At 46.4% G+C, this 144,179-nt stretch overlaps 2 protein-coding genes and 1 pseudogene across 2 annotated transcripts; all 3 read left to right on the forward strand.

Annotated features, from left to right (window-relative positions):
• The first annotated feature begins 29,111 nt into the window (after positions 1-29,111).
• LOC144126833 (acetylcholinesterase-like) lies at positions 29,112-93,443 on the forward strand (annotated as a pseudogene).
• A 19,632-nt stretch (positions 93,444-113,075) lies between these two features.
• LOC144126849 (uncharacterized) lies at positions 113,076-133,497 on the forward strand. The gene is made up of 5 exons (XM_077660454.1): positions 113,076-113,156; positions 126,033-126,168; positions 128,723-128,849; positions 132,823-133,029; positions 133,411-133,497. The coding sequence occupies exons 2-5, from the start codon at positions 126,161-126,163 to the stop codon at positions 133,495-133,497; spliced, it is 429 nt and encodes a 142-aa protein (XP_077516580.1). The 5' UTR covers positions 113,076-113,156; positions 126,033-126,160.
• A 9,294-nt stretch (positions 133,498-142,791) lies between these two features.
• Positions 142,792-144,014, forward strand: LOC144116069 (uncharacterized). Its single transcript, XM_077650724.1, has 5 exons — positions 142,792-143,261; positions 143,317-143,386; positions 143,462-143,516; positions 143,584-143,644; positions 143,707-144,014. Exons 1-5 carry the CDS (start codon positions 143,247-143,249, stop codon positions 143,749-143,751), a joined length of 246 nt encoding a protein of 81 aa, XP_077506850.1. The 5' UTR covers positions 142,792-143,246; the 3' UTR covers positions 143,752-144,014.
• The last annotated feature ends 165 nt before the right edge of the window (positions 144,015-144,179 follow it).

A 144,179-nucleotide genomic window follows, 5' to 3' on the forward strand; every position in this document is an offset into this window, starting at 1 on the left:
TCTCTGACTTTTGGTCTCCCTGCTTCTCTGGTAAATATGTAAATAAACCTTCATGTTCACCAAACCTCCTGAAGGCTTCCCTCCGTCGTCTGCAGAGTTCATCGTCATGCGGTGAAGACCTCGGTCCCGAGAACCAAGCATATGAACTGGTTGGCAGCGGTCGGATGGTCTGCGCCTGGTCCTGACTCTGGTATGGTAAGTGCGCTGTCTTTCTCTTGGAGCATTGCCAGGTTTTACAACTTTGGAAAATTTTTAGCCTAGGTAATCGAAGGTTGGTATAAGAGGCAGCCGCGGCTCCTCTGACCACGTGAGTAGAGACTTGCCGTTGCTTAAATAGTCATGGACTGGAAGAAGCTGCGCAAACCAGACCTAGTTCTCGTATGCGGGGAATTGGGCATTGATTGTGGGTCGATCCGTAGAAAACCTGAATTGATTAGGGCAATTGAGGATTTCGGTGCGGACGAGGAGGAGATAGTAGAATGTTGGGAGCTAATTAAGGAAAGGGAACAAAAGAAGCGAGAGGATGAACAAAGGAAGCGCGAAGAGCAGGAAAGGGGGCACGAAAGGAAGCGCGAAGAGCACGAGAGGAAGCGCGAAGATTATGAAAGAGCGATCGAGAAAAAACGGCACGATCTACAGATAGCTCAGGCTGCACAGGCAGAACGCACTAGGCTAGAGGTGCCGAACACAGTGGCAAGCCAGGCAGCATCAAAATAAAAATAAAGGACCTCTTGCAACCGTACAAACTTGGAGAGGACATAGGGTTCTTTCTCGTGAACTTTGAGCGGGCATGTGAAAGTTGCGAGTTCCCGACCGAGTCTTGGCCGCAGAAACTTCTGACCATTCTTTCATGTGAGGCGGCCCAAGTACTCACTCGTCTGGCAAAAGAAGATGCGGCAGACTATACTAAAGTAAAGGCAGCACTCCTAAAAAAGTATCGCCTGTCCGCAGAGGCTTTTCGGCGCCGCTTCAGGGAAGCCAGAAAACAGCCTAATCAGTCATTTCCGGATTTTGCGTATAACCTTAAGGCAGACCTGAAGGAATGGCTAAAGGGAGAACAGGCTTACGGAACTCACAATAAAGTAATAGAGGTGATCTGCCTGGAGCAGTTTTTTGGCTATTTTAGGGAAGAAATGCGCGTGTGGGTGCAGGACAGGCCGGGAAATAAAACCCTAGAAAGTGCAGCAGAGCTGGCCGAAGAGTTCTATGCAAAGCGCGTAGCAGAGGGTGCGCGTGCCCCCGTAAGCCACAAAGCAGAATAAAGTAACCCCACAAAAGGGGCGACCGAAAAAGACAGGGATAAGGCTTTTGAAACCAGAAAGAAACCAGTGTGTTTCCGTTGTCACGAGCCCGGTCACTTCGCCCACGCTTGCAGGAAGCAGGAAATCGTTCTCTCCTTGGTGGAGGCGGGCGATGAGAACATGCGCCTGCTAGAGCCATACCTGAAAGACATGCAGGTTAATGGAAAACCGTGCCGGGTTCTGAGAGACTCCGCAGCCACCATGGACGTACTCCACCCCACGTACGTGAAAGCAGCTGATTTTACTGGGGAATGTGCAGGGATTAAGCAGGTGGCCGAAGAGAATAGCGCGTGCTTGCCGATTGCACGAGTTAGAATAGAGGGCCCGTTTGGCGTTCTGGAAACGGATGCAGCGGTATCACCGAATCTGCCGGAAAAATTTCCATACCTCTTTTCAAATCGGTCGGAGCAGATGCTCCAGGAAGAGGGTCGTAGTTTCGGCGATCAAACCGTCCAGGCGCTCACTCGTGCGAAGGCTCGCGAGATTGCAGCTGAAGTAAATCGTAGGAAGAACGAAGGCACTCCCACGACGGGTCAGGCAGGGGCAAACCCAGGAGGCGATGCTTCTGAGACGAGCAGAGAGGCTCGCGGCAGGAACAGATGCAACGCCGAGTACAAGGACTCAAAGGGGGTCCAGTTCGATCAGCTCGTGGTGCCGCAGAAATACCGCGCAGGCATCCTTAAATTGTGCCATGGTGGGGGTTGGTCTTACCACCTTGGAGTGAAGAAAACTAAAGCTAGGCTTCTACAGGAGTTTTATTGACCTGGCTGCGTCAGGGATGTCAAGCAGTTTGTAAGTCCTGCGACACCTGTCAGCGTGTCGGAAAGCCAGGGGATTTATGGAAGGCTCCGATGAAGCTAGTGCCCGTGATTAGCGAACCCTTCCGTCGTTTGGTGGGGGACGTAATCGGTCCTCTACCAGTGACTCAGTCGGGCTACCGCTACCGAAAAGGGCGGGAAAACGGGAATGCCGACGATCTCAGTCGTAGCGTTCCTGCATAATCTGGCATAAAATGCCCTAATGCTCGAGAAAAGCTACTCTCTATCATTTTTGGTTTTTGTTTTTTTTTCTTGCTTCTCCGTACCTACCTCATTGCCGAAAAAAAAAGTTTCTTACCAAATTTCAGACGCATGTCTTTTGCGAAAAAAGGAAAAACAAAGAGGAACTAATTTTGGTTCAGCAGACTTCCGGGCGTGAGCTGTTGGCGAGGGTTAAGTCATCCAAAATTTGCAGCCATATTGCTCTGTATTAAAGACCTGGCAATGTTCTGAGGCTGGCCGCGTGCTGCCTAGCCGGAGGTAGGAGCTGAGCTCAGATCGAATCGCTAATGCTCCGTTGAGGACCCTTGCCAGCTGTGCAGGTCAAATGGACTGACTACTACGAGGCCGACTGGGACTCTGACGCCCATTCGTGGTGCATCGACCACCTGCCACCACTTCGTGGCGTCTTCTTGGCGGCGGACGGATTGTTATGATCGGAGGCCCCGACAGCGGGAACAGACGAGCCCGGCAGGCGCCATCGAACTATGTTTGACCCAAAGGTGCTGTCGTCCTGAGAAGAGGATTAGGAACGGCTCCTGGCGATGGTGAGCTGTGACAAAAGGCCTCTCATCCCTTCGTCCGGAGTATGGAATGAGGAAATTCTCCCGAACTGCGCCCTCACGAGGACCGGCAGAAAGACGCGAACAAAGGCGCCGAACCCGCCTCACTCGCTTGCACGTGCGGCCAGACAAAGCGGGGGCGGACCCAGCTGATTCATCTTACCCTCTGGAATGCCCGGGGCTGTCAGGACGCCTCTTTCCCACAGAAGGCATCACCGCCTGCTAAGTCAACGACCTTGTGCACATGAACAACCTGTCGGAAAACACATTCCAGGACGCCTCTTTCGCACGGAGGGGGGTCACCGCCTGCTGAGCCAACGACCTTATGAACCTGCTCAACCGGTCGGAAACAATTCCAGGACCTCAAGGCGCCAGGATTCCTTATCGCCTGTGGACGTGTTTGTGGGGGCGGAGCGGTCACGCGGTTAGGGAAGAGACTATGAAGAGTGTGTCTGCCCATTGGACGCTTGATCAACCACAGGTTTCTCTAGCTAGGTGCCTAGGGAATATCCACTGTATTTAAGCCGCGATTTGGCAGGTTTCACGGCATTCCATCTCTGACTTTTGGGTCTCCCTGGTTCTGTTGTAATTATGTAAATAAACCTTCAAGTTCACCAACCCTCCTGAAGGCTTCCCTCCGTCGTCTGCAGAGTGCATCGTCATGCGGTGAAGACCTCGGTCCCGAGAACCAAGCATATCAGTGGTTCTTTTTTACCACGAAAAAATCAGCGGTTGCATCAGTCTCCCACGAGCACTTTTGTTGCAACCAGGCCGCAGTGTTTGATGAGCCCACCATTATACGATCGGATTGTGCCGCCAGTCGGCGTCAATACGCAGCTTGCGGTACGCTGACAAGGGCACGAAGTTTGCTTGTGAAAATATACCTGCGCTCCAGCGCTGTGTGTGTGTGTCTTTATCTTTCAGTCCGTGTCTTTTGAGCGCAGGTATATTTTCAAAATGGTAAACCAACTCGCCCAACAAGCCACTTTGCTTGTGAGCCGGCGTAGACTTTGAACACAACTTCTCGGCCACCAATGTTCGCCTTGACCCGTCAGTCGCGGTTGTTGTCGATGGTTCCAACAGCGACGTTTAGCACTTCGAAGTTGTCTTCATGCTGAATATCGTTGACGCTTCTTGATCTGCAACAAGATGCGAAGTGGTGGAGCCCCCGGCATGTGTTGTATGTTTTTCCATACGCTGGGCAACGGCGTGAGACATGTACTCGGCCGCAGCGAATACATCTGTTATCCCGTTGAGGACGCTTCGGTACTTCCAGCGTTTGCCTGATCGAACTAATCGCATCAACTTCTATCTCATCCTTTCGTGTGTTCCAAACTTCGCTTTGACGGGCTGCAGTCTCTGCCGTCTTGCATAGCGTGGCAGCTTTTTACAGCGTCAGCTAGTTGTCCTTAGCATTTTCTCCCGAAGCTTGCGGTAATTCGTGCCAAAAACGATTTGGTCACGCACCATGTCGTCGACCATGTTGCCGAAGTTGCAGTACCTGACTTGTTTCTTCAGGTTTCGCAGAAACTGCTCGAAGGATTCTCCTTGAGCTTGAAGGCGAGTGCGGAAGATGTACCTTTCATGCAGTTCGTTTTGCTGGTCAACGCAGTACGACTCGAACTTGGCAACCATCGTGTCAAAGTAAAATTATCGAGAACTTCCAATGCGTCTTCACCTGCCAAGCTTAGAAGCTGTGCTGTTTCCACTGCGCTTGGATCTTGGCTTTTCGGTGCACGAAAAGGCTTGCCGAAAATTTCAAACTTTTGCTTGAAGATGATCCAGCCCTTACCGCCGTCTTCGTTGATGCGCTGTTGCTCCGGTGGTCGGATGCTATCCATTCTTGCGTTGAAGTTTCGACCGGCCTCCAGCTCGCGGGCAAGAGTGCCTATCCCACCTCTGACACCATGTATCGAGACGACGAACGGCACGAATTCAGGAAACAATCTATCTGGTTTATTTCAGTCCGTACATTTACAGCGCCGTGGAGAGAGAAGGTAGGAGACAACAAGAGAGACGGGAAGGAAGCACGCTGCACTCAACGGGCTGTTCATAACACCTGATATGATACAAATTCAGTAGAAACGTTTTCCACAGAAAGTTCATACCTCACAAAACATTGACATTTTTTTTCATTTCAATCCATTATCATTCCAAGGACTTGTGTCAAATAAAAAGTGAGAAAACCTCATTTGGAAACATCATAAGTTTGATGGTTAAAACTTGACTCTCAACATTTTTACGGACTGTTCGGTCAACAAAGATTAGCAATCAAGTTAACAGGCCACCGCCCTACAGAGACCAAGTAGTGAAAGCCTAACATGAAAAATGTTCGAAGAAAGCCTTAGGAGCTCAGATGTCAGTGAAAGCTCTCGTTGGGGTCAAGGTTTATCAAAGCCTTTGCCAGAGTGTTTCATGTGTCTGATAACGGGCAACAGTCGTTTATTTCCATTTTCAGTGTCAAATGTCAAGCCATGACATCACACAGGCAGGCATGCATGTCTTATGATAAGCTTCGTTCAGTTTCCCACAGATGACATGCACGAAGGGGTAAAAATATTGGTTTATTTGGCTTTAACGTCCTAAAGTGACTCCGGCTATGAGGGACGCCGTAGTGAAGGCCTCCGGAAATTTCAACCCCCAGGGGTTCTTTAACGTGCACTGACATCGCACAGTACACGGGGTCAAAATAGTTGCAACAGTTGTGCACACTTGCCCCATCACAGCAGTAAAGCTGTACGATGAAGAGAGTATGACTCACCAAGGTTCCCCTGAACCGCATATGATTTTTGATGCTGTAATGAAAGACTGATTCTCGCATTCCTCCGAATTTCCAAGCAACTAGGTGGAAGACAGCACTGTAAAACAGTATGTATGCTCTATTTCTTCCCATAATTGCATGTTTAAATTAGCAAAACGACTGAATCAGCATTTTATCTTAACTGAAACATCAAGAGCTATCGTGCCTTCTTCAAGAGATCTACCTCATACAATATGAACAAAAGATTTAAGCAGAGAAAATGAACCTGGTTTCAGTTAAATGAAAATAAACCTATATTCGGCTCAAATTCAAAAACCAGAAACAGTAGAAGGTAATTTCTTAAAGACGTTGTGCAAGTTGGGCGTCATTTACATAATATTCCCGTTCATATTTGCTCTTATATTTCGTCTACAGTACTGACCCTCGTGATCATACCTGCCAGCTTGGGGTAAGTTGCTGTTCGTGAAATTCATTAAATCCAGCACTGCACAGCAAATGCTTTCAAGCAAGCACTTTGAAGGAATTGCTAACTTCGCTCCTGAGCGGCGCACGACTGAAATTTAGCGCGATTACTGAAAGCTTGCAAGCGAACTAAGTTTCGCTCTTCCACATTGCCATAAAGTCTCTTTCATGTGCGTTCAGTGCTGAAAGTAGCATGCTCCAGTCATTGTGGCATTCACATGCTCAGTCTCTGACTTCTGGCAACTAAAGAAAATCCGAAATGACTATGCAGAATGAAAAGCTGCTTCACATACAACATACGCTGTGAAAAAAAACTACAGCAGTAACAGTGATAAAGGTTTTCTTTTTCTTTTCCTGCAATTAAGTTTGAAATTGTCGCTGAAGCGGCGTAAACAAATGCGGCTTTGGTAGTACCAGCTAACGTTCTCACCCGTTTTGCTCTCTCTGGAAGCTTGTTCCAGGCACATTTTCCACTGATAAAGCATTGGATGTCTGCATTCATGGCTACGTGGGAGGGGCGGGCAACACAAAATCGGGATCTAATACGAGGGCCCGGCTGACCCCAACGTAATGGTATAGTGCCTAGAATATACTTGCTAGTGTGCCGAGGGCGCGCGCTCGCGTGGCCGCTGCGGTGATGCCTTCCTGCAGCCACCGCGTGGTGGCGCTGCCAGTCGCTAAGGTGCCGCCACGCCGCGTTCGCTGCCGAGGCAGCCTAGGTGCGGCAAGTCTGGCGTTGGTGCGCTGCGCTTTTCACCACGAAAGCCTATCTCTGAATGCTTTGAGAGCACCTTTTGAACAAAAAAACACTACTGACTGCAGACAATCTTATCGGCCTGGCATTGCCAGGAGAAAATCTTGGACTGAAACAGCGCTCGCAGAAGCGTTTGACATGTGCTACCACCAGGTCCAGTTTGCAAAATTTTTGTTCGTTTATTATTTGTGGCGAACCGCGGAAGGACTTAAGCAGGTCATTTGACTGCCTTATGTACAGCGAGGTACCCAACTTGAAATAAACAACGAAATTTTATGCGTTGGCCGCATTACGTTGTTGCGATTCAACGAAAGAGTATGGTCCGGACTCATGATTTGTTGCTACATGGAAACTTGCGATAGAGAATTTATTCCACTAGGGGCCATTCGATTGCGTTCCACGCATCCCGATTGCGGGTGAAGGATATCGTATACACCTTCATGCTGAGTGAGCGCTCGGCTAGCTCTGTCCAGGTGGAAAGACCGAGTCGTTGCCCTCATTCTCAATGGCTAGCAGAACATGTAGCCCGGAATGACGTCGCATATAGGTCGCATATAGGACGAGCAGCGCCCCTCGCGGCGAAAGTTGGAAGGCATCGCGCGCGCAGCCACCCTCTTCCATTGGGAGAGCGCTCCGCTCGACACACTAGTAGGATATTCTAGGCACTATAGTAATGGTGGGGGAACTCGCGAAAACCTCAACCACTTGGCATGTTCAAGCAGACAAGATTCTGAGCGGCCATGTTTGGTTGATGACAGCGTCGATGGCGGTTTTGGAGAGAATTGTTCCCACAGCGTTTCGACTCTATAAAAAACAGTTTCGTATTTTTGAATGGATCAGGTAGCGGGATTTGTTTCAAACACGCTGCGCCGTTCCCTGCTCTGTCGTTTCCTAATGAAATGTCACTTTAAAACAGCTGCTTTAGATCACATATTAAGTGTTGCGTTGCTCAGAAAAAAATCTAACTAAATATTTATTATCCCGACTAAATCACTGGCATGTTCATGCTCAAACTTTCCACACATGTAATACTGGTAATATAGTGGTAAAACGTTGCGTTAACCGTTGTTGCTGGGAAAGAAAATAATAGTGGATGAAGTGCAAAAAATCATCAGAAGAACGCTGCGAAACGCATCGATATATAAAATTCAGAGTCCATAAATGTTTTCAAAATACATTTTTGAGATGTAGTTGAGATGAGACCTTATTATCATCAGAGCCTGCTTAACGGACAGTGAGCAAACTGCCCACCGTGGCAGGTGTCAGTTAAATTACTGATTGGTCGAGAGAGGTCGCGTGTCCTTGCGACATCATCACAATTAACCTAGCCCCCACGGCACATGACAGCCTGTCCACGGGTTTGTGAGCTGCCTGTCCCCCCGGCATATCACATGTGGCAATGAAAGTAATTCAAACAAATTCAATGCACTTGCCACCTTCCCACTGTGGCGCTGCGCACGAGCCATAAGGTAGGGTGCCTCGATGCCAGCGCTGCCAGGGTGGAGACAACTTCAGCGGCGCCGCCATATTGAATCACACGGGATCAGTGGCACTAGCGTTTGTAAGGGCGCTTCAAAGTGCTTTAACTTGAACGGCCTTTTGCAGCGAGAGCTACACTGGGCTACCAGTCGAGCATTTCGCGGTACATGGGAGAGGAAAATTGACTCAATATGGCGGCGTCGCTTAAGTTGTCTCCACCTGGCGCTGGCATCGAGGCACCTTAGCCATACGGCAGCTCGGGAAGAGCAACCTGGGTCTAAGAAGCCCCACCGGTGGCTGTGTTTGTGAAACAGCCACCTGCCGGGGCAGTGGCGCTTTGCTCAATTGCTGCACCACTGCGCCAGGAGTGGTATGAGAGCTCCCGTGATATGTATGAATTATACTAGACCGCAGGCGTATATCGGGTACATTGGCATCAACGATGAAAAAGTTGAAAACACGCATAACTGGCATGCTGGGTCAGTAGACACCTCAGTTCATTTGCACATGGTGGTGGCGTCCACCCGCAAAAAACTGCCTTCGCATCTTCACAAAACTGCCTTCGAGATTTGCACCATTTCGTTGCTATGGTGTCACTTGTAGCGTCACTATTTACGTCACCGCACTTTCGCACTTCTCACATCTTTTTAAACGGAGTTAAACACCGCCTAATTTTATTTCTTCAAATGTGCTCCCTAGGGCGATGGAGGGATGTCACCACCCTGCAGACCAATGATGAATTGAAGAGTGACGTCTCCACTGCTGTACTTTGCGATCTTTGTGGGGTGTTCCAATTACTCGTGAAAGGTCATGTGGTTGCGTTGTCACATCGTCGTCGACCAATGGGAATTCCGTACCGACACCGCCACGGTTTATGGCGAACATGTGCCCTTAGCACTATCGCGTTAATAGATACATTTAGAATTTGATGACGCTATTCAAAATTGCAGAAGGGTTGAAATGCGCGCCAGTTGATTGGTAGTAAGTTGAAGAGTCGTTGTGGCGTGAACTCTCCTTCTCTTGTCCCTGGTCTTTTGCGACTGTTTTTTTCAAAATTGCACGATCGCACTTGTGTCTCGTGGTGTTGGCGGTGAAAAGCATTTATTTAGCTATATATACAGAGAGGTGCTCGGGGAGAGGCCCCTAGTGGGTCTCGCCCCTTGCAATACAAGGCGGAGTCCCTCATTCCGGGACCCCGTTGGTTCTGACAGCGGTGCATGCAGGTCCACTGAACCAGAGTTTGTTAGGCCGATAGTTCCTGGCAGCCGAGCAGAACCGCCACCCTACGCATGAAGTGAGGGAGATGGCCTGGAGGTAGTCTGCGTTTACCGGATTCCCCGCCTTCGGGATGAAGGTTATCAATGATGTCTTCCAATCGGGTGACAATGCAGTGTCCACGGTCCAAATGGCGTTGATATATTCAAGTAGGCTTTCGTATGCCTTCAAATGACGTCTTCCAATCGAGTGATAGTCAAGTGTCTATGGTCCAAATGGCGTTGATATATTCAAGTAGCCTTTCGTATGCCCGATCGGGAAGGTTTGGCAACAGTTTGACTGTGACCTTATCCCTCCCGGCGCCGTGCCTCTGCGCGTTTTGGCCAGAGCCGCGCGAAGGTCGTGAAGCCGAAAAATCTGATCCAGTTCCGAATAATCGCTGCGTGCATATGAATAATCCTGTCCGCACGGATCTTGATCCTGATTGAGGTATTGTGAGCGTAAGACGTTCGCTAGGTGCTCTGTTTCCTTGAATATTGTGTATCGCGCGAGTGAGGTGTTTCTTGGTTTCCGAGCGTGTTTGTGTAGGGTCTATGAAACTCCTAAAGAGCCGCCAGTTGTTGCGGCCCGACATTCAGCGACATGCCAGCGCTGTGTTTGTCTTTCGTCCATGCGTTTTTTGCGCTGCATATTTTCCTTTTCTTCGGTATCTGTCTTGCTGCGATGTTGCATATCTACCCAATCATTATCAGCGAGCTGGGCAGCATACTCGGCAGCTTTCTGGGTGAGGGCAGAGATGCGAGGGCGGAGTGTACGATTGTGTTTCTGCCGCACCCATCGTTTAATGAGGCTGCGGCGAGCTTCCAGGTGCATCAGTTGGTTATCTACATCCGATGCACGCTCCGTAAGCTGGATCTGCTTTTCGTGGGGTTGGAGCGTTTGCATCAGACCGTGTGCCCAAGTGGAGTAGTCTTGCTCCAAGAGAAAATTACTGGGATTGTCTGGCGGAAAGCATTCTAGTACAGTCGGGAAGTTTGGCTTGTGCAAGGAGGCGATGTAAGGGTCGAGTGTAAATGACAGTGTTGAGTATGCAGTGGTCGCTACCGGGGGTGCCCTCAGTGTTGATCCACTCTGTGTTGTCCACCGAGGTGTTAAAGATGTGTGTCGAACCAGACCGCGGCGGCTACGTTTCGATGGACGCGAAACGCTAAGGCGCCCTTGTGCTGTGGTGGTTGTGGAAACTTTATTAGACACAGGGGAGTTTAGGACGCGCAGGTCCTTGGGCCCCCGCACGGCCCCACTGCACTCAAACGTTCATGTCTCGGAGGCTCATGACGCTGGGAACCCGGCCTGTGGCGATGGTTTGCTTGGCCGGGTCCTCGGAAAGCAGTAGGGTCTCCCAAGCCTCTCAAGTGGTAAGGTGCTCCCGTTCCCGCGGAGGAGGATCCGTCGGGCAGAGGAAAAGGATATGATCGAGAGTTGCTTTGGGGTGGTGGCAGATGGTACAGGAGGGGTTTCTGTGGACTTGGAGATAGCGCGAGCGTATTATAAGGGGAGGGTAAGGTGGGTGTTTGGAGCCGCCTCCAAAGTGTCTGGTGATGATTGTCGAAGGGAGGAATGGGGTAGGGGCTACAGCCTACGCTCTGTTTCGCAGGCCTGCGTCAGTTCACTGAAGGAATGCATGCGCTCCCGTGAGAACCCCAGATCGGAGGCCGCCGGTGCCCGGTTGAGAGAACCTCGGGCCAAAGCGTTGGCAGCCTCGTTTCCGGGATTCCCGGAGTAGGAAGGCACCCATATGAGCTCCATGTGGCGGGGCAGGTGTGTGGCGAAGGAGTTCAGTATGCGAAATGCAAGGACGTGAACTCTTCCGCGGGTGAAACTTAGTATGGCAGTTTTAGAGTCCCATAGTATATACCGGGTCTCCGTGCGCGTGATGTCTAGGGCAATATCGGTCTCTTCATTCTCCTCGAAGTGGCAGAGGGGGATAAATGAAGGTTCGCAATCGGTTATAGGGAGGAGTTCGTGATGGCTACAACCGCGTCCTCACATGTGAATGCGGCATCCACCCACACGGAATCCGCTTTCATACCATAGTGTTTGTGGATCGCCCGTGCGCCAGCCCAGCGGCGGGGTTCGTGGTATGTGGGGAGCATGCTTTCGGGGAGAGTTTTAATAAGTAGTTCACGGTGAATATAGTGGCGTACCTGGAGCTCTGTGGGATCTGTGGCAGGTATCCTGATACCGAGGGTGGGTAGGATGTGTCTGCCTGTGGTGGTTCTCGCGAGACCTATGTATTGTGTTTGTCGGTGGGCCACGAAAACTTCACCTATAGTGTCTTGTAGGCCTAGCTGGAGGAGGTTTTTGGTTGAGGTATTTAGGGGTAGGTGTAGTGCTGTCTTAAACGCTGTTCGGATCATGGCATCCATGGTGGAGATTTCTGTGCCCTTGAATTTCAGGTAGGGCAGCTTGAAGAGAAAGCGGCTGAGGACGAAGGCATGAATGACACGACATAGGTCATGCTCCTCATGCCCCGGTGGTGTCCAGAATCTCGGCGGATTAGGCAGGATATTGACACCGCTGTCTGCTTGAGTTTCTTGATGGGGAGAGTTTTTTCCCGTTGTTCTTGATGTGGAGGCCCAGTACCCTGAGAATGTGCACCTCCGGGATGTACCGGTTTTCCAGTGTCACGGTTATGGGGACTGTGGGGCAGTTTCGGGTTGCGGGGCAGAGTATGAGGAGCTCCGACTTCTCCGGAGAGCATGAGAGTCCGATACTCCGCATATGAGTTTGCGTGAGGGTAGCTGCCAACTGCAGAGCAGTCTCTATGTTTTCATCACTGCCATGAGTGGTCCATAGACTGATATAATCAGCATAGAGTGTATGCCGACGGTGAGGGATGGTTTGTAGTTAGCGGGCCAAGGGGATGAGTGTTACATTGAAGAGGAAAGGCGAGAGTACAGATCCCTGGGGGTGCCAACCCCACTAAGGGTGTATGGGCGGAATGCGCGGGGACCGAATTGAATTTCGGCCGTGCGGTTAGTAAGGAATGCTTGAATATAGGTGTACATACGTACGCCTATGTTCAAGGGGGAGTGCGCCGCCATGATCGCTTGATGGTCTAGGCGATCAAAGGCCTTAGAGAGATCCAAGGCGAGGACAGCTTTTTGTGGACCGGTATGAGGTGGTCAGAAATATCCTATGTGAGCTGGAGCATGGCGTCCTGTGCCGACAGGTGCGGACGGAAGCCCACCATGCTTTGCGGGCAGAGGTCGTGCTCCGTCAATTGTTGGGTGAGTCGTGCGAGTGCGACATGCTCCAAAAGCTTGCCCAGGCTAGATGTTAGTGAGATGGGACGAAGATTTGCAAGTGTAAGGAGTGTGTGGGGCTTGGGTATGAATAAAATTTTGGCGTGACGCCAGGATTGCGGAAGGGTGCCGTCCTACCAGCATGTGTTGAAGCACCTCGTGAGATGGGCACTCCACAGATCACCCAAATGGCGGAGCATGCTATTGGGGATACGGTCAACTCCTGGAGTGGAGTTAGAGCGGAAACTCAGGAGGGCCGTTCTGACTTCTGCTTCCGTAATCTCCGCGTCAAGATTGGCGTTCGGGGTGCCGACATAGGGGAGCAGGAGGTTTGTGGTACCGGGAGTTGTGTCTTCCTATGTAAGTCGTTGAGTGCGTCGGGAGAAAAATCGGCCCTGTGTACAACGCGTGCGACGTCGTGCTGTGTGGCTGTTTTGGATTGCGTGGGGTCAATTAAGTGACAGAGGAGTTGCCAACTGCGTTCGGAGGACAGATTGCCAGCCATACTATCGGAAATTTGTATCAGTTGGATCGGCAGAGCTCATCAGAGTGAGGAGTAATTTGTATTTGCAGTGCGGCTAGCCGCTTCTTAAGTATCCGATTGAGCGTTTGCCCTTTTCATAGCTCTAGAATGCTATGGTGGGCCTCCCATAGGTGGTCCAGCGAGTGTCGAGGGTGGGCGTATGTGGTGTGGTGTCAAGGGTTCGAGTGTGTGCGGAGACATTGTTCATGAGTGATGCCACCCACTGGTGGATGTCTGTAATGAGAGCATCAGGAAGGCCCGCCCGTGCGGCTGGACTGCATCCCAGTTGGTGAGATGTGTGTTAGATGAAGGGTCGTTCTTTGTACGGTAGTGTAACGGAGACGATGTAATGATCGCTACCTAATGTTTGATGTGTTGTGTTCCACGTCATACCCACAAGGTTGCGGCTCAGTGCCAAGTCCGGGCTGGTGTCCGCGCTGACACTGTTGCCAATTCTGGTGGGAGTGTTAAAGTTGTGTATTGTGAGGCGGAGCTCTTGTACCAAGGACCAGTCACCTTCCTCGTCCCGTGGTGGTGCGGTAGCCCCAGTCAGTATGCTGGCTGTTGAAGTCCCCTCGGATAATCAATGGATGCTTGCCTGCAATACGATAGAGATCGCGCAGTAGCGTTTCCAAAGAAGCCATCGGATGAGACGGTGGGTGGTATATATTTGCAATAAAAATAGATGGTGTGGAGTGTGCATCTGGTATGATTTCTCTGATCACGCAAGGCGTCTCAGGGGTGATCTGATGCGTTTGGTGTGCAATGAAGCGATGTATGAGTGTGGAAGTTCTGGGTGTATTCGAATGTTGCGTCCGAGTGAGCAGATTTGTAGCTGGGAAGTGTGGCAGGGGCATGTGTCCTGAAGGAAGAGGATGTGGGGCGTGGGAAGTGTGGGGAGGAGGAGTTGGAGGGGTGCGCCCTTGCCACGGAAGCGGTGGCAGTTCCATTGCGGAATTGATAAGGAATTAGGTGGTCGCCCCGCCATACTCTAGCTTAGGTGGGGTGAGGGTAGGTGGGTTGGGTAGGGGGTCTGTGGGGTAGGTGGGCGGGATTGATGGGGGATTGGGTAGGTAGAGCGAGGGAAGGGTTTGCTCTACTGTTTGGAGGCGAGTGTAGTACCGTGCAAGGCTCATCTCAAGTGTGTGAACCATGCGCGTAAATGCCGCTTCAGTTTGCTGCTCGAAGCATTGGGACAGGTGGTCGATGAAGTGATTGAATTTTGCCTCTAGACGCGCGTTCATTTCGGCGAGTTTGTCGTCTATGCGGACCTCAAGGGATTGAAGGTCTGTCTGGGTAACGGGTGGTTGCTGTTGTGCGTTTTTTCTTGGGTGGGGGTGATTTGGGGGTTTGGGAGTCCGATTGTTTCATGTTTTCGGTGGGTGTTTGAGGTAGCAGGGAGGGTAGATTAGCGGAAGTAGTAGAGGGGTGAAGGTGGGGGTCTTGATGAGAGAGGTAAGACGACTCACCTACTTTCGCAGGACCTGGAGCTCTCGGTCATAGGGGTCCACCTGTGTGGGCGGGGGGTTGAGTTCTTGCTGGTAGCGTTTAGTCTGTTGCCTGCTATTCTGTCCGCCCAGAAAGTTGTGGAGGCTGTCGGTCCTGGCTGCGACGAGACGATGAGCGAGACTTGCTAGAGCGAAGGACGCTGGCGCGGTCCGCGTCTCGCTCCGGTGTGCGGGAGATGTGCTGTTGCGGTGAAGCTGGCGCTGAGTGGCGTCCCCTCGCTTTGCAACCTTTAGTACCCGTCATGTGAGCACCTCCACAGAGTATGCAGGCTGGGGTGTATGTCGGGGTGTCCTTTCGGTGGTTCGGGATACCGCATCTTGAACAGTTGTGCGTGCGCTGAAGGATACACACATCCGCGCGATGCCCTGGTTTTCTTCAGTTTGTGCAAGCGTCCAGGTGTCCTCTACATAAAGTGCAGCTGTGTAGTCCGCCTCCGTAGGGGATGGTTTGGGGCACCGGACCGTCCCGGAAGGTGATGAGGATTGAACGGCTCTGTCCCATGCGGCGTGCATCAATGACGGGGACGCCAGGGTTGCCCGTGATGAGGTCTTCCAGAATCTCTGCTGGCGATTCTTCCCAGTAGGCGTGAGTGATTACTCCTCTTACTGCACCATCCGGGAGGGGCGACGTAGGTGGTGACGGCGTAGGCTTGGGTTCGAATGGAGATTGGTTTAATGGCGACCAGGCATAGCGCGTCGGCTTGATGTGGGGTATTCATCGTGCAAGTGTCGTTTAAGGGGTGGACCGCAAGTTGGTGGCGTCCGGGCCTTGGAGGTCCTTGGCTGCAGTTATCAGGGCCAGCCGAAGCTGGCGCGGTTGAAGGCCGCTTAAGGTAAGTCCACAGTTTGAACGAACCACTCTTGTAGGCATCCTCAGGCAACAGTGGCTGGCGTTGAGAACTTTGCTCCGCGAGACGCATCGCGCGCAGCTGGGACGCTTGGTGTACGGAATCTGCAAGTCGTGAGCCGGTGGTGGCGTTCGCCTGGTCCTGGATTTTCAGTGCTCCTTTCTGACGGGCGAGTAAGCTCAGGATATGGTTCCAATCCCTGGATTCATAGTCCTTTCGGTTGACGGTCTCTGGGATCACTTGGACCTTCATACTGTCGATGTTGGGGAGGTCGAAGCAGCTTAGGCTTAGCGCACGGTGGCGCGAGGTCTAGTGCAGCAGCTGATCGGCAAAGGGCGGTTTTCGGCCCGTCGGCCCACTTAGGGGGGGGGGGGGGGGCGGCGACAGCCACCAAATTTGAACAGATGGTAACGCTCACCTTTACAAATGGTACAGTGAAGAAGGGCACTGCGTCGGTCGAAATTCGGACGAAATCGCCGTGTTTGTACAGAGCCGATGTGAAGCGCGTTCGCACTCGCCGGCCCCCTAGCGGTCTCTCTCCCCTTCTTGTGCTGTGCGATGTCAGTGGATGTTGAAGATACCCGGGTGGTCGAAATTATTCTGGAGCCCTCCACTACGGTACCTCTTTCTTCCTTTATTTTTGTACTCCCTCCTTTATCCCTTCCCTTACCCACAGCGGGGGTTCAGGCGTCCGCCGATCTGAGACAAATACTGTGCCATTTCCTTTCCCAAAAACCAATTTTACAATTACTTCTCTATTCTCCGCGGTGGCTCAGTGGTTAGGTCGCTCGACTACTGATCCGGAGTTCCCGGGGCTTGAACCTGACCGTGGCGTCTCCGTCTTTATGGAGGCAAAACGCTAAGGCGCCCGTGTGCTGTGCGATGTCAGTACACGTTAAAGATCCCCAGGTGGTCAAAATTATGCCGGAGCCCTTCACTACGGCACCTCTCTCTTCCTTTCTTCTTTCACTCCCTCCTTTATCCCTTCCCTTACGGTGTGGTTCAGGTGTCCAACGATATGAAACAGATACTGCGCCATTTTCTTTCCCCAAAAACCAATTATATAATTACTTCTTTGCGTAAGGACGGAAATGCGAAAGTCTGCCTTTGTTTTCTCTCTCTCTCCCTTTTACATTACCCATGACATGAACGGGACTCGAACCCCCGCCCTCTGCGGGACACAAACCTACGGCGTTCGCGCTACTCGAACCCACGACCTTAATTTTTCCTATCGTTATCATCATCATTACTATCTTCATCCCTATCATCTTCATCCCTATCATCCATATCATCCCTATCATCCCTGCCATCATAACAGTCATCATCAATATACCATTTATCACTACCGATAACTATCATCATCATAGCTATCGCCAACTATCACTATCAGAATTGGTGAACGAGGACCCCAGTGATGTCGCAGGGGAGCAACTTCCGGCGACACATTTTGCGGACATATCCGGCATCAACAAAGCCATCTGTTTTCAGTAAGTTCTTCAATGCCAGCCCATCTTGCCCCACTACAACTTCACCTGCACCGACTACACATCAATTTCTAATAAATGCGTTCAACGATTGTCCCCGAGCGCAATGTACGAGTTTATGCACGATATTGAGGCTGTAGCACTGCGGCTGGCTGCATGCGAAATCGCATTCGTGGTTTGATATCCTCGTAAAATACGCGAGTAGGTGTTTATAATCATTTCTATACTTCTGCTTCACCAATTTAAATGAAAATTGTTTTTTGGGGAAAGTAAATGGCGCAGTATCTGTCTCACATAGCGGCGACACCTGAACCACACCCTAAGAGAAGGGATAAAGGAACGAGTAAAAGAAAGAAGGAAGAGGGGCTCCGGAATAATTTCGACCACCTGGAGATCTTTAACGTGTACTGACATCTGCCTGTCTGTTGTTGCAAGGAAGAAAGAAAAGGAAAGTGCACAGGCCTGCTCACAGGCTCAAGCCGAGCTACAATCGCTCCCTCGTGCAGATAGTAGGAGAGTTGAAAGATGGGATAGAAAGACAGTATAGTAAAGACGCGCTAAAGACAAGGCCGATCCCGGAGATAGTGCAACACCGGGCCTACCGGTGGCGGGAGTGAAGCGTCCTTCAAACTCTCCGCCACATTTCCCAAAATATGTGCAATTGGACCCGTAACAGATTCTCTACGGGGTCCGGACAACGCGCCTTCTACTGCACTGACATCGCACAGCACACGGGCGCCCAGCGTATCGTCTCCATCGAAAACGCAACCGCCGTGGTCGAGTTCGAACCCGGGAGCAATTACCCTATTGCTTTTCTGCTTAGCGAGCCCAACTCGCCGCATTTTGCTTTTGGTAATCCACATATAGCTGTTATCCAGAATAGCAGTTTACTTGATAGAATTTCAAGAACGAGAGAAGCACAAAAATTATGCCGCCACCGACGTTGAAGTAATGAGTGTTAACTATTTAGTAGCGCAATCTATCGTCCTTGCGATGTATTACCTCGTAATTCGGCTCCATTTGCATACCTCACGGTGAGCCGGCGCCTCCCGCCTTGTGAGCTGCCGAGTGCCGACGTCAGGGCCGCCATGTTAAGCCTAACCATATATAAATATTAACCTAATTAGGCGATACTGGCGCCTAACATGTTCTACTCATCGAGCCCGTTATGAATAAGCTATTAGTTAGATCATGACGTCGTCGATTAATTATTTTAGGTGACTATATTTAGGCCAAACCATAATTATTAACTTGAATGATTAATATTGATGTCTACCTTGCTCTAATCATCTAGAGGATTCCAAATGTCTAATTCATTTTATGATGACCTCAATAATTACTGAGTTATAAGCGATTAGACATAGTTATGTGACTAGCTAATTATGACGTCACAAAATCAGTGACCGCACCTTTCAATCACCAGTTCGATATAATATTGACGTCACTAATAAATCACCAATTGGATTGATATATCGGATTAGTATGGCGGCCGCCATCTTGAATTCCCCGGACAGAAAATTTCACGCAGAAGGGAGGCGGTAGCAGACCCCAACAAATCGAGAAGCATGATGAATAAGAGCTAACACTCTTAAAAATTCATAGCGCACTTGGATGTATGAATAGAAACAACTTTTATTAAAACAAAAAGGAAAGGTGGTCTGCTACTGGTCCAGGAGTCAACGGGCTTGTGCCTCACATAAGGCCCGATCCACAAGCCATTTCTGGCTGGCGGTCTGAGCGGTCCGTAAAGCAGCCTCCCAGGAAGAATGAGTGGGATTAGGGATTGGGGGTGCTGCCTGTGGGGAAGGACATTCCCAAAGGTTGTGGAGAGTTCGGATCGGGGCACGCCACAGGCGTTACAATGAGAAGGAAAGGTGGAGTGAAAGCATGAGAGACGGTAGGGTGAAGTAAAGCAGCCCCTCTGTAATTGTCGCCATGTGGCGCTGGATAAGGGCGACAAATACTGTGGGATGGTGGTAATGTCATGCGGCTGAATTTGTAGAATGCGGTGATTTGATGATATGTATAAAGGACCGATGGAGCCTCTTGCGCAGGGTTGGGTGCCTGATCGTCCGGGGTCCTGGAGGAGAGTTCTCGAGCCAGCGCATGGACGCGCTCATTACCGGAGATCGAGGCATGTCCAGGGATCTACGACAGAGTAGCCTGTTCGGTCAAGAGAGGTGGCTGTGGCAAGAATACGGTGCGTGGACGGCGTCGCCACGCCCTTTAGGTAGTGGCGGTATGCGGCCTGGTAATCTCTGCAAATTTCGGTTGTTTTGTCAATGGTGGAGTGGGCTAGCGCAAGTGCGATGGCGGCTCCTTCCGCCTCTGCAGCCGAATTAGTTCGGATAGTGGCGGCGGCCCCCACAGTGCCGTCTTCATAGGCTGTGACTGCCGTGATGAATCCTACTTTAGAATTTTCTGCCACGTCGTCATAAAGCATATATCGGAGCGGTTGCTGTATGTTTTGGTGTAATAGCTCGCTCGAGCCTGCCTCCCTACCCTGATGGAGGCTAGCGCTCATATTGCGCGGTAGGGGCTTCTGATATATGTGATCCTGCATGCGCAGACATCATGTAAGGTGTAGGACTTGCTGGGGCTGGAATGGGTGTATTGAGACGGAGCTGTCGCAGTAGACATTGTCCTGTTTTCCTGCGACTGAGGCGGACTAATTGGTTGGTGCGTTGAGCCTCTATTAGTTCGATTACGGTATTGTGGCTACCACAGGCCAGGAGGCGTTTCGTGCTAACCGTCCGCGGAAGACGTAGGGCGGACGTGACAGCCGTGCGTATTAGGATGTCTGCCTGTTGTATTTGGCGCTGAGTGAGTACGTGGTATGAGAGGTTGTATATAATGCGGCTGATGATTAATAAATTTGTCATATTGAGGGTCTCGCGTTCAGACAGCCCATGATTGCGTGCAGCCACACACTTGATTAGTGCAGCCACCCGTTTGATTAGTGCAGCCAGCTGTTTGGTCGGTCTTTGCAAGAGCTGAAGGGTGGGGGTAGCATCGAGTGTGTTGTTAATGAGAAGGCCGAGAATCTTCACCTGACACACAATGGGTACTGGATTCCCATACATGTGCAGTTCAATAGGGGGGGGGGGGGGTTCAGTGGGCGGGGGTTTCAGCTGCAAGGGTTCCGATTTATTTGGAGAGCAACGGAGGCCTGTGTTTGCTAATTGGGTGGTGGTGATGTTTATGGCAGATTGCAGTATATTCTGAGCTGTTTAGTGGATCCTCCCGTTGTCCAGAGGGTTATATCATCTGCGTATATGGCTCTGTGGAGCCCTTGGAGAGCAGCAAGGGCCTTTGCCAGTGGCGCTAGGGCAGTGTTAAAACGTAAAGGTGATAGGACCGCCCCTTGTGAGGTTCCCCGGTTAGGTTAGGTTAGGTCAAGGCAAACTAATTATGGCAAACAGTCCGCTCTATTTTCAGCAATCACTGTCTGGAACTCGCTACCCGCAACCATCAAATCATTCCGTACCGAAACACAATTCCATAAAAACTTGAAAAACTATATACTGCATAATTGCCTTCAATTTCCACGCCAGTGAAACCTGTTAGTATTGTGTACGACTTCTATTACCTGAGTGCTTGTTCTATGTTGTCTTTTTGTGTTTGCAAAATGTGTTTTTAAAATTTAGCATGACTAAACCGTTATTTCAGATCTTACTTTTCATTGCACCTGTGTTCCGCTATGTAATTGCTATCTGCCATATATTTATCCTATTTCAAATATGCAATTAATTACAGGAGGTCCCCCTGACAGTTTCCACTTTGGGACCTCCTTCTGTAATAATCAATTTATGTACATCTTACCTATGTATCTTTTTCAATAAACTTTCAAACCGCAAAGGCTGAGAGGCGACATCCCCAAGAAAGTTTTGCCGTGCGTCCCTGAAGAAATGCCCGAACGTATTGCCATATGTGGGTGCCACAGCCGGTGGTGGCTAATGTCGTCAGGATATGGTCATGGCTTATAGTGTCGAAAGCCTTATGAATAGCCAGGGCCAGTATGGCTCGCGTAGCGGCTGTACGGCGCTTGGTGTAATTGAGACTCTTTAAGGGCGAGAAGTACGTCTTGCGCCGAGATCTTTGGACGGCAGCCAAATTGAACGTTGGAGAGGAAGCCTGTTGTTTCTAGGAACGGTTGCAGGCGATTGAGAATAACATGCTAGAAGAGCCTGCCGACACAACTCGTTAAGGAGATGGGGCGAAAATTTTGAAGGGTGATGGGCTTGCCCGGTTTGGGTATAAATCGCATGCTGGCATGGGTCCAGGCTGACGGGAGCGTCCCAGCGGGCCAGTGGTTATTAAAGAGCTCCGTGAGTTCCTGAAGCGAGACTTCGTCCAGATTGAGTAGTGCCTTGTAAGTTATGCCATCCGGCCCAGGCGCCGTAGAGAGGTGAATATTAGAGTGCTCGGCGGACTTGGGTTAAGGTAATGTCGGCATCAAGTTCCGGGTTAGGTGGAGGTTGATTGGGTGGATCTGCTGACTGATGGGATGGGGTGTATAAGTGCCCCGCTGTTGGCCGATTACATCCGTGTCCTTTTTGAAGCTCTAGTTGTATTAGACGTGTGCTTACTTGTGTCTCAGATTTAGTGATTTTTGGATCTAAGAGAGCTCGTAGGAGGGACCAAGTGCGTTTAGTGCTTAATGTACCCTTGAGGTCGTTAAGAAAATTTGCCCAGTTTGAGCAGGCTAAGGTGTTCGCGTATTCTTCTGCCTCACGAGTTCTCGAGAGCGGCTATGCGGAGACTCGATTTACGATTGTGTCGCTGGTGACGCCAGCGCTTGAGAAGTCCCTGTCGGGCGTCCCATAGATGAGCCAGGTGCGGGTCAACCAGCGGTGCCGCCGGGGTGTTTTTAATGCGTTTGCTGTTCGCCTGGATAGCCTCCACCAGACGGCCTGTCCAGTCGGTGACAGTACGGGGTTCGGTAGAATCAGCTGTCAAGTATGAGCGCCATTTATCCCAGTCAGTGAGGAGCTGTGAACAAGGGCTGAAAATTTAAGAATCGTAAGCAATAGTAGTGGAGAGTGGAAAGTGGTCACTCTCAAGGCTGTTTTGGAGCACCGTGTGAGATTTAACGATTATGTTCGGTGTGGCCAATGTGAGATCGGGTGTCGTGTCGCGGGTGACACTTGTGCCAATGCGAGTGAGTACGGTGAGGTTTGTGATCAGGCGAAGGTTGAATCAGCCATTGTGGTATAAATGAGGTTACCTTTGGGGGTATCCGAGGTGTATACCTAGTGCGTGTGACGGGCATTAGAATCGCCGACCACATGGAGCTTTGAGGAACGAAAGGAGCCCAGAATGCCCGGAATAACTCTGCCTTTATCTTTGGGATTGTATATTTTAAGAATAGTGAGGCCATATGTGTGCGCGGGTGAGCTGAGTTCTATCGCGGTATACTGAGTGTCCGTGCTTGCGGGCGTGTTTGTCGGCGTGCGGTCTAGCACCGGCATGGATGCCAGTGTCAAGATTGCCGTACCTTGCGTAAGGGCTGCCGTGAGATAACCGCGGATATGAATGCGATTTGTTTCCGTCTCTTGCAGAGCGGTGACATGGGAGGATTAGGGGGAGTTTGCGATATATGCTGCTAGTTGCGCTTGTTTTTGGCGTATGCTGCGACAGTTCCATTGCCATATAATTTTGTTTTGGTGTAGTGGACTGGCGTCGCCACCAACCTTTTCGCGTGCTATTGTTCTGTGCCATGTGGCTGGTCTGGAGATACTAGAACAGGACAGACAGTGGGCTGACCTGCGCGCTGCTTGCGAGGCAATTCCTCTTGAGGTATAAGTTCAAAAAGCTTATTGATGCCGGCTTCATGTTTTTCCAAGGGTGTGTTGATCGTAACTTCTATCTTTTCCGGCATGGACTGTATCAGCCGTGCTTGGGCTTGTATGAGCTGTTGCTGCATCGCTTCGAGTTGTTCAGCAGTTATAGTGTTGATTATGCTAGTGATTTCTGAACGAAATTCAGCGGAACATATGTATTGCTTTACCGCCTCTTAAGTGTAATAGAGGGGTTAGGGGTTGGATAAGGGGTACTAGGCGAGGCTGCTTGGATCGAAAACACCCTTTTTTGCAGGCCCGGCTCCGTTCTGAGGTGTAGCGTTCCGGAGTGATTACGCCTCCCTAATCTCCTGGATGAGGACTACGGATTCAGTGGCTTTCGAGGTAGAAGCCCGCGGCGCGATGGCGTCCGTCTTGGTACCACTAGGCTTCAAAGCTTTATGTGCGGCGTTCACTGTGCCCACACTGTGATTTTCCGTCTAGATTTTGTTATCTTGTTCGTGCGACGGTTCCAGGTTCTCGGTCTCCATGGCCAGCTTCAAAGGTGCCTGGGCGGCCGTGGTGACCACTGGGTTCTTCCTCAGCGGTGGGAGGGGTGGCAGTTCTTCTGTGCTTTGGTTCCAAGGTTTCTTCGGGTGGACGATGGGTGCCTTGCTTCTACCGTTGGTCTGATTCACTTTCATGGGCAGTGTTGTCCTGTTGCTATACCTTTGCTGTTCTCCAGGCCGGTGGACTTGGGTTTGGTTTAATTTGGACCGATGCTCATTCCTGGGGCGATGCTCGGTGTGGTGCTCCTGCTCAGTCTTGAGCTTGAGCGCAGTCTTTTGCTTCTTCTCAGTCTTTTGGTCCTGCGCTTCTAAAAGAGTGCTCTGTGCGGCAATTTCTCCACCAGGATGGCGTCGGATTGTGGCTTCATCAGCTTTGCCGGTCTTTTTCCTTCTTTTGCTGTAATTCTCCTGTCTTGCCTTACAGTTCGTGTCAATGGTGGAGTGGTTGGATGTGTCACAGGCGATGCAGTGCTTTTTGCAATCGGCATGTCCTGGTGGAGGATTGCGTATTCCGCAATTGTAGCGCCTTTTCTCCTGTGGAGTGGGGCAAAGTCAGCTCGGTGTCTTGTTTTTAGGCACCGTCCGCAGATCTGCATCACTGGTCGGAAAGGTTTGCACCTGTATTCTATGCCGCTGAGGTAGACAAACCGTGGTACTGTTTTGCCTTCAAATATATATAGACATGCCCCCTTTGTGCCGAAAGGCCTCGCTTGAATGATGTTTATTTGTTGGGGATATGTTTCCGTGCAGTTTATCAATTGCTCTTCAGTTGGTATCGGTAAGGCGCCGGTAATAATGCCTTTACATGAGTTGTCTGGTACTGCTGCATAGGCATTCATTGAATATTCCTTTTCTCCTAGATTGATTGCCTGGATGTTGCATATCTGTTCAGTGAGTCCCGGATCCGGGGTGCTCAGAATAGGGATATTTTGGTCCGGCTTGACTCTGACCCTGGCGTCGTGTGTTAATTGGCGGCTGAGCTTGAATTGCAAAGCAGCAAGTTGTGAGCTACCCGGAGTTGTTATGCAGCGTCACCCCTCCGCGTAGACGTATCACTATGTTGTAATCATCATGCGGCAGCCTCGGTAATTTGACGCGGCGAGCGGGTCGTGAAATTTCCGCAGGTTTGTGTGCATCTGCCTCCGCTATAGGTTCGAATCGTTTTTTTTTTCGTGCGTCGATGATCCTGAACCATGGCGTGGCCTTCGGGTAGGCTTCAGTTTTGTATTGTGTCGTCCAGTTGGAAAACGAGTGGGAGTACGGGTCTTTCTGCTGCGTCCCGTGCGGTAGGCCGTCCTCCGGTGCGTGGGTGTTAGAAATTCCGGGTGTGGAGTCCTGAGTTTCCATGTCGGCAAGTTGGTGGACTCCCTCCCGTGCCGTCGGCAGCGAGCATGACACGCTGTGGCTGGATGGCAAGGCAGCAGCGTCGGCCATAGATGTGTTAACGTGGAACGCCGCTCCGCCGTGCGCCGCCTAGGCGGCGTTCATATGGAACGCCGCTCCGCTCCTCCATGCGCCGCCAAGGGGAATTAGGCTTAGTGCGGCGACTCCGCCGCAGAGGTTTTCGTAAGCTGCTTGGGCAAAATACAGCGTACTCACGGGCGAACAATTCCTCGTAAAGGTCCCTTGCGAGTTCACGAAAGCCTGAGGTAGAAATTTCGGGTCCTGTGAACGGTAATTGGTTGAATAAAGCAGGAAATTCACAGAGCCCATGTGAAGCGCGTCCGCTCCGCCCAGAGGACGCTTAAGACCGCTTACGTGCTATGAAGGCAAAAGCATTACGTGTCATCGGGAGCGTTCGACCTCTGAGAATTGAAACTAAGAGGTGCCACCGAAAAAAATGAAAATGAAAATTGATTTTTGGAGAAAGGAAATAGCGCAGTATCTGTCTCACATATCAGCTGACACCTGAATCGCGCCTTAAGGGAAGGGATAAAGGAGGGAGTGAAAGGAGAAAGGAAGAAAGAGCTGCCGTAGTGGAGCCTCGGGAATTATTTCGACCACCTGGGAATCTTTAATGTGCACTGACATCGCACAGCATATGGGCGCCTTAGGGTCGCCTCCATGAAATGCACGCCGCCGCTGTCGGGGCGGCTGCGTTTCGATGGAGGCGAAACGCTCAGGCACCCATTCTGTGCGATCGCCGATTCCATAAACGCTGAATCTACAAAGGTCCGGTTATTTGGGTCGAATACCTGTCGCAAGCTAGCCTTTAATCTGGCATGCTATATGCATCGAGATATTGTATGAGACAGCCCGCAACAGTGTAGGATGAATGGTTGCGTAAAAATTTTGATTCGAAAATTGGTTTAATAATAATAATAATAATTGGTTTTTTGGGAAAGGAAATGGCGCAGTATTTGTCTCATATATCGTTGGACACCTGAACCGCGCCGTAAGGGAAGGGATAAAGGAGGTAGTGAAAAAAGAAAGGAAGGAAGGTGCCGTAGTGGAGGGCTCCGGAATAATTTCGACCACCTGGGGACTTTTAACGTGCACTGAAATCGCACAGTACACGGGCGCCTTGGCGTTTTTCCGCCATAAAAACGCAGCGGTTTTCAAGGCAATTTTTTTGTTGTAAAATTAGTTTTGAGGAAAGGAAATGACCATATTTGTCTCTCATGTCTCGGTGGACACCTGAATTGTAAGGGAAGGGAGGAAGGACGCGAAAGAAGAGAAAAAGAGGTGCCGTAGTGGAGGGCTCCGGAATAATGTCGACCGCCTGGGATCTTTAACCAACCCGCCGCGGGGGCTCAGTGGTTAGGCTGCTCCACTAGTGATCCAGAGTACCCGGAATCGAACCCTACCGCGGCGGCTGCATTTCGACGGAGGCAAAACGCCAACGGCGCCCGTGTGCTGTGCGATGTCAGTGCACGTTAAAGATCCCCAGGTGGTCGTAATTCTTCCGCAGCCCTCCACTACGGCACCTCTTTTTCTTTCACTCCCACCATAACCTCCCCTTCCTCAAGGCACGGTGGAGGCGTCCATCTTTAATTGACAGTTCGCACTGCTATCCTTTATTTCCGCTGCCCCAGCTCAGGTGCTTCAGTATCGATGGCAGATACCGAGGCTAGCAAAAATGTTTTCCTTCCTTTTTACAATTAATTTTAATAAAACCACTATCACCACCACAAGCACACGGGTGCCTTTGTGTTTCGGGGAGATGAAACCACGCGCTTGACGGGAGGGACAGCGTCTGTGCTGCGGACGACACTTTCCTTTCCCTATTCCTATCAGCAATAGCAGCAGTACGAGCAGTAGCAGACAACGGCGAAATTCTAAGGAACGAGCTGCTCTAAAAACGCTCGATGCGGGCTTCAGATGGCTGATATATATTCTAATTTTGCTCTTACAAGTGTTTTATCCCCGCATTATTTCGCGTGGCGTAACAGGACGAAGTTGACGTTTGAGGAAGACGATCTTTTAATTAGATGCTGATATGATGTTAGTAATATGAGCGAGCTATCCGACATAGCCCCCCGAAAGAAAAGCATGCCAACGTCGGCAGCAGCAGGTTACAAAATCCGTAGATGGTTGTTTGCATCGCAAAGGTCAGTGGATGAGATGGCTGCGCGTTGTTTAGTCACCGAGCCTCGGAAGCAGTGCTGGTGCACATGGCTCTTTCATATCTGGCGTAGCTGTTGTCGTTGATGAAGATGTGCACCATCCATGTCGCTGTGAGTGGCGGAAGCTATGCTCATCTGGGGGCACAGTTGGCCGGGGCGGGCGGTTGTCGGTCGATGGATGGTAGCAGCCCGGTTCATTCCCGAATCACGGCTCCAAAGCGAAGCATGACAGGATCCGCTAAAGCAATAGGAGGCTGGAAAACACTGAAACGGTCGTCCACATCGCAAAAATCGGTGGTTAAGTTGGTTGCGCTCACCGAGCCCACCTTTCTGAACATTTGTCTTGTTCCTTTTCAGAGTGCCAGTGTAGGCAAACGTCCATGCCGTGAAACGTTTGTTGTGTTCGTTTTTTTCATTCGTGCTAATTTTTAGAGTGAAGGTACTAATTTGGAGGTTCAGAGCCTAGGAAAAAGCATCTATCGTTTTCCTGTCGTTCTGTGGTTAGACCATGAGAAAAAAAAATCTGCTGCCGTACTGTATACGAGTGTCGTAAACATTCTCTCTCATTTTCGATAAACGTGCACGTGCCTGTTCTTGTGTATAATAAAGGTGATTTCTATAATAAAGATAAAGATGTAAGTTTTCTACGTCATGTTTTAACGAATTATCTGCAGGTGGCACAGAGGGGGTCTAGATAGATGCAGGACATTAATATATAGTTGACGGGGGGGGGGGGGGGGTAAATCACGCGCCGAGCCACAGAACTAGTGCAGCTCACCACACAGAGCGCGAGCTCCGTTGCTGGAATGAACGCCCCGTTGATCGATCGAAAAAACGTCGATTTTGTTCTGGAGATAGAATCACACAGCTCCTCTTTGCTATGCTAGAGAACATTTCTGTGTTTTAAAAGATACAGGTAGCGCTATTAAATTGGTTTTTGGGCAAAGGAAATGGCGCAGTATCTGTCTCACATATCGGCAGACATCCGAACCCCGCTGTATGAGCAGGGGCAATTAAAGGAGGGAATAAGAGAAGAAAGGAAGAAAGGGTGCCGTAGTAGAGGTCTCCGGAATAATTTCGACCACCTGGGGATCTTTAAGAAAGCCCTCCACTAGGGCATCTCTTTCATCCTTCCTTATTTTACTCCCTCCTTTATGTCTTCCCTTAAGGCGCGGTTCAGGCGTCCACCAATATGTGAGACACATACTGCGCTATTTTCTTTCTCCACAAACCAACTGTTTTATTATTCTTATTTTTATGTCGATTTCCGTAGATAGCTATACTGCCAGGCAGAATAGTAGGAATTTTATTTGTAAAACATATTGGTTTCTTCGAAACGACATTAAAGGCGCTCACACAAGACAGTATTATTTAATATAGCTTTGCTGGATTTCGCAACTGTATAATTGGTCGTTATATGCGGAGATATGGAACCAAATCCGGTTCCAAAGGAGTGCCTAACCCCACAGATAATTTCAGGAAGCGCAATTGAAACAAGAATTGGTGTTGGGGGCAAAGGGAAGTGGCCCAGTGTGAGAGAGGCGTCATTTCCTTTTCTTAAAACACTTTCATTATCCTTCGCTTACGCCGCGGTTCGGGTGTCAACCGAGATATGTGAGACAGGCGTAATTTCCTTTCCTGAAAAACAAACTTTCATTTCACTTTCTACGGGGCGCCAAGGCGGATTTATTGGGGCGCTGCGATCGCCACGCGGAGCGGACGTGCGGTGCATGGGCTCCATGAAAAAGCAATTTCTCAACTGGACAGTTCACCTGGCCACCAAATAGTTTTGGCGGAATCGAAACCACAAGACAAGAGGGTCACGAGGAAACCTTTTTCATCCCGGTAAGCCAATTTTTGGCTTTTCTATCGGTCTGCGAAATCGGGCCGAGTGACCGGGGGAGCTAGGCCTACAGACAAGGCCTAGCAGCCCCGCGTCCGCAGGGTCGACCGGCCATGCGGACACCCGAGATGGCTGGGGTGAAGATGCGAACGCAAAATCAAACCACGGCAGGAAACCCGATATCCGATCCAGCCCAAGATCGAGAGAAAGAATCAGGAATGGAGATCACCAACGATGCGGAATTGGAGGATGCGCAACGCACGGAGGCGGAACGCACAGGCCCCCACAAAACCATGGAGGTACAGCAAGGAACCGATATCAGCGGATCCTACGACAGCATGAAAGACAAGTATTGGAAGGTAGTCCAATCCAAACGATTCATGAAGCAGGCTAGGCGAGGAGCCAAGGAAGCTGCCATTTCGAAAACAAGGGAGCCTCTACAAGGGAAGAACAATAGCAAGATGGCGCCGGCAAACGCAGCTGCCGGTGACGTCAGACGCGACGCAGCAACGCCTGCGGCACAACAAGAACATCTGGCGAAAGAGTAACGACAACCTACGCAAGCGCTGCCACCACTCCCGCGGGAGCAAGTCAAAATCATAATGAGACCACGTGGTGGACCCAAGGTGGGAGATAAATACCCGTATCAGGTCGCACAGGCCATTTACGAGGCAAGCGGCGGGAAGATCAGTAGAGGAAGCTTTCTAACCAGGCTGAGACCGGGACCCAATATCATTATAGCCAGCGCAGCGGAAGAAGAAACAGCAGACAACATTAGGAAAATCAATCAGCTGACCTTCGAGGGCACAAGCTACGACGTCCAAACATACGTAGCAATGCCGGAGGAAGTCAAAGAGCAGTAATTCACGGCATACCATTAGGCCTTACGCCGAAAGAACTGGAAGAAAACCTCCGAGTCCAGACCAAGGGGGTGAAAACACTGGCCGCAAGAGCTCTGGGGAGAAGCCAAACAGCTCTCATCACCTTCGACGGACCCTTTATACCAAAATGGGTGATACTCGAAACAGTGGAGCATAAGACATATCCGTATAGACCAACCAAGCAGTGTTGTTTCGTCTGCGGCCAGCAGGGGCATCGCTCCGACGTCTGCCCCACGCCGGAAGCAAGAACCTGCAGGAAATGTGGAACCAAGAACCCGGCAATAGAACACGAATGCCAGATCAAGTGCATGATGTGCGGAGAAGCCCACATCACAGGCAGCAGCGACTGCAAGAAACGACTGAAAACTAAAGAGGAGCTGAGAGGACGGCAACACATCAGCAACGGAAGAACCATGGGATAGTCGAGAAGGAGCAGGAGCCGCAACCGAAGACCAAGATGGTTCAGCTCGGAAAGAGAAGACCACAACGGCAGCAACTTCGATGAAAGATCCAGAAGCAGAAGCAGAAGCAAGGGCCCCCAGGAAGGAACCAAAGGCAAACCCAGAGGAGAGAAGAGGGACGACTCGTACCCACCTCTAGGGAAACAACAGGAAAAACAAGACGCGGCACAGCAGCAAAAGAAAACCAACGAAACCAAGGTGAGCTGGGAAGCGGGTCCTCCCAAATCACTGTCTCCGCAGGAAAGAAAAGACAGGGAACTGGAAATGAATAACAAACAGCTACTAGGAGAAATAGAAGAGCTCAGAAGGGAGGTGAGGAGGTTAAAAGAAAGCAGCCCCCAAAAATCACCCCCAGCCCCAGAATAAAGGCTCCAGCAACCTATAGAACTCAATTTAACAGAACAGCTAAAACCACTAATTCAGGCTATGCAGCAATTTAAGCAGATACAAGAACAGCAGAGTAAACAGATAGAACAATAGAGTAAACAAATAGAGCAACTAATGCTAAAACAGGCAGCCCACGATCAGAACATACAGTACATCCGAAGCTACATAAAAACTCAGAACACACACAAGAACGAGTGAAGCCCGAGACAGGCTATACAACGAAAGGAGATTCAACACCGAAAACTCAAGCAGCACCTGTAACGAACTATCATGGCTGGACAAAACCAATTAAACGTTTGGCAGTGGAACTGCAGAGAATTTAAGAGGAAACAAGGACTCCTACAGCAATTCATTTACACACAAGGAACGCCACCGGACTTCCTCCTACTGCAGGAATCAAAAGGAGCCACACCACCATCACTAAAGGATTTCACATGCCACGAAAACGGCAGGATAGCAACCCTCATCAACAAAAGGCTAAATACGATAGATCATGGAGAGATTCCGGACACAAAACTCAAACACACAATAACAGAAGTCATACCGAAACGTAAGCTGAGAGCAAAAAGCATCTTCATTGTCAACCTATACAGCCCCCAAGACAGAAGGACGGAGATTTCAACAAACTCTTTAAAGAAATAAGCAAGAAAGCTAAGGACAACATCCTCGTTATAGCCGGAGATTTCAATGCGAGAGACCCAAAATGGGGGTACCATAATGGGGAAAAGAAGGGCGCAAGAGTAAACGAAGCGGCGGAACTCACAGGATGCACCCTCCTCACAGATGAAAATCAACCCACCTGCATTGGCAATAGCGTCAGCGTAGATACATGCCCAGACCTAACCTTCGTAAAAGGAGCACAGGCAGAGTGGACAAATCTATTAGAGAACCTAGGAAGCGACCACTACATAATCAGAACCACGATAGAGACCAAATACATCACAAGAAAAATAGGTGCGGCCAAAATTACGGATTGGGATAACTTCCGCAGGAAATGTAAACAGATAAAAGGGGAGATCTCCTCAATTGAGGAGTGGACCCAGCAGCTAAGTCAAGCACAAGAGCTGTATAGAAAGGAAATAGATAGAACTGAGACTACACCAGAGATAGACTCGAGACTAATCAGGATGTGGGAGGCAAGATGAGGCCTCGTGAAAAGATGGAAAAAGCAAAAATGGAACAGAAAGTTAAAGAAAAGAATCGCCGAAATTACGGCAATGGCGGAGGAATACGCGATGCAGTTAGCAAGGCAAAACTGGGAACAGTTCAGCAACTCACTTAACGGCACGCTGAGCACGACTAAAACATGGAGGATTTTAAAGAGTCTAATGGGTCCTACCAAAACAAAGACGGAATGCAACAAGGCCATCCACCGCCTTGTCCACCGGCATGAAGGAACCGATCAGGAGCTACTTAAAGCAGTCAGCATCAAATGCTACGCCCAGGACAAACCCACGGCCTATCAAGGAAACTACAAAGGCAGAGAAAACCCGGAGCTAGACAAACCGATCTCCAGAGATGAGGTCTACGCTGCAATTAGGTCCATCAAAAGAAACACAGCAGCTGGAGAAGACAAAATTAGGAATTCCCTAATCCGCAACCTGGGTGACGAGGCAGTCGAACAGCTCACTGCCTACCTAAACAAACAATGGGAGGCAGGACTGGTGCCCAAGGAATGGAAGCACTCTATGGTTGTAATGATCCCCAAACCCGGAAAGAAACTACACATAGAAAACCTGAGGCCCATTTCACTCACATCTTGCCTCGGTAAGCTCTATGAAAGAATTGCAACCAAAAGAATTCAAAACTACCTAGAGGACAATGAGTTGTATCCCCATAGCATGTTTGGGTTCAAGGCAAACCTGTCAACGCAAGACATCCTGCTAAAACTCTAACAAGAGGTAATTGCCAAATCCCCGCAGCAAGGAGAAAACATAATTATGGCAATTGACATCAAAGGGGCCTTCGACAACGTTAGCCACGCGGCTATAATGGAAGGCATCAACAATACCAACTGCGGAAGGAGAATTCACGACTATGTAAGATCTTTCCTGACAGAAAGAACGGCCACAGTAGGTTTAGGAGATATAAGAAGCGGTACCATAGACACACAAAATAAAGGCACACCGCAGGGATCGGTTATATCGCCAATCCTTTTTAACCTAAGCATGATCGGTCTGACAAGGAAACTTGAAAACATCCCGGGCATAGGACACGCCATATATGCGGACGATATAACTATATGGTCGAACCAGGGATCACTGGGGCAGAAGGAACATCAACTGCAAGAGGCAGCAACCTGCATTGAGCAATACACCAAAACGAGGGGTTTAACCTGCTCAACCGAAAAATCGGAAATCCTTAGGATATGAAAGAAACCAACGGATGCAAGACTAGAAATAAAGCTCGAGGACAACACCATCCCGGAAAAGGAGACTATTCGAATTTTAGGCATGTGGCTACAGAGCAACGGCAAATGCAACCACACGATAAACCTCCTTAAAAAATCAACGGAACAAGTTTGCCGCATGATAACCAGAGTATCATCCAGAAGATACGGCATGAAGGAGTGCGACACGCTGAAACTAGTGAACAGCCTAGTCATCAGCAGAATAATCTACTCACTACCATACCAGAACATGCTCAAAAGCGAGGAAAATACGGAGGTTCGAATCAAAGCATCCTACAAAACAGCTCTGAACGTACCAAGAAACACGTCAAACGACAAGCTGGCAGAACTGGGGCTGCACAACACTTTTGATGAGCTTAGTAAGGCACAATTCATGTCGCAAATACAAAGGCTAAGGAACTCGACAACAGGAAGGGCCCTCTTAAGAAGGCTGAACTATAAAGAAGCCTTGGACATCGAGGACAGGTCGGAAAACTTCCCAGATGAAATACGTCGAACCTTCCATGTTAGTGCCATACCCAGGAATATGGATCCAAACCTCCACGCAGCAAGAAGACAGGCAAGGGCTAAATATGTAGAAACGAAGATAGCCACACAAGATCGAGTAGTGTACACTGACTCCACACTGCATCCATGGAATCGCAGCCAAAGCATCAAGAAAACAGTTTCGGTTGTAACAACGAAGGAAGGTGACCTCATCAGCGGTGCATCCACGAGAGATGGAACGATAGCTGAGGCAGAGGAGATAGCCGTAGCCCTAGCGGCAGCCGAGGGCTATCGCACCAACAAATCTCTCACAATCTTAACTGACTCCCAGGAAGCGTGCAGACGCTACATGGCAGGAAGAATCAATAAGAAAGCACTAAAGATACTCTTGAAAACGAAGCGAACAAATGAAAATATCCAACATAGGATCTACTGGTTACCAGGACACGCCGGAATCAAAGGCAATCTGAAGGCAGACAAGCTAGCTCGCGAGCTCACTACCCGAGCTGGTGCGTCAAATGCCTCGGACGGCCCGGGGATGACGGTGGAGCTCACGTACGCAGCTATCCTCAACCTCATTAAAGGCAGAAGGCGCAAATACCCCCAGCCACACCCTCAGCTAACACAATACTAGGCGACATGCTGGAGAAGACTCCAAACAGGGACCTTCTACAACCTTCATGTCCTACATAAGATGTATCCAGAGCAGTATAGGGATACATGTCCGTGGTGCGGGGCAACCCCCACGTTATATCATATCACATGGGAATGTACACACAATGTAGCATTCCGAAATAATAAAGACCCAAATGCGGAGCAGTGGGAGGACCGGCTAACCAGCGGCCAGCTTAAGGTCCAAAGTTACCTAGTGAGCCACGCATGCCGGATGGCCAGGGACAGTGGTGCCTTGGACTAGGGGCGCCAACCACGCTCAGCCTGGAAGACATCGGCAGTCTCCGGGCACGCAACCAAACCTCTCAATTGGAACAATAAAGTTTACTCTCTCTCACTTTCTACCCACCGCGGTGGCTCAGTGGTTAGCGCACTCGACTACTGATCTGGAGTACCCAGGTTCGAACTCGACCGCGGCGGCAGCGTTTTGAAGGAGGCGAAAAGCAAAGGCGCCCGTGTCCTGTACGATGTCAGTGCCCATTAAAGATCTCCAGGCGGTCAAAATTAATCCGAAGTCCTCCAATATGCCGCCTCTTTTATTTTTTAACTCCCTCCTTTATCCTTTTCCTTACTGCGCGGTTAAGTGTCCGCCTAGATGTCAGATACTGCGCAATCTCCTTCCCCACAAAGCAATTTTTATTTCATTTCAATTTTCTTCCCTTACTGCGCGGTTCGGGTGTCCACCTAGATACGTACGAGAGGCATAATTTCACCAACCAACCTTAATTCATCATGAACTAATTACACGTGCAACCTGTACACATTTCTTAATGTGTAAATAGTTTGTGTATATTCCCTCTCCCCCCATGCTCTCTTCCTGTCACCTTTCATTTCATTTCTCTATTCTGCATGCTATCCTTTCGTTCCGCTGCCCCAGCTCAGGTGCTTCAGTATCGATGCCAGATGCCGGGGCTAGCAAAAATCTTATCCTTCTTTTTAATATTATTTTAATAAACCACTACTTCTATTACTACTACTACTTTGCTTCCCTTACGGCGCGATTCGGGTGTCCACCGAGATATGTGAAGCCGGCCACGTTAGTGTTGCTTAGCGTGGTGCTCGTCATTTTTCTCACCATGCGCTCTCCACAGCAGGCGTCGCATAGATCACACCCAGCGTTCCATTGAGCGCATCAAAGTGCATCTGCGTTTTATAGAGAACCCACTTTCATGACCTGCGCATGCGATGCCGGCAGACGCTTTCCCGATTGGTGGAAGGTCAGAGGTCGAGGTCAAAGGTCGAGAGAGTAAGTGTAGCAGCGGCTGGTATCGTGCTGTAGCTCACGTCATGTGTCAAGCCTGACTACCACCAGTTACTCATGGTTCGACCTCTACATACGTTCAATGTGAAACTTGCGGCAACGGTGACTTCTAGCTGCTTTCAAGGTCAAACTTGCGGCCCCGCTGACGGCTAGAAAAGCTGACGTAATGAAGCTTTTCGCTTAAAAAAGTGCTGTATCTTCATTATCATCAACAACAACCTATGTCAAATGCAGCACGACGCACTGTTCTATACGACTCCAGTTGAACCCTGTACTGTGCCAGCTGCGGCCACATTATCCCCGCAGGGTTGGCACACGGCCGCAGTCGTCCACCAAAACACCGCAGTGAACAGCTTTACGTTCAAAGCACAAGACATTACTCATGAGGAAGACGTGGCAAACGCGCTCGCCGCCGCCGATCAGGACTAGCGGGTCATCATTATCGACTCGCGAGGGGCCTGCAGGAACATCGATCGGGGCTTTATTCCCTATTTGGAATACCGAATACTTCAGCGTAGCAATTATCTCGGGGCTCCCGCGTCCCGCACAATAGTATGGACTCCCGCGCACACGGATATCGAGGGCAACGAAGCGGCCGGCGCCGCTGGCCGCGCGCTCACTCTCCGGACATCGCCCTCGCCTCACCCCCCCCCCCCCCCCGATGCGGACTCCGACCACAATCCGGCTTGTACCTTCACGGAAATCTTCCAGTATTTCCAAATCGGCCACGCAATCTTTCCTAAGCCCTCAAGGACCTCAACAAGGCGGAGGAACGCTTAGTCTTTCGCCTTTATACTAAAACACAGCTGTGCCCGGCAGTCATCAAACATTTCGACCCTGCGTGCAAAGGGGAGTGCCGCACTGTAGGGAAAGGTCTTCAGACATTTACCACATGTTGTGGGCACGCTACTGAACCCTGCACCATCCCCCCTATCCCCAACCCTACCCGGGAAGACTGGGAGGCAGCCCTGCTCGGCTGCTCTGACCTGGCGAGCCAAAAGGCCCTGGTCGGTTGAGCCCGAGCAGCAGCAGCGAATGGACTCCTGTAATAAGCAGCCCATGTAGCGTTTGTAAGAAATGGCCAATTAAGGAACGCTCCAGTCGCTCTATGTACATATTTTGAATATAAAGTTTTTCAGTCAGTCAGTTATCCTCGCCACTTCTAAATCTTATAAAAAATTAAAATTTGTTTTGAAGAGAGGAAATGACGCAGTAAATGTCTCACATCTCGGTGGACACCCGAACCGCGCCGCAAGGGAAGGGATAAAGGAGGGAAATAGAGAAGAAAACAATAAAGAGGTACCGTAGTGATGGTCTCCAGAATAATTTCGACCACCTGAGAACATTTACCGTGCACTGGCATCGCAGAGCACACGGGCGCCTTTTGCGTTTTGCCTCCATCGAAACGCGGCCACCGCGGTCGGGTTCTCATCCGGGCACTCCGGCTCAATAGATGAACGCCTGAACCACTGAGCCACCGCGGCAGGGGAAATCTGCATTTTTCTTGCACGCCCAATAAACGTTCTGCAGCTCCCCTCCCTGTTGTTACGCTTATCCTCTCTTGGAATGCACTCCATTACCTTTAGGCAATTCTGTTAGAGAATGAACATTAGGATTGTTTCGAGCACTAGAGGCCCTCGATCCGTTCTACAGACGTCCTGCAAATCAGACTGAGCTACATATTTATTCAGATTAATTGGCAGTCTGGATGCCAGAAGCGTGGCCCTGTGGTAGAGCATCCGCCTTGCATTCGCGAGGTGCTGGGTTCGATTCCCAGTGAAGCCGGGCACTAACTGGTTTTTTAATGGGTACAAGATTTCCCTCGATCTGGAGCTCAGCTCTTCTAGGGCTCGATGCTTTGGAAGAGTGTCCTGGACCAAACAGAATTGTTCTGAGCAAAATCTGGCATAGCTGTGAAGGACCGGACAGCGGGACGAATCTTTCCCTTCGAGCTGCTGATGTTTGAAAACGACTGCATGTTTCCTTTGTAGCCGTGTTGGCTTTTTCTTCCATGGAAGCTTAACAGTGCATCTCAGTCCTTGCGTCGGCATATAGAAGATGCTGCGTATCGATAGGGTACCGCGCCTTAATCACAAAGAGACCACACGCACTAAATACACAAAAATAAATACCGGTGTAGCCATCACCGGCCGATTTTGCGAATGAAATGCAAGCTTCGACACCTCCCGGCCGCGGCGGCTGCGTTTCAATGGCTAAGGCGCCCATGTGCTGCTGTATGGTGTCAGCGCACAGGTATCCAGGTGGTCGAAATTATTCCGGAGCCCTCCACTACGGCGCGTCTTTCTTCCTTTCTTCTTTCACTCCCTCATTTATCCCGTCCCTTACTACGCGGCTAAAGTGTCCGCAGAGATATGTTAGACAGAATCTGCGCGATTTCCTTTCCCGAAAACCAATTTAATTAGCTTCGACGCCAATTTTTAGCCCCGGTTCTAGAGGCTATAGGCTACACCGCCAGTTAAGTCAAAACGGCGGCAACAGGTCCTCTTTACAGAACTGACGTCATGAGCTTGTATAGGGTGGCGGGATTATTTTTAAGCTTAATTTCCTGTCGTACATGCGTCCTTTGCTTCCAGACAAACCTTAGCGTGCCCAGAAAAAACCACACAATTTTTTTCTGGTAACAATAATTGGACTGTGTTGTCCTCAGAGTTTCTTTGAAAATGCAAATATGAAAATTAGTTTTGAGGAAAGGAAGTGGTGCTGTGAGGCAATGAAGGAAGGTTGGAGTGAAAGAAGATAGAAAGAGGATCCGTACTTTAGGGTTCCGGAATTCGCGATATCATTTTAGGAGACCTTTAGATACCTTTCCTTCGATTGTCATGCCCTTCGATTGTCTTGGCCATTTCTTCTTGATTTCGACAAGGTTATCATTAGCTCCGTCTTGTTCTCTTATCCACTTAGCTCTCTTTCCGTCTCTTACCGTTATATCTATCAATTCCTTTCCATAGCTCACTGCGATGCGCTCAGTTTAACTTGGAGCCTTTTCGTTAGCCCTCAAGTTTCTGCCACATAGGTAAATACTGGCTAGATACAATTGTATGTGTATAGCTATGTATATATATAATATACACAAGTTTATGAACATATGCATATGACGGACAACGTCATTGATGTAGGACCGAAAGAACTGAAAACAAAACGAAACAATGCAAAACACAAACGCGTTTGCATTGGTATAGGAAAAGTGAGAGGGGTGGAAGGATACAATGTGAGGCTGTTTTTTAAATTCAAAAAGGCAACATCTAAACAGCCGTGGCCACGAATGCGTCGATAGGCGTGTAAATAAAGATAGCTGATGGATAATGCGTCCCAACACCCTGCACGTCGCGTCGCGAAAAGTGGCCAAAATTGTTCCGCTGCATCTGCCATCGATCAAGCTCGCTCGCTAACAACACACAATGCACAGGCGCCTGTGAGTGACGGCACCGTTCTTTCTCTTCACTACAAGGAGACACAAGTAAAACAATGAGGTCTATTTCTTAGCCAAGAGCGTATACACGACTCCTTGGCCTGAAGTCGCCCAGGGCAAGTAGCCAGCAAAAATATCATCACTAAGTACAGCCACTGCAATCATCTTGTGATGTGAGCGTGTTGGCTGCGGACTGAACGGCAGCTTCTGCTCAAGGGACTGCGTTCGAGTTTTGCTTTACTTCCCAGTACACTGTTGTCCAGGGGCTCTGGAACAGCCCTTATGGCTTTTACGTTTCTTTCAGTCAGATGTGCGTGCGCGCGCGCGCGCGCGCGCGCGTGTGTGTGTGTGTGTGTGTGTGTGTGTGTGTGTGTGTGTGTGTGTGTGTGTGTGTGTGTGTGTGTGTGTGTGTGTGTGTGTGTGTGTGTGTGTGTGTGTGTGTGTGTGTGTGTGTGTGTGTGTGTGTGTGTGTGTGTGTGTGCGTGCGTGCGTGCGTGCGTGCGTGCGTGCGTGCGTGCGTGTGTGTGTGTGTGTGTGTGTGTGTGTGTGTGTGTGTGTGTGTGTGTGTGTGTGTGTGTGTGTGTGTGTGTGTGTGTGTGTGTGTGTGTGTGTGTGTGTGTGTGTGTGTGTGTGTGTGTGTGTGTGTGTGTGTGTGTGTGTGTGTGTGTGTGTGTGTGCGTGCGCGCGCTCGCGTGTAGGAAAAATGACACGCCGCTGACTTTCCTCGCAGCGATGACTCTCGACCCAAACATTCAAGCTGACCTCAGTCACGTGATGCAATTATCAGCGAAGCGTGGATTTCTTCCACCGCGATCGTTGCTGCAGTGAAGTTTATTGCTTATAGTTGAAGGCTGGGCCTTCATGTTGCTCCAGAAGATTAAAAAAGCTCGAGAAAAGTCGTCGTTATATCCTCGTTAAACCCCACGTACATTATATAATGCAAATTTGCACTTGAAGAAATTAGAAAAAAAGCATCACTTCTGCAGCCAAGGTCACATTTACAAGAATTGTGTAGCAAGAGGAGCACTCTAAGCAAGCATCCAAATGAGTTGCTTTGTCTAAATCAGCCTTCTGCTCCCAGCGGCCAAACTATATGCTACCAACTTTCCCACCATGAGATCATTTTTAATTTTGACTTAATTCGCAGTCGGTCTCACATGCATTTAACTAAATATATACTATCGGACGTAATTTCATGTCTATGAAGACATAGGAATTCGTAGCAGAGAGCATGGAAAAAACACATACTGGAACAACTGTAGGAACGAGGGCTGCAACTTTTTTTCGTCTGAAAAGACGAAAACTAGAAAAATGCAGTTTGCTTAACGCTAACAAGCCGAACTTTTCATCACGTTTGACAATGACATATCTGAACTAACTGCCACACAAACCGAAAATGTCACAAGCCAGGAGTTAGAGCATAGGGAGCGATGCTTTTTTTATACACGTCTGGTCGTATAGGCGTGCTCAGATACGAAAGAATACGATCAGTATAATTTGCTCAGTGGCTTGGACGCCGTCAGCTCAAGAGAGATAATCGGACTTTTAGCAGAGGGCACTGTATTGCCTTAAAGAGCTGTATGATGATGACGGTAGCCTTAGGAATGCCTGTGTGATGAAGCGTTGGGCAGGCGCTGCCAGTCGAAGATGGGGGAAAGATAACACGCATGACTTGAAAAAAAGAAAAATGGGATCCAATTTGCTAAATAAATCAAATCAAATCAAAGGTTTATTTGCACTTCATACAAAGAAATGCAGGGCACAGGGACAAAAAAGCTTGTCAGAAGACAGCTTGACAGGGCCCCTGCGCCCTTACAAATGGGGCTTAAATGCATTAGTATTTCCGTCTTCGTTAAACATTTCGTTAAAAATAGGGCCTTTATTTCGATCTTGGCAGCGGAATATATTTAAAGAATGACGCATGCTACACTTATATATGTCACTAAAGAGGGACCAATGTTTTCTGTGACGAACGCTTTGTGCAGAAAAGATCGCATCATCTAGCGGCGCAGCTCGTGTTAGGACAGAAAGGATTTAGCTCCGACAGGTCGCCCGTCTCCAGGCAGTTTGTTCCCCAGCGGCAGTTAATCGAACGTACTGCGTTGATGGTAATGTAAGGCCCCAATGTTATTTATAGCTGTGTATCGCAGCGCCATTGTTGAGGTCTATGGAGCATTTTGAGTGCATAAGAATATTTAAAGGACACTCGATTATGCGTGTATGGGCACCTTTGTAAGCTGCGTTCATTGTGAAGAAATATGGGCACTTAAGGGTAAATTTCCATAACTCGCACTTCTGCAGTCCCCTAAAATGGGTGCAAAGTATGGGTGTTACAGCCATACAGTGGTAACAGCCATACAGTGAGGTGTGATAGTTGCAGCTTCACCTTTTTCTCGACTGCTTCATAGTTTCATAGGTATTCACTGCTTTACAGCTGCAAAAATGCTGACTGCTTCAAAAAACTGGTAATTTTTTTTCGCTGCGTGTACTCTCAGAGCAAAGCTGCACAGTCCCTATGAAGAGCTTACCACGTTGTACTTCAATACGCACTGGAATAACGACATCCCCAGTCTAATTTATGGAGCCCTCCAGTGCGGCGTCCGTCATATAGCCTGGGTCGTTTTAGGGCGTTAAATTTCCATAAACCTCAATCCATAATTATGGTACCTAGATATGCCGTTCACAGCGTGTCTGCAACTGTTTGCGGTGAAATTATATTTCTGATGTGTGCGATGTTTACGGCGCAGATTACTGAAAAGTATTCGAGAAAAAAAACACCTTATTCAAGGTGCCAACCTTCAGCAAACTCGTTTTTACTGTAGCCCAATATTAGCGAGGGCAGCGTCATTCTAATAATAATAATAATAATTGGTTTTGGGGAAAAGGAAATGGCGCAGTATCTGATGTATCGTTGGACACCTGAACCGCGCCGTGAGGGGAGGGATAAAGGAGGGAGAGTAAGAAGAAAGGAAGAAAGAGGCGCTGTAGTGGAGGGCTCTGGAATAATTTCGACCACCTGGGGACCTTTAACCTGCACTGACATCAAACAGCACACGGGCGCCTTAGCCTTTTGCCTCCATAGAAACGTAGCCGCCGCGGTCTGGTTCGAACCCGGGAACTCCGGATCAGTAGCCGAGCGCCCTAACCACTGAGCCAACGCGGCGGGTATGTAATTAGCGCAGAAGAACACAACTCGGAATAAGTGTTCCGGGAATGACTCCACCTAGCCACCAAGGTGGCAAAGTTCAGCACAGAAGACGCTCATACGTTCGTCGCGTTGATATACTTCATTTGAACTAGCTTCCATTTGGTGTCCTTTGGCGCTCAGCAGAACACGTGACGGCGGCGCCGCCACCGTCATGTGCCGCCGCCACAGTCACGTGCCGCCACCACAGTCATGTGCTGCCGCCAGGGTGAAGGCTTGAAATGCTACCCTAATGTAGCTATCGATACAAAACGATAAGAAAAAAATAAGGGTGCGGATCGGAGGCCTTTATTATAGTAGAATATAACTTAAGAAAACAGTAGTTAGAAACAGTGGACTATGGTCCGCGGCGTTCTGCGTTACTACGCTGGCCAATCACAACAGCAAACAAAATTAGGTTCTTATAACTGTATTAACAAGGAATCTTAATCCTACAGATTATCATTTTAATTGTGATTAGATTCGTATTTAAGTAAAAAGAAAGGCTTTAACAATGCTTCACTTTTTTTCGCGCAGGAATTCTGTGCGGCCGACCTGAATGTGGGCGGAGCTTCACTGCGCACTTGAGTTGTATCCGACTGTAGTGTTACGACCTCAAGGAAGCAATTCCGTTTACTCTGTCCACTGACATGCAGCCCTCTGGGCCGTGTTAAGACGCCACTTTCAATCAGTTACGTCAAGGGTATTGGTTTTTTGAGCGCTGAAAGACAGCACAGGAAAAATCTAACTTGAAAGGACAGTGATTTTTCTGTGCTGTCCTTCTGCGTTTAAAAAACTATTTCCAGTAATGCACCAACTAGCCTGCAAAAATGTCAACGCCAAAGACACAGCGCTACCCTTCAGGGATTTGGTGGGCGCTAAGGCTGACAATATGGCTTTGGGCACGCAGCATGGTACTTGTTAAAAGAAAGGGGGAGGGGCGGGGGGAGGGGGCGTCTATACTAGGACACAACTTGAAACAGCAATTGGAAACAATTTCCGATGACCTGCGGGGTCCAATAACAAATTGCAACAGCAAAGGAAAGCAACATCTCTGTGTTTCATTCTGCTTAACAAGTCAGAGGCATCAAAATTCTTGCGCTTCTAATTTTGTCACGTGATTACGTTTTCTTTACGTAACAATAATATAAATAATATAATACGCGCACCGCGGCAGCAGTGTACTGGAGGTAGTGCGCCGAAATGCTTCGTGAAAAACGCGGCGCTTGAAAGTGGCATGTGGTTTGGTTATTTTTAGTTCCAGCGTACATTGAGCACAAATATAACACATACGCATTAAGCATAATAGGTACCAAACCTACTAATCCCTGCAATTTAAAACTGCGCGGACGTTATGTAACGACAACACATGTTCATTCCTCTGGTGAGGCGCACTTGTGTGAAGCAATAGAAGTCTCCCATATTCCGCTTGATTAATGCTAAACAGCACCACATAAGCGGAATATGGCGAAGGGCTGCATAACTGAGGCGTCCACTGATTTCTGTTCATTACAATCGCAGGAACCAGCGACGCTGCAAAAGCATTCACAACCATTACAAGCAACTATCTTCGCCCTGATGACTTCCAGTGGCGCCATCCTTGGGTGCCTGTCAGCTCACCAGGAAGAGAATGCTTATACCACTGTAGAAAACCAAAAGAAGGAGCTGGAAGTTGTGGTGAATATATCAAAGGTAGAGTCACGGGATTCATCACGAACTCATCGCTAGGAAAGCCAGTGCGCGTGTTTTATGATGTACCTTACGCCAAGCATCCAATTGGATTGCTGCGTTTCAGTCGTCCTGTGCCAAACGACCCGTGGACAGTCGTATTCAACGCCATAGTAAGCCTAAATTGTGTGTCCAGACCATAGACGAAACCTACGGCATCTTTAGCGGCGTGGAACGCCAACACCAATATGACTGAGGATTGCCTCAAGCTTAACGTCTGGACGACCGTTCCATCGAGCAAGAAACCTCTGGCAGTTCTTGAGTGGATCTTTAGCGGTGGCTTCTACAGCAGCACGTCGACATTAAAAGTGTACGACCCACAGTATCTTGTCTCGGAGGAAGATGTGATCGTGGTTTCGATGAACTATCATGTCGCGTCGCTCGGTTTCCTCTCGTTTGGGAGTGATTCCGTGCCAGGAAACAACCGTTTGTACGATCAAGACATCGCGCTGGAGTAGGTGCGAGACAAAATCGCAGCCTTAGGGGATGACCCGAACCACGTGACTTTGGCGAAAGCGCCGGCGCCGTCAGCACCGCCATGCATATCTTGTCACCTTTGTGGAGAGGACTGTTCGAGAGGGTTATCCTTTAAAGTGCTTCGGAAGTAGCACCCCGGGGCTTCAAAACCAACGAAATGGCTAGAGAAGCGGCTAGAAGACTTGCTGATGCTTGCGGTCCTCCGGAAAAATTGGACAATGAGACGCTGAGCTGTCAGCGCAATACAAAGGAATTGTGTACAATGAAACGCACGATGGTGGTGTTGTAGATTTCATGTTTGTTCCAGTCGAAGATAGAAATTTCCTTCGAAAATTGCCACAAGCGTTGATCGCAGAGGCGTTCCAAACCAACATCAGCGTTACGCTTAGTTCTAACCTAAACGAAGGATCTTATTTACTGCAGTATTTTTTCGGATTCGCCGAAAAGGAACCAAACCCGAATGTCACTGAAAACAACTTCATGGCTGCAGTGGAACCTTTGTATCCTTTACTGGGAAAGCCCCCATGGACGAGATCTTGAAGCAGTACACTAACGGTGCGGTGCCATCGACATCAAAGTATAAATTAGCAGCTCTGGACATGATCACAGGTGACTATCACTTCACCTGCCCAGTAGTGCAGTGGGCGGACATCTTCATGCAAACAGGAGTGGTGGTGTCCAAGTACGCGTTCACGCGCAGGTCTCCCCACGTCCCGTAGCCCCGGTGGATCGGCGTGATGCACGGCGCGGAGGTGGCCTTTATGCTCGGCGAACCCTTCAACGACACGCTCGAATACAATGACGAGGACAAGACTGTGAGCAGTCGCATGATGAGGGACTGGGCATACTTCGCTAAGACCGGGTTCGTATATATATGTATCGCTGGCCTCAGGTTACACAGTGCTGTGAGCAGTTCTCACCCCCAGGATTGGGGAAATGAATGTTCAGCGGCGTAAGGCTCTTTCCGGATTATTGATGCCGGTCAGTGTACTGCGATTTAAAAGAATTTAACTGTAAATCGTAGCCACAAACTTATAGTTTCAGCATTTCCACGATGTTCTCACGGCTGTAATTTTACAGCGCATGTTCATTTGTGGTAGGAATATTTTTGGAATGATCCTCTGCGTTAACAGCTCCACGAGTTTTCCGCTATATGTGCAGTCTAAAATGTGATGCAGCCAGTACGGGCAAGGAACTAATTTTTTTCTGCCTTTGTAGCGTATGTATACGCGCAATGTAAAATATTGTATTGCCTAAGTCCAGCCCATGGCTTAACAGGACTGATCAGGCGCATGCAGTACAACGTACCGCCCAAAGTAGAAATCCCGGTTAGGGCGTGAATATATCAGGCCCTAACTTGAAACTGATTTGAACCAAAGTCGATTAAAGAAGTAATACGTACTGACAGAAAAAAAGGAGTATTTTTGTAGGTTCGCAGAGCCACTGACTCTTTTATGCTTAGATGAATGTATAACTAATTAGATTAGATGAATCTGCCTATTAGTAAGTAATTTTCATTGTGTTTTCCACTTGAAGTTAGAAGCCTTGAAATACTGGCTAACAGCATAGCTGCCTTCAGCACACAGAAGGTACCGACCGCCACCCTTCGGACCTGGGTCAAGTTTCACCAGTTCCAACTTGTATAAGCCTACACTGACGGTGCCACAGTGATTTCCTGATGTGGGAGTTCAAGATCCCCACATCCATTATCAAAAGCATATTTTGCAAATGCATTCAGTGCATCCAGTTGAAATTAGACACAGGATCACAGGAGCATCAGGTATTGTGCTAAATGATACCACAAATGCAGAGACGACTTGCATGGGTATGATGCCTTTGACTTTCAGTTAAAAAGAACTGTTCTGCAGTGCTCTATTTGACGGTGCTAACATCCATATTCGTAGCATTATTTGCCAAGTTCTTGGCGCTGGGAGGCGCTGTAAACCTCTCGATGTGCGTTTCTAGTTGAAAACACGGTGCCCTACTGCAGAAGGTCCGTCCCTTGGTCTTCGAAATAGGTTGACGCAACGAACTGTCGTAGCAAGCATTTATGTGTGTCAAACAGCTCGTTATGTCAGTGTTATTTCGCTCTTTGCGCTGTATTTTTTCGAGGCGCGCTAAGGCGTGGCGGTTAATTTGTCTGACGAAGCTTGAGATCATTTGCTTTTGTGCGGACGTTGTGAACAATTGCATCGTAGTTGCCTCATTGTCAAGATGATTTTTGTAGGTCTTCCTCCTGGCATTCAGTGCATAAGAGTCATCGATTTTCTTCAGCATCCATCGGTGCACCGCCATGTTCTTTCGAAAAGCAGAAAACTTGGAAATAAGTGCTTTTCGCTTTTTTCCCCCGTAGAAGCATATTAATAAGTCTCAACTGTAAGCCGTTAGTACGTGACTATGACCCGCTGCGGCAGCGTAGGGGGTGTAGCATTCAGCTGCTGAGCCAGGGGTCGTGGGTTCGAGTCTGGTCTTCGAAGCGACATTTGAATCTGGGCGAAATGCCGGATCTGCCATGCAGTAAAATTTCTGTGGAACCTAAAGAAGCCTGCCAGTGACCTAAAGTAATTCAGAGCCCTCTTGAGTGGCCTGTTTCGTAGCCCGCAGTATTACGTTGGCGGATGAAAATAATAATTAACGTAATATTTACTCCGTAAGGCTATATGCACATCAGACATCTTAGTTGAAAGGAAAAAAAGTGTCTGTGGAGCGGGGCGAAAGGAAAGTAGTGAGGTTGAGAGGGCATATTAGACAAGATTTATCCTTTAGATGCAGCTTCACAAAGCCGACCTCAAAACTATGTGCTGGGTGGAGCAGGACTGGGAGTGTCCACGACCTCAGAGCTGTCGATGCGTTATTAAGGTCAACATCCGCTGTCAAGCTCCTCTTCTCATCTGCAGCCACACCCTAACACTAAAACGCTGCAGTCTTTCACTCTTTCTTTCATCCTTTAATTATCAGCTACACCATATCACTTCTCTGTCCGTGGAAGGAAGCAAAAGCAAAGAAGAGGACCATTAACTCATTACTCACTCTTCACATGTACAGAGCACGAAACTCGAACGGCTGCCCGCTGTAATAATCGCCCCTTTTGAGTTCGTACAGTTGAAAAAACTTGAGCATATGCAGGCTCAGACTACGCAGCAATAAAATATAGTGATATACACTAATTGGTGACTGGCACTTAACATTAGTATTTGATGTGGCTGGTTAGCTGGGGCTCAGTGCATCTTTATATGTATATTGCAACCATGCAGCAAACCGACGGAATGTGCTTTCAGCTCTGGAGCCACAGTAGAGACTGCACAGCTACTGTACTTGGTTTCTGTTGCTGGTCGTAAACTGCAATGCTGCATGTTAATATAAACTTGTTACGGCCTGGAGCACTGCGCAACTGTACTATGAGCTCGGCGGTTACATTGTCATGTGAAAAGAAAGAGAGAGAGACAGAGCTATTATTAAACGACAGACTTTATCTTGCGTGAATATTCTCTGACATGCTACTCTGCGTAGGGGAGGGGACTGGGGAGTAAAGATGGAAGTAGGGTGCTGGAACGTCAAGCGCGGTTCGCGCATTATTTTAAAGCACGTGAAGAGCCTGAACTTGTTTGAGTTGGCTTGGACCTTGGTGAGATGAGAGAATACTGACATGCTTAATTTATTTGGTGCAAAGGAGGGAGGGGAAATGGAGAGGAGAGTACAGAAGTAGATGGAAAGATGAGGGAGTAATATTGCATGACGCTGGATGCCATTGAAGTAGGACAGGGGCAGGTACGGATAGAAAATTAGAAAATCCGCTCTCCTGCTGTGAACCAAAAAATGCGGCTGTTGTGTCGACGGTGTTGATCTTACTCTACTCTACGTAGGGGCCTCAACCTTCTTGAAAATAGAACGTGGTACAACTACACCTGGCCTCGTCGCACGAAGCCCAGCCGGGAACGCCTCGTGTTCGACATTAACGAAACCGTCGGCTCACGGTGGCCTTGGTTGTATCGGCGAGCATCGACTTGCTGGTGGGCTTGGATGCGAAGGCGGGCCAACTGTCGGGCTTTTTCCGCAAGTTGAGCAACGAGTTGAGCATCGGCGTGAGTGTAGACGTCTGGCTGGTGGGGCAGCATAGCGTCGAGCATGGTAACGACTTTCCGGCCATGCACCAGGCGAAATGGCGAAAATCCGGTGGTTTGTTGAACTGCACTGTTGTACGCAAAAGTTACGTACGGTAACACTTCGTCCCAGGTTCGGTGCTCGATGTCGACACACATTGAGTGCCTGTCAGCCAAGGTCTTGTTAAGGCGCTCGGTCAGCCCGTTTGTCTGCGGGTGGTATGCGGTAGTCTTGCGGTGGGCGGTGTGGCTTAAACTCAGCATCTGTGAGATTAGTTGTGACATAAATGCGGCACCACGCTCAGTGATAAGGACGTCGGGGGCACCGTGTCGAAGAACGACGGACTCGACGAAAAACTGCAACATCCAAAGCCGTTGATGAAAGCAGAGCGCGTGATTCAGCATACCACATAAGGTAGTCCATCGCAACAACGATTCATCGATTGCCCGATTGCGACTTTGGAAAAAAGTCCGAGTAGGTCCATACCGATCTGCTGGAACAGACTGAGCGGGGAATGATGGGGTGAAGGTGTCCCGCAGGATTCACGGGTGGAGTCTTGCGCCGTTGACACTCGCGGCAGGTCCGGGTGTAATGGCGGACGGTCTTCTCAAGGTGTGGCCAATATTACTTGGAACGTACTCGCGCGAGCGTTAGGCTGAACCCCAAGTGTCCCGAGGAGGGGTCATGATGAGACGCTTCTATAATTTCATCGCGTAGATCAGTGGGCACAACTATAAGCCCTGACCTCGGGCTCAGGGCAAAGATCTTATAAAGTACGTTGTCTCGAAGGCATAAATTACGTACTACGCGAACAAAAGGACGAGGAACAGGCCTCCTTGATACTCCAAATGCGAGATCACGTCGCGAAGGTCAGAGTCGAGTCGCCGCCGCGCCGCCATATCCTCGGTACTAAGAGCTCCTAAGATGTCAAAGTTGTCGTCTGTACCATCAGGCGCGGGAAAGGCAGTCAGCATCAGTGTGACTGCGACCAGACTTATAGAGGATCGTAGCGTCGAATTCTTGCAGTTGAGGGGCCCACCGCGCAAGTCGGCCTGCCGGGCCCCTTAGATTGGTCAGCCAGCATAGAGAGGGGTGGTCTGTTACCACCTGGAATGGGCGTCCATACAGGTATGACCTGAACTTTGTGATCACCCAAATTACTGCGAGGCATTCTTTTTCGGTGGCCGAGTAATTGGTTTCCGCCTTCGACAAAACACGACTGGCGTATGCGATTACACGTTCCATGCAGTTTTGGTGCTGGATCAAGACGGCCCCGAGGCCCGTGTTACTAGCGTCAGTGTGTACCTCTGTCACGGCGTCCTGATCAAAATGGCCTAGGACAGGTGAAGCCTGCAGGCATCGTTTTATATGGTCAAATGCAAGCTCCTCTTCACTAGACCACTGGAATGGGACGAACTCCTTCGTGAGGCAGGTAAGCGGCGCGGCGATATCCGAAAAGTTAGGAACAAAGTGTCTGTAGTAAGCGCAGAGGCCCAGGAACCTCCACACGGCGTTCTTGTCTAATGGTGTCAGGAAAGAAGCGACGACAGTTTTATCGGGATCAGGACGGACATCCTCAAGGCTGACGACGTGACCCAGAAATTTCAGTTCGTCATAGGCAAACTGGCACTTCGTAGGCTTGAGGGTGAGGCCGGCGTTTCTGATAGCCTCCAGGATTTCTTTTAAGTGAACAAGATGTTCTTGAAACGTGCTGGAAAAAATGACCGCATCATCAAGGTAGACAAGGCATGTCTGCCATTTGAGGCCGGTGAGCACGGTGTCCATAACGCGCTGGAAGGTCACTGGGGCGTTCCGAAGGGCATCACCTTGAACTCATACAGTTCATCAGGGGTGATGAAAGCCGTCTTTTCTCTGTCGCGCTCATCGACTTCTATCTGCCAATGCCCACTTTTAAGATCGATGGATGAAAAGTAACGGGCATGGCGCAGGCGGTCAAGCGCGTCACCGATGCGTGGAAGTGGATATACGTCCTTCGTGACTCGGTTGAGGCGCCGGTAGTTAACACAAAAGCGAAGGGTGCCGTCTTTTTTCTTCACCAGCACCACCGGAGCAGCCCAAGGGCTGTGAGATGGTTGGATGTCATCGGCCAACATTTCGCGCACTTGATGTTGCATCGTTTCACGTCCTTTTAACGAAACCCGATAAGGTGGCTGACGAACAGGATGGACATCGTCGTCGGTAATTATTCTGTTTTGCTATTGGGTCTGGCGAACCCCCGCTGACGTAGAAAAGCAGTCATGGAACTCACCGAGCAGAGCGAGGAGCTCGTCTCTCTCCTGAGCAGATAGCTGCGGAGCAATCCTGGAAAGGAGGCACCTCGCTGGTTGAAGATGGCGTTAAGTGCAAATTGAGGAAATAACAATAACACAAACGACAATATATCGCTGGACACCTGAACCGCGCCGTAAGGGAAGGGATGACGGAGTGAGTGAAATAAGAAAAGAAGAAAGAGGTGCCGTGGTGGAGGGCTCCGGAATGATTTCGACCACCTGCGGATCTTTAACGTACACTGACATCGCACAGCACACGGGCGCCTTAGCGTTTTGCCTCCATAAAAAAAGCAGCCGCCGCGGTCGGGTTCTAACCCGGGTAGTCCGGGTCAGTGGCCGCACGTCCTAACCACTGAGCCACTGCTGCGGATGTGGTCTAACAAATTTTGGCCATTTTGACGAGTTATGTGCAGTGGACAGGTTGTTTTGCTTGGAAGCCTCTTGAAAGCGCATGTATTCTGGTGCTATGTAGCAAAAATTTATTAGGCCAGAGCACAAAAGGTAACCATGTTTTCCAAATTATAAAAACTGATATGGACATAAATTACAGTGGGCTACACGCCTCTCAATAATTACCGAGCCTAACAGTAATAGTTAAAAAGTTAACTATTCAATATTAGTGATCCAGCCTGCTAGTTAGCACGTCTTAGCTGTATTCTTATGTACCACACTGCTGACGATGCTATGCTGAAAAAGCGCTCTTCAAACTGAAAAACCTACTTTTAAAAATTTTGTAAAGTGTTAGGTGAAATTTTCTGTATGTCCATGCCCAACTGACCCAGCAAGGCCTGCTTGCATATGCAATTATCGAAATCAGAATAGCTCTGGCTGCCGGAGTGAAGCATAGCTGAATTTGAGAGTTACAAAACAGCCTAGTGAACAGCAGTTTTAATTTTTCACCCCATTTTCACTCCGCAATACATAATTTTAAGCATCATCAATAAAAAAAGCCTAGATGGGAAAAATGTGATATGTTTAATGATCACTGACATTCATCAACAATGCTGTTATAAGGCACTTTTTCCTGCAATCTAATTTACTGCCCAGTAATACATCATACTGTACCATGAAATTGTGCTCTACAGACCTTGATGCTTTTTTGCAGTGGCACCTAAATTTGTAGTGAGTGGCGTTTCTTTCGTGTGCTCATCTTTTTGTGCTTTAGTGTCCATTATGAAGTGCCTAAATTTATTTATTGACTGATTAACCACGAATCTTTGACTCAATTTGTGTTGAATTTAGTGTGTCATCATTGGCTAATGACACTCTTAAATATCTGCCTCACTTAAGTGTGACAGACAGAAATAAAAATAGCACACAATTTTACATGCTTAGAACAGTAACTGAGTTCCTCCCGTGCTCGTCTTTTTGCGCTACATTTTATTCAAGTATGTGGCACCAACTAGCCCAGCAACGAGTTTTATTGAACAGTAACTGCTTTCCTTCTCCTGCAATGGTTTCAGAGGAATAATAGTTGATGGAACTGCGTTCACTCATTCGAGCTCAGAAATTGAATCTTGCCTGGTCTACTATATTGTAGCAGTGCAGTGTATTGATGAACAGGCTGACTGACCTCACATTTCTTAGTTACCTTTTAGTACTGCTAATAAAACAATATTTATTCACATCATAAATGAACCCATTACTGTGTTCATCAAAATATACATCTGTGCTAATAGACCATGCGAAATTCACACTGCTCAAATTTTGATGAACTTCTGAAGAACAAGTGCATTATGTGACTAAATATAGTAAGCATAAATAAAACATCAACCTTTATCATGCATTAGCAAATACCCAAGAGTTAATCAACATTTTCATGTCCAAGAACTTCTGTTCAAGACTGAAGCATTATACACGACTATGCCAGCTCCAAGACACACTTTGTCATTTGCTTTGTCAGGAGGCATGCAAAATACATGACTATGTCAACTCAAATGACACTTGACATTTGCTTTGTCGGGGGCATGGTACAACAGCTGAGTTATCAGGAAGTTTTCAAGTTCTCACTCTTTCAGTGGGACTCCGAAGTCGTGAGGCTCTGGCCACGTGCCATGCTAAACTGACCAACAATTGTTGGCCACTCACGATGCAGTCAGTTAGCCACTATAGTAATTCAGTTTATGAGCGGCGATCGAATCACTCTCTAGCCCTTACAAGCATATCAATTGAGGTCCTTTGTTCATTCAAAAGAATGTAATCTTTTTTTCTAGAAAATGGGATAGCACAAGCACCTCCGCTTTGAAGCATGATGTTCACAAAGTAGCAGCACTTTCTTATTTCTCGACTGAAACGGGTTGTTGTACGTTGCAGTGCAACAGTTTTAAAGTGGATACATCATCTGGTTTAGAGACTGATAAACCACACTATTTACAGACTTCAACAATTTCTCTCAACAGCTTACAATGATTATAGTAAAAAGCCAGTCAGCCTTGAAGGTATGCTGCTCCCTCAGAAGCACTAAATGATTTTCATAATGAGGTAAATAATCCTGAAGCTGTGAATCATGAGAGGTGTGCAGTGAGTTCCCAATTTTATATCTTACTTGATTAATAGAATGATTTTAAATATGTCACATTATAATGGGAGTCTCTGAAGCAAACTTTCCTAATATTATACTTGCTGAAATGGTCCCTCCCAAATTTTTACAAACTTTCCTACCAGTGCACTAATGTCAGCATGTCACCATAGAACAGTGAGAGCAACCTTATATGAGACCAAGAGCACACGGTATTTCCGAGAGAGATGCAGTGAGAAAAGCATACACTCTGGATGTGGCCTCTTCTTGAGAAACAGCCATAGCCTAATGGGATGAGGTCAGGGCTGCAGGGCATGCAAACAGCTGCCCTTATTCTACAACAGCAGCAACCTGCATACTGGTGGCAGATATATATTTTTGCACATGGGGAATGCAAATAAAAGTGATGGGTTCTCATGAAAAAGGGCATTTGAAAATTACTTCCTGAGACATTACTTATTCCTCACTACTTCCATCTCATATTGAAACTCTACATTAGTCAGTCATAATTTTTTTCAATAAAGTCAATTTATGCATTACTTTCGAGCATTTCTATCCCATATTCGTCTGCATTCTGTACTACACTACTGAGTTGAAATGATTTTCGAGAAGAACACGTGGTTTTCAGAGGTGCAGCTGCGTCCATGCCAAAAGCTTTTGGGTGGCCCTGAAAAGGGCCGTTATCTTCAGAGATAAAACCTGCGCCAAGCAAAGTTTGGTTAATAGCTTCAGGGCTGGAGATGTCGTTGCACAAGTTACTGCCATCAGCACCAATAAATACTGAAGACGAAAGGGCTCCGTCCGTCTGTGTTGAGGCCTGATTTTTGTAGAGATGAAATGCAACAAGATACACACGCACACATTTCGGAGCATGCACCTCAGAAAGCATGACCTCCAAACCTCTGTCATAAAACATCTTTAGTGGCTTGCGGCATAACATGACTGCACAACTGCTGTCTTAGTGGTAGTGGCATCCTGCTACTGAGCACGCCACGTGCAAGCTGCGCTGCATTTCAGTAGATGCAAAATACAGAAGCGCTATGGCTTTGATATCCCAGTGCTGATCTCAAGGACACAAGTTTGATCCTAGCAGCGGCAGCCGTCATTTCAATGGAGGTGAAATGCAAAACTGCTTGTGTGCCGAGCGATATCAGTGCAAATAAACCAAACCCAGATGGTCAAGATTAATCTGGAGCCTCGCATGATGCATACATTAAGCTGTTTCCTTCATGGGGAACATATTACTTATGACAAAGATTCCGCCCGTACCAATTCAGGTTTTCACTGCAGGTGAAGGAGTGGAAAGATGGCATGCCCTCGCTTACGCGTCAGCCTCGGGCATTGGACCTTGTCTGATGAATGACAGGGGCCAGGTCATTGTTTCATCGCCAAGAGCACGGCAGCGCCAAACCTTCAGCCTTGACGAGAGGAGTGGGACCATATAAAAATCCTTGCCATTTGGCAAAATTCCAGCCTTGACGCTGTTGTCACACAGATCAATGATGACAACTGAGCGATCTTCTACAATGTAACAGCCCCCTACTTTCACATTTTTCTGCATTTGCCGCTTGCTGTGCTGTGGCAGCAGTCTTTTCTTGGACATTCTTCGACTCAGCTGCGCCAGCGGCTTGGTCGATGTTCTTAGCAGCTTCTTTACCTTCCCAAGATAGCTTTCAAATGGGAAAGCACGGAAGGTATCCTGAGGCCCAAGGTCCAGAGATTGCTGTGGCAAATGAATCAGCGAATGTACATTGTATACAAGTTGCTTCGGTCCATATAGCTCGTCGAAATTCTGCACAAAGTACTTCAGCAAGTCCTGAGCAAACTTGTTCAGGGTTACATAATTAATTATCTGGCAAGACAAGCATGTGGACAGCCACATGAAAAATCACGAAGTGCTCATACTGTTCTTTGGTTAAAACAGATTTCAGCACAACTGGCCCTATATATAGTAGGAATGACCGAAACTCTGCAGCTTTCCATCTGTCTAATTCCTCCGTTTCCCTTGGCTTCCGCTGAAAGAAGCTGGGAAAGTCTGTGGCTGCATCTCGTAACCTGTCATTGAGCTGAATCATTTCAGCTCTACTCAGCCTTGCTCCATGTCCTTGGCAGACCCAGTTCCTGAGAACGCGCCGCATCACTCGCAGGCAGACAAGGCGCATGTATTCTGTTGGGAAAAAATGCCACAATGTTCAGTGACGTGAATCGCGAAACGCCAGTGTGGTGCTGCTCGTCTGCCTAGGAACGAAAGGATTCGTTTGTGCGCTGCGGTGCATGCAGCTAAGGAATCGTGAGCCTGTCTTCAAGGTTGCATCTTTTAGACTGCAGCATTCACATGCGTGATAGCCACAATGACCAGTAATGGCTTTCACAAAGCTCCTAGCAGGGGCATCAATAGTACTGCTTTGAGGGTAGCATTCACATGACTTCCTTTGATGACCAGCCCATGAGAGGTAAGGTGGTCGACTCTTTTAAGGAATAGACCGAGGTTGTCTTCAAGGCACGGCGGTTTACCTACGTCACAGTAAGCGCTAACCATGAAAGGTGCAGATGCGGTGATGTTTGCAACACGGCAAAAAATAGGCCACCGCGCAGTTTGGCTCCTTTTATGTAATGGCAGTCCATCAATATTACTTGAAGCTGGACATTTTCTGGCACAGCTCTATGCCCAACAGCCTGTGTAATTCCGTCCGCAAGTCCAAAATGCACAAAAGTTCCATTGTGCTCCAGGTTGGCCTTTCTTTCCGTTCCCATTAACGTCACTGCATCTTTGGGAAGGCCCGCGATCCCTCGCCGGCGGCAAAAATCGAGGACACCGTTAAGGCATGTGTGAGTCATGTTATGCCTACTTGCAATGAGGGCCAATTCCTGTGCTGGCGAATGCTCTGCGTCCACAGGCACATGAAACAAAGCTTCACATTGCTGGCCCAACTCAACCTTGCTGCCCGCTGGGCTATGTAGGGATGTAGCATCAGCAGGCATTAGCTCACTTCTTTCACTGCCACTTGACTCACTGTCACTTGACTCAATGTCACTAGAGTCACTGCACGGGCTGTCCAGCGCTGAATGGTCGCCTTCTGCGCCTTCTAAATGTGATGCGGGCAAGCGTCCTCCTCGGGAGTCTAGTTCTTCGGGTCGTCGGCTGCCGCTGGTGCAAGCACCGTCGGCGCCGGCTTGGATTTTCAGCAGCTTGCTTGCCCCTGACCCTGGGGGTAACGCGTCTGAAAAGTTGCATAAGTCTTCTGAGGGTGCTTCACAATCTCGTGGGTTGACCTGCGAAGGCATGGGAGGGAGTGCAGGGGAAGACTTTGCTGCGACATGAGGGATGCCGAGTTCTTCCAAGATCTGTAGATACTGCTTCCTCACGATGCGGTACTTATGCCATTTCGATGACATCGCCAAGCGGAAATAAAGCTGCGCAATTCGAAGCAGTTCGTGATTTCCAACAAACGAGGACTATGAACGACGACTGACCGCGAGCAGGGACAAACGACAAAAGGGGAAAAGAGGAGATATAGCTATAGCTATGATCACGAGGCAGCCAATAGTAGCCAAATCCTGCAGCGTCAGCGACGTTACAGACGCTAAAGGAGTATAGACACCCAATTTTGGCGACATGTTTTCTTCTCTACAATGATAAGGGAGACACTATTACGCATTAATCACCATGCGGTGCTAACCTACGACCGCTAAATAATTTATAATCAAATTTTTTGTCATGTCGTTTCGGTTTCGGTTTCAATAGTTAAAGGATGGCTGTGACGTCATAGGGTGCTTTTGTGTCATGTAAGACGTGGACAAACGTCTTTATATTCGGTGCTTCATCGTTCTAATTCGCCACAGTGCTGAAGCCAGCCTTTCTAAGAGCCAGAATGACAATTAATGTGGAAGCAACGATTATGTTGCAGTTTTGTTCATGTCTCACGTGACCTGTAAGCATACGTTGACATCGCAGTTCTCATTCGGCTGTTGAAACCGAAACTGCACGGGAAAGAAATGCGATTATAAATTATATAGCGGTCGTAGGAGAATAACAGGTGGTAATCCCTGTATAATAATGCCTTACATATCATTACAAACAAGAAAACACTCACTCAAAAGTTGTGTCTATACTTATTTAACAGCGTAGAGGAAGGTGTAATTAATAAGTGACTAATAAATAAATTCATAATAAAACTTCTATTAGAGGTTTTCTGGCCGTAGACGGACTGATTAAAATAGGACCCCATTTGATTCTGCCACCTCCTTTGCCCTCCAGGCCAGTTATTTCATTGCTCTCTCGATCAGCGCAGCACTTGCTCCCTATGCTCATGTGTTGGGTTTTACGGCGAAAATATTTTAAGCATCTCATATACGGCGGTATATGGTGACGTTGGAGGGTGAAGTACTCCCGTTGCTTGCGCCGTAGGTACGCTCTGCCATTCCGCGCTTCCTGTGCACCAAATATCCAACTGTGAGGGGACGAACGTTGCGGTATAATCATCAAAGGCTACCGTGATAAATTAGGGTACCACAGTTGTGGCATTGGGAAACGTGCGTCATCGTACTCTCCGTTCCAAATGCACACCCCCACCGCTTTACTCTAGCAGGCATGCATCTTCTCGAGCCCTTTTGTGTAGCATATATATGGTAAATCTATTTCTTGAGACGCCCTTACATGCAACACAGAATGGACATTTATTCTGATATCTACTGGGGTGTATCTTGTGCAAGATGCTCCGAAGCTCCGCTCGCGCCAAGGACATGCTTCTGTTCTGTCCAGTGTTCTGTACTTGTGGGCTTTATTTGCATGCGCCACCGGCCGCCGCCTCATGTGAACTTTCTTGTTCTACTTCCCCTCCCACTAGGTTACAGATAAATGCACGCTGATAGCAATGAATATATTTAATCAGTTTTCTTGTAGTCCGCCTCTTATTTATATAGCTTTTCTCGCCTTCCCTCAACAGCTCCCGAGAGACTGTGCCTGAAAGCGCTATAGTGCAAGTCCCCGGCCAGCGCCGTGCGCACCGTTCTTATCGTGAAAGGATGCGTGAGCTGCTACATATGCCAAATGTGTTGGAGAGTTGTTGCAAGATTTGAACAACGACTTTCGTTATTTGACTGCGCGTATAGTCGCTTGTGCGAGATATCACTGATAGCTGCTTCTTCAGCTTCCTTTTGAAGCCTTGCTCAAATTGAGGCGCATGCTCTTACCTTTAGCTTATTGTCCACGATTACTGCTGTCATCGCATTCCTCTCACCGTATTCCGCCGTACGTTACACATTTTTTCGCATTTCGTTTATATGTGTCTGGCCCTTTCCCATCGATATGTTTCATGATACTGCGGTCGGTACGGGAAAATGTGCAAACAATATTAGCGTCTGCTTCCTTACTTCCAGTGCCCTTTTCTGTCTTGTCATGACAATCTCTTTCAGAAGTGCACCTTCCAATGAGTTTTCCTTGTAACCATAGTCAAGCTTCTTATACCGCCTATCTGATCCCGCAGCGTCAACCACCGTGGCGCCAAAACTTCTCACAATAAATCAATCAATTTCTCCATCAATTTTCCTACTGATGGAGGGATTGTAGAAAAAGCTGCCAATGAGCAGCTTGACGAGTCTACAAACCTAATGTTCAGCAGAGAGGCAGCACTGAAATTAAGTCACACAATAATAAAACGTTTGTTCATACAAACAAACGAAGACATAAACATCAAGGAATCGCCAAAGAATACACAAAACAGCAATATATACGCATAAGTAAACTTAAGCCATGCTATTTTAATACATGGTGTGAAGTTCTCGGGCGAACAGGAAAACAAATCGAAATTAATGGGAGCATACCTGTTAAGAAGAGACTGAAGAGCGTAATGAAGGCATTCTTTTCCTAGGTACGTGGAACATAAAAATTCCAAAATTATGCTGTTCTTGTTCAGTGGTCGCTTCGTTGGGGGGCGGGGGAAGGAAATTTTAAAATGACAAAAATTGCGTGTGGGGGCGCTAGTCAACTATATGCTTCAATGCATTTTCTTTCATGAAAATTTCCATGGCGCATGTTTTTGTCCACATCTCTATGCATCTCAATCCTTTCCTCCTCGACCTCAACAAGCCTCAACTCAAAGCGCTCGCTCTTCATACGTGCGAGTGCTACCATCCCGTACGTGTTTTGAGCCTCACCACTCTTGTTTGGTGATGTTGTGATCGACCGCAAGAGCCCCATATCATTGTGCGAGTGGTGCGAGCACTGCATTTACGTAAGTATAAGTGCTGTTATGTTTCATCGCCTGCTTTGGTTAGGCTAATGTCGTGACTACGCTGTGTTGAATACCCTGTGGTTAGTGCTCTAAGTTGCACTGAAAAAATTGCTCGGGACTGTTGGATAGGGCCTCACAGGGTCCCTATCAAATCCCTGTGCAGATAAATGACAGAGAGGCAAATTAATCGGTAAAGACAGAAGGTGCTAAGCACTCAGAGCAACCGTGCGCGCTGGAGCAACAACAATGGCTGCGTACACCACAAACCTTTTCTTCCCAGCATAAGTTTCGCAACTGCTGTGTGCGTTTTCTGGAGACGGCAGAAAAATGCGATTTGGGCTTATTTTTCTTTACTAGCACCAAAAGCGAATTTTTGCACATGACTTTGTTGCCACTTGCAATGTTGCGTAGCTTGCCAAGGTCGTATTTCTGTGGCGCTGAATTCTTGCTACAGGTGCGTGATTTAGCGATCTGAAATGCGATTAAGCATGTTGTTCTCTCCTACCACTTAGCGCGATTTCTATCGCGCGACAGTAATCGTGTATGATGTAGCGTACTCTCAGTCGTATTTTCTTTTTGACGCCGAATCCCTATGCTCACTGCTGCAATAAGGCATAATTCCGCGGCAGTTGACGTTTCCTTTTCTAACTGATAGGTGAGCCCCGCCGCGGTGGCTCAGTAGTTAGGGCGCTCCACTGCTGAGCCCGAGAACGCCGATTCGATCCCGGTCGTGCGCAATGCGCCTGTGTATTGTACGATGTCAGTGCATGTGTGAAATCCCCTGGTAGCCGAAATTGCCGGAGTCCTTCATTACGCCGTCCCTCACCGATGTCCCTTTGGGAACCTTGTGCGCTGGTTTAAGGGGGTTTAACGTCAAGAGAGACCCGGCCTATGAGGGACGCCGTAGTGAAGGGCTCCGGAAATTTTGACCACTTGAGGTTTTTAATGTGCACTGACATCGCACAGTACACGGGCCTCTAAATTCCGCCTCCGTCGAAATTCGACCTCGCGCACCGTCATTTATATGTGAGTAGTTTGGACGTCTTTAGCTAGTGACATTGAAGCATTGCAAGTAACCATGTGTAGAACGGTATGTCGAATTGTTGCGAGAGTGTGTGAAGTTTATGCTTCCGAGCCGTTCTCTTTGAACCCTGTTTCTGTGTGCAGCATGCCAAACCGATTTGCGGTAGTGAGGTTTTCAGAAGAAAATAGTCTGGCAGCCATGCCCTTGACATGGCTTTCGGATGATGAAAGTGAGTGCCAATGGCCGGTCACTCGAGGCATATGCGTCCTGTGCCTAGCAGACGAGGCAGACCCAGCCTCTGCTGATGGCGAGTGGCAGCTGCTTGCTGTGTGTTGTCGCCAGGAGGCCTGAGTAATTGCATTATAGACATGTAATGTGGGCATAGATGATGATGAGTGTGGTGCTGTGGAAGTCTCAATGCCTATCGAGAAGTTGCATTCCCAGCTGCTGCTCTGTCACATATATGCGAAAGCAAGAGGGCGAATGTAATTTCAGTCATTATATGTATAAAGCAATCTCCTTAAGTTATTTCCTTAACTATACATGGGTTGCATGGATGTTACATGTCGAAACCAGGGGATAGAAAGCCGGCACTTCTTGAGAACACTTGCAGATGCCAAGGACCGTAGTTGAGTGGTTTGAGATGGTGAGATCTGCTCTGTGGATGCTTCTCTCACCATCATCATCATATATTAACCCTTAAGGGTCCCGTAGGGACATTACATAAGAGGGGGGATACATAGTGTCTGACGGTCATACATATGAAAAGACAAGCAAAATTGTGAAAACTACGCAAACCAAAAGAGAAACAAATTAATATAGTCAAAGAAAATGTGAAGAAGAAATACACAAAACAGTAATAGAACGTGTCCAGACAGTGTTTGGTCGTTTTACAGTGCATCGTAGCTGACACCGTGTATAGAAAAGTTTTATTATTCTTGAAAATGTTCGATGAGTTTCATGACAGTAACACTGAGCCGAGGTTTGTACTGCGGGGTGATGAAACCTGCTGCCCGGTTTTAGATGGCCTCTAGTGAGTCAATCAGGTAGGCCTGGTAAGGGTTCCATAATGTTGAGCCGTATTCGAGTTTGCTGCGAATATATGTTACATATGCTAGATCGCTGATGGCAGGGGGAAACGGCAAACGATCTTCTGATTAGTCCAAGTGTCCTGGAAGCACTAGAACATAATTTCGTTATGTGATCTGCCCATGTTAGTCTGGTCGTTATCTCAATGCCGAGGTACCTGCATAAATTAGTTTGAGACAAGGCTATGTAGTTCAAGGTGTATGGAAAATAGAGATTGGAGCATTTGCGTGAAATGTGCATGAATTTGCATTTTGAAACACTGAGCTGCATTAGCCTTTCGGAGCACCACTTTTGGATTCTGCTGAGATCTTCCTATAATATTGTCTGATCACTGCTGTTGCTGACGCGGCGATAGTTGACACAATCGTCAGCGAAAGACGGACGGTTGATGAGATGCCAGAAGGTAGGTCACTGATAAATATTAAAAACAGTAACGGAGCAAGCACCGATCGCTGGGGGACCCCGGAGATTACTCTCGTAGTTTCGGATGTATGACCGGCGATGACTGTGAACTGTTGGTTAGTTAAGAAGCAGTGGATCTAGGATAAAGTAAGACGGTCGAGTGACAGACAGGAGAGTTTGGACATGAGACGTTGGTGGGGGACGCGATCAAAGGCTTTGGCAAAATCTAAGTAGATGATATCGGTCTCTAAAGAGGAATCTAAATTTAGGTGAAGATCAGTAGTGAGCTCGCAGAGTTGTGTTTCGCACGAAAAGCCTGCTCTGAAGCCATGCTGATTGGGAATGAAAAAGAAATTTTGATCGAGGTGAGATGCAATATGTGAGTATAGTATATCCTCGAAGAGTTTACACGAGATACATGTCAACGAAATCGGTCAGTAATTCGAGGGGTCGGTGATATCTCCAGCTTTGAAAATTGGCGCAACTCTGCTTATTTTTCATTCCTCCGGAAGTTGGCTAGTTTCGAGAGATTGAGCGAAAATCAGTTGTAGGATTTGGCTTGTAACGTATTTTGTTCCGTTGAGGATCTTGGCGGGGATGTTGTCTGGTCCAGAAGTGGATGATTTCAGATTGTCAATGAGATTTGAGATTCATTCCGATGTGATGACAATCGGTGGCATACTTGCATAATTAAGGTTAGGCAGGGCAAATCTGTTGCTTTCTGTGGGCTCATAGGTGAAAACGGAGGTTAAATACGTGTTCATTACATCAGAGTGATCGAGATCTGCAACATCGCAGCCGTCACGCGCCTTCAAAGAAATATTGTAGGAAAGGTTTTAGTAGACTTGAGTAGGTTCCGAAATTTTTTCGGGTTCACCCGTATTATGTTCATGAGGTCGTGATAGTAAAATTTTCTTTTCGAAGATCGTAATAGCTGTGTGTTTCCGCGTAGGCAATCGATGCATTTCTGCCACCTCACAGCGCATCATAATTTCTTGGCAATGCGGAAAAATCGTTTCTTCTTACAGGACAATCTCCTCAGCGCATTTGATTACCACGGTTTACTTGCCTCACCTAGGATACAGATGAGCGGGACATAAGCTTCTACAAGAGATAAAAGTTTTTCTTATAAACACACCAGTTTTCATTCACTGATTTCGTGTGTCTGGAAATTCCAAAAGCGCGAAAGAAATCCTCGAGATGGGCGTTGATGCTCGCGAAGTCAGCCTTTGAATAATCTTGGATATATTTAATAGACGGCTGGCGGATAAGAGTTTCAATGGAAAGGTGAAAGATATGAGGCAGTGATCGCTTAATCCACTAGTACACGAAAGCGATACAATCAACTCAGGGTTAGAAACGAGGGCTAGGTCGAGAATTTCTAAACATCTCGTTGCGACACACACTGCTTGAGAAAGTTTGAAGGTAAGGATTAGTTTTAAAAAGTGTTTGGATTGCCGAGAAGACGCAGTTAGGTTTTCCCAGTCGATGTCAGGAAAATTGAAGTCCCCATACACTGTGAGATTGGTGTGAGGAATTTGAGACCGCAAGTCCTCAAGTACGGAGTGAAGGTGATTTACAAACGAGGGATCGGTATCAGGGGCTCTGTAGCATGCAGCTAGCATGTTGGTATAAGACGGAAAGGAAATTTTAATGCACAAAATTTCATAATGGCTGGTAATACTAACTAGAGCGGAAAGAAAGGCTTAATTTCACCAGAGCAAGGATGCCGCCTCCCCTGCGGTCTGCTTTGTCTCGCCGGTACACGTGAAATGACTGATTGTCGTGAAGTAGTTCGAAATTCTGAATATTGTGTGTAAGCCAAGAGTCAATGAATAATGCGATGACTGTGCTGTGGTCATCAAGAAGTGCTTCAACTGTGTCCTTTTTTTGGCACGTGACTTCGAATATTTGTTAGCAAAACCAAGGTTTTATGATGGGCTGCAATAGGGCGTGGGCATTGAGAAGGACTGGAAAGATGAGATTGCGGATCCCGCGGTACTCGCAGTAGTCGCTATGGTTTCAGCTCGACTACTGAATCCGTATCTGCATGATAGAGGAAATGCTTTTTGCCAATGAGTAGCTTATCAAAACGAATCTTGAACGATGCTTTGCTTTGCTGACCGTAAGAGAAAAGTTTCTTTCTAGCTAATCGAACCTTAGCTGAATAATATTCGCGAACAGAAAATGCTGTTTCTTTAAGCTTCGGCCCGGCAAGCAATATTCTCGATTTGTCTTTGAAGTGTGCTAGCTGCAATGATTGGACGGTTTTTGCCTGTCTCGAAGCGACCCAAATGGTGCGCACGTTCGACCTGATGGTTAACACCTGAAATTTCAAAATTTTTGGTGCAAAAAGAGACAAGATGAGCTTCGGACTGTTTCCAAGTTTCACTGAGATCGTCTGCGATGCCGAAGAATAAAAGATTCGAGTGGCGTGAACGATTCTCGGCATCGTCATACTTATCCGTCAACAGTTTAACGTCGGATGAAAGCTTAGTGAAGGCACAAGTGGTTTTAGGAGCAGTGCCACTTTCAGAGTTGACTGCTACAATTTTTTCAAGGATTTCAACGCGCGATGAAAGTCGACGTACGGAGTTCTCAATGCTAGATTGTGCGGATCTAATCCTGGCAAGTTCTGACAGAATGGTGTTCTGGCTCAATTCAATGCGTAGTTACTGCTTGAGAGATTGATTCTAACCACGGAGGGATGTCGTTCTCGGCAGGACATGAATTTAGTTAGACACCTCCAGACAAAGCGAGCAAAAGGCAAGTAAGAGGAGCATTAAGACAATAGAACCCAGCAATACATAAAATTTTTCGACAGCAATCAGTGGTGTCTTTGGGACACGACACCGCCAGCAAGAAACGGTCACTAGAACAGAGACATTTGACACCAGGTAAGTAACTAACCTGTACAAGAAGCAACAGGGCAAAAGTTGAGCTAGTTGGTACACGTTCATTATGAAAAAACCTGGCGCTATCAAACGACGACACAGAGAGGACACAGCGCTGTACAAGAAGAAAAGGTGTCTGCATGACCGGTTGGTTTGCGGCGGCGTGCCGCAACTGGCTCCAGCAGGGCAGCGGCTTATGTAGTCGGGCATTTCGGGTAGTGGTATACGGTTGCCAGGTGACGGTCCTGTTCATCACCAGGAATCGGGGATGCAGGTGAAGCTTGTCCTCGGGGGTGTTTGCAGTGTCGGCTGGTAGCCAGGCGAAATGGTCTGTGCCGTGCACCGCGAAAGGGCGCGAGCAGTCAAAGTCGAGCTGTTCATTTGCCATGGTCCAGTATAAGATAGCCTGTACAATAGAAAAGGTGTCTGCATGACCGGTTGGTTTGCGGCGGCGTGCCCCAACTGGCTCCAGCAGGGCAGCGCCTTAGGTAGTAGGGCAGTTCGGGTAGTGGTATAGGGTTGCCAGGTGACGGCTTTACCTTGGCTGTTTGAGCCACTTTGGGCCGCAGAGCAAGGTTCCAAATTTCTGCTGCTAAAGACAAGGAACAACCGTAAGGAAAAAAGGCTAGTTTCCCTGCAGTTAACAGTAACCAGTGCTCAGGAGCAAGGCTGTTGTGCATACAGGGGCAAATCACTTGGCTGGCATCATCATCATAATCATCGTCAGCCTGACTACACTCACTGCAGGGCAAAGGCCTCTCCCATGTCTCTCCAGTTAACTCTGTCCTTTGCCAGGTGTGCCCTCCGTATACCCGCAAACTTCTTAATGTCATCCCCCCACCTAACTTTCTGCCACCCCATGCTACATTTGCCTTCCCATGGAATCCACTCCGTTACACTTAAGGACCAGCGGTTATCTTGCCTTTGCATTACATGCCCTGCCCAAGCCCATTTCTTCCTCTGGCTTTCGGCTAGGATGTCTCTAACGCGCATTTGCTACCTCACCCACTCTGCCCGCTTCCGGTCTATTAACGTTACACCTATCATTTTTCTTTCCATACCTCGCAGCGTTGCGTTGTCCTTAACTTGAGCTGAACCCTTTTCGTTAGCCTTCACGTTTCTGCTCCGTAGGTGAGTACTGGTAAGGTACAGCTGTTGTATAGTTTTCTCTTCAGGGTTATTGGTAAACTGCCATTCATTATCTCAGAGAACCTGCCGTACATCGCTTGACTGGCTGGCATGCACCAAAAAAAAAGGCTTCGTAAAATGAACAATCATGGGAAAAGATAAGTTTGCGTTATACCTAGGTTTAAAACATTTATTGAGGCACTTAAGCCTCTTCCTTTTGTCATGGGTAATGATGATGATGATGACTTGTGCATGGCAGGTTTTAACGGAGCTCAGGGTAGCACCAGGAAACAACATTCAGCTCGAGCTTTCATTCAAAGAATTTCGAAAGTTGAGAAAATTTGCTGATCCTATCCTCATTTTATTTGCTTCTTTTCCTGAACACTAGCTCACTTTTTGCAAGTTGGCATCTGCGGCGGTCGTAAGCAGTGAAATCGTAGCACAGAAGAAAACAAACCAATCATTGTCTTACATGAACAAAATAAGCATAAATGCGGTGAGTTTGATCGAACACGAAGTTTTACTTCAGCCGCCAACATATGATAAGGTTGTAAATTAACTCGCTCAGAATGGTGACACACTTTGATGCAAGCTACTTTGTAGCTATGCCGTTCACCCATCTGCTGGTAAAATAATTATAGATGCACAGGGATTTCTCATCTGCAAAGCGGTTTCTAGAGAAAATGAAGTAACTTAGCCATTTAAGTGCATCGCGATGAGCGACATTCAGCGTAGCATTCTTTCTAATGGACAGTTTGTAAGGATCGATGCTATCAGAAATTTCACTTTTCAGTTAGTAAAATAGCACAGTTGGTCTCGAGACCTTTTCGAGCTACAAAGGACCAAGCACGTGAACCTTTTTTGTCATACTGCTTAAAATAAATTGAATTACGACATCAAACTCCGTCACAACGGTAAAGACCAATTCAGCCAGACTAGAGATTTCTCAAATATGGCTGGTGCTTGCTTTGCAAGCCAGTACTGCCGTCATGGGGAAGTACAGCCGATATTGTGATATTGGCAGTTCCTTCTTGGTTTTTATTCAAACATTGGTTGGAGTTGAGCGCAATAACTGAACTGAATCCACTATTATAAATTGCGGTATTCATTTTCCAATTATTCATTGCTACCTTAAGAAGGCACTAAGTATAAATTGAAGTTTGCCTGTACAGTAGTTACAGGTTCATTTATTTACATACACCGAGGATCCTTTCTGGCTTTACAGTGTTGTGGAATCACTTATACAAATATAAATCCGCACAGAAGTATAAATTGCACTTCAAAGTTCACAGATTAGGAGTATAGATAGATCACTTTGTCCTAAGTACTGAAAGACTGCTTTCACTGGACGGGGAGCATCTGTGAGCTGGAAAAGTCAAGAAATTATTTTTAGATGTTGTCTCCACCAGCCTCCCCCCACTTCGTTTTTTTTCAGTGTCGTGAAAACATCAGTGCAGTGCCATCAAAACAGATTTTGGCAGATTGCTTAGGCTGGGCTACACTGCATTTAATTTTCAAACAATGATCAGTCCTTTTTTCGTACTTCATGTCAAGAGTTTCAATTAAGTTTGTTGGGAAAAAAATGTTTTCAATCTTATGTCCTAAAAAAGAAGTTCCTTTGCTTCTGACCAAAAGTCAGTTCCAACAGAGGTATATAATTGAAAAGCCGCGTGTGTACTGTGAGATATCAGTGCCCATTAAATGTGGTGGAAATTATTTCAGAGCCTTCTGCTATGCTGTCTCTCACATCTGATGTGCATCTTTGGGAGGGACATTAAAGCCACACAAAACTATTCCTGGTAGCTCCTGGTTTGAGTACTGTAGCTGGTGCAAACAATAATTACAAAAAATACTGTAAGCTCTGGAAGTGGTTTGGAATGCAAACAATTATGTTTTAGAATAATTGATGTGAAATGGTAAATAAAACGGTGTGAAGGGACATACTAAATTGTATGTGGCAGTTCATTGCCCATCTGTGTATGTGTACTGCCCCTGGGGCAGTACTGTTCTCGTAAGTCACAAACATGCAATCCTCTAAGGCTTTTTACTGGATATCTGAAAGAGCATGGCATCGGTGCTAGTGCATGAATCTCTAGAATTTTATAAATTTTTTTCTCCTTTCTTTTTTATCAGTATTTGTGAGGAGCTTAGGTGCTTTTTGACGCCTAAACTAGCACTGCCTTATGTTTAGTTGCTGTCAGTGTGTCACTGCCTCGTCATGTTCTTCGACTTTGTGGAAAGTGCCGCTTTCAGTGTACTCTGACAGACAGATGTTTTTCTTTTTTTCAGGCACCTAGAGGAATGCGGAGAATAAGGTGCTGAAGTACCAGTATAACTCTGCGGTGGAGAGTTCCGCACTTTATGGTAATTGAAAAGGTCTAAATATACAGGTAAGTAATGGAGGTAGAGGGTCTAAGAGAAAGAATTTTTGATTAGGTCTCAGTTATGAAATCTTCACAGAACTTGTGGTTCTGTGTGCCGATTGCAGTTAAGCTATTTAGTGCTAGGTAAAAGAAGTCCTTGTGCACGTGATTATTATGCTGCGAGATTTTTGTCTGCAGCTTTTAGGATTAAGGATTTGCTGCTCCATACTTGCTTAAATGAATTTCATTAGTTCGTCGTGACCGCAAAGAATGCACTAAGGTTAAATTTATTATCCTGCTCGTCGTAGAACTTGGGGTTTATGGGTTAAGTCATCACTTCGGAAATGGAAACAACTTCATTTCTGATTTCTAAAGTGGCCGCTTGAAAATTTTGACAGAAATTTTATGACAGCCAGAACTACAATTTTACTCTTATTGCATTGTTTATAAGGCAGTGATTCTATTTAGCTAGTTGCCTGTAGTAAACATTTCTTCAAAGCCTATGAGAAAAACATTGCATTGCTTATACTGTAAAAGCTTGTTAATTTGAACTTCAAAGGACCAAAACAAAAATGTTTCGATTACCTAAGGCCTTGAAAAAACTTGAGAACTGCTTCCATCATGTTAAACTTATTTGGTAGGACTTGGCGATGGGTGACTGGATTTTGAGATAGCAGCATGGAACTGACTAGTTTTCATGTTTCCATTAATGCATTATCGTGGGCATACTATTGGGAGTGTTAAGTAGAATTGCTTCAAGATTACAAGGCCCTTCCTGGCATTCTTCGCGGTTCAACACAATGCGTTGCGCTGCTGCTGTGTCACATCCCTCATAATTGGCACCGTCGCCTGTGAGGAGGTTTCATCACACAAACCGCGAACGGCAGATGACGAGCGCACAGCTTCAGCGCACTGGAAAAATGGAGCCACATGGGTGAAAGTGAGAGAAAGGCTCGGCGGCCCTGAAGGAGGAGAAGGAAAAAGAGTACGGGGGAGTAAGAAAACACCAGTGACACAGGGGGAGGAAGAAAACACCAGTGTCACAAACAGCATCTGAAATGTTGGCTGATGCTGGATAGTTGAGCCACTGTGACTGCATGAAGTGAAAAGTACGACTCAGAAAAGTACGACTCAAGATATGTGAGACTGCACTTTGAGACGGGGCCGTCCGCTTTTTTCGTGCCTTTTTGTTAAGAGAGTAGTGAAAAAGATCAGATACGACCGATGTGGTAATCAAGGATTTCCGCCACGCTGTCACCATGTCAACGTCTTTTCAAAAAGCGAAACTTCTCATAGTCTCCCAACCACGAGGGTGAGGCTTCCGAATGCCAGTAACCGTCCTTGGCAGCATTTAAATGAGCTGCCACATAACGTGTGGAGCCGTCGACAAATTGCGCTGCAGCACGTCAATTTGATTCTAGTGAACAGTCTGTCAGGAGCTGAGAGCAGCGAGGGCGCCTTTACGGATGCAACAGCAGCATTAAGCTTTTTCGTGCACCGGAATCCAATTAGTAGCGTTAGCGTGCGACATCAGCTGTGCTGCAGACCCTGAGAGTGTTGTCTGAATTTTAAAAGAGCGAAACAATGGCCTTTACACTTTGTGTGTTCTACCGGAGATCCTCTAAAAGGTGCATGGAACTCGTGCTCGGTGCTCAAGGGCACCATCTCTGCCGAATAGTTTCTCGCTGCTCTGCTGCTGCTTTGATATGTGAGGTGCCGTGACGCCATCGTAGCTAAGTATTTGTGGCTCAGAGTTTCTGCTGGTAAGCCAATGCGGTATTCTGACTTTTTTCCTTGCTGTTTTTGTCTGTATCCTAAACTTTGGACGAACTTGCCTGACGCCTTCAACTAACATAAGCGTAAATAGGGCAGATTGTGAGTTTGACTTTTCATAATATCAATTATAATGTGAGGGTTGACTTGGTACTTTCATTTTCGGCAAAAAACTTTCGTTCCATTTCAGTAAATACTGTAAAGGATCTAAGGCCAAGAGTGAGTTGGCAATTTCAATTATCCGTATTTCCGAATTCAGGGTGGTCGCATCATTTAGCTTTTACTGTATTACGTAAAGAGGCATGCATATTTTGGCATGAAATGAAATGGCAGTTGGAATCTGCAAATAAACGTATGTACTCCTAAAGATTTAATATGGGAATTCATTCAAAAATTTTGGTCAAAAGTCCTCTTCCTCGTAATGTGCCAGATGACGGCTTACCCCCCTCTGTCTTCTGAATGAATCGGCGGTCCGTTTGGAGCCTGCAGTGCAACTGCCCTCTCCCCGCAAGCCATCAATAATTTTTGTGTTAAATTGCAAATTTGAAATATTTCTGCATACCTTTTTGGTGCTTTCCTGTAGGAAGGGGCTCATGTGCCATGTTGGTGAGAGCTGGCACATCTGCTAGCACTGAAATACTACATGCTTAAGTTTTATACTGGCAGATCAGTACTGGCAATCTTGATCTGCTACACCTATTCATGTTTTGAAAAGTTTCAATACATCAGTAGTAAAGTGGCTGCGTGCAGGCACATGGTTTGATGTGCAATCAATCAGTCACTGAACCATGCAGCAAGCCGTGACTCTGAAAGGACTATAGACACCAAATTTTTGCTTGCATGTTTTCTTCTTTCAAACGATGCGTTAGATATCTGTATACAAGAAGCACCTTGTGGTATTAGTGTACGACCGCTAATAATTTATAATTAAATTTCTTGACGTGGTTTCGGTTTCCTTTACCGAACGATTACTGTGACGTCAAGTTTGTTTCATTTGCATGATCCACTAGAAAAAATGTAATATAATCGCTGACAAGTCATATGGTTTCATTCCAGGTCTTAGAAGAGGCTGGACTAAATGTCTCAGTGAATTAAAACTACATATAAGCGATTATATTGCAGTTTTTCTAGTGGATCACTAGACCAAACCATTAACTTTAAGTCAGAGTCTTTGTTCAGTCGATGAAACAGAAACAACATGAGAGAAGAAATTCAATTATTATTATTCAGCAGTTGTAGGCAAACACCACCCGTTCATGCATGTATTATAATGTCTAACGCATCGTTTGACAGAAATAAGCGTGCAATAAAATTAGGTGTCTGTAGTTTTTTTTTTCCTTTTGAGATAGTGATCTATCTTGGCAGTAGTTTTTTGCAGTCTTCCGCTGAAACTGGGGAGCGCTATAAGCAAGACAAGGGGACAGCACCAGACAAGAACACCACAAGACACGCGCGCAAGCACCGCACAAGAACACCACAAGACACGCGCGCAACATCGCTCGTGTCTTGCGCTCGTTGTCGTTGCGCTCGCTTTTGCGCTCGTATCTTCTGGTGTTCTTGTGTGGTGTTGTCTTCTTGTCTTGCTTATAGCGCTCCCCAGTTTCAGTTTGTACAACCAACTAACCCCCTACAAAGCTTTACTGCAGTCTTCCGCCTGGAGCCACCAAAAAACTGCTCTGCACATGAGAGTTTGATGCCGCTGAAAAGTTAAGTACCAATACTGAGTAAGTCAGTCAGAAGCCTTTTCACGCGCAACTGGATGCCGCACTTTCTGTGCGCCCAATGCAAATTGCTGTTGCCAGACTTATATAGAAAGAAATGAAGACCTTTACATCTTTCATGTTTTATGAAGCTTGACAAGAAATAAAGCATTGAATTCGCGTTGATAGTAGAAGTGCACCACCTCTAGTGATGGAGTTTCCTGTTTTTGCTGCTCGTATTAATAATATTATCTTGGTTTAGCAGGCAGGCAAGAATTAGGAGTGAGATTCCTGCTCAATAAGACTATAACTGCAATCAAAGATGAGCTCTATGGCGGGTACAAGGAATTTGTGGGGTAGGCAGGGAAGAAAAGTATTATTTGGGCCACACCATACGTGCTAAGGCTAAAAGACAAATTGCATTGGTGGGTATCCATGGCCAAAGGAAAGGGAAAGATGATTCTTCAAAGTGCGAATTTGAATAAAGGAAGAGAAGAAAGACTCCATTTGCTGACTTCATTAACAAGAGGAACATAATTGCCTTCATCAAAGTGCAGATGAGGACAAGTTCCATCTCAAGAACAGTGTTTAGTGTTCGGACACTTTCCTTTCGCTTAAGTTTGCGCTTATTGCTGTTCACGTCTGCCGAAGGAAGCTTGAGATGTTCACCTGCCACTTATCATTAGCACCGTCGTTAATTGCAGTGTTTCGCACTAACACTGCCACTAACGCTGCATATCTTGTTTGCCTTCAGCCTCGTTCTGCAGTGCCTGAAAGGAAGGGCACCAGCAGTTGAGCGAGCTAAGGGAGAGCGCAGAATCTGAGGCCGCCTGCCATCAGGCCACCGAAGGTGAGGCGCTTCACTTTCATTGCTGACATATTTGTGCGGCCTTTCGGGGTAAGAAAACTTGCTTTACCAGTTTTCAAAATTTCTGAATAGCTGCTGCTGGTGCAAACACCTGCTCCAGCACTCTTTTTTCTTTTTTTTTTACTTAGAGTTTATGAAACACCTTCTAATCACACATACATCTGTACTGCGATGAGGGTGGGTGCTGGGAGGGGAACTGACAGCGGTGGCATGCTTGGCTTTCCTACAGCATTTACAGTTGTCAGCAAAAGTGGAGACCACGTCAATGGCTGTGACTGCGATTTTTCTGCGTATAAAGGCGTGCCTGGTGGAAGTATGTGGGCAGACTAATATATTTGGTTGGGTACCCCCATGCATGTTTTGAAACGTACTCCACAGTGAGAAAGTGCTGGCACGTGGTTCTATCAATTTGAGTGGTTTCTTCACTTTTGCACAGGGGTGTACAGGTGCAGATAGAAGTAACCGGAGCGCACTGCACAAGAAAAAACTGCGTGTTAGCACTGCCAAGCTGAGCGGGGCAAAAGCTTAAAATTGCAAAGCGCATATGCACACCCCCAACTGGTGCGATCCTTCCATTTCTCTGCTTGCGTTGCATTTGGCCAGTGTTAGTATTGCGCTAATGGTGATATGATCAGATGATTGTGTCCTTGTAGTGAATGGACATTTTTTAATGGGCAGACCGCTGCCTTGCTTTCTCTGAGACAGCTGTAGGCGCGTTTCTGCAGCAAATATCCCAGTGTGTTTTGTTGCCTCTTGTACTCGAATGTGTCTGTATCGACAAAATATGCTCGAAACAGTTGACATGTCGCCGCAGTTTTGGGTTCGTTTATTAAAGTTACTATTCAATTTGGCCTTGTTCTTCCTACGTGCCCCCAAACCAGCAGCAATACATGCTTCCCGTGCATTTCTCCTGCAGTACATTGCTCCTGCACTGGAGTCTGCTTTAGTTCCTGAGCTTAAATTAAGATCAAACTCCCGCTTCTGGTGCTGTTTGCAGCACAATCCTGCATCGCCAGTATAGTAAATCTGTTCCCAAAGGTGGTGAATGCTGCTGCTTGGTTGCACGAATACTATAAAACAGACCGATGTATAAATATAACCCGTAGCAGTTGAGCTCTATAGCTTGGACAGCGTAATTACAACCGCTGGCTGGAATCGGTCGTGCTTCATTCTACAATTAGTCGCGGCACATGGGTACGTAGTCAAAATTTAGCACGGATGGCATACAACAGTGAAGCACAGTTGCGCGGCTTTTATGTGAGAAAGTCAGGCTGCGGCTGCTTATAGTTGATCTAAGATCTGATGGGGCACACAAGGTGATTGCCAGAGTTTTTCTCCACACATGACAGCGTGATATGCAGCCCACTGTCTTGGTGGCGATAAGGTAAGGCGATAAGAGCAGGTTTGAGTACAGGAGCAGTGTAATGCATGAGAGGCAGACAGGGTGCATGCATTAATGCTGCTTCGGCAGCCCGAAGGAGGTAGGCAAATCAGCAGTGGTAACTATTGTAAACGATTTCAAAACTATGGCAGTATGCAGAGTATTGCAAGTGTGTTCAGTGCAATTGTGTGCCCAGGCAACAAAATTTCGAAAAACACGGGCTATTTGCGGCAGAAACGTGCCTGCAGCTTTCTCAGACGAAAAATCTTAGTGGCAGTGCTGTGCAAGCGGGTTGCGCCATTTCAAGGCAGCGTTCAGTGCATTGTGAAATTGAAATGCCCGCTCCGCTACAAAGGGCATGACGATCCGATCATAATCTTCATTAGCGCAACACTGACGCATATTGAGCATCGGAATTACTAATCAGCAATGCTCTGCAGCGCTGCCTTGCGGCTGGAGTGGTTGTCGCTTGATTAGTTTGAGGCGAAATCAGGATCAAACATTCTCGCATGGCATCTCACATCATCAAATTAACCAGTATGGTGCATGCCACTTCTTCGGATTATATGGTCATATTTATGGTTTAAATTATGGGACGCTGCTTCGAATTATGTGGTCAGATTTACGGTTTTAATTACGGGACCGCAGAAATTCTTCGAATTATCCAGGATTTCGATTTAACGGAGTTCAAATTATTGACATTTATTTGAATATGGATGTGTCAGTGTCTGATGTGCAGAAGCCTTCTCTCACTTAAATGTTTGCTCGTTTCAGCGGTCGCATTGCAATCAATGCACCTTCTGTTGGAGATGCGCAAGCAGCTACATGAGAATGCGCAGCAGGGTGCCAGGATTTTATAAAGGCTATTGAAACTGGATGGAGGCAGCGATTGGGGCACTGGCCCAGTCCGAAGCTGTGCCTTCTTCAGCTCCAAGTGCGGAGCTGCCCACCCTTCCAGCATGCACCATGGAGGAGTTGGAGGCAGGGGAAGCAGCAGCACAGGATTCAGGCATGGCTGCTGCTTTGGTAATCTGTTTTCTTTTGCAATGATTACACGTGCCAGTGATAAACGTTTGTTGGTGTTTTGCATGTTTGCATAGTTCAAGTATTAGCAAATAAATAGCAAGCAAAGAGTAGTTAGATGCAGTCTTTAGTAATGTTTTTTTTAGCCACAATCACTGCCTAATGCGCCCTTTGAATGTATTAACCGTTTCTGGTTTACTATCCCCACTGACTGCCTCAAAGTCAGCATTCGTTTAGGCCGTCTAGCCCCTCGCAAAGAAAGGGAGCGCCAAGTCATGATCTGGTTGTAAACACCTAATTAAAGCATTTTTTCAGCTTCGCTACGGCTTCAGTGGAAGTTCTTTAGAGCGTGAAACCTCTCTAAGCACTCTTCCGAGTGGAAGTCAGGCTTCCTCTGTGGTAGGAAGTCCACATTTACTTGACGTCCCGGTAGCCGCGGCTGCTGAGACGGAGCGGGTTGTTAACGTTGCAGACCAAGCCAGTTGCCGACCTTGTTCTCTCTTGCACGAGCGAGAGCTTCTCGTTTGCGCGAGGAAGGTCGCGCCAACTTCATCTTCATCAACGCCGCTGGCGATGCAAGCGCCGCTACAGATGCTCCCCCCCCCCTAGAGCAGTGCGCGTTAAAGGAAAAAAACCGGTATGTTCAAGTTTGTACAGGTGAATCAAGTCGAGGACATGGTTAGGTTCGTGAAGGCCGCAGGGTGGGTGAAACAAACTCAGGCGGCCGAGCCTGGCTGCTGCGCAAAGGGCGAGTGGAGCCAAAGATGAGGATGATAACTTGAGGAACAGGCGGGAGAAGAGGAAAAGGAGGCGAGATAGGCGTGCCTGCAGTCGGAAGGTATACTGGTGGGGCCTCCGGTTGGGTTGAAGCAGGCCGGAAAATGTCACTGCAGAAAATGCACCTGCGGCGGGAGTTACGGGCGATACGGGTTTGCGCCGGCCCAGCGGGTGCGGACGAAGGAATGGCGTGCGGAAAGCGCAGCCGTATAAGACGAGGAGATGCCTCAGCCGCTGGCGACGCTGAAACGACGGCACACGATACTAGGCTGGAGGTCTGCTGCGTGGGACTCGGGGCTGCTCTGTAGGCAAGTGGTCGAAGTGGTCGACGAGGTACACCGCCTTTATGAAAAAACGAGCTCACTGTGGCATTGGGACGGGTAGGGGGGGCACAAGAAGCAATTCCGGGCGTAGTTGTCGGAATGGCAAGCATACGGTAGGGCTGTCTCGCATGTCGAGGAGGCACAGGCACTGGTGAAGGTGCCAGGTAGACAGGGATGTGGGGCAGGCGGTGCGGGTGGCGCTTGAGGTGCGACAAGGTCCTCGGATGGCGTGCATGCGGGCCTCGCGACAGGATTGCAGTTGTGCTCACTGTGGTCGGGCTTGAGGGAGCAGACGAACGTGGGAATAGAAGAGAGTCCGGGCCCGGGTCGAGAGAGGGTGCTGCTGGTGATTTCCGAAGGGTAGGTGCCACAGTTGGGAAGCAGGGCTGGGCAGGAGGCGCCGTGGGACGGGAGATCACAAGTGGATGGCCGTCCATAAAGGCCGGTGAAGCAAACTTGAGAGAGATCGGGGTGTAGTTTGGGGCAGCTGGTTGAGAAGGCTGGCAAGAGACTGACGCGTGCTCGCGTGGCACTTTCTGAACCATGGGTGGGAGATGATGCGGTGACGGCATTAGTCGACACACCGGTGTGGGGAGCGGCTCCGGTGCATAAGCTGGCGGAGGGAAAACCGAAGCAGCTCGGGTCGAGAATGCAGCCCGTGGCGGTGAGTCGAGTGATGCCGCAGCTTCCGAGTCCGGAACAGGAGCACAGAGAGTCGGCGGGAGCTCCAAGTCAAAATACGGCGTCAAGCCCTTCGTGAAATCGGCGTATATGTCGGGACCGGGAGGCGGCAACCGCAGCTGTGCCAGGAGACCGGGTGCAAGTTCGCCGCTGGCGTGCTGATAGCGCAGCAGCTGGCTGGACACGTTGTGGACACGAAATTGCGAGTCCAGCACCAGCAGCGCCAGCCACAAAACGGGGTCCCTGGGATAAAACGCGGGCAGGCCGGGCAGCCGAGGAAGGGAGGGGCGTTGATACGGCTGAAGGAGCTCCCCGAATGCGATGGGATGTGCGTACCTGGCGATGAAAAGCTGCCGAAAGCCTGGTGCGAACAGTGGGCGTGCAGAGGCAAGGCCAAGTGCAGGGACAGGACGGGCAGGAGCGCAGAGCCGATGGGAGCGGCGTTGCGTGTTTCGGGGCTATCGTCCGGTGTCACCAGATGCGGTAGGAAGTCCACATTTATTTGACGTCCCGGTAGCCGCGGCTGTTGAGACGGAGCGGGTTGTTGACGTTGTTGACCGAGCCAGTACCCGACCTCGTTCTCTGCTGCACGAGCGAGAGCTTCTGGTTTGCGCGAGGACGGTCGCGCCCACTTCATCTTATCAGCGCCGCTACACCTCTCACATGTCTTGCAAAAAATGCGTCTCCCATTTGCTGCCGTTATCGTTCGGTCACCTGAGACGGCATGCAATCCTTGTCGAAGGAGACACATATTTGTCTTCATCACTGAAGTTGTCCGGCTTCTACAATGTCATTACACAACTTTTCATACCACACGCCTGCTGGAATGGAAGTCACGCTGTGAGTTTTGGCTACCAATTCAGGCCCTCAATATCATATGTTCAAATATTTTTGCGATGCTATGGTCGTGCTAACCTCGGGAGGAAAACGAATTAGTCAATCTGCAGGCTCCAGTATTTCCAACCAGAATAAGCGCAATTTTTCCCACAGAAATAGTAGGCAGAACGCTGTGTTGGGCTATGCCCAATAACTGACAGACTGCACACATTTCCACTGTCGGGCGATGCCCAATGGATGACCGGAAAAGGTTAAGATTCATGAATGCTTGAAACGTGAAAATTCAGCATGGAAAACGGCTACTGTGCAATTTCTGACTGCAATGTTTTTCTAAAGAGAAGGCTCATATAAAAGGCACTTGAGGTATCTTTGTTGGACGCAGACTGAGCACTTCAAATACTTCGTCAGTCGGGGGTTGTGCAATTGATGTAGCGCGTTTGGCGGGAAAGCGGTACTTTTTGTTTTTCTGCTTCTAACGTTCTGTAGTCCTGAAGAGACCTCATCACTCTACATACACATTTGTTGTTGCTAATAATGCTGCAAAAAGAGCTGCTACTGCAGCTTTAATATAGTTATTAAGCCCTAATTCAGTACTAGTTTCAACATTAAAAGTGTAATTGGCTGCACGTTTATTGCAACCATCAACGCTTGAGTCACTGAAGCTGATCAGATCATATAGGTGAATTTTGTGCTTTAACTTTAGTTCAATTAGGTTTATGGTTTAGGGGGGTTAACGTCCAAATCCGACTGAGGCTATGAGAGACATCGTAGTGAAGGGCTCTGGAAGTTTTGACCACCTGGGGTTCTTTAACCTGCACTGACCTCGTACAGTACACGGGCCTCAAGAATTTCGCCTCCATCGGCAACTGAATGAAAAGTTTCTGCAGAATGAACCTTTATTTTCTTGTGAAGCTCCCTGTTAAACTTGCATATAGTGTAAGTTTTTCTTCTGCTAGTATGTGGGTAGGAATAATCTGTTATAAATGCTGCACAGTCAGGGCTGGCAGTACATAAATTCTTGGTACTTATTGTATGTTGTGTACTATGAGTTCTAGATGAGCCAAGTAAAGCCAGTTCTTCTTTCGGTTTACATTTCTTGAACTTGACAAAGGAGAGTTACTACTGCATGGAAAGCAGGTTACAAGGCATGCAGATTGCCTTATAATTGTTTGGAATACAAAAAGAGACCACCCTTTTGATGTTCCAGTGCGCTGAACAGACCTATAGCTCAGAAACACTGTAACAATTACATATGAAACTGAGTCCATTCCATTTTATTTACAATGGACAACCAAATTTTCGCACCCTCCAGGGACCGCAAAAACGACCAAAAAATCAAGCAGTCCGGAAAATTAAATTTCACCCAAAAAATCACGAACTTATTGCCATTATGCTGGAGGAAGAGGTAAGTTGTGTTGCGCACATTCTAAAGCTTCTAATGACTAAATTTCGCCGCGCGACAAGTGCACAGACAACGGGCGGCGGCGACCACTTTCAAGAGCTTGGCCATTACCCACTCAACAGCTTTCAGGCCTGCGCCCAAAATTTTGACGTCACATCCGGCAGGCTGACACTAGCAGAAGCCGCATCGCCAGCAACATGAATTTAGTTCCTTCTGTTCTTTCTTTCACGCTCCCTGCGCGCGGGCCGGTTGGTTGCAGCGGCGTGGTCGCGTTTGTCGTCTCTAGTCGTTGTTTTGCGGCAATTTTGTTTCCGTGTGCGATGTGCAGTGGATACTAAAATGCCAAACAAGAGTAGTGTGCCGGGGTGCACCAGCAATTACGATACGGGCAGGAAGATATAAGTGTTTTCTTTCCCAAAAGACGACGACACTTTCAAGAAGTCGTTACGCGCCATTCCAAGGAAGGACTTCGTGCCCACTTCGTACACTAAGGTAATGTTTATGGTACCGTTATGTGCTCCTGGTTGCTTTTACCTAATCAGTACGTTTATTGTGATACTTCCGAAGCCCAGATAGATTGACTGTGGCCACATTTCTTTGCTGAAAACACGCCTATATACAAGGGGCTAGCATTAGGCTATTTTAATAGGTTGATTCTGAGATTTTTACGAAACGTTTGTACGTTTGTGCAGGTATGCGCCGATCATTTCGACGCTTCATGCATCGAGACGACGACATCGTACACGGATCCAAGAACAAAAAATGTTCGATTGCCAGTACCGCGGTTGTGCCGTGGATCGGTGCCTACCGTATTTCCCAACTGCCATTCGTACCTTTCAGCACCAGACAACAGCAAGAGAAAAGCACCTGGTGCTAAGAGGAGCCGACTAGAAGCTTCCCAACTGGCCCATGCGGTCAAAGGATCACTGGCTTCATATGAAGCGGAGAAGGAGAGAGACCAATTTTCGTCACTCGAAGAACTAAAGGCGCGCCTGCAAGTGGCCTCAGTGTCAGTGCAGTGGACTGCGATTCATAAAGAAAAGTGTACGATGTGTTTGAACCTCACCAAGGATCGTGAACCTTGGTTGAAGTCGTCATCGACAGTGTTCGAAAACCTCCAAGTCTGAGCCTGCTACGAAGGATCCGCGATCAAGAATCTTTGTAGCGCTGTTGTACCAGACTCGGTTTGCAAAGTAAGCTCCTTGCTGGAAACTTTGAACAACCTGTGCATGCTTTCTAACGAGTCTGGCGAGCGTTGTAGTTGTCGCCACCTGTCGCTTGCAGTAAATTCCCTTCTAGACTAATTGGAAGCAAGCATTAATGAAAACAAGAAATGTTCTGTGAAATTTTTAAAGGTACAGCTAACACTACTCTCTGCAGAGTCTATTCAGTACATCACACAAGTAATGGTGTTTGGATGCATTCTCCACAAAATATCGTCGGCTGCCTACAAGTATTTGAGAAAAACAAGTACACTAGCCTTGCCCCATCCGAGCACTATTAGGAAAGTCTGCTCATCTCTACAACTGTGCTCAGAAATTGATTCTTGTGAAGCAACGTTTCTTCAGTATGCTTCCCAGAGATTTACACATCTGCAGCCACATGAAAAGACAGTGACGTTGATGCTTGACGAAGTTCATATCAAGCCTTCTTTTGATTATAAGGGGGCAGCATATGTGGTGCTGCAGTGAATTCCAGCGAGGCAGCCACATCTGTTCATGTGTTTATGATACAAAGTCGGCTGAGCTCATTCAAGGAGGTAGCACACATTCTTCCGGTAAAAACCACACAGGGCGACCAATTTTATGCCATACTGAAGAAGGTGACCATACGCTTAGAAGAGATTGGGTACAGGGTCAAAGCCGTTGTTTGTGACAATAACTCTTTAAACAGAAAGGTAATGAAGATGTTTCTGCCAAAGCCAATGCTCCGTCATTTTTATCCGCATCTGGCAGATCCAGATCGGCCATTATTTCCTGTGGTAGATGCTGTACATCTTTTGAAGTGTATCAGAAACAATTGGCTGAATAAAAAAAGTGCGGGGACTTGCTTTTTCTACCAACACTTTGAGGTTTCAAACAACGCTGTTCGTCCTGAATGCAAAATGGCTGCCTCATTTAAGAATTTGAGAGATTTACATAAAGAGGAGTCATCTCTACTGATGAAGTCTGGGTATGGCTTGACAACCAAGGCACTTAATCCGAGCAACTTCGAACGGCAAAATGTGAAGCTGGTACTGCAAGATTTTAACCCGCACGTAGCCACAGCCCTGGCAGCTCGCAGTGGTGAAGCTGATTTTCAACATGCGGCAGCAACAGCAGATTTCATCAAAATCATTTTTGGCTGGTGGAGTACTGTCAACGTAAAAACTCTATATAATAGCTTCCATCATCGTACTGCTTACGAAGAACCCATGTCTTGCAGTACAGATGACCCAAAAGTAGCTTTTCGAATGGTTTTATTACCAGGCATGATATCTGGGAATTTTATGAGAATGACACTGGGGTCCTTACCCAGGACACATTGAGTGCCCTAAGGCAATCTGCTCAATCCTTACTGGCATTGGCAAAGTACTGCATAAGAGAACTTCATTTTAAGTACGTCCTACTACGGAAAGTTCAAACGGATCCTCTCGAGAGTCGTTTTGGACAGTGACGGCCAATGGCTGGTGGGCAGTACCACATATCTGTTCGACAGCTTTGTGAGACAGAAGGCAGGATTCGCCTTCAAAATGTCCTGCCAAAGATGAGCACTGATGACTTCAGAAACATCGAAGAGACAAAGTGTCAGAGATATAGGAACCTCCTTTAGTGTTCAAGTTGTAGACACTGATCTTGATGCACTCAGAGAACGAATGCCAGTTATTCGTTATAATGACGGGAATCGCGCGCATGCTACAATGAAAGTTTTAAAGTGTGAAAGTTGCAGAGGACACTTGAGTGTTACCGGAAGTGAGACGGAAACGGAAGAAAACACCCATTCTTTAATCGCATAACTTGACTGAGGTGAACTCGTTTCCCTCTGCCCTTTTGATTACAATAGTCATGTACAAAGAGGTTGTAGTTACAAGGCTAGTGACACAAAGTGCCTGCACATAATTTCTCCATGGGCCCAACCAAAGGAATGTCGTTCGGCAACTGACGCTCAAATCTCTACCGACGCTTGAGGACAGAGATGCATGTGAAAATGGGCATGCCTACGAGCTCCTTGTTACACTTCTTGCAAACTGCAGCAAACATAATGCTTAAACACATATGGAAACAAAGGAATGATCAACTTCATACTACATAACAGAAGGCAAAAAACAGAAAAGCCCAAATCTTTCTTGAAAAGTAATTTTCCTTAACTTGTACACCGCACATTTAATTACTATAAATTGCACTGCAGATAATTTAGTGCAGTTTCCTCATGTAATTTCTTTGGCGAACTTCTGCCTGTTGTAGTGCAATGAGCCTTCTTTTGTTGGCGTCATGCATGCTTTCTAGCCCAGAGTTTATAGGACAGTTCTTTGTTCTAATCTGAAATTTTAAAGTATTTTGGCAATTAAGTGCAATGTTGTTTTTTTACAGAGCTCAACCTTAGACTGCCTGCTGTGGTAGGTGAATGTCTTATTTGTCACACCTTTTTTCTGTATGTGCTCTTGTGCAGTGTCTATTGTTCTGTTGTTGCAGCGTTTATTATGTATTATTGTATTAGTGTCTATTATTGTGCAATGGAGTTGGTGCAGTAGATTCGTTGTGCATTCCTGTATCTGCAGAAGTGAAATAACTGGTTGTGTCATTTATTATAACCTAGGCCACGGTTTAGTTACAAGTGTGTTTATTGAACTGTAGTTTTTTGCATGTCTTCGTCTCTACAAAGAAATATGTCGTGTTTTATGCCATTGAAGGGCGGCCACCTACTCTGAAATATGGATGAAATAATATTTTCTTCTAACCTACAGTTAAGATGCGAGTAAGGTTTTCGTTTTCTACCTCTTGGCATTGTAGTGTGCTATGTTCTGCTTCCTCTCCTTCATCTCAAACTCGTACCGTGCCACAGGGCCAACTTTAATATAAAGATCGGTATTGTAACTGTGTGTATCTCTTATCGGTGCAACAAATTGTTTTGGTTGTCAGTTGTTTACGATATTATAGCACGCAGTATAAAAGGCACCATGCGTCTACATTATAGCACAATATCGTTTTATGTCTGTCATGTATTTTGGCCGCGAACGATCTGTAGTCGTAAATATCTGTAAATATCTATAAAGACACAGTCTGCTGTGCTAAATAAATATGTATAAATCTGTCCGTAATTTTAATTATTTGTCTTTGCCCTGATAAATCACGCGGACATGGCGGTCGACGAGCCTGTCTGTAGGATCAGTTCCCGCGAGGCGAGCGCGCGGCAATCGCTCGTCCTCAGCCAGCGCGCAGTGACGTCGCTGACGTCGCGTCACGTGACACGCATGCCCGAAAGCTGTTCAGGGGGTAATGGCTCGGCCTGGCTGTGCTGCCCTCGGCATGTCGCCGATGAACGCACGGGTTAGGAGAGTGAACACGCCGCTGCGGGAACTGCATTGCGTCCGCAGTACGATGCGCCCGGAACGAGAACACGAATATGCCGAAGAAATAAGAACCAAGAAACGGCCGAAGCATGTGGTCCACCGGCGTTGGCCTCCGTCTTTATGCCTAGCGAGTAGAGCCAAACTCGGCATCGTATTCGGCGATATACACTCTGCGGTGGCCTCAAGGAAGGATGAATTTAAATAGACAGTGTTGAAAATGATATTTTCTGCAGCACAGTTGTAAGGAAAAGAATGCCTTGTGCGAGTTTCCCAAAAGGGGCTACTTTTACTTAATTATTTATTTGTTAGAAAAGGTTGGTCTTCTTCTTGAATCCTTTCTTTATAGCTGGTGCAAAAAATTTTGCACACAAAATTAACACTAGTGTGGCTATTTTCTTTCTGTTTGCTCCTGACAGGTAGCCTGCTCTTGATTACGATGGCTGAACATATGATGTTATGACCAAAAAGAGTAATCGTGTCGCATTTATGTTGTCAGCAGCGGAACCTGGTCGCCTCGGCGGAAGGTCGCTGAGTGATGCGGGGGCCAATGTTGTGACCGGCATCATGATGGTGAAGTTACAGGAGCAGTTCAGCCTTCACGGACGCAAGGGCAAAAAGCCTTTGTTAGTATGACGCTGTGCAAGGTGGGGACAGGTATACTTAATTTTTATTTTGTGTGCTTCTGCTGCCTGTAGATAGTACTATGTGCTGCCACAAATATTAGGGGTATGCGAATAATCCAGATGTTTGAATAGTGAAACGAGCACCGTCCTAACTATGGGATAATTGAAATGAAAAAAACATTGTTCAAATTTGCTATTATGTTCTCAACTGCTGGAATGCTTTTGAATAATTTCACAAGGTTCGAATATAGCCTGCTGAATTTTTATTCGAATGTTTCAAAAACAAGGCCTACACCAATGCCATAAACCATCCTGGTGCAGTTTGTACGCGCGGGAAGAAGAGTGCAGTGCTGCAGCATGGTCCATTTGTGTAACTGTTCTCATAGAACGCATACATCGCTTTTTAAAGACTAAATTTCTCCGCGTGACACGTGCAGAGACGACGGGCGCTGACCGGTTTCACGAGCTCGGTCTGGCTGTGCTACCCTCGGCAGGTCGCCGCTGAACGCACGAGTTGGGACAATTTTAACGGGAAACGGAACACGCCGCTGCGGGAACTGCATTGCGCCCGAAGTACGATGGGCCCGGAACGAGAACACAAAGATGGCGAAACAATAAGAACCGAGAAACGGCCGAAGGAAGCGCTCTGTCGGCGTTGGCCTCCGTCATTAGACCTAGCGACTAGAGCCAAAATCGGCATCGTATTCGGCGATATGCACTGAACGGTGGCCTCAAGAAAAGATGAATTTCAAGGGACAGCATGAAGAATATTTTCTGCAGCAGAGCTGTAAGGAAAAGAATGCCTTGAGTGAGATTCATAAAAGCGGCGAGTTTTACTTGTTTATTTGTTACAAAAGGTTGGCCTTCTTGAAGCCCTTCTTTATGGCTGGTGAAAAAAAATTTTCACCCTCAATTAACACCAGTGTGGCTATTTTCATTCTGTTTGCTGCTGGTAGGTAGCCTGATCTTGATTACGATGGCTGAAGTTACGATGTTATGACCAAAATAGTAATCGTGACGCATTTCTTATGTTTTCAGCAGCGGAACCTGGTCCGCCTCGGCGGATGGTCCCTGCGAGATGCGGGGGCCAATGTTATGACCGGCAGCATAGGGGTGAAGGTACAGGAGCAGTTCAGCCTTCAAGGACGCAAGGGAAAAAAGCGTTTGTTTATATGGCGCTGTGCAAGTTGGCAACAGGTATACTTAATTTTTATTTTGTGTGCTTCTGCTGCCTGTCGATAGTACTATGTGCTCTCACAAATATAAGGGATATGCCATTATTCCAGATGTTCGAATAGTGAAACGAGCACCCTCCTAACTGTGGGATAATTTAAATTAATCAAACATTGTTCAGAATCGTTATAATGTTCACAACTGCTGGAATGCCTTTCAATAATTGGCACAAGGTTCGAATATGGCGTGCTGTATGTTTATTTGGCTGTTTTAAAAAGAGTGCCTACACCAATGCCATAAACCATCCTGCTGCAATTGGTACGCTTGGGACGAAGAGTGCACTGCTGCAGCAAGGTCCATTTGTGTAGCCGTGCTCATAGGACTCATACATCGCCTCCTAATGACTAAATTTCTCCACACGACATGTGCACAGACAACGGGCGCCGACCGCTTTCACGAGCTCGGCCTGGCTGTGCTGCCCTCCGTATGTCGCCGATGAACGCACGGGTTGGGACAGTCTAAAAGGGAAACCAATCACGCTGCTGCGGGAACTGCATTGCGCCCGCAGTACCATGGGCCAGGAACGAGAACACGAAGTTTGCGACACAATAAGCACCGAGAAACGGACGAAGCAAGCGATCCGTCGGCGTTGACCTCCGTTATTAGGCCTAGCGACTAGAGCCAAAATCGGCATCGTATTCGGCGATATGCACTCTGCAGTGGCATCACGGAAAGATGAATTTCAAGGCACAGCGTGGAAAATGATATTTTCTGCAGCACAGTTGTAAAGAAAAAAATGCCTTGTGCGAGTTTCATAAAAGGTGCTTCTTTTACTTATTTATTTGTTCAAGAAGGTTGGCTTTTTGAAGCCGTTCTTTATGTCTGGTGAAAAAATTTGGCACCCTAAATTAACGCCAGTCTTTCTTTCTGTTTGCTGCTGACAGGTAGCCTGCTCTTGATTACGTTGGCTCAGAATATGACGTTACGGCCAAAAAGAGTAATCGTGTCGCATTTGGTATGTTTTTAGCAGTGGAACATGGTCCGCCTCGGCGGAAGGTTAATGCGGGATGCGGCGGCAAATGTTATGACCGGCAGCATGGGGGTGAAGGTACAGGAGCAACCCAGCGTTCACGGATGCAAGGGCAAAAAGCCTTTGTTAATATGACGCTGTGCAAGCTGGCGACAGGTATACTTAATTTTCATTTTTTGTGCTTCTGCTGCCTATAGAAAGTACTATGTGCTGCCACAAATATTAGGGGTATGAGAATATTCCGGATGTTTGCATAGTGAACGAGCACCCCCTACCTGTGGGTTGATTGAAATGAATCAAACATTGATCGTTCAGAATTGTTGTATTGTTCTAAACTGTTGGAATGCTATTGAATAATTGGCACAAGGTTCGAATATATCCTACTGTAATTTTTTTCGGCTGTTTCGAAAACAGGGCCTACACCAATGCCGTAAGCCATCCAACTACAATTAGTACACGTGGGACGAAGAGTGCAGTGCTACCGCATGGTCCGTTTGTGTAGCCGTACTCATAGGACTCATACATCGCCTCCTAATAAATAAATTTCGCCGCGTGACACGTGCACAGACAACGGGCGCCTACCGCTTTCACGAGGTTGGCCTGGCTGTGCTGCCCTCGGCAAATCGGCGATGAACGCACAGGTTGAGAGAGTCTAAACGGAAAACCGAACACGCCGCTCCGGTAACGGCATTGCGCCCGCAGTACGATGGGCCCGGAACGAGAACACCACGATGGCCAAATAATAAGAAACCAGAAACGGCCGAAGCAAGCGCTCCGTCGACTTTGGCACCGTCACAAGGCCTAGACTAGAGCCAAAATCGGCATTGTATTCGGCGATATGCACTCTGCGGTGGCATCAAGGAAAGATGAATTTTAAGAGACAGCGTGGAAAATATTTTCTGCACCACAGCTGTAAGGAAAAGAATGCCTTGTACGAGTTTCATGAAAGGAGATACTTTAACTTAACTATTTAATTGTTAGAAAAGGTTGGTCTTCTTCTTGAAGCCTTTATTTATGGCTGGTGAAAACAATTTTGCACCCTAAATAAACGCCAGTGTGGCTATTTTTTTCTGTTTGCTGCTGGCAGGTAGCCTGCTCTTGATTACAGTGGCTGAAGATATTTATTTATTTATTTATTTATTTATTTATTTATTTATTTATTTATTTATTTATTTATTTATTTATTTATTTATCACAGATACCTCAAGGGCCCTTGAGGGCTTTAAATGAGGGGTGGGTTAACAACCTGGTGTCAATAGAACATAGTTTCGATGGCTTTCTTTAAATGGTCCGGGTTTGTAAGAAGGATGGTACTCGTGGGAAGACTGTTCCAGTCACGCGCTGTTTGGAAGAAGAAGGAAGGATATGATGTTATGATCAAAAAGAGTAATCGTGTCGCATTTGTTATGTTTTCAGCAGCGGGACCTGGTCCGCCTCTGCGGATGGTCCCTGCGAGATGCGGTGGCCAATGTTATGACCGCCATCATAGGGGTGAAGGTACAGGAGCAGTTCAGCCTTCACGGATGCAAGGGCAAAAAGCCTTTGTTAATATGCAGCTGTGCAGGATGGCGACAGGAATATTTTATTTTCATTTTGTGTGCTTCTGCTACCTGTAGATAGTACTGTGTGCTGCACAAATATTAGAGGTAGGCGAATATTCCAGATGTTTGAATAGTGAAACGAGCACCCTCCTAACTGTGGCATAATTGAAATGAATCAAACATTGTTCAAATTTGTTCTAATGTTCTGAGCTGCTGGAATGCTTTTGAATAATTGGCACAAGGTTCGAATATGGCATGATGTATTTTTATTCGGCTGTTTCAAAAACAGTGCCTACAAGAATGCAATAAACCATCCTGCTGCAATTGGTACGTGTCGGACGAAGAGTCCACTGCTGCAGCATGTTACATTTGTGTAGCCGTGCTTTTAGGACTCATACATCGTCTCCTAATGAGTAAACTTCTCTTCGAGACACGTGAAAAGAGAACGGGCACCGACCGCTTTCACGAGTTCGGTCTGTCTGTGCTGCCCTCGGCATGCCGCCGATGAACGCACGGGTTGGGACAGCGTAAATGGGAAACCGAACACGCCGCTGCGGGAACTGCATTGCGCCCGCAGTACGATGGGCCCGGAACGAGAACACGAAGATGGCGAAGCAATAAGAACCAAGAAACGGCCCAAGCAAGCGCTCCGTCGTCGTTGGTCTCCGTGATTAGGCCTAGAGTCTAGAGCCAAAATCGGCATCGTATACGGGGATATGCTCTCTCCGGTGGCCTCAAGGAAAGATGAATTTCAAGGGAGAGCGTGGAAAAAGATATTTTCTGCAGCACAGTTGTAAGGAAAAGAATGCCTTGTGTGAGTTTCACAAAAGCGGCTACTTTTTCTTATTTATTTATTTGTTAGAAAAGGTTAGCCTTCTTGAAGCCCTTCTTTATGGCTGGTTAAAAACATTTTGCACCCTAAATTAACAGCAGCGTGGCTATTTTCTTTCTGCTTGCCGCTGACAGGTAGCCTGTTCTTGATTACGATGGCTCAAGATATGACGTTATGACCAAAAAGAGTAATCGTGTCGCATTTGTGGTTTTCAACAGCAGAACCTGGTCCGCCTCAGCGGATGGTCCCTGCGAGATGCGGGGGCCAATGTTATGACCGGCATCATAGGGGTGAAGGTACAGGAGCAGTTCAGCCTTCACGGACGCAAGGGCAAAAAGCCGTTGTTAATATGACGCTGTGCAAGGTGGCGACAGGCATACTTATTTTTATTTTGTGTGATGCTCCTGCCTCTAGATAGTACTATGTGCTGCCACAAATATTAGAGGTATGCGAATATTCCAGATGTTTGAATAGTGAAACGAGCACCCTCCTAACTGTGGCATAATTGAAATGAATCAAACATTGTTTGTTCAAATTTGTTCTAATGATCTGAGCTGCTGGAATGCTTTTGAATAATTGGCACAAGGTTCGAATATGGCATGATGTATATTTATTCGGCTGTTTCAAAAACAGGGCCTACAGGAATGCAATAAACCATCCTGCTGCAATTGGTACATGTGCGACGAAGAGTCCACTGTTGCAGCATGTTGCATTTGCGTAGCCGTGCTCTTAGGACTCATACATCGCCTCCTAATGACTATATTTCTCCTCGCGACACGTGCACAGAAAACGGGGACCGACCGCTTTCACGAGAATGGCCTGGCTGTGCTGCCCTCGGCATGTCGCCGATAAACGCACGAGTTGGGACAGTGTAAACAGGAAACCGAACACGCCGCTGCCGGAACTGCATTGCGCCCGCAGTACGATGGGCCCGGAACGAGAACACGAAGATTGCGAAACAATAAGGACCAAGAAACAGCCGAAGCAAGCCCTCCGTCGTCGTTGGCCTCTGTCATTAGGCCCAGAGTCTAGAGCCAAAATCGGCATCGTATACGGTGATATGCACTCTGCTCTTGCATCAAGGAAAGATGAATTTCAAGGGATAACGTGGAAAATATTTTCTGCAGCACAGTTGTAAGGAAAAGAATGCCTTGTGCGAGTTTCACAAAAGCGGCTACTTTTTCTTAGTTATTTATTTGATAGAAAAGGTTGGCCTTCTTGAAGTTCTTCATTATGGGTGGTGACAAAACATTTGCACCTTAAATTAACACCAGTGTGGCTATTTTCTTTGTTTGCTGCTGGCAGGTAGCCTGCTCTTGATTTCGGTGGCTGAAGTTACGATGTTATGACCAAAATAGTAATCGTGACACATTTCTTATGTTTTCAGCAGCGGAACCTGGTCCGCCTCGGCGGATGGTCCCTGCGAGATGCGGGGGCCAATGTTATAACCGGCAGCATAGGGGTGAAGGTACAGGAGCAGTTCAGCCTTCAAGGACGCAAGGGCAAAAAGCGTTTGTTTATATGGCGCTGTGCAAGTTGGCAACAGGTATACTTAATTTTTATTTTGTGTGCTTCTGCTGCCTGTCGATAGTACTATGTGCTGTCACAAATATAAGGGGTATGCCAATATTCCAGATGTTCGAATAGTGAAACGAGCACCCTCCTAACTGTGGGATAATTTAAATTAATCAAACATTGTTCAGAATCGTTATAATGTTCACAACTGCTGGAATGCCTTTCAATAATTGGCACAAGGTTCGAATATGGCGTGCTGTATGTTTATTTGGCTGTTTTAAAAAGAGTGCCTACACCAATGCCATAAACCATCCTGCTACAATTGGTACGCTTGGGACGAACAGTGCACTGCTGCAGCAAGGTCCATCTGTGTAGCCGTGCTCATAGGACTCATACATCGCCTCCTAATGACTAAATTTCTCCACACGACATGTGCACAGACAACGGGCGCCGACCGCTTTCACGAGCTCGGCCTGGCTGTGCTGCCCTCGGTATGTCGCCGATGAACGCACGGGTTGGGACAGTCTAAAAGGGAAACCAATCACGCTGCTGCGGGAACTGCAATGCGCCCGCAGTACCATGGGCCAGGAACGAGAACACGAAGTTTGCGACACAATAAGCACCGAGAAACGGACGAAGCAAGCGATCCGTCGGCGTTGACCTCCGTTATTAGGCCTAGCGACTAGAGCCAAAATCGGCATCGTATTCGGCGATATGCACTCTGAAGTGGCATCACGGAAAGATGAATTTCAAGGCACAGCGTGGAAAATGATATTTTCTGCAGCACAGTTGTAAAGAAAAAAATGCCTTGTGCGAGTTTCATAAAAGGTGCTTCTTTTACTTATTTATTTGTTCAAGAAGGTTGGCTTTTTGAAGCCGTTCTTTATGTCTGGTGAAAAAATTTGGCACCCTAAATTAACGCCAGTCTTTCGTTCTGTTTGCTGCTGACAGGTAGCCTGCTCTTGATTACGTTGGCTCAGAATATGACGTTACGGCCAAAAAGAGTAATCGTGTCGCATTTGGTATGTTTTTAGCAGTGGAACATTGTCCGCCTCGGCGGAAGGTTCCTGCGGGATGCGGCGGCAAATGTTATGACCGGCAGCATGGGGGTGAAGGTACAGGAGCAACCCAGCGTTCACGGATGCAAGGGCAAAAAGCCTTTGTTAATATGACGCTGTGCAAGCTGGCGACAGGTATACTTAATTTTCATTTTGTGTGCTTCTGCTGCCTATAGATAGTACTATGTGCTGCCACAAATATTAGGGGTATGAGAATATTCCGGATGTTTGTATAGTGAACGAGCACCCCCTACCTGTGGGTTGATTGAAATGAATCAAACATTGATCGTTCAGAATTTTTGTATTGTTCTGAACTGTTGGAATGCTATTGAATAATTGGCACAAGGTTCGAATATATTCTACTCTAATTTTATTCGGCTGTTTCGAAAACAGGGCCTACACCAATGCCGTAAGCCATCCAACTGCAATTGTAGACCGACTCTTCGCGGTCGCAAAAAACAGTCTAAAACCGCGGGCATAATTAGGTGTTCAACGTCATCCGTTTTTTCTTGTCCGTGACGCCATTGCAGGTTCCCGTGACGCAACGTTTCAAAATGGCGCCGGCGACCAATAGGAGCGGACATTTTAGAGCGCTCTCAATTGTAGAGCGGTCGGAACGAGTTCCGTAATCCAGGCCCTGGTCCGCCTCGGAGGAAGGTCGCTGCGGGATGCGGGGGCCACTGTTATGACCGGCATCATGGGGGTGAAGGTACAGGAGCAGTTCAGCCTTCACCGACGCAAGGGCAAAAAGCCTTTGTTAATATGACGCTGTGTAAGGTGGCGACGGGTATACTTTATTTTTATTTTGTGTGGTTCTGCTGTCTGTAGATAGTACTATGTGCTGCCACAAATATTAGGGCTATGTTAATATTCGAGATGTTCGAATAGTGAAACAAGCACCCTCCTAAATGTGGGATAATTTAAATCAATCAAACATTGTTCTGAATTGTTAGAATGCTCTGAACAGCTGGAATGCTTTTGAATAATTGGCACAATGTTCGAATATGGCCTGCTGTATTTTATAAGCTCTTTCAAAAACAGCGCCTACACCAATGCCATAAACCATCCTGCTGCACTTTGTACACGTGGGACAAAGAGTGGAGTGCTGCAGCATGGTCCAATTTGTGTAGCCGTGCTCATAGGACTTATACATCGCCTCCTAATGATTAAATTTCTCCGCGCGACACGTGCACAGACAACGGGCACCGACCGCTTTCACGAGCTCGGCCTGGCTGTGCTGCCCTCGGCATGTCGCCGATGAACGCACGGTTTGGGGCAGTCAAAACGGGAAACCGAACACGCCGCTGCGAGAAATGCATTCCGCCCGCAGTACGATGGGCCCGTAACGAGAACACGAAGATGGCGAAACAATAAGAACCGAGAAACGGCAGAAGCAAGCGCACCGTCGGCGTTGGCCTCCGTCATTAGGCCTAGCGACTAGAGCCAAAATCGGCATCGTATTCGGCGATATGCACTCTGCGGTGGCATCAAGGAGAGATGAATTTCAAGGGACAGCGTGGAAAATGATATTTTCTGCAGAAAAGTTGTAAGGAAAACAATGTCTTGTGCGAGTTTCACAAAAGGGGCAACTTTTACTTAATTATTTATTTGTTAGAAAAGGTTGGCCTTCTTGAAGCCCTTCTTTATGGCCGGTGAAAAAAAGTTTGCACCCTAAATAACACCGGTGTGGCTTTTTTCTTTCTGTTTGCTGCTGAGAGGTAGCCTGCCCTTGATTACGATGGCTCAAGGAACGATGCTATGACCAAAAAGAGTAATCGTGTCGCCTTTCTTATGTTTTCAGCAACGGAACATGGTCCGCCTCGGCGAAAGGTCCCTGCAGGGTGCGGGGGCGAATGTTATGACCGGCAGCATGGGGGTGAAGGTAGAGGAGCAGTTGAACATTCACGGACGCAAGGCCAAAAAGCCTTTCTTAAAATAACGCTGTGCAAGGTGGCGACAGGTATACTTAATTTTTACTTTGTGTGCTTCTACAAGCTGTAGATAGTACTATGTGCTGCCACAAATATTAGTGGTATGCAAATATTCCAGATCTTGGAATAGTAAAACGAGCACCCTCCTAACAGTGGGATAAATGAAATAAATCCAACATTGTTCAGAATTCTTATAATGTTCTCAACTGCTGGAATTCTTTTGAATAATTGGCACAAGGATCGAATATGCCCGGCTGTAATTTTATTCTGCTGTTTCAAAAACAGGGCCTACACCAATGCCATAAACCATATTGTTGCAATTGGTACGCGTGGGACGAAGAGTGCACTGCTGCAGCATGGTTCATTTGTGTAGCCGTGCTCATAGGACTCTTAGATCGCTTCCTAATGACTAAATTTCTCCGCGCGACACGTGCACAGACAACAGGCGCCGACCGCTTTCATGAGCTCGGCCTGGCTGTGCTGCCCTCGGCATGTCGCCATTGAACGCACGGGTTGGGGCAGTCAAAACGGGAAACCGAACACGCCGCTGCGAGAAATGCATTTCGAACGCAGTACGATCGGCCCAGAGCGAGAACACGAAAATGGCGAAACAATAAGGACCGAGAAAGAGCCGAAGCAATCGCCCCGACGGCCCTAGCCTCCGTCACTAGCCCTCAGCGACTAGAGCCAAAATCGGCATCGTATTCGGCGATATGCACTCTGCGGTGGCATCAAGGAAAGATGAATTTCAAGGGACAGCGTGGAAAATGATATTTTCCGCAGCACAGTTGTAAGGAAAACAATGCCTTGTGCGAGTTTCACAAAAGGGGCTACTTTTACTTATTTATTTGTTAGAAAAGGTTGGCTTTCTTGAAGCCCTTCTTTATGGCTGGTGAAAAAAATTTTACACCCTAAATTAACACTAGTGCGGCCATTTTATTTCTGTTTGCTGCTGACAGGTAGCCTGCTCTTGTTTACAATGGCTGAAGATATAACCAAAAAGAGTAATCGTGTCACATTTCTTATGTTTACAGCAGCGAACCTGGTCCGCCTCGGCGGAAGGTCGCTGCGGGATGCGGTGGCCAATGTTATGACCGGCATCATGGGGGTGCAGGTACATGAGTAGTTCAACCTTCACAGACGCAAGGGCAAAAAGCCTTTGTTATATGACGCTGTTCAAGGTGGCGACAGGTATAATTTATTTTTATTTTGTGTGATTCTGCTGCCTGTAGATAGTACTATGTGCTGCCACAAATATTAGTGGTATGCGAATATTCCAGATGTTGGAATAGTGAAACGACCACCCTCCAAACTGTGGGATAATTCAAATGAATCCAACATTGTTCACTATTGTTATAATATTCTCAACTGCTGGAATTCTTTTGAATAATTGGCACAAGGTTCGAATATGGCCGGCTGTAATTTTATTCGGCTGTTTCAAAAACAGGGCCTACACCAATGCCATAAACCATCCTGCTGCAATTGGTACACGTGGGACGAAGAGTGCACTGCTACAGCATGGTCCATTTGTGTAGCCGTGCTCATAGGACTCATGCATCGCCTCCTAATGACTAAATTTATCCGCGCGACACGTGCACAGAAAACAGGCGCCGACCGCTTTCACGAGCTCGGCCTGGCTGTGCTGCCCTCGGCATGTCGCCGATGAACGCACGGGTTGGGGCAGTCAAAACGGGAAACTGAACACGCCGCTGCGAGCACTGCATTGCGCCCGCAGTACGATGGGCCCGGAACGAGATCACGAAGATGGCGAAACAATAGAGTGTTTTAGTTTCATGTACGTAGAGGGTTCACGTACGCAAACGTGAGAAGTCTACGTAGCCTGCACGCAGGTGGTTTGAAACCCTTATAGTTACACGTACGCGAAACACGCTGCGCGTTACGCCTAGCGCCATCTACTAAGAAACACACACACTAGTCGTAGCCTAAATCATCCAAGACAAGTCTTTAAGCCAAGCCATTCATAGCGAGACGGTTGCTATGACGACGACCAACGCTACTTCGTCAGGCTTAACAGCTGAAAAATCGCCCTTATATCTGAAAAACAAAAGCTATTTGTCGCTTGAAACTTTGTGCGAGGGTAAGAATGGGCAAATCGATGGCGAATGCAGCAGTTTAGAACACGATATCGCGTCGAGGGATTAGCGACGAAGCTGTTATCGCTGTCAAGTGGGCGGGTAGGGCGCTGCCATGTTTGTCAACACTACGTACGCAACCAACGCAATGGCTGTAACGCAAGAATCCGAATCTCACGTACGTCCGTGAGTCTCATGCAGACCCTTTGCGTTCTGCGCATGCGCACTGGTCACCCGTAAGAGCTCTACGTACGTGAAGCCTCTACGTACGTGAAACTAAAACTCTAATAGGAACCGAGAAACAGCCGAAGCAAGCGCTCCGTCGGCGTTTGCATCCGTCATTAGGCCTAGCGACTAGAGCCAAAATCGGCATCGTATTCGGCGATATGCACTCTGTGGGGGCATCAAGAAAGATGAATTTCAAGGGACAGCGTGGAAAATGATATTTTCTGCAGCACACTTGTAGGAAAACAATGCCTTGAGCGAGTTTCATAAAAGGGGCTACTTTTATTAATTATTTATTTGTTAGAAAAGGTTAGTCTTCTTGAAGCCCTCATTTATGGCTTGTGAAAAACATTAACACCGATGGGGCTTTTTTCTTTCTGTTTGCTGCTGAGAGCTAGTCTGCTTTTGATTACGATGGCTCAAGATATGTTATGACCAAGAAGAGTAATCGTGTCGCATTATGTTTTGAGCAGCGAACCTGGTCCGCCTCGGAGCAAGGTCGCTGCGGGATGCGGGGACCAATGTTATGACCGGCATCACGGGGGTGAAGGTACAGGAGCAGTTCAGCCTTCACCGACGCAAAGGCAAAAGCCTTTGTTAATATGACGCTGTGCAAGGTGGCGACAGGTATATTTTATTTTTATTTTGTGTGGTTCTGGTGTCTGTAGATAGTACTATGTGCTGCCACAAATATTAGGGGTATGTTAATATTGGAGATGTTTGAATAGTAAAACTAGCACCCTCCTAACTGTGGGATAATTGAAATGAATCGAACATTGTGCAGAATTGTTATAATCTTCTGAACAGCTGGAATGCTTTTGAATAATTGGCACAATGTTCGAATATGGCCTGCTGTATTTTATTCGCCGGTTTCAAAAACAGAGCCTACACCAATGCCTTAAACCATCCTGCAGCAATTGGTACGCGTGGGACAAAGAGTGCAGTGCTGCAGCATGGTCAATTTGTGTAGCCATGGTCATAGGACTCATACATCGCCTCCTAATGACTAAATTTCTCCGCGCGACACGTCCACAGACAACGGGCGCTTACCGCTTTCACGAGCTCGACCTGGCTGTGCTGCCCTCGGCATGTCGCCGATGAACGCACGGGTTGGGACACTCTCAACGGGAAACTGAACACGCCACTGCGGGATCTGCATTGCGCCCGCAGTACGATGGGCCCAGAACGAAAACACGACGATGGCGAAACAAGAAGGACCGAGAAATGGCCGATGCAAGCGCCCCGTCGGCGTTGGCCTCCGTCACTAGCAGTAGCGACTAGAGCCAAAATCGGCATCGTATTCGGCGATATGCACTCTGCGGTCACATCAAGGAAAGATGAATTTCAATGGACAGCGTGAAAATTGATATTTTCTGCAGCACAGTTGTAAGGAAAACAATGCCTTGTGCGAGTTTCACAAAAGGGGCTACCTTTACTTATTTATTTGTTAGAAAAGAGTGGCTTTCTTGAAGCCATACTTTATGGCTGGTGAAAAAATTTTGCACCCTAAATTAACACCAGTGCGGCTATTTTCTTTCTGTTTGCTGCTGACAGGTAGCCTGCTCTTGATTACGATGGCTGAAGATATGTTATAACCAAAAAGAGTAATCGTGTCACATTTCTTATGTTTTCAACAGCGAACCTGGTCCGCCTCGGCGGAAGGTCGCTGCGGTATGCGGTGGCCATTGTTATGACCGGCATCATGGGGTTGAAGGTACACGAGCAGTTCAACCTTCACGGACGCAAGGGCAAAAAGCCTTTGTTAATATGACGCTGTGCAAGGTGGTGACAGGTATACTTTATTTTTATTTTGTGTGGTTCTGCTGCCTGTAGATAGTACTATGTGCTGCCACAAATGTTAGGGGTATGTTAATATTCGAGATGTTTGAATAGTGAAACGAGCACCCTCCTAACTGTGGGATAATTGAAATGAATCAAACATTGTGCAGAATTGTCATAATGTTCTGAACAGCTGGAGTGCTTTTAATTAATTGGCACAGGTTCGAATATGGCCTGCTGTATTTTATTCGGCTGTTTTAAAAACAGGGCCTACACTAATGCCATGAACCATCCTGCTGCAATTGGTACGCGTGGGACAGAGTGCAGTGCTGCAGCATGGTCCATTCTGTAGCCATGCTCATAGTACTCAAACATCGCCTCCTAATGACTAAATTTCTCCACGCGACACGTGCACAGACAACGGGCACCGACCGCTTTCACGAGCTCGACCTGGCTGTGCTGCCCTCGGCATGTCGCCGATGAACGCACGGGTTGGGACACTCTCAACGGGAAACTGAACACGCCACTGCGGGATCTGCATTGCGCCCGCAGTACGATGGGCCCGTAACGAGAACACGAAGATGGCGAAACAATAAGAACCGAGAAACGGCAGAAGCAAGCGCACCGTCGGCGTTGGCCTCCGTCATTAGGCCTAGCGACTAGAGCCAAAATCGGCATCGTATTCGGCGATATGCACTCTGCGGTGGCATCAAGGAAAGATGAATTTCAAGGGACAGCGTGGAAAATGATACTTTCTGCAGCACACTTGTAGGAAAACAATGCCTTGTGCGAGTTTCATAAAGGGGCTACTTTTACTTAATTATTTATTTGTTAGAAAAGGTTAGCTTTTTTGAAGCCCTCATTTATGGCTGGTGAAAAAAATTTTCACCCAAAATTAACACCGGTGGGGCTTTTTTCTTTCTGTTTGCTGCTGACAGGTAGCGTGCTCTTCATTACGATGTCTGAAGATATGCTATAACCAAAAAGAGCAATCGTGTCACATTTCTTATGTTTTCAGCAGCGAACCTGGTCCGCCTCGGCGGAAGGTCGCTGCGGGATGCGGTGGCCAATGTTATGACCGGCATCATGGGGTTGAAGGTACATGAGCAGCTCAACCTTCACGGACGCAAGGGCAAAAAGCCTTTGTTAATATGACGCTGTGCAGGGTGGCGACAGGTATACTTTATTTTTATTTTGTGTGATTCTGCTGCCTGTACACTGTAAAAAATTTCCGTACCTAAAACGTACACTTTGTACGTTTTAGAAACTGAACCATATCTGTTTTGAAAGAAACGTATGGACAGACCGTACTACAGTCAAGTATTGAAGGAAATGCCCGTGTTCCACCGTAGTTGTTGCAGGGGATAAAACTTAAAACATTATATTAGGCAGCAAAACTTGACACAACACGACTGTTGACCCCATCGGCATTTTGTACCACCAAACAAACTAATAACTTGCTTAAAGGCAGCAAAAACAAAACAAAGATGCTCATGATGTGACGCCACTTTTACATGACGCACCATTGGTCCGCGGACTAGGCGTCATAATTAGGTAGCAAAACTTAATACAAAACGGTTGAATCCATTCGCGCTCTGTACCACCAGACGCACTAATAACTATAGTGGATTGCCAGATATGTCTGGCTGACACTGTATCAATGTGCAGTATAGATTATCAAAAGCTCATCCGGAACTGCAATCTGGCTTGTATACCATGGACTATGTTCGTGAACCTTTATTAGACATCGAGTCTAAGCCAAAAGATGCTCACTGGCTATATATCCTCTAGCTGACTCTAGGAAAGGACCCGCATTTTCATTTGACCCTGAAGGCCATAACAATGGCCAGTAGCTGACAACTACCCATATTGGCAACACTCATGGTTTCTGCTGTGTTTTCACCTTGGAAGCTCTTTATAAAGCACACAAGTTAGAGCTTGTACAGCAACTTGCATCCCATTTGAAAATGTCCCTTTTGGTTACACCTGATCAGCTGAAAGGATTGTTTTACAAATGAGTGCAAGTTAAGATAGAGGCCCCGCTGCTTTTAAAATTTTAATCCTAAAATGCCGACTGTAAACAATTTCATGCACAGCATGGCAGCGCTGAAGCATGGCTTAAAATGGTGTCCACCCGCAAAATAATTGAAGTTCATCAGTTTGAGTTGCTATCACAACTTTTTATTGAACCTCATCCAACAAAAGGAGCAAATACTGTAACTAGTAATTGGAAAAATACTTTGGCATGAATCGTACATACTGCTTATAACTTTTGTTAAGGTTAGAACTGTAAAAAATGGCTAGAAAAATAACTAGAAGAGTGGCTTGAAAAACTCATCAAGAAAAGGAAATACAGTAAAACCTCCTTGATACGTTCCCAGTTCACATGTTTTCCCGGTTCGCACGCTCAAAATCACAGACCTTTAAAATGTCCCATATAGTGACACTATTTCTCCTGGTTAATACATTCCCGGATAACACAGTTTTCCGGCCACTGCGTTTAAAATTTTGACAAATTGTGGTCGTATAATACGTTTATCGACCAAATGCACATGTTAAAAAGATACAAGTGGGCCGAACATGAGGGCATGCGACATGAAAAGCTGAAATGCAGCGGCAGTCACCCGCAGTAATGGCTTCCCTGCTACCCTAGATGCAAGGTGGCGAAGCACAACCACCACCACCACTACCACCGCCACCACCAACAAAAATAAAAACGGCGCGCTAGCATTCGAGACAGCCGTTCTTGCGGGGATGTGACATGAAGAGAACGCCGAGGTTTCTTCGCGGCTGCGTAAGGGCAAGGGGACGAAGCATCTACTAACTACAGTGATGCGCTTAGAAACTCTACAACAATCAGCCGCCGCGGTGGCTTCTTCGCAGTAGTTATGTGCAAAGAGGCGAAGCATCTAAAAACGACAAGAATATTTTGGTTACTTTCGTCATTGCCGTCGACGGACCAGATGCGTTACGAAGTTACTTCCCCGCTTAATAGAGCACGAGCGTGGGCTGAATTCTGCGAGCACTAGAAATGGATTTGTTCAGATCCTGTGCTATGAATTGATTTTTTATGAAGTGAAATTGTCGATAAATGTCTTTGTACCTCATTCAGCAGTTACATTTCTCAAAGTTTGGTAGTTTGGATCATACCTTTTCCCAGATACATTTTCTTCTCGCAGATTTTTAAAAACATGTCAACGAGGTTTTACTGTACATTACAAAACTCTTGAATGATTAACTCTCTGCACAAAGCGGTTCAAAAACAAAACTGAGACATTAACAACAAAATTTCAGAACATTCTGCAATAAAACCATACAAAATAAAAATATTACACATGACGACACAAAGAGAGAGCTTGCTGTCTTCACAACAGTCCATAATAAATCAGTGTCACAGAAAAGCACCACACCCACCATAAAATAATCATTAAATCACCATTTTGGAATTATGTAGCCCTTTTTAAAAACATTTTATACATCAAGCAAGCAAAAAAATTAAGAAACTGATTCATTTAGTATCACTGCATCACTGGTGCGATTTTCAGGCACACACACGTAAGGCACAAACAGGCGATGATATATGGTCTCACACATGGCCAACACATACACGATAAGATGTGGGCTCAAACATGGAGTGCATATACACACTAGAAGAGGTGGGCTACCAGACGGGGCACAGCTGCACACACGATAAGACGTGGCCTGGCCTGGGAAGTCATAGAAAGTCGACTCAGTTGACCTTGGGCTCGTGTAATTGGGTGCTGGCCTGCACAAGCTAAATACAGAAACAGAAAGCAGATTAGGTTTGGTTTATGGGGGTTTAACATCCCAAAGCAACTCAGGCTATGAGGGACGCCGTAGTAAGGCCTCCAAAAATTTCGACCACCTGGGGTTCTTTAACATGCACTGACATCGCACAGTACGCTGGCCTCTAGAATTTCGCCTCCACCGAAATGCATCCACTGCGGCCGGGATCGAGCCCGTGCCATTTGGGTCAGCAGCTGAGTGTCATAACCACTGAGCCACCACGGCAGTTCAATATGTTTCACAATATACAAGTCTTAAATTATCTTTATTTTCGCCCCTTTTTTTCAGAATGTACAAAAAGATCTAACTAAATAGTTCATTCTTAGCATACATAAGAGGCTGATAACTTGGTGAAGGGCTTGATTTTAATCAGTAGCGACATGTTTTCAGACTTTCCTGCTGACCCTATAAGGCCTGCAAAGACTGCAAAATCAGCTTTGGGACAATGAATCAAGAAGAGCAAGGGTATTGTAGTGGTAAGCAAGAAACGTAATTCCCTCTATGCAAATTTAATAAAAATGCTTTCTGCATGACACCAATGACAAATAATGTTAGAATCCATCAAAATACAACAGCACGATTCATTTCACAAAACTATAACTACACCATTCAAGCACCACACACATTAAAACTGATCTTTCACTGCAATCTTCAAGCAATGCCATGACATCACTCTCCCAACAATATTTCACAAGTATGTACACTTCAATAGACCAAGTTCATTTCACCTCCATGTTCTATCCCACATACCCAAAGACTGCACAATCACCTCAGTTTTAAAAGGTTATATTGTGAAACATTAGCTTTCAATTCATTAGCACTTTCATGAGCCATCAGATTCTGGAACACCCTGCCAAACAACATCGTTTCTCTGTTTAATCTAGATACGTTCCATCACCTTTCACTGAAGCCGTCATTTAGCACGCCTCTGTACCCATCTCTGTTTTTGTTTATTTGGATGCGGCTGTTAAGTGCCGTTTTGATTTTTTAACTTCTGTGTACCTATTTGCTTCTAATTTCCCTTTTTTCTCTGATTTGTCTGCCTTAACCGTGCTATATCATGCAATGATAGTACATTCCATGTGCATTCTAGTTTTACCCTGTGTCGCACATTTTATTACATTATTTCCATGTCGTTTCTTATGCTCTTCTGTACAGTGATCATGTGTTCACATATTATTTACCATGTATTTTTTCCCTTTTTATCGCTTATTTTGGTTACTCTTGCACTGTTCAGAATTTTACGCTAACTTAAATAATAGCCAACGGGCCTGTAAAGAAGGGTAAATACACGTTCACAGCGTCATGGATCATCAGTAGGTCACGTGCATTCCCACTGCATGGCACGAATAGAGTGGCGTGATGAAGCTCTGGGACAGCTCACATTTTTCAAAGCGCCTGAGAAAAATCCATATGCCAGGTTTGCGACTTCTGCTGTTGGTTCCAATAAGTCAGCTTTGTCAAAGCCTCACTGGTGGGTCACACCACACCCAAGAAAATTTAAGGGTGGGCCACAGGTGGGCCATGAAGTACACGCATTATGTCTCCAAAAATGATTGCCACAGTGAAAACGTTAATGATTTCATACATGAACATAATGAAGATACTGCTCTGAACTTCAGATGTGTGCCCAGATGAAAATTTCAACTCAGGTAAAGAATCGTTCCATGCGACACCCACGGTAATACAGGCCGCACTATGTCCGCTGCTATGGACGAGGATGTGCTGGTGATCATTCTCAAAGTTAGATCGCATGCAACATAAATACCCCAAAAGTAAAAGATTGGAAAGCCGTCACTGTTACCGAGTTGGTACAGCACAGGATGCATAACTTAGAGGTCATGGGTTCATGTCCCCTTGACAGCGTGTGGTTGTTTTTCCTTCTACTTTGTAATGAATGATGTTTAAACCAAATTAATTGCACTATAAATTTCCCACTGATAAAACCCACAAATAATTTTAAAAACGAAGAACGGAAAATTCCCCCTTGGTTTCGGTGGTTTTTGCTTTTGGCATTCTTCAGGAAATCAGTCAGTTTTCTGAACAACTGCCACAGTCTCAGAGTCTCACAGTCTCACAGCACTTCAGCAGGGCATCACTTTTAGATAGACTGGACAAGTACAAAAAAGTGAGAGTCACAGCACTGCATCAAATAATTTCATTACACTGCAGTGTAACATATGGTACGTAATGGGCAAACATTGAAGGGAGAGAAAGGGATGACGTGCTCAATGCCCAGTGTCAGAACACTTCGGTACTTGGTAGCTGGCAGGCTTACTGTGCCAGTAAAGGCAAGGATAGTTCATATACATACACTAATGTGGTTGGGGCCCTGAACATTCCTATTGAAAATGTGTTGTTGGCTCCTGTTAGACCTAAATTTGGGAGGTCAGGTGTATGCATGCATTATCTAAGGCAAATAGGAAAGTGGCCAGAAATGCAGCATGGAGTGATGTAGCTCATGAATGCCCTGGCCATGAATATTACTTTGTCAGTACCATGTCCACAGCCTTGAAAGACAAAGAAAGTTCTACCTGGCAAATGCTATATGTTAAAGTAAATGACACCAGCCATCGACCACATGAACCATTTCCCACCTACCAACATTGACCTACCATGCATGAACTGTATGTTACAGTGTAATGTAATGATGGCATTGTGCTTCGTGTGTTTTGTTGTCCTTGTTCCACATTCTTCAAGCTGGAGGTAAAAATAAAATCTACCAACTAGCTCTTTTTAAAACAGGGCACAGTTAAATTCAGCCTATTTATGAGCATATAACTACCACTTGCTACTGATAAACACCTAGGAGAGCTTCACTGAACCCACCTTTCCCAAATCCTCTCGCTACCTTGCAGGGGTGTGGCACAGCCATTCTTTGATAGCAATCGCAGCAGCAATGTCACTAGTACACCCCTTTGGCAGCATCTGAAAGAGAAAAAAAAATTTGCCGGCAGATTTTGGCTTTTTCATAAGAGTTTTGTTGCTAAAATGATAAAGCAGCTGGTCTGGTACTAGCACCAACAAAGGTTTGTTGTTTAACAACGGTTATAGATATAACAAAACAAATGATTTTCACATGAGTTCACATTTTCTTGCAGATGTAAAGGTTGAGCATCAATGTACACTGCCCATGCTGTGATCTCTGGAAGCAACCCCTGACCTACACATTTCACTGAACAAAGTTCACACTGGTTGTAGTAAATGTTGAAAATCTTGTGCAAATGGCCCGTTCCATAGGCTTACTTTAAGGAAGTCAACATTCACGCATTCTCATATCAAGACGCCTGACTTTATGACTTTCATATATACACGCAGAAACTAGGAATGGCGAACATAAGTGACTTCAGCATGCTCCTAGATACTTCAGCAAGATATACTGTTGACCTATTTGGTTCATTACCTGTTTGAAAAATAAAAGAAATGCTGATATAACAAATACATGAAAAGGAAAGCACCCATCCTGCTCACTTCCTCTTCATGACTTTGTCTTATAGCAAACCTGAGCTCAAGTTTGCCAGCACGACAACAGCGCTGCCTCACTATAGGCGAAATTGTATGGAATGCAGAGACGTATTTAGCCGGATAAACGCGCTTTGAATGTAATATTCTTTTTACTTTTGACAATGGCATCGATTTCTTCATTTTCACAGAATTCTGGAAGTCATTACTGTTGTCCTGTGAGGTGCCACAACAGTGCGCAGAATTCATGAAGAGCCAAGAACCACCCATAAAATTTCACTGCTTCCGAGGCAATTCATATGAAAAGCAGAGGCCCAAAACGTGAATCTCGTACATCCACAGAGTATTGTTTTTTTTTTGCAGTAGATCACCTTAATGCACATTGTATAAGAATATTAGTAATCACAGGCATACCTCAAGACACCTCTGACCCTTTCAAGGTTAACTATGGAAACATCTTCTCAAATGATACTTCTTTTATCTTTTTTGTAGCACAGTGTATTTTTGTTTCATCGTTGTTACAGAGCTCTGTTTTGGTTTCTTGTCCGTCTTAGAACATTTACAATGACTGACGTTTCTAATATGACCCCCGCATTTTGTGCTTAGATGTGTATTTGCCATATGTCCTGCATTCATACTATTAAATGCCCATCAGGCTATTCTCTATCATTACTTGCACAGCAACATGCCTAAGTACTATCACAAAATTCCTTGCAGTGATAGCAGCGGAGCCCATGTGTAACAGAAGGCAATGCTCAAGGTACCCAGCTGTAAAACTGATAAAGGTGTGAAGCAGACAGTGGAAATGCACTAAAGCACCCTGCCCTGAATCCCTATAAGAACTGCACACATCAGCCCATAGCAATACTGCACAGCTTCACATAGTATGCCAAATAGAAACAAATATTTTTTTTCCCTTGAGGACCACGATGATTTCACAGAACTTACTAACAATGCACTTCAACAGAATGAAGTACCTAAAGGCATGCTTTCCCATCTTCCCATACCAAGAAAATAGTGATGCCAGCTTGTCTGTCATGACGGTACACAGTATCCTCCTTTTGTATGACTCGGCGTTCACACCTCCACAATACCTGAGAACTGGCAAACCTACACTGTTTGAATGACAAATGTTTAGTAAAAAAATTTTGTGAACGGTAAAAATGCACGCGACATGAGCAAAAGCAAGGACACCTTCCTAGGTAACATATAACCTAGCTATGAGTAGCAAGGAGAATTCTGATGGAGTGAGCCAACATCTAAGGCTGATCTTAGCACAATGACCTGTACTCATACTGTGGTAGGACTAATACAAAAGACTCAAGGATAAAGGCGTTCTAGCCTGTGCCGATAAGTACAGATAGATTGTATGTGACGTCATGGATGCCATCTTTGGGTGTGCAGGCTAGCTCCCATAGTGTATGCAGGAACTGGTTGGCAATATACTGATTAGGGAAACGCCCAGGCTTTCATAGCGCTTTCTGGACCAAAAGATAGCGGTCGCTCTGACGTCAGAGCAAACTATGCATAACAGGTTTAATCCAATCAGAAATGGAAAAAAAATTATCAAGAAAGAATTTTTCACAGCAAAAAACCAAATGAAATAAAAAAAAAGGTATAAAGGAAACAGGAAAAGGTACTAGTAGTTTAGGAGCCGCAGCCATTCGAAGGGCTGTTAGAAAAATGGGAGTTTAGGGAGACTGAATTCTAGCACACTTGATTTTGGCTTCAGTGATGTGAAGAGGCCTGAGTGAAAACGTTAATAAACACTACATGTCATCACCAGGAGCTATTATCTGTGCTCTTTTCAAGATCAAGTTAGCCTGTTCACATTTGATGCTGACAGTACCCATGCATACATGGAATTCTGCTGATGTCTTTTCATTCAACAGTCCCAACTCACAGTCAAAAGGATAAACAAATAAGTCAGCATCGCTGGGCGTTGAAGCACTATCATATGCACAAACTACAAATAGCACAAGCATGTGAAAGTTACTGAAATGTACTAAACAGTGGTGGCCACAACTGCTGTCACGAGCTGTTTGACAGGGGCAGCCCATCAACATTAAACGATAGGCTGGCTACATGTGGCAAGTGTGCGGCGCTGAGAAGCAGATCCCACAATTCCACCTCCAGGCCAAAGTGAAAATGATGCCCAGGAAGCACCTCTTTGATGTCAGCAACATTCTGAGTCCTTGGTGACTTAAACTGCACGTAAGAATTGGAAAGTTTAAAGAGCAGCTGTGCATTTTTAACAAAGCCAGAAAAGAATTCACAGAGCGATGTGATGTTTTCCTCCACAGCGCAAAATGCTACATTTTCCAGAAAGGCACTGTCACTGTTGGCATATTTTCACAATGATGATGATGATGATGATGCTGGCTATCCCTTTGTATCTGGAGATCGACAGCTTTCTATTTATTTATTGATGACCACTTCTGTGTTGTTCATTAATTGTTATTTTGTTTTCTGTCTGCTGCTGCCATGTAATGGTTTCCTGGGCCTTCGTCAAGCTGTTCGTATAGCTTTTAGCCCTGGTGACCATCCAGATACTTGCTGGAGAATACAATAAGATTTGATCAAGCCAAGAAGGTAACAAAACAAAAAATTAAAGAATAAAAATACCTAATACATGCCCGTGGCACGTTTTGGACTCCCTGAGCCTTCAAGGAGCGTGACCGTGTCGTGTGCGCCACCAATGTTCCTAACGCCGCTTGGTTCGCTCAACCAGCTTCCATTGCGGTGGCTCGCCGGGTTGGCAAAAACCGAGTGCCATCGCTACTGCCCCGAGGCTGTTGGATCCGCCGATCACGTCAGATTGTATGGGGCCAACTGTGGAATTGTCCTGTGCATCCGAAACCGGCGGGTAAACACTCAATGAAACATGCAAGTGTTTGTGGGCCACTTGGACGCTGACCGCTCTCAAAGAATGCACATTTAGCCAAGGTGCGCACACGAAAGGACACACAACCACTGTCTCATTCAATGAGCACTGATGACACTATTCCTCGGAACAATGAGCAAGTGCGCAGCATTTTGGTAAGGACACTTGTGGTAACCAGAGGTGTTGCCAGTTACAAGCTAACGTAACCAGACCTGCTGCTCAGTGGCACACCTATTCATGTTGTCTGGGAAGTTGCTTGGGACAGCAGTAACCTACACTAGCAGGACCTCCTATAATGGCTGGGCACTGGGAGCCTTAGCCTATACGTGCTCGAGCTTAGGTTGGCAGTAATAAGACCACTGCGGTCAATAGCCTTGAAATAAAGGAGGCAGCTCAAGTGCAATTAGACAAGACCGCAGAGTCACAAGACATCATGACAGGCTTTGAGCAACGCATCAGAAAACATTGAAGTGTGCACAAATGAGCAGCCAAACACGGCTGCCACACAATGCATGTTGTCAGACATATGGTACAGAAGCACCTGAAGACTGCCGCACAAGCATATGGTCTCCACTAGACCCAGTAGTTGTTTTTTTTAAGCGTACTAAAAATGGTGCGTTTATACAGAAATATTCGCAAATTTTCTTTTATCGTTCCCCGCCAGATCACTCCTGCGGTTGCCACACTGCTCATTCATGATGCAAAGACAGCATTGTAATCAGCATCAATATAACACCTGTAGCATTAGCTGTACGAGATCAGAAACGCGCACTCTACCTCACAGTATCTCACAGGAAGAAAATTTTCTTTGCACGCACGCAAGCAGCTGTCCTTGCCATGGAAGAACCGAGCAATGGGAGCTGTAGCTCAATTTCTTCCTCCCAGCGTGCGATGACAATTATGAGGCACAACAACGAAGCACCAAGAACTGGCAAGACAATAAAGCCTATTTCAAACGCCGATGTAAAGGTGAGCCAAAATTCTGACCGAGGTGGGGAGTAGCTGGATTTTGAGTTGCGGCGGTCGTCACGGCCAGACTACATAGCCAGCATCGGTGCCCACTTGCTGCGCCGTTCGGCTGCCCTAGCGTTAGCTCAAAATCAGCTGTCATGATTCCATTGAACTTCAGCATATTAGAAAAATGCGCGTAATACAGTACATTGTTCTTGCACAATACGAGAAAACAAAAACACAGAGGCGTTTATTTTTACTCACCGAACAGCCGCAGGACCCGTGCCTTGTGGAAGCGGCTTTGCTCTGCGTTGCCGGATGTCGTACCACATAGTCCATTCAAACCCACGCAGATCTTTCGGACAAAATGCTCTAAAACCATTCATACTGATGACGACTTTTAGGTCATTTAAAAAACAAAAACGAATTAGCGCTAGAACACTACAGCTCCGTATTAGCAAACACCAGTCCTTCCCGCCATCCTGACCATGGAGGAAAAAAAAATGTTCCTGCCCGCCGCTCTTGATGGTACTGGCTAGTCTTTGGAGTGGCTACTATTGACTAATGGTGCTGATGGCGATACTAGCTCCGAAACGCTTCCGGAAACGCGCGGCATTTGAAAAGGTTTGCGCCCGTGTAGACGACGCTCTGCGGTCACGGCGCTGCAGGGCCGACAAGAGGGAGACAATCCCTCTGGCTGAGCCCCTGGCCCGAGGTCCATGTCGATGTAAATAAAGTCCCCCCCCCCTCTCTCTCTCTCTCTCTCTCTCTCTCTCTCGACGCGTGTCGAGATGGTTTTGATAACGCAGCGCGGCATGCGAAGCATTCCGCGCTGTGTTCGGTTGTTGTTTGAAGAGGTTATTAATGGTCGTGGGGAACGGTCGAGCACCGGGTACGTAGAAGAGGGGGGGGGGGCGCAGCCCGGTAACTGCCTCCTTTTGCAGGGGTACACCGCTACTGAGCCGCGCGGGGAGTGGGTAGAAAAGAATGAGCAGAGAGGGGGCAGGGAGGAAGGAAGGAACCCGTTTGGGCGCGCGTAGCGTTGCTGGCGGTGCGCTCACACAGCACTAGTAGTGGCGCACGGCTTCGGTGGGTGATCAAAAGCGGCCGCAGATGGCCGCTTCATCGATGTAGCGGACCAGGTGGCGAAGGGCGCTGCGCGATCTGCAGGCAGAGGTGGCGAAGAAAAGCAGCTAACCCGCGATGGCGAACGGAAGCCGCAGCTCTCCATAAGCCGCGCGCAGGGCGGTTCACGCGCTCGAGGATGCGGAGCACACACACAGCAGATGATCAACTGTCTCCAGCCTCATGGCACACTTCTCGAATAAAAAAAAACTGTCTCCAGCGCGCCGCAGTCCGCGCAGAGGCCATCTCTTTCGCTTGCCTCAAATACGATGGCATATATATGTATACCCACGGTGGGGGATTGGCCAGGGTTTGGTGCAGATCCAAACAGGAAAAAACTCATCCAGGTTTATCTCAAGCGGCTCATAAGTATAGAGGAATCTTAGGGGGAAAAATCACGAATTTTGAGAGATCTTGAGGAAATCGGAATGAAAATCAAGGAAACAAAGCGGTGTGGTTTGAATAACTAAATTTTAAAGAAATAATCAGAAAGGAAGTAATTTTGAGAGAAAAGTGAAGGCATCGCGAAGTTAACACAAAAATCGCACCAGCTTTCGATGCTTCTCGTTTTTTTCCATGAGTAATTGCTTTAGCTTGAAACACGCGGGCTCTTCAAACAAATATATGTGTGTGTGTGTGTGTGTGTGTGTGTGTGTGTGTGTGTGTGTGTGTGTGTGTGTGTGTGTGTGTGTGTGTGTGTGTGTGTGTGTGTGTGTGTGTGTGTGTGTGTGTGTGTGTGTGTGTGTGTGTGTGTGTGTGTGTGTGTGTGTGTGTGTGTGTGTGTGTGTGTGTGTGTGTGTGTGTGTGTGTGTGTGTGTGTGTGTGTGTGTGTGTGTGTGTGTGTGTGTGTGTGTGTGTGTGTGTGTGTGTGTGTGTGTGTGTGTGTGTGTGTGTGTGTGTGTGTGTGTGTGTGTGTGTGTGTGTGTGTGTGTGTGTGTGTGTGTGTGTGTGTGTGTGTGTGTGTGTGTGTGTGTGTGTGTGTGTGTGTGTGTGTGTGTGTGTGTGTGTGTGTGTGTGTGTGTGTGTGTGTGTGTGTGTGTGTGTGTGTGTGTGTGTGTGTGTGTGTGTGTGTGTGTGTGTGTGTGTGTGTGTGTGTGTGTGTGTGTGTGTGTGTGTGTGTGTGTGTGTGTGTGTGTGTGTGTGTGTGTGTGTGTGTGTGTGTGTTGAAAGATGCTGTAAAGAGTAAAGTAATGGAGAAAGGTTAGCTGATCCTATGAAGTCCAGTAGTGGGCGATGGTATGGTCTTCAAACAGGAAGTGTTGGATGGGTGGATAGATGGTGGATGAACTCATAGAGCTATACCATGGATGAATTATAACTGCTTTATCTTTTGTATTGCGCTGCAGCTTGCGCCGCCCAGGAGACTAAATTGCAGTGTAACCAGAACAGAAAACATTCGACAAAACAGTGTATGTGTTTTACCTGCATGCACTCGTGTATCTCGATAACGTTGCCCACTGTGGCTTTCGCTTGAAGCTCGCGTCGCCCGTTTGAAACAGCGCCTGTTCTTTTCTCATCTGCTACCTACACCGACGAGAACTGTGGTGAAAAACTGCAGTTTGCATACCACATCTTGTCAGAGGGATATGAGGTTGTAGTATTCAATGCATCTTCGGTACATTGTTCAAAAATGACAATTAGTCTTGCATTTGGCAGCTGTGCAGCCAGTGCAGGCAAAAAAGACCGACAGAGTTTTTTTACCGCGTGTTAAAGGGACATTTATGCGTTCACGCATGTCCACAGAGATGAGCAGTTGCGTTGTTCAAATATGCCCTGTAAAATAAATATCTGTAACCGACCAATAGCACCAGCGCCTACTGGTTATTTGGTTCGGTTTTATGGTTTATGAGGGTTCAAAGGGCCAAAGCGACTCAGGCAATAAGAGACCGCGTAGTGAAGGGCTCCGGAAATTTCGACCACCTGGGGTTCTTTAACGTGCACTGATATCGCACAGTACACGAGCCTCTAAAATTTCGCCTCCATTGAAATTCGACCGCCGCCGCCGGGATCGAATCCGCGTCTTTTGTGTCAGCAGCCGAGCTAACCACTGAGCCACCGCGGCGGCCATGGTTTGTTTTTATAGGGTTTACCGTCCCAAAGTGACTCAGGCTATGAGGGACGCCGTAGTCAAGGGCTTCTGAAATTTAGACCGCCCGGGGTTCTTTAACGCGCACTGAAATCGCACAGTACACGGGCCTTAGCATTTCAGCTTCATCGAAATGCGACCGCCGCGGCCGGAATCGAATTCGCTTCTTTCGGGTCAGCTGCCGAGGACCATAAACATTGAGCCATCGCGGCGGCTAACAGGCTATTTGACCAACACACCCAATAGATTATTTGACCAATCGCTAATGGTACAATGTACAGATTAAAATTTCTGTGTCGTATGGAAAGTCAAATAAAAAGCAATAGAATCCAAACAGGACCCATATAGAACTAATAATAATCTGGTATTGGATCAAGTATACATATATTTCTACTAGAATGTTTGCCAGTTAAAATGAATCCGATCAAATGGCATACACTAGCGTTCATGCACCTAGCATATGTAACCGTCGAATGCACGTATAGTGCATTAATTTGACAACGCGCAATAGACATACCGCGCCATTATATACAATGTACACAGCACATGACGAGCGGTTTAATGGGCCGAAAGCACCTACGTTACATGAGCAGCGGGCGTTATAGTTTTCTCCAGGCCAGACTTTGAGAAAAAGAAAGGCGTGTAGCTGATTCACTTTGTTGGTGGACGCCCCAAGCGCGCCACGACTGCCGGCAAAAACACGGAGTGATCAAGCTGTGTTCGTGGTGCGCTTGCGGTGCCCACCAACAAAGTGAACCAGCTACACGCCTTTACACAAAAGCGAGAGAAGTTATATACCACTAATACGACTAGACTGGGAACAAGACTCTCTTCCTTGTTTTGTGCAAGCCGGCCCAGCTGGTTTACTGCGTGCGCCTATCACAGCCCCTTTACTCAGCCCTTCTTATTTCCCACTGCGGTGGCCCAGTGGATATGCTGCTCGGCTGATGACCCGAAAGACGCGGGTTCTATCCCAGCCACGGCAGTCGCATTTCGATGCAGGCAAAGCGACTAGAGGCCAGTGTGCTGTGCGATGTCAGTGCACGTTAAAGAAATCCAAGTGTGCGATATTATTCGAAGCCCTAGCTCCACTACGGCGTCCTTGGCCTGAGCCACTTTGGGGCATTAAACCACAAAAGCGAAACAGAAACCGATTTTTTGCGGAGTCATGCACGGAGTCTTCCGGTTCCGGATTTTGTGGAGCTGTGCCGAGCGCTGCGCTGACAGCAGTGTTGCCGACTGAGCCGCTGGTCGAACACGAACTGGCAGCGCTGACTGAGGAAAAAGAGGTCATCCTTTTTGAAAACAGGTAAGCAAGATTTTATTCTTTACTCGTTGTTGTGCACATAATTAGCCAAGCCTCTCGTATCATCAGATGAGGTTTCAATGAGTTCGTTCGCTTTGTGCTTTCTTAGGATTACGGGCACTCATACCCGCCGCTCACAGCAATATATCTTGCCCAGTAACAGCAGTTTTAATAAAGGATGTCTGATCGTTGAATGAATTTAGTAGCAAGAATCTATGCGCATCTGTTTTGTTCAAGCGAGTGCAAAAACAGCGAGCTGGAGTACCTGTGCTGCACTAAGCGATCATCGTGGTTTTGGCGCCTTTTGCCATGCTCGGCATTTTCGCGCCTTTTGGGAAGCTGGTGGTTTTCGCGCCTTTTTGCGAAGTTTACAGATTGCAGCAGCAAACGCACCTCTTAGCGATAGGAAGTTGCACAAATTGAATACTAAGCTAAAACAGTAATTGAATACTCCACCCGGGCGCATCACATGTCCCTGTAACAGCGAGTGGCAGCATATCATTGCTTCGCAAAGCTGCCCGCATCGGCGCCATGCTTCAAAAAGCGGCGCACCGCATACAATGTAATGCATGCATGTGGTGCCTGAACGTGAGTGCACAACGACGCGGGGAGCGGGGACAACATTAAGCAACATGGTGCGAACGGAACCCTGGGACAAAAAAAAAAAGAAATATTAGGACGATGGACTTTGCACGACCGCCGGCTGATTTCTCGCCGACGAGACTCGGTATTCGTGCCGCTTGGCAGTAGCGGTGACTCGCTCCCGGCGCGCGTCTGCAACAATGCTGGATCAAACTCGATCGCGTCGTCCGTGTGTCTTAAGCTTTTTATAATGCGTCCAGTTAGCGCTTACAATAGACGCAGTGCATAAAACGCAACCGGCATCATAACGCATGCGGGAATAAAAGTACATTAACGCTGCTAAGTCGCGAGCGCAAAAAAAAAAAATCGTGCCGGATTTCATTGATAGGTTACGGTCGCGCGCTACTTGTTATGTTCGTTACTGTCCCAGTGCAACTCAACAAGTAAAATTAACATTTCTACTGAATTGTGTCTGGTTGGGTTCGGTAAAATACAAATTGAGACGTTTACGGAGGGCTCGGCTCCTTTTTCAGGGGTGACGGGAAGATTTTGTTACAGGTGCAAGTAAGTGCGTGGTGGAGGAGGAGGGGCAAGATTGAGGATGGAGTGCGGCCGGTTTGGCTTTGTGACGGAGTGAAAGGGTTGTGGGGAGAGTGTTGACTTGAGGGCTGTCAGTCACGGCGGCCAGTTTCCGAGGGTTGTGCGGGGATTGTTGCTGGCGTCCATTGTTTCGATTTCCGTTCCTCGAACCGCGGAACGAAATCCCTGCGCGTACACAAGGGGTTCGTTGTCCCGTGAACGGTTGCATTGTTGGGTGTATTATTTGGTAATAAAAAAAAGGTATTGGTGGAAGTAGGTGTCTCACAAGTTTCTGTAACGTAAACAACTAGTGAGAAACCACAATAAATGACGAAATCCGGCCCACGCGATTCCCTTCTAGCTTTGCCTGGTGTCGGTCATGCATGAGATAATTACTGCGGGCTTGCGTAAAGTATTAATGTTTTTCTTTTTACGTCCGTGACTTGACAGTATGCATGCGCTTCTGTATAGAACAGCATTGAGCAATATTGTTCTGCGCCTCTCGCTTTGCTGATTTCATCAGTTGCTTTCCTGGTGGTTTCGGAAACTGTGGTTTAGATGGTTTAGGAAGCTGCAAAATCTGTGCGAAAAAAGTTATACAGTCACATCAACCTTGACTAATTGCAGCAAGAGCAGACCTGGCAATCAGGACAAAAACAGCCAGGCAGGACTGCTGCATAACAGCAGAAATGGCATCCACAGTGCATTGAAACATTTTGTTGTGGGCGATCAGGATGAAGTGACAAGAGCAAATTGAGGGCTCAAACTATCAACAAGATTCAGGGGCATACGCTTGGATCATTTGTAGACACTTGAAAATGAGCATTAGAAGTTTTTGAAATAAGTGGCCTGATATGGCTCTAAACAACTTGTGGGTTTATTGGGTCCGAATGCTCTTTCTTATTCCAGTTCTGTCACCTGTGTGAAATGGCATCTTGCAATCTGTGTTCAGGAAATTTTTCTCCACTGGTGGCCTACTTTGACCACTTCACCTACCACAGCAGTGTTTTGGATGGTGCTCTGTGTCCCATCGATGCATGTTCCGTGGTTCTGAAGAATTATGCAAGCTTCAGAAGCCATCTGTTCAGGCACCATAGAAAGCGACACCATGAACCAGAACTGAGCGACGCCTGTTTTGTGTATCCCGTGCCGTCATGTAGGAGACACCAGTCATCTCGTACCAAAATTGTGTCGCACATTGCTGGTCATCTGGACACTGGAATAGGTGCTGTTGTGTGCCCTTTTCCGGGATGTGTCAGTGTTAGTTATATTGTTAGTTAGTTATATTGATTTTAATGGCGCAAAAGCAACTTAGGCTATGATGCGCCAAACACACGGTTAGAGCTTTTGTTAAAGGTTACGCTTTTTATATCTAAAGTTTGTATAAAAGATTCTGAGAAATTTAAAAATGCTAGAAAAATCAACCAGTGCTTGATCTCCTAAAAGTAACGCGGGGTGTAGTGGGATGTATTCATTGTACAATGTTGTGAAATATTTTTCCCTCAGTTGTTCCAGTTTTTTGCATACAATTAAAATGTGGTTTACCGTGAGTTCATCGCCACACATTTCGCAGAGAGGTTTGCCTTTTTTTGTCAGTAAGAAGTTGTGAGTAAGGTGTGTGTGTCCAATGCGTAGTCGACACAAAATAACTTCTATGAAACGCTCCTGATGTGTACATGATCTCCATTCTCCCAAAACAGGTTTTATAGAATGTAGTTTGTTGTTTGTTTGTTCGTCCCATGCAATCTGCCACTTATTCCTGAGTTTACTGTGCAGTAATTTAGAAAAATCCCCCTGTGGTATGTTAACTTGTTTTATATGGCCAATTCTAGCTTGTGCTGCGCAAGCATCTGCTCTCTCATTACCTAAAATTCCAACATGGCTAGGGACCCAGCAGAATATAATGTTATGTTTTTGCTTTGTAATTTTAACTATGTTATGTATGATTTTTCCTATTATGGGTTCAGCAGCGTTTGTAGAATGCAGCGCTTTTAGCATACTGAGTGAATCGGTGTAAATGATGCTATTTTTTATGTTTTGTTTTACTATTTGTTCTACAGCTACAAAGATGGCATAACACTCCGTAGTAAATACCGATGCATACTGTGGCAATCGTATCATTTTTTCATTTGTTCCTTGAATTACTGCACTTCCGACATGACTTTCTGTTTTTGAGCCATCAGTGTAAAATTCGGTGTAAGTGTCATATTTTTCTTGTAGTGCAAAGAACTCTTGCAGTATGTGCTCGTGTGGTATTTTCACTTTGTTTAAGTGTGTCAATGTGAAGTCACACACTGAAGGAAGGCTGTACCATGGTGGTAGATACTCATGTCTTTGTGCAATATTAGGTAGGGCGTCCAGCACTGCTAAGTCTTCACATTTATCTTCAAAGCGCATTATTAGTGGCCTGATAAAATGTGGTTTATTATTGAATAATCTCCTAGATGGGCACTTGGTAACAATGGGATAGCAGAGATGTTTAGGGAGAGAACGGGTTTTTAGGATGTACGTGCATGTTAGTGTGACTCTTCTATCCTCTAGTGTGGGCTCATTAGCTTCAACGTAAAGACTCTTTACCGGGGATGTTCTATAAGCTCCAGTTGATAGGCGCAAACCAAGATTATGAACAGGGTCCAGTCGTTTCAAGTAGGATGTTCTTGCCGAACCATATACCACACACCCGTAGTCCAGCTTGGAGCGCACCAAAGAGCGATATATTTGCAATAGGCATGCTCTATCGGACCCCCACCGTTTTCGCGAGAGTACCTTTAATACATTGAGGGCTTGGGATGCTTTCTTTTTCAGGTTGTTAATGTGTGACAGAAGTGTAAGTTTCTTGTCAAAAGTGACGCCTAAAAATTTATGTTCCTGTTTGACTGGCAGTGTGGTTTGATTCAAGCACAGATTGGGATCGACCTGTAGGCCTCGTCGTAATGAGAATAAAACAGCTACTGTTTTTTGAGGGGACAACTTAAATCCATTTTTCTCTGCCCAAGCAGCCAGTTTATTTAGAGTGATTTGTATTTGTCTCTCGCAGGACAGTATGTTGGAAGAAGTGTATGCTATCTGTATGTCATCTACATAAACTGAATACATTACGGACTTAGGTATTACTTTGGCCAAGGAATTCATTTTTACTATAAAGAGTGTCGTACTTAAAATGCATCCCTGGGGTACGCCATTCTCTTGGGCGAATGTCGTTGATAGAGTTGCTCCCAGACGGACTCTGAATGTGCGGTTAGTGAGGAAGTCGTTCAAGCAGTTCAGCATCCTGCCGCGGATCCCTAGATCTGCTAGGTCATGGAGGATGCCGAACTTCCACCCGGTATCATATGCCTTCTCCAAATCGAAGAAGACACCGATACAGTGCTGTTTGTGGATGAACGCCTCTCGGATGGTGTTTTCTAGGCGGACAAGGTGATCAGTGGTCGAGCATGCTTTCTTAAATCCACATTGATGTAAATCTAAGAGTCGACGAGATTCAAGTGTGAAGGTCAGTCTAATGTTTACTATGCTTTCGAAAGATTTAGCGATGCAGCTGGTGAGGGCTATCGGTCTGTAATTGTTAGGACTTGTTGGTTGTTTTCCGGGTTTCAGAAAAGGTACTATTATTGCTTTCTTCCACTCCTCACGTATATTCCCAGTTGTCCATATTTTGTTAAAGAAGTTCAACAATGCCTGCACGGCATCCTCAGAGAGATGGGTGAGCATAGCGTAATGCACATTATCTGGGCCTGTTGCTGTCTTTTTACCACAAGATAATGCCCTGATCAATTCCTGGAGTGTGATGGGTTGATTGTAGTCCTCGTGCATACCTGCTGCAAATAGAAGTTTTTGTTTTTCTGCTATTGCTTTGTACTTCTGGAACGTGTTTGTGTAATTGGACGAACTGGAAACTTCAGCAAAATGCTCACCTAGTATGTTGGCCTGTTCTTCTAATGATGTTTGTGTCCCGCGTGTAGTCAACAGAGGAAGTGTGAAAGGGGTATGGTCACTACTGAATCTTCGAACTTTTTCCCACATTTTTTTTGAGGTTATTGAGCTGTTTATAGAGGACACATATTTCTGCCACGAGGATTTCTCGGCATTTCTCCGAACGAATCGCGCTCTGGCCTTGGCCCTCTTAAAAGCAATCAAGTTCTCCGCTGTGGGATACCGACGCAGAGAGCCCCAAGCTTTATTTTGTTGTTTTTTTGCCAATGTGCATTCTTGTGTCCACCATACTTTATGTTTTTTGTGTACGAGTCCTGTTGTTTGTGGTATGGCTAGTGTAGCGGCCGATATTATGCATGTAGTAAATTTTCCATTAATTTCGTCTATGCTCAGATCTTCACAAAATTCTTTTTCTAGTGTGGCACTTGCTGTAAAAAGTGACCAGTCGGCGAGGTGAAGTTTCCAGCGCCGTGGTCTTGTGGGGATGACTGCAGTAGACGATGAGAGGCTGATGATAATAGGAAGGTGATCACTTCCCAGAGGGTCATTTAAAACATCCCATTTAAAATCTGTAAAAAGCGATGGTGATGCGAAAGCTAAATCGAGAAAGCTCATTTTTGCCGAGCTTGGGCAACAATAAGTTGTTTTTCCTGTATTTAAAAGACAGATGTTATTTGAGAGGATAAAATCTTCGATTGTTTGCCCCCTAGAGTCGCAGCGCTCGCTTCCCCAAAAAGGGGAGTGAGCGTTAAAATCCCCAACTACCAGATATGGCTCTGGAAGTTCATCTATCAATTCTTCTAGATCATGGACTGTTAATGTAAAATGTGGAGGAATGTATACGGAACAGATTGTTAGTGTTTTATAGCTGACGATGCTGACTGCAACCGCCTCTAGTTTTGTATTGAGCTTTATTTCTCGAGCAGGGACGCCGCTTTGGACGACAATTGCGACGCCTCCTGAGAGTCGATTTGCCTGCTCGCGATCGCGTCTAAAAGTTTGATAATGTTTCAGGATATGCACATGTTGTGGACCAAGATTGGTCTCCTGAAGACATAAAACTATGGATAACATTGACCCTAAAATATGTGTTATGTCACTATAATTCCGCATAAGTGCTCTACAATTCCATTGAATTAAAAAAGCCATGCTTGTGTTTTTAAAAGTAAATGAAAGGAGATTTACTTATGAGGTGGGCCCGTTATGAGGGGCCTGTCTTTTTTTCGCTCAAGAGAGCTGTTCCGCCGCTGTAATGGAGGCGGAGTGGGTGTTGTATCCATCACCTCAACAGAGGTGCTGGAGGACCACGCAGCCGCGGTTGTGTTAGTTTCAGGCCTCTCCCGACGGGGGGAGGTCCTGCGGGATGCCGACCCATGGACCGGCGGTCCCTGCTTTGGCAGTGACAGGGCAGCTTTCGCTGACCCTGCCTGGGGCGTGGATGGCCCTGCCATAGGCTCGGTGGGAGCGGCCTTGGCAGGTGCCGGAGTGCTGTGCGGTGCTACGCCCCTGCGCACCACATCAGCGAAGTTTTTTTTTGCTGTGAAGGAGAATGTGTTTGTAAGCACAAAACGCCTTCTCGCTTCTTTAAAAGAAATGTTTTCTTTGGTCTTTATGGTGATAATTTCTTTTTCTTTCTTCCAGGACGGACACGCCCTGGAGTATGCAGCATGTTCTCCTTCACAGTTTGGACAGCACAGGGCTGCGTCACATACATCAGACTGGTGATCCTTAGAGGCACATTTTGCGCAAGTTTTACGACCGCGGCAGCTCTGTGAGCTGTGGCCGAACCTTTGGCAGTTGAAACACCTGCGAGGGTTTGGTATGTATGGTCGTACATTGATTTTCAAATATCCCACGTCGATTGTGTCGGGCAGGGTGCTGGTGTTGAACGTCAGGATCATGTGTTTTGTGTCTATTTCCTTGTTGTCTTTCCGGATTTTGATTCGGTGGACATCTATGACGTCTTGGTCGATGAGCCCTTCGAGCATTTCTTTTTCAGTTATGTGAAGAAAATCATTTTCCGATATTACGCCTCGGACAGTGTTTAGTGAGCGATGAGGAGTCACGGAGACCGGGATTTCCCCTATGGACGTTAGGTTGGAGAGCTTAGAATGTTGGACATTGTCACACAGTTCGAGCAATAAGTCGCCGCTGGCCATTTTTGACAGCTTATAGCCAATGCCTAGGGTTTCAGTCAAGCACTTTGACACAAGGAAGAGGGATATTATTCTTGCCTGTTTATCTTGTTGTTCACTGTGGATCACATGATATTTGGGGAAAGTTACTTTTCTTTTTTGAAAGAAGTTGTCTGCCTCGTTCCGCGCTCTTTTGAGAGATCCATCGGGTTTTGAAAGTTGGGGAGCCATAAAAAACTGTTTTTCGGTCATGGTGCCAGCCACCCACCACGGAGTCCAACAAGGGGACGGGACAGGAACTTGATAGCAAGTCCTGCCCACGCCAGCTGTACACCTCAACTATAACCAAATATGACGCAACTCAGGGTAGTTGGTCACACAAGGTTAACCCTCGCCGCCAGGAAAAAAGGAAAAACCAAGAAGTGAGTAGGATACAGGAGAGTTGTGAGACAGAGATAGGAAAGTTAAAGATGAAGAGGAGGATAGGAAAAGGCGACTGCCGATTCCCCCCGGTCGGGTCAGGCCGGAGGTGCCGTCTGCAGGAAGCTGGGGCCAAAGTGGTGTGTTGCTTCCGCCAAGGGGCCTTAAGGGTCCAAACGCTCGGCATCGGCTCAACCACCAGGATCCCCTTTTCCCCGGACACGGCGATGCCACGCACGGCGAGGCGCGGGTGCTCGGGTCCGTGGTGATGCACAGTTCACCATCATCCCCTTGCGGAGATGTCCCTGCGGATGCTCGGGAACCCGCGGTGTCGCCACTCACCGTCGCGACGCCTGCAAACTGCAGGCGCCCCCCTGCGGGGAATGTGTCAGTGTGTTAAAGTCTGCTGGTTCATTCAGAACACACGTTTCTAGGTATCATCAAGAGGCCAGAGACACCTTACATTGCCTCCAAGTAGTGAACATGGACATTGAGATGGAGGCAGAACCTGCGACAGCCGTAGCTCAGAGCAGTTCTTCAAATCTTTGTTCTACTGACAGTAGATCGGATCAGGAGCCAAGCACCAGCAGTCACTCAGAGCAAAAACTTTTCACAGATAACTTCGCACTCTTTCTCCTCAAACTTGAAGCACAACTACACGTGCCTGCAAAAACAGTGCAGTATATCATGAAAGAGGTGCAGAACCTTCATAATCTAAGCCAGCAGATAGTGTCGAAAGAGATTGGTAAAATTGTTTCAGGTGACGTGTTTCATAGGATACAGTCATTGCTTAGAGCAGATGCAGTCGACATTGCTGCATCTATGTCTCTTAGGTCATCTCATTGCCGCCACAACTATTACAAAGAAAAATTTCATTTTGTGCGGCCAGTGGAGATTTCTCGAGGCCTGAATAAAGAGAACGCAGCCTCTTTGTACCATTATGTGCCAATTGAAGGCCTGATACATTTCTTGATGGCTGTGGTGCCTGGCAAAGAACATGATGTGTCTGATGATTGCTTTAGTGACTATGTCTTGTGTCGATCTTTCCGACATGCTGCAGAAAATGAGGTACAGGTAATCCTGTACCAGGATGAATTTGAAATAGCGAATCCACTGGGCTCAGCAAAAGGAAAATTCAAGCTTCTAGGTGCATACATGACATTAGGCAATTTGCCTTTGCATTGCAGGTCACGGGTGGAAAGCATGCAACTAGTGATGCTTTGTCGCCAGAAAGACGTGAAAGAGTTTGGATTGTTTGCAGTGTTGCAGCCATTGATAAATGACTTGGTCCATCTAGAGAGACATGGAACGCTGATCAGTGGAGTAAATTACACAGCACGCTTGAAATTCATTATAGGCGACAATCTTGGAAGCCATACAATTGGTGGCTTCACCCAAAATTTCAGTTCATCAGCTTACTTCTGCCGGTTCTGCCTGGTCACACGCACGGACTTTGACAAACAACCTTATGTAGTCGGGGGAAGAAGGACTCCAGAAAACTACAGTAAATCCATTGAATGCCTTGCAGAGGATAGTGCAGGAACAAGTGATCATGGTGTGGTCACTGATTCACCATTCCACTCTCTACAGCACATTCACGTGTGCAGCTGTGGCTTGCCACCTTGCATAGGCCATGACCTTTTCGAAGGGGTAGTTCGCCATGATCTGGCTTTGTACATAAGGTACTTTGTAAAGAAAAAAGCATGCTTCACATACGAACACTTGAACACAAGGATTCTGACTCTGAAATATGCTACTCATGATTTGCGCAATAAGCCAGCAAAGGTGCCTATACAGGGTGACAAGCTCGCAGGTCATGCAGTCCAGAATTGGACATTGTTGAGGCTGCTACCTGTATACTTGGGCACTAAAGTCCTTGACTCAGAGGACCCAGTCTGGCAGCTTGCGCTCTTGTTGATGCAAATTGTTGACCTTCTAATGGCGCCCAGGATAACGCCTGCCCAAGTATCGTACCTGAAGGTCTTAATTGAGGAGTATATTGAATGTCGAAGTTCACTGTTCCCGGCCCACAAACTGAGACCAAAGCATCATTTCATGCTTCACTACAGCGAGCTCATACAAGAGTTCGGCCCACTTTGCCATGTGTGGACACTGCGATTTGAATCCAAACATCAGTACTTCAAGAGGTGCATTTGAATCAGAATCAGAATCAGAATATATTTATTTAACATCATGGCGATGTTGGGTGCACCGGCAAAAAGCCAGTGGCAAGGCTTGACGAGGCCGGCGCACCCTACAGAAGCTTGGCAGTGATATACTTGTTCACGTTAATAAAACAAACGAAAGAAACAATACGAGGGCACTTCAACAAAAAAAATGTACAAACATACAGGACATATAACAGTTTTTGGCATTATTTAGCTATATATTTATAAGGATTTCTTATTTAATAAATGTGGGAGAGTGAAGTTCAACATTTGATACCCGTAATTTGTGCGGGTCTTAGGTACAAAAATGTCACCAAGACATTGGCCGAGCAGCACCAGCTTTGCCAGGCCTTTCGTGATGCACGAGGCCTGTTCTACACACCCAGGGAGCTCGTAGATATGAGCCAACATGAGCAGTCAGAATTGCAGAATAAGCTACCAGAACAAGTTTTTGAGGGTGTTGTGTTGTTAAAGAAAGCCTCTCTGGAAGGTTTCACTTACACAGTTCATGATTATGTCCTTGTGTCAGGAACGCGATTTGATGTTGTGTTTGGTTTTGTGGTTGCCATTCTGAGAAAGAACTGTGGTGAAATGCAGTTAATGATGCACTGCACTCCTGCAGAGCTTGTGCCGGGCCATTTGTTTTATATTTTGCAAAATTCGACTGAAAAAACAGTATGCCTCCGCCCGAGCAACCTGGTTGACAGAATGCCATACCAGCCATACTGCTTTAATGGCGATTCTGTGATACGGTTGAATTATTTATTTCCTGAAAAGCTATGAGTGGCAGTAGTTGTACTTTCCAGCGGTGCTTTTCTTACTCTGGACAAAGAGATAGGCTGTGTTTCTGTTCATTTTGTTTTTAGGCTGTCTACTCTCATGAACCTTTGTGCTTTGTTGATATGTTAGAGATATTTTAGCAATTGAGTTCTAGAAACTGAAAATGAGTCACATTATGTGTTCATAATTTTGTCTGCTGTATGTTCATCTGCGCTAGAAAGGGCAGCTTCAAATGTAAGACTAAAATGTGTAAAATCATTCTGTATATTGCCATTGTACCTTTCATTGTTGATAACATTTCATACTACCTTTCTGTACAATAAACTAAGTTGACTTGTTTAGCATTAAGCTGCAGTGGTTTGGTACTTGTTGCCTATTTTTCATCATACTGTTGCTTCCACAGTTTCACGTGTGATGGCAATAGGACAGAAAATGGGCTCGTGTGTTGTTAACCTTCATAAAACAAATTGGCTGACTGCATCCCCAGCAGACATTTCATAAAACCCATTGCAGTGGCTCCATGGTTATGGTGTTCAGCTGCTACCCGAAAGACACGGGTTCGATCCCGGCCACGGCATTCGAATTTAGACAGTGTGCATGCTAAAGAACCCCACGTGGTCAAAATTTCTGGAGCCCTCCACTACAGCGTCCCTCATAGCCGGAGCCGCTTTGGGATGTTAAATGCCACAAAACCAAACCAAACCATTTTATAAAAGTTCGACCTCAGCCAAGCCAGTTCATTTGTATGATATGAAACATGGGCATCAAGATTGTGTTTTGAGATTCTCTAATTTAAAGGTGGCTATACTGCACAAGAGTGTAATCTTAAAAGCAATCTTTTGTCCATGGTTTTAAATGTAATCTTGTGTTCATGGTTATACTAATCATAGGCTCTCTAATGCTGCTGTTATCAGGTAACGAGTTATATTGACAATGAACTGTGGTGAGTGTGAGGTTAAACACTGATTTTCTGCAGCGCAGAAGTTTCATCATCAGCGGCCTAACTACATCCACTACAGTACAAAGGCGTCTCCCATATCCCTGCAATTTACCCTGCCATGAGCCAGTTGTGGCCACATTACACCTGCAAACTTCCTAATTTCATCCACCTATCTGATACTCTCCCACCCCCTACTATACTTGCCCTCTCTTAGATCTACTTTTAAAGGACCAGTGGTTGTCTTGCCTTCGCATCACGTCCCGGGCCATGCCGATTTCTTCCTCTTGATTTCGACTAGGATGTCATTAACCCACTCTGCTCTCTTCCTTTACCTCAACGCTAGACCTATCATTTTCCTTTCAATGGCCCACTGCGTTGTGCTCAAATTAAGTTGAACCCTTTTTGATAGCCTCGAAGTTTCTGCCCAGTAGGTTCGTACAGCTGTTGTCTACTTTCCTCTTGGAGGATACTGATGAACTACCATTCATGACCTGAGAGTACATGCCAAATCAGTGATGTTCCTTTGTGGGAAATTTCACATTTTTTGGGAGTTTGAGGAGTAAAATATGGTGAAAAGGGAATTTTCAGAGATTCAAGGAATTTTAAGAACCAAAATTGTCTCGCTTTTTCCAATTTGACGGGGCTTTCAAGTTGCTGCAGGGAAAAATGGCCTGAAAGGAGGAATTTTGAGTCTGAGGGAAATTTCGATTATGGCATGCAGTATCACAATGCCAGATTCACCCTACCCCATTCTTATTCTCCTAGTTAATTCACCCTAGTGGTCCGGATCTGCAGTCACTACCTGTCCTTAGTAGACGCAACCCCTTGCCACTTCCAATCCTTTGCTGCCTACCGTAAACTGTTGTTTCTTCCTGAGACAGTGGAACATTATTTTAGATTTCTTCATGTTAATTTTTAAACCCACTGTTCTACTTTGCCTGTCTGGGTTGCTGACCGTGATTTGCAATTTGTGTCCTGCTTATAATGGCATGAGGTGAGCTTTTTCACAGGAAGTGCTGTTGGCCCATTTAGGGTACTGAAAGTTTGGTAGATAACTGGTAATCATACTGTGACAGCAAATGCATAATCTTGCTTAGACTTCAGCCCCCTGTCATTTCACATGCATTTAAAAGCATTCACACCAGTATGTTCAATAATGTGCTTGCAACAGTTCTGCCTAGAAGCTTATTACTTCTGCACATACTGAGACGCCAGCAGGTGTAAATTAGATTTAATATGATATAGGAAGCCAGTGGTCAGTAATGTGATCATGGCAACTGGTTACTGCCTGAGTGGGCTATATTTCTTTCAGTGTCATCCATCTGTTTTTTTGTGATTCTAGGAACATAACAACAATGCCACCATTGAAACTTTGGAGTGGTGACCACACCGTGAAAAAAATTGGTAATGCAAGCACACTTTCTGAAGTTGTGAAACAGGCTCAAGAAAAAGGCGTCTGTACCTCGGAAAATGCAAAGGCAAGTTTTCACTGTTAAGTAGTACTTTGCATGGAAGAAGTGCTAGTAATGGAGAAATAAGTAATTGCCGCTTGCTGAAGTGCAGTACGCGAGCTATGCTGCCATTTTGTACCTGAATTTTAAAGTTTAGTTGTTCAGTTTTTTTTTTGAACGGGGCTATATGTCTGCATCTGTTGGGAATCTTAAATACAGCACTGAAGACCCATGGAAGACAATATAGGCACCAGGGTTGGACATCAATTAGTAATTTAATATTCCTCACCATTTGAGTGGTTATAAAATTTCAGTTAAGCAGTTGCATTGCTATACTGGTTTAGCATCTGAAAGAGGGCAAAACTACACAATTTGCATTTCAATTTTTTTTTCAGTATGAGTTTAGTGTAACGCACATTTGCCTATTCCAGCTGTAGGCACAAAGAATAAGTTTTCCATTGAAGCACCAACTAGCCGAGGCAGCATGCTCCCCTTAGCAGTGACATTGCTTGTGATAAGTGTGCTTAGGGTAACAAGAAACATCTTCCATCACCACTTAAGAGCCAAGCTGCCAACCTTCTAGTGTGGAATGAGAGGAAGGTGCTGTCAAGCATCAGTTAATTATTGTCATTACTGATAGATCTGCACTGAAACGTAAAAGGGATTACAAAGTGAACAAGGGAGGGGAAAGCTTCGGGGTGCTTGTCAATGTTTCGACAAGAGGATTTGTCTTCATCTAGGGAAAGCGTTCATCATTCGTGGTGTTTAAATAGGACCTTCACTCCAATGAGGAAGGCCCAGTGAGGGGGACGAGGGTGGTGAGGCTTGTCCTGGCTTTATGGCTGCTAAAGAGGATTGGCCGAAACTGTGGAAAGAGAAGGGCCAGCTCAGGAGAAAGTCATCTGGGGGTGTGGAGCATGAAGAGATAGCAAGCCTGGGCTTGAAAGTCTGTGTATCCGGCTGTGACAGGTGGCTTGGTATGACTGGCTGTGTTGACCTGACAAACTCAAATAAAGGAAATACACAGCATGATGGAAGAGAAGACCGAAGGGCTAAAAAAACGAAATTGAAGAACAAAGAAAATGGTGGAGAGTTCAGAGAATGCACGAAATACAGGGGAGGGGTAAAGGAATATGGAAGCCAAGGGTTCCTGAGAAATGACAGAAGGAGGTGCAGGGCATAAGTTTAAAAGTAGGATAATAAATTGTACAAAGAGAGAAAAAAGGGGTGAAGAAAAACAGGTGACTGAGGTGAAAAAGAGAAGTCTGGGCAGAGGAGTAGGGTGAAAGATACGATAAAGCGGCGTTATATATGAAGTACTGAGAAATGCTCTGACCATGTGCAAGACCTGTTTAAAGAATTATGCCAGTGCCGGAATGTACCTGAGAAATTTTAAGTTTTCTCTGGATATGTTGGTCCCTGCTGGTTGTCAAGTTTTAAATTCGTGGATTAGGAATGCCACTGTATTTTATATTCCTTGCATATTTGAAGCCTGACTGAAGAATGAAACAGTTATGTTCATCGAAGTTGTGACCATGTCGATTAAAATGTTCCGACACTGCCTTCTATACATTCCTTGCTGTGTCAGCTCAGTAACTTGGGCATAACTTCGATGAACTGTTCAATCTTCAGTCCAGCTTCAAATCTGCAAGGGATATAAAATACAGAGAAGCATTCCTGATCCATAAATTGCAAACCCTACAACTAGCAGGTATCAACAAATCCAGAGGAAACTTAGAATCTCTCAGGTACATTCCGGCACTGGCATAATTCTTAAAGCAGGTCTTGCACATGGTCAGAGCGTTTCCCAGTACTTCATAATGCCACTTCATCGTTTCTTTCACCCTACCCCTCTGTCCCCCCTTGTCCTTTCCCACATCAGTCACCTTTCTATCCCCCTCCTTTTCTCTTTGTTCAATTTATCCATCTACTTTTAACTTATGCCCTGCACCTCCTGCTATCATTTCTCAGGAACCTTTGGATTTTGCATTCCTTCTCCCCACCCCCTCAGCCTTTAGAGCATTCTCTGAACTCACCCCCTTTTCTTTTTTCCTTCAATTCCCCCTTTTTTTGCCCTTCAGTATTTCGTTCCGCCATGCTGACTAATTTCTTATCTGAGTTATTCAGGTCAACACAGCCAGTCATACCAAGCCACCTGTCGCAGCTCGACACACAGCCTTTCAAGCCCAGCCCATGTTCGCTATCTCTCCACGCTCCAGGCTCCTGGATTCCTTTCTACTGAGCTGGCCTTTCTTTTTGCTTTCTACAGTTTTGCAGGTCAACCGGTTAATCCTCTTTAGAAGGCATCATATCTGGACAAATTCATCCTCCCCATCCTAACACCCTTCCCACTTCACACCATCCTCCGCCTCATCAGGCCTTCCTCCTCGGAGTAAAAACCCAGACGAAAACAAGTCCTCTAGTCAAAATGTTGCCAAGCATCCTGAGGCTTTCCCCTCCCTTGTTTACATTGTAATTCTCAAGAGTCATCTGCCCACCCTCTCTCTACCATGTAAAACGGATTAGGCAGCTGTCCAATGAGATTGGTTGTTTTCAGAATACGAAGTTTTTATTCCGTCAGGTTTTCCTTCGAGACTGGACGGAAGTTGAAGAAGACTTTTTTCAAGAAGTCATTGAACATCTTCTTTTGGAAGAAAGGATTTTTATTGTCACCGACACTGCACCCACAACTGAACCTACACTGCAAGGTGCAACAATTTTTGTGTTCTTAATTTCTGTGCATTATTATGCAGCTCTCTTTCATCTGCATAGTCTTAATATTATTCGCATGCTTTCAGGTGTATGAGGTATACAGGGTGTTTCACCTAAGGCTTTAAACAATTTTAAAAAATAGGCTTTTTGAGTTAAGAGAACCACTGTTTTCAGCATAATATTGTCAGCTATGTAGCACATCAGAATACAGGTAAGATGTGCTCTAGCAGACTTGTTATTTACTACTGAATAGTTGACTTTTAAACTCTTACCATTAGGCTTGTTAATTACTGTGTGGTGTGTAGCCCACCATAATAACCATTAAGATTTTACAATTTTCAAAATGCGGTTACCCTCGGCGCTGTGGCCCAACAAATTTTGGCTATTTCGACAAGTTACGTGCACTGGAGAGGTTGCTTTGCCTGCAAGCTTCTCGAAAGCGCAGGTATTTTGGTGCGATACATGCAAAATTCCTTTAGCAACAGCGCTGAGGGTAACCGTGTTTTCGAAATTTAAAAAAATGACTTGGATGTTAATTACGGTGGGTTACATGGTTATAAATAATTAAGGAATCTGGCAGTAATAGTTAAAAAGTTAACTATTCAACATTAGTTGAGACCGCAGCGGTGGTCAAGTGGTTGAGCATCCGCCTCGCATGTGGGAAATGCAGGGTTCGATCCCCAGTGCTACCGGGTACCCACTGGTGATACAATGGGTACAAGCTTTTTGTCCTGGTGCTTGGCTTATCTGGGGTGAAATGCTTGGGAAATGGGCCTTTGACCCCACCTTGAGTAGAAGACAAAATACTTTGTGCCATGGAGCTCTTTGGCCAGAGATGCCCTTGCGCCATAAAAATCCATAATTGTCATCATCAATATTGGTTAATCAGCCTGCTAGTTAACACGCCTTAGCTGCATTCAGATGTACTACACCACTGACAATGCTACACCGGAAAAAGCGGTCCTCTAACTCAAAAAGCCTATTTTTAAATATTGTGTACATTCTTGGGTGAAACACCCTTTATCTGTATATACTACAAGGCTATGTTATAGCCAACATTCATTGTTGAAACATATGTGCCTGATTTGATATTGAGTGTCCTTGAATGGAGCTAGAGCATCTGAATCTGATAAGAAAATTGAACCGGCACTGAGGCATCTGTTGATCGAGCGACTATGAGCCGCAGCTGCTGCAGGAGTAGCGTGAATGTCAGTTTTATTCTAAGCCAGTGGACCTTCATGTTACTGCTCAGCTTGTGCATATTTGAAGAGGTACAGCTATCAAGTTTCAGAGTTTAAGTACACAAATGATGGTTTCCTGTTCATGCAGTGTTGTCTTCCAGCAAGTTTCAGTAGCCACTGTTGCCCACAATATTTTTCCAGGCAACACCGGCTCCAACTATGCATGATGGCTGTTACAATGCAAAGTACATTTGTAGCATTGCCAAAAATTGCTTAGATGACAATGGGTAACTGTAGTGGTACCTAAATTCTAGTGTATTTAGCTACTAGTATAGCAGAGCAGCTTTCGTGTTGCTTGCTTCCAAGTTTCTAGTGTCACTATAGTGAGCCGACAAAAGTAATCTTGGTGTTCCATGTGCTGAGAATGACCTTATGCTGAAGTTTGCACTCCCATTTGCCAGATAGATACATGAAAAGAATTAACTTCATTCTTTTTTGTGATACTGAAGTATTTTAGTTATGTGATTCATGAGTTAAGAAGTAATAGAGTAAAAATAAATCCTGAGCATGGATATTTTGTGGTACTTGCACAATTACTTGATAAACAATGGACACGATACATTCATCATGATGTGCCACTGCTATCATGTTGGCTCTTTAGAGCGCAGGGAAGTGAGATTGTGGTATCAAGTCATTAAATTTGGTTATTTCTGTGCGTGAATATGTTCGCTACAGAAGTAGACCAGGCATGTTATTGGAAATTGTTTGAGTCATTCTAATAGTTTCGGTGCCCATAGCTATCCACATTCAAGTCACATCATATGAATGACTGCACTCCAATGCATTGTCAAGGGCACCAGACAGGCTCTTTATATATGACAGTAAATTGCTGACAAGTACGAAAGGGCCCGACTGCTGCTGAAAACCCAACGAGACAGGAGTGCAAGTCTTGCATAGTAACCAGAACAAATACTTTTTGAGATATAAGTACCTTACTTTACATGCAGGACACAGTGGTCAACCAGTAAATATAGTGTTTGAATTTTACGATAAATGTGTTATACTATTTCAGAATTATAAGTTTGTGTATTTATGTGTCTACTCCTAGCCAGCAATTCTAGCATCTTCATTTTGCTGGATTGTTTAGTTACTTATAGCCAGTGTACTATGCCATGCTTGAGTTATCCTCCAAATTTAATGTGCTGCCAAATACTTGTTTCACTTGCAGGTCACTCAGGCACACAGAATATGAGTAGTTCAAATCATGAAAGGGAGACTGCTGCACTTCAGGTTGACTTCACCTTTAAGGTTGACACCGGCAGCTTTCCAGAAACTGTGCTAGCCTGCCTGAGGCCAGGCGGTCCCCTTCTTCGCCCAAAAGACAGACAGGACCTTGTGCAATGTATTGTTGGGCAAATGGTTGCAAAATGCTCACGACCCAGGAGAGAATTCATCCGAAGCGTGGCTGAGAAGGTTGTAGAAGAATTCTCCATACTAAAGGACAGGGGTGTGGATGGGCACCTGCTAGGCCGTGGTTATGATTCGCTGTTCCAGCAAATGGAAAACAGAGCTGAGAATATGACCCGGGGCAAAAGGCAACCATCCCAAGTACCGGACCGAAAATCAAAGAAGCGTGCCAATGTTTCCTATGGGTGCCTAAATTGGCAGCCAATCTTGAATTCAAGTGGCGATGCCGCTGAAGAGAAAGTAAGATTTTTGAGGCAGGAGGGACTCAAGAGTGCCAGAGAAATCAACTTGCCATTAGCACTGCAATATATGCAAGAAACGTATGGTGACCAAAGAGACTACATTAATTCGGATAATCCGGTGCACCAGACCAGTGAAATCAAAGCACAGTGGCCTCTGCTTTTCCATGCCCGCTTTTTTTATGGACATGCAGACCAGCTGCTCGGAAAAGATGTAAAGGTGAATGTTGCTAATACTGTATTAATCAGAAATGTTTTTCGTTATTCTGATGATGAATTTTTATGGCACAAGGGCAGCTTTAGCCGAAGAGCGCTATGGCACAAGGTAGTTTTTCATTGCACAAGGTGGGGTCATAGACCAATTTCCCAAGCATTTCACCCTAAAGAAGCTGAGTGCCAGGCAGGGGAAAGCTTTATTGTACCCATTGTATCACCTGTGGGTACCCGGCGGCACTGGGGATCGAACCCTGCACCTCCCGCATGCGAGGCATTTTCATTATTGTGATGCTTATAACGTGACAGGATTATTGAAACATATTATAATCTAGTAAGCGTAGAGTGCTTTTTCACATCATGGTACAGTCATTGCTCTAAATCGCTTTGGCAGCAATGCTTCAGAGAACAGTAATTTCATTTGACGCGAAATTCTGTGAGCTCTTCATTGTGGGCAGGCACGTGTTGCAGAATGAGAGAATAGCTGTGACTTAGTCCCTTGCAGTAATCAATACTACACATTTGCTTCAGCTGTCTCCTGCTAAAATGGCAGCAGCCTGTGTAAAAACAGACTTAAATTTTCATGGAAGCCAAGAAAACTTGTGCTGAACTCTTGCAAACTCTTCAGATGGGCTGCATTTATGCTGTACTTCTATACATATAAATCAAAGCACCGTGGTAAAGCTATCCGACAATCATGCCAGCCATTTATGAAGCTTTTGAGTGATTTGCAATGCTAGTGCCCATCACCGTCAAGAGAGTTGAAGAGTTCTCTTTTTGTACAATTTTTTACCACTTGAGACAGATGTTGCTGGGACCTTTCATATTGAATGTGAATGCAGTTTTACTCATCTGCTGAGTTTTTTCAGGCCATATCTGAAGAAAAAACAGCACTCTGTGCTTCTGCACTGGCCAACTTTCTCAGAGACAGTAACAAAAAGGAGGTGCTGTACTACTATGTACAAATGGAGCTTGAGGAAAGTAGGGGCAACAGAGGAGCAAAAGAAGCCGCTTTTTTGCCACTTCTCGCAGCCCTTTTCAAGGACGATGTCGGCCAACTCTTTCGAGTTTTTGAAGTGAGTTCTTTGCTCTTTCTGACCTCAGAACTGTATTAGGATGCGAATTAAATTAAGAGAAGCTGGCTGCAGTTACCCATGTCTAGCATACTGCTATGTTATTCTTCCAACCAGTCGGTATAGTGAAAGAAGTTGACGTCATATGATTTTCAAACTGATGCCACATGCTTCTCTTAATATTTCAATTAATCAGTGCCATAAAATGTGATTTTGTATTGATTGAAACTGTCTAGAAGGCAGCAATTTAATTATGTCAATAGGACACGCTAATATGTTACGTGCTGCTGTCATCCCGTGGATGGATAGGACACGGAGCAGTACTAATGCCTATTATCTTGTGTTTCAGTTAGAATGCATTGTGTTGTCTTTGTTGGTTTTCAGGAAGGAACAAGCATCACGGAGAGGCTGCATGAGTTGCCATGTACTCCAACTGTTGTGGCACATGGTAAGCTTCTCTATACATCGTAATTATTTCTTCAGTGCTACACTGAATCCAAGGGATGTCATTGTTGATTCACTTTTGGAGATGTCGTTATGTAACAATTTCTTTATGTCAAACGTGACACAATGAGCTCCATTACCTAGAAGTCAGACTACATGCTTTATGCTGAAAAACGTTGGATTGATTTCGTATGGGAACATTGAAAAGTGGTCCTATGAGCATTATACAGGGGGAAATGAACGGCTACGCAAATCAGGACACAGACAAGAAAGAAACACCACATGCGAGTGCGCATGTGGTGTCACTTTCTTGTCTGTGTCCTGATTTGCGCAGCCGTTCATTTCATCATGCACCAACTCGCCCCTCAGGCCGTTATTCTGATTATACAAGGTGTTTCACCTAAGACTTTACAAAGTTTTTAAAAATAGGATTTATTTAGTTAGAAGAGCACTGTTTTCGACATAGCATTGCCAGTGGTATGGCACATCACAATACAGCTAATATGTGCTAACTAGCACACTTGCTAATATTGAATGGTTACTTTTTTTAACTATTACGGTCAGGCTCCCTAATTACTGAGAGGCGTGTAGCGCACTGTGAGTAATGTCCATATCAGTTTTTAGAACTTCAAAAAAGCGGCTACCCTCGGCTCTGTGCCCCAATTTTTTGCTATTTCAACGGTTGATGTGCACTGGAGAGGTAGCTTTTCCTGCAAGCTCCTCGAAAACGCATGTATTTCGGCACAATGCAGCCAAAAATTGTTAGGCCACAGTGCTGAGGGTAACCACATTTTTGAGATTTTAAAAACTGATATGGATATTTATTATGGTGAGCTACATGCCTCTTAATAATCAGGGAGCCTAACATTAATAGATAAAAAGTTAATTATTCAATATTGATTGATAAGCTTGCTAGTTAGCATATATGTCTTAGTTGTATTCTGATGTACTACAGTATTGACAGTGCTATGCCGAAAAAAGCGCTCTTCTAACTGAATCATCCCATTTTTAAAAACTGTGTGAAGTCATAGGGGAACAGAAGAACACTGTACGTTGCGTGCAAAGTAAAAAGCCTACTCTAAGCTAGTTGTGCTGACATTGAGTATATTTTTAGAGCTCGTACAGGAAAATATCTGCAGGAGAAAAATTTCTTGCATAAAAAACTTCGAATTGCCACTCATTCGATCACTGAAAGCATAATTTGCACAAGTGACTTTACCTGGGTTGCAATTTAATTGTAGTACTCCTAATTGTCATACTACATTCTTACAGGCAGCTTTTTTCAGAACCAATGCTATATTATATGTGAGCAACAAGGGCTCTTTTCTGAGCCAACAGGCTTTGGCGAGGCGACACGGCTTGCTTTCCTTGCCTACTATGTCTTCAACATGTCCTACCCTGTGAAAGCTGCAACAACTCTTGAATTTCTCCAGAGGTGAGTTTCCCGTTTATACTTTCGAAACATGCCAGATTTACTCAGCACTTGAAGCTGATACATTGTACTGGTACAATAACTTTTTAGGCACTGACATTAAGGAGTGCATAATGCTCATGTCTTAGCACTGCTTCACAGCTTCAAACTACCAACGTGCCACTGCTTATGCTAGTGAATAAAAGTGTCTAATTCACATCTTGCCATTTGGCGCTTGCATTAAGCTGTTAGTGCCCAACACTTCGAATTCACGAGATGCTGTCTGTATGCTGTGTGCTCATTACTACATAAAGCGTGCATTCAAAGTATGATGTTAATGTTCTCAGCAGCCAGCACTATATGATCAATATGTTTGGCGTTACTGTGAGCAAGCTAGATGATGAGGAGGGCATGCATGTGCAGACTCCAGCCAACATCGAACAATTCTTCATCTCTCATTCAACAAAAATTGCAGGGAAAAAATAGGAACCGATTTGTCAGATAAAAAACATATTTTTACTGTGCGTGAGCCTTCGAGTTGGCTCGAGTTCTTTGGTTTGATCCTTCACACTACTCAGTCCAGATGCACAAAATGGACCAAATTCTAATTGTTACCATTCGGTGACATGCTAATTTCTCAACTTTGGAGGCAGTGCAAAAGTTTTAACTTTGGCTTTCAAATCTAGGTATGTTATGGCGAATTCCACTTCTAGGTCCGGTCGACTGATGCAAATGTACCCAGAATTATGCATGTAATATGCTTCCATTATTTTTCTAGCCAATTGGTCGTTGTACCTAAAAAGAATGGCTGTAGCACAAAATACCTGGATGCAGCCACACAAACGACGGTGCAGAGTGAGGTCAATGTATGATTTTGCTGAGTTATCGCAGGAATTTTAGTGTTCCTGAAGCCTGTTATTAACACATCGTCCGGTCTGTCCAATGTACGGCACAGCAAGAAAGCGGAAACCTTAAACAACTCCAAAACTGCACGAAGTGAAGTTTGGGCGATGCTTCACCTGACACCCATCTGTTTTACCATGCACTTCAGAATGTCATTCGCACTAGATTCGGAAGCAAGGCATGAATACAGTGTGAATTCTTTTTTTTTTCCCGAGGTTTACTACGTAGTTAAAGTAACCTTCACCGCACGGCTTCACAGCCGTAGGAAGAAGCCAGCTTTACTGTGCTCAGAGCAAAGCGTGCAAGTGCAAAGCAGAAGTTGGCTGTGCATATGGAAAGGTGACGGTGCAGGTCACTGAGAAATAGAAGGCACTGAAAGAGTAGACTGGAGTAGAGAAAGCAAAAAAGGGCAGAGTTGAGCAGGCCTAGGCAGCTGGAAACGCCAAGTAGCGGCAGCAGGGCAGTGACGGCGGCCGCTGCTGCTTGTAAGGCTGCGCTCCTTAATTGCGCCATTGGAGGTGTGGCTTCACCCGATCGCGGCGCACATCTGAAGGTTTGCCTCTTAAATAACATGGATTTATCTGCTACTTTCGCATTTTAACCAGCCATCTGCCTTTTTATGGGGCCCACAGCTATGGTTGGCCTAAACGCCTTGGGATTGCATTATAATTATATTTCTTTTAATATTCTCCCGAGTTCTCAAACTGCCCCTTGCATATTTATGCAAATAAGATAAAACTCATTTTTTCATCGTACTGTAGGCCATACTGTTGTCTGTATAGCTAAAAAGCATTAAAAAATGTTGCCGGTAACACAGTTCGGTGAAAAATGCTTAAGTCCTCGGTCTTTGGCGGATTTTTCGCAGGCCACAAACCAGAAAAAGCTAGTCAGCAGATTCTTCAGGTCCCATCAATGGTCCTCTCAGTACATCTTGTGACATTTTATTCCATATGCTTTCATATCTTGGGAATGCAAAATGCAGTACTTGTTCCAGCAAACCCTGAAGTAATGTCTCAGTCTGAGACCATTCAGGATATAAACAAATAAATATAGCATTGTGCTTTGCTCACTTGTCATTGGGCCAAAAAGGTATTCTAGGCACCATATCCTTAAAAGCACATTTAGAAAGACAGTCTTTAGCTTGCAGGCAATGACATATGGTGTAACTAAATGTTTGTGATCACCTGCCAAGCTAGTGCACATGGATATGCAGTTAAACGTGAATAAAGATGTGATGTGAGTAAAGTGAAGTACAATTACTTGCTAGAAATAACTGGTAATTATGGCAACTTGTCTTTGCGTATGACTGTGTCTGCATGTTTCAGCAGTTGTAGCATGCGGAGTATCCTCTGCAATTGCTCATACTACAGAATGAGTTTCTGGAATGAAAATGGCTGTTTCTTTAAAAACATTTATTCAATAGAAGTTGCCTGTACATTTTTTCTAGATCTTCTTTGTTTTAGGAAAAATGATGCATGCTGATGTGCTAAGCATTACGCATCTGGTTTCTAAAGCTGACAGGAGAATTTGAAAATGCTGTTTTTCTTACAGAGAAATCTTTGACATCAACCTCACCAAAGGGACCAAATGGAATGGGAAGCAGAAGTGCCGGACAATCGTTCATGCCAAAATTATGAAACTGGCGGCAAATCTTCGACTCAACACCTGAAAGTCTAAGTAGGCAAGTCATGCATTTTTTTTTCAACGCTTTAAGGCATTTAGATTGTAAGCTTCAGTTTCTGAGCTCTCTCGTGGAGCACAGACTCCATGTTGCGCCTTGCTTTCTTTTTTGACTAGCAGAAGTTCCATGCATCTTGTTCTTCCATGCAACACACAAAACAGAAAGGTGTTTTATACTTTCAGATTGTGAAATAATGCTAGGTTCTTGCAAATTTCAGAGTCGAACTAATGTTTTTGAAATTCTGATGTGCCACGAGCAGGTTTTTGCCTCTTTTTCTATGAAAAGCTAAGAACAAAGCTGCTGCTTTAACAAAAACGCAGGTATTTGAAGCTCGAAATTTTTATCCTGTTAAAAATATTATGCAATGTCGATATTTGATGTCAAACCATGCTCAACCAAGTACTTGAAGGTTTTAATTAAAGTTGCATGTAAACATGACTTAATACTGAGAACCCCTTTATGTCTGGCTAGTGCATAATATGTGTTAGCTACTTAGTGCGGCTGCACATAAATGATTACACTATTTTATTACAATGCATTTATTAAACGGTCCAACTAATCCTGCACCTGATTTTTTTCCTCCTTTTCAGCCAGGCCACACGGAACCACATTATTTTCACATAAAAATATCTGCACCTCATTAATGTACAGCATTTTTCAAGAATAAATACATTTGCTATTTCATCATGTTATTCTCTGTTATTGCATGTAAGCCAATATGTGCATGCTCTCTACAATGCTACATGACACTTTCCTCAGACAAACAGACATGAAAAAGCTACAAGTAAACAAACTGCATATCTGCAGCAGAAGCCATATGAAAAAAGTACATTAAAACAATACAGATTATTTCGTTTAAGCTCAAATGACTTCCGTGTGAACGGAGGAAGTATGCATGCACATGACGAAACCTTCGTTAAGAGTGAACAGAGGAAGTATGCATGCACATTATGAAACCTTCGTTAAGAGTGAACGGAGAAAGTATACATGCATGTTACGAAATAATTGTTAAGAGCGAACGGAGGAAGTATGCATGCACATTATGAGACCTCTGTTAAAAGTCAACAGAGGAAGTATGAATGCATGTTACGGAACCTTTCTTACGAACACAGCAGAGGAATCTGTTGCCAAAAAACGATTTCGTTTGTGTGCAAGCATGACGGAACTTTTCATCACCAAGAATATGACAACCGTCATATGGAACCTCTGTCTCTGGCATTTAGGCCGTAGCTCATGTTGCGGAAAACCCTCCGGCAACGCATTACCAGCGGGTTTCTCTGTATAGCGGAGCATATTTTTTTACAGTGTAGATAGTACTATGTGCTGCCACAAATATTAGTGGTATGCGAATATTCCAGATGTTGGAATAGTGAAACGAGCAACCTCCTAACTGTGGGATAATTCAAATGAATCCAACATTGTTCAGAATTGTTATAATGTTCTGAACTGCTGGAATTCTTTTGAATAACTGGCACAAGGTTCGAATATGGCCTGCTGTTTTTATTCGGCTGTATCAAAAACAGGGCCTACACCGATGCAATAAACCATCCTGCTTCAATTGGTACGCGTGGGACGAAGAGTGCACTGCTACAGCATGGTCCATTTGTGTAGCCGTGCTCATAGGACTCATACATCGCCTCATAATGACTAAATTTATCCGCGCGACACGTGCACAAAAAACAGGCGCCGACCGCTTTCACGAGCTCGGCCTGGCTGTGCTGCCCTCGGCATGTCGCCGATGAACGCACGGGTTGGGGCAGTCAAAACGGGAAACTGAACACGCCGCTGCGAGCACTGCATTGCGCCCGCAGTACGATGGGCCCAGAACGAAAACACGAAGATGGCGAAACAATAAGAACCGAGAAACGGCAGAAGCAAGCGCACCGTCGGAGTTGGCCTCCGTCATTAGGCCTAGCAACTAGAGCCAAAATCGGCATTGTATTCGGCGATATGCACTCTGTGGTGGCCTCAAGGAAAGATGAATTCCCAATGAACCACGGATATCCGTCGTACGTCCGTTTAAGATCCGAATCTCCAGTGCCAGGGGGGGATGTCCGAAGGGCATCCGTGGGGATGTCCGTATTCAGATATCCGCATCGGAGATTTGGTGTATGTCCGATGGACATCCGTTATCGGATGTCCGATGGATATACGATTCTGTATAGCCATGGAATATCCATTTTCATCCTTTCGTGGATATTTTGATGAGCCTGCAGCTGTGCATTGCAAATTTCAACATGCATTTTAATTTCTACAGTGGAATGCTTAATGAAACAATTGCTTAAACCTTCTAATGGCTTTGCCTCTGCATGCAAATGTAAAAAGCTAAAACCACTGATGCTTCCTATAATTGGCTGCATTTTTTAGCTCAATTTGCGTGAGGTGTTATTTACTTCAAACTGTCCACACATTTTCAGGCATGCAATCTGAAATACCTGCACAATAACTTTCTTATGTGAGCTGCACAATATAACCGCTCTCAACAACAGATCATTCCACTCTCGGCATGAATCTGTTATGGAAGCATTATATTGAAATTAAAAGCAATCATAACCTCTGGAGAAATACAAACACCTAGTAAATATTCAGCAGCAAACAAACGTAGGGCCCACAAAAGCTTTCAGGATACCAAAGGCTTGGCTATGAACGGATGGGGTGCAGACTAGTGCAGCCTCAAGCGGTGTCATTGCGATAGAAAAATTATAAAAGCAATATTAAATTTTATCACATAGATAAAACTACTGTAGGTAACAATTTTAAAAATAAAATGTTTCATTTTTAAAACTGCTGTAGAAAGTTGCAATGTTGCTACTATTTTTATTGCTTTTTTTGTTCGTCTGGCAACTACATTTTAGGGTACGCCAGCTACACACGTACCGCGGCTACCGCTAGCCACTCCACCAACCCCACCATCGCGTCAACCGCGCTACCGTGCTCGCGACCGTGCTTGGTACCCAGGGACAGGTGTGCACGTGTGTCGTTGCGTGATTTCATTTTGTCGAGGTGAACTGAGCCACCCAGTTAGTCTTGCTCTTCGATGCACGTAGTTTCAAGTCTCAATTGTGCTTTCCGAAACGCCTAAACTCAAGATCGAGGAAAAGGCTTATGCAAGGGCAAAAGCCTCGAGCGAGACTAAGGTGCTCTTCGAGAACTTTGGGCGATGCAGTCGCCAAAGAACGGTACCCGTGCCTGCAGCTTCTGTTGCGTCGTCTGCCGCTTCTACTGCGTCGTCTGCCGCATCCAGTGATGGTGCTACTACAATATCAGACGCATTTTTTGACAGCCGCGCTCTCCAGAATGAACAAGTGACTGCCGTGAGCGACATAGCAGCAACACCAGGCCTCCCAGAAGTAGCGCCAGCTGTTTCTTCAGGCTTCCCTTGTTCATCGGCTTCAAGTTGCGACACAGCTTCCGAGGACCCTGCTGATTGCCCCAACCCAAAGCCAGCCACCGAGTCTCGCGATCTGATGACAGTACTGCGGGCTTGGGCCCTAAAAGAAAACATTTCGCACTCGGCATTATCATCCCTACTCAAGCTTCTGAAGGCACACCCTTTCGATACAACTTGCCTTCCGTCTGACGCTCGCACATTGCTCCGCACACCGCGAGAGACTGAATATTTCAGCGCTGACCGCCATGCCACCCGGGGAATACTGTCATTATGGTCTCGAGCACCAGCTCAGAAACATGCTGTCACATAGAAGTCTCGAAGGCAGGTCTGTTAGTCTTTCTTTTAATATTGATGGACTCCCAATTTCTAAAAGCTCTAGAATGCAGTTATGGATAATTCAGTGCCAGGTTCTTGAATGTCGCAGCGCTGCACCTTTTGTTGTAGGTGTATTTGCTGGAATATCAAAGCCAAACTGGCCAATGAGTTCCTATCTCCTTTCGTCACTGAACTGGGGCAGCTTATTTCATGCGGGATTAACGTGCAAGGTCAAATTTTCCAGGTTTCAGTGAGGAGCCTTATTTGCGATGCTCCAGCGTGGTCTTTCATCTTCTCTATCAAAGGCCACATGGGGTATTCAGGTTGCCCAAAATGCTCTGTAGAAGGAATGTATGTTAACAACAGGGTTGTCTTCCCTTCAAAAAGCTCGACACTAAGGACAGACGATTCTTTCAGACGCCAGACTGACCCAAATCACCACAATGACGTGTCAGTTCTTACGTCACTACCCATTGACTGCATCACAAGTGCGCCTCTTGACTATATGCACTTGATGTGCCTTGGTGTCATGAAAAAGTTGTTAAAGCTATGGTTGGAATGGGCCACTGAGCATACGTCTGGGGCCAGCAGGGCGCAAGAAGTTGTGCGATGCGAACATCTCCTTAGCTGCACACGTGCCCAGTGAGTTTGTGCGAAAACCACGAAGCATTGTGGAGTTTGACCGCTGGAAGGCAACCGAATTCAGTCTTTTTTTGTTGTATACAGGTCCAGTAGTACTCAAATCTGTTCTTCCTACTGCTATGTACTCTAACTTCCTCGCCTTACACTGTGGTGCTTTTCTTCTTGCTCATCCTGCACTGTGCCACAAGTATGTGGAGTTTTCAGAGGCACTTCTTCAGCATTTTGTGAAGACATTTCCGAGTCTATATGGAGACGAACATATTTCTTATAATGTTCACTGTCTTCTACATATAGCTGATGATGTGCGCAACCATGGGCCGCTTGATTCATTCAGTGCATTTCCATTTGAAAACAACATGCAGTTTTTGAACCGCCTTCTCAAAAGGCACAGTGCTCCACTCGCCCAACTGTATAATCGTCTAAAGGAGCGGGAAAACATGGAACCTATTGATAGGTCATCACCATCCACTGTCAAACTTGAAAGGCAGCACACAGATGCACCTCTATTTTTTGGTTGCAGTCCTTCATTGTATAAGTGTGCAAAGTTTGAAAATTTCAAGCTTGTTTCAGGGACAGCCAACAATTGCTGTATGATAAAGGGCTCTGTAATCCTTGTGGAGAGCTTTGCACACTTGACTACAACACTAGCACCTTGTATAATTGGCAGAGAATTCACAGTGAAAGAGAAAATTTACAGCAAACCATTTATCTCTGGTCAAATTGGGGTTTTTGTTGTCTCTAGGCCATCTGGTATAAAATGCTGGCCAGTAGATGGTGTCCGTAAGCTCGCCAGGTTTCCTTTTTCTGAGACGTCAATTGTTATTCCACAGCTACATACATGTTAGCTGTCAGAGGAAAACTTTTTAGTATCAGGTTTAACATTTCAAAAAACATGGACTATGAAAGAGACGATAGTGAATGGGTTTGGTTTGCTTTATGCGGCTTAACATTCCAAAGTGACTTGGCTATGAGGGACACTGTAGTGGAGGGCTCTAGATAATTTCGACTACCTGGGGTTTCTTAACGTGCACTGACAAAACGCAGTACTCGCGCCTCTAGAATTTTGCTTCCATCGAAGTGCAGCTGCCGTCTTTCAGGTCAGTAGCCGGGCACTAACCACTGAGCCACCACGGTGGCCAGTGAATGGGTTCCAGATCAATCTCGGTCACCTGCAATTCTATATCTGTACTGACACCACACAGTACATCATACTGCCGCCATAGAAATGCAGTCAAGATTACTGAACCCATCTTCTCAGACTCGGCAGTCGAGTGCCCTAAACACAGAGCCACTGTGGCGGAGCTTGGGAAGTACTACTGAGTGACAGCATTACAGATTTTGATGATCCACTATTGCCAAGACAAGCCATTCCTGCTGTAACCCTGTCTCGGCTACAGTTGCGGCTCTTGCAGGTCTGCTCAATCTTGCACATCATGAAGAAAACACAAGTAAGTACAGCCATCTGCCTTTTAAGTTTTCTAATCACATACAGAATTTTTCTAGCCCCTAGAACTGCGGACTGCATCAATGCTCATGGGATGCATTATCTCTTACTCTGCCTCTGTGTTCAGTGGTAAGTTACAGTTGCTTGGCAAATGTTGCCTACTCTCACACTCTGTTAACTTGTTTTCTCACGGATGGTGCATAGATGTGAACAGCCTGTTCTGGTATAGGAGGTTGCAGTACGGAGCAGCAGTCCACATGTAAGTTTGTAGTGCGTTGTTAAAGTTGCCAACTCCCCAAATGCATATCTCTCTTTTTCCTTTGCAGCATGCTTGTGGAGGCTCGTGCAGCTGATTGTAGCAAATGTGCCACATCGTACAGTCAACAGGTATGTAGTAACACCAGCATAAGTGTTGACCACTCTTACAGCCTGTCCACTTATTCACTCAGGATTGCTGCGTGGATGTGACCAGCCAATTCAGAGCAACTGTGTAGTAGCTTGCGCTGCAGAGGAGCAGTCTACATGTGTAAGTTCGAAGTCTTGTTGAAAGTGCCAACTTCCCTCATGCATTTTCCAGTATTTCTTTTTGAGCATGCATGTGGACGGCTCGTGCAGATCATTGTAGCAAATGTGCTACATCGTAGAGTCAACAGGTTTGTATACTAGTATCAGCTAGCAGAAGTGTTGCCCACTCTCGCAAATTATCCACTTGTTCCCTCAGGGTTCCTGCATGGATTTCACCAGCCCTTTCAAAGCAACCATATGCTACGGAGGAGCAGTGTGCACGTAAGTTCAAAATATGTTGAAATTGTCAACTGCCCTTATGCATTTTTCATATTTTCCTTTGCATCATTTGTATGGATGGCTCATGCAATTGACTGTTGCAAATGTGTGACATAATAGAATCAATAGGTAGACGTTC

The sequence above is a fragment of the Amblyomma americanum genome, chromosome 1 (genome assembly GCF_052857255.1).
Source record: "Amblyomma americanum isolate KBUSLIRL-KWMA chromosome 1, ASM5285725v1, whole genome shotgun sequence".
NCBI classification, from domain to species: Eukaryota; Metazoa; Arthropoda; class Arachnida; order Ixodida; family Ixodidae; genus Amblyomma; species Amblyomma americanum.

What these genes read in the sequence shown, in the direction of transcription:
- LOC144126849 (XM_077660454.1), top strand. An exon ending in AACTGAACCTACACTGCAAG is followed by an intron (nt 128,850 to 132,822) that starts GTGCAACAATTT and finishes GAGTTTTTTCAG; the next exon opens with GCCATATCTGAAGAAAAAAC. An exon ending in AACTCTTTCGAGTTTTTGAA is followed by an intron (nt 133,030 to 133,410) that starts GTGAGTTCTTTG and finishes GTTGGTTTTCAG; the next exon opens with GAAGGAACAAGCATCACGGA.
- LOC144116069 (XM_077650724.1), top strand. An exon ending in TACGGAGCAGCAGTCCACAT is followed by an intron (nt 143,517 to 143,583) that starts GTAAGTTTGTAG and finishes TTTCCTTTGCAG; the next exon opens with CATGCTTGTGGAGGCTCGTG. An exon ending in CCACATCGTACAGTCAACAG is followed by an intron (nt 143,645 to 143,706) that starts GTATGTAGTAAC and finishes TTATTCACTCAG; the next exon opens with GATTGCTGCGTGGATGTGAC.